Genomic DNA, 144,179 nt, shown 5'->3' with positions numbered 1-144,179 from the left:
AACATGCTATGTATCCACATGTGTGTATAAGACCCTGCTATCCACAAATAGTGTTATTTCTCCCGTACGATGAATGCGTAAAAAAACATATACCGCAATGCACAAAATGACGTCTTTTGGTCACGTTGCTTTCCCCAAAAACAGCAGTTAAAAACTGATAAAAAAGTCATACATACCAAACATTGGTACCAATAAAAAGTACAACTTGTCCCTCAAATAAAGAGCCTTGACATATCTCTGTCAACTGGGGTTGAGCCGATCATGAGATTTCAGGATTGTTTTTAAAATCCGATTTCCGATCATTTTCCATTCGATCCCAATTCCGATCCTAATGCACGTCAATGGGATTTTTTTTTTTTAATAATAATCGAAGATCGGATTTTAAAAACGATCCTATTCCCTACACAGCATGGAATCCAGAAATTGAGCGCTTTAATTTTTAGACTCCAAGCTGTGTAGTGATTAAATTTTTTTTCTCTGGCTACTTAGTCCCCCTTGGTGTCCACTTACCTGCACAGATCCGCTGCCTGTTGTTCTCACTCCTCTTCTCTCTCCTTTACAGGCCTTCAGTGTGCCGTGCATGCCTCCGCCTCCCAGGCTAGTGTTAGAGATGCTGGGAGAAGGCGGAGCTTGCTGTGGCTTAGGAGAGTCTCACGTCTCCCCTCCCAGTACCCACCCACACTCTCTTAAGCCACAAGTCCCGCCTTCTTCCTAGGTCTTTATGACAGAGAACCGGACTGAGAAGAACAGGGAGCGACAGCGGCAGTGGATCTGTGTATGTAAGTGTTAACAGAGATGAGCAAGTACTATTCGAAACTTCCGTTTCAAATAGCACGCTCCCATTAGAATGAATGGACGCAGCCGGCGTGCAGGGAGTTAAGCGGCTGGACATCGGCACAGACTGCGTGCCGGCTGCATCCATTCATTCCCATGGGAGCGTGCTATTCGAAACTGCTCATCTCTAGTAACTAACAGTTAGCTTTTCCCACAATGCTTGGCCAGTAGCAAAGCATTGTGGGAAATAACCTCCGACCTCGGTCCCGCCTACAAAGATCGGGATCAGAATTCCGATCGTGAAATTTACTCGATCGCTGATCGGAATCCAATCTTTTCCCATCCCGATCGCTCAACCCTACTGTCAACTAAACAGTAAGGGCTCATTCACACGGAGTAAACGCGGCACGCAATTTGCCGCGTTTGCGCCGCGATTTTGACGGTGCATGTTTGCAGTTGCGTTTACGCACCGCTAACGTGACCGCAAACATGCACCGTCAAAATCGCGGCGCAAACGTCCCATAAACGCGGCACCTTGCGTGCTGCGTTTACTTCGTGTGAATGAGCCCTAAGAAAGTTGTAGGTGCCAGAATATGGGGACCCCAGGAAAATCGTTCATTTTCAAAAAGTGACAATTTATTTGAAAAAGCGGTAAAATATAATAAATGCAATATAAATCTGGTATCACCGTAATCGTAATGACCTGCCGGACAAAGCTGCAGTGTCATTTTTAATGCAGAGTGAATGCTGTAAAAATAAAATTGCAAAAAGTTATTATAGAATTTAATGTTTTTTTTAGATAGCCCCCCCAAAAAAATGTTAATAAAAACAAATCAAATCATTACATGTACCCCAAATTGGTGCCCTCACTAAGCTATATCAATAGAAAAATAAAAGCCTTTGAATACAGAGGTTTGTAATGCGTCTTTTGAGGTACAAGTTGTAGTTTTAATTCATAGGATTTTGAGGAATATCTGACATTTTGATCACATTTTAGACAGTTTTATTTGGGAAGAATCAGCTCTTTAGATTTTTTTTTTGTTTATTTTTTTATTTGTGAGTTAATTTTTTTTAAAAAAAATTAATTAAATTTTTTAAAAACTTTTTTTGGGCCCCGCCAAAGGGGCTTGAACTTGCAATCATTGATTTGCTTGTGCATAGACTTCAATACAACTGTTTTGCAGTCTATGGGGAAATTACGACATAATCTTTGAGACCTGCCATCTATTTCTAAGACAGGCCTGGGAGTCTTGGAGGACAGGCGGAGTAACTCAGGGTGCCCGTTCTGATCACATGACATGGGGTCAAAACCGACCAGGAACACCCGTGTTTGCTGCCTAAAAGCCCTGGAGTTAGTAACTATTCCCTGAAGAACCCCTGTATAGAATAGAATAGGTGCAGGTGAATCTGCTGCAGCTTTAGCATTAGAAACAACAAATATTTCCATTGCATTTGTATATTTGCAATAAAGATCCGTCTTACTATGTTGCTACAATGTAACAAGCCCAGGCTGTTATCTCTCTGTTATTGGGAAATAGTAATAAAATACAATGACAAGTTACAAGGAACAAGTTGGCTTTATCCTACCCAGCACTGACTACAAGGGCTGAATGATCTGTCTTATACTGCCCTCTAGTGGGAAAATTTCACAACGGCCTCAAAATAAATGAGAAAAAAATAATCAACCTGCCAGAAGTTACAATCAGCCCTATAAATAATGCTACGACCACATTGCACTAATATGGTGATGTAAATAAGTAGAACAAATCCCATTGAACAAGTAATTCTGTCTATTTTGTTCCTATTATATAATTGGGGACACTCTAACTATAGGGCCAACGGTGCACTTGCATTGGGCCCTATGGTAGCGGGGCCTCCTTGTGACATCTGCATTTAGAGAGCTGTCCTAGGTAGTGGGTCCAGCCTGCCCAAACACCGATATGTACAATATGTACTGTGGGTGCAACTGAAGAGGGACCTGACACTGTGGGGGTAACTGGAGTGGGGCAATATGCTGTGAGAACAATTGGAAAGTATGATATAATGTCTGGGGTGCCACTTAGGGGGAAGGGCAGGTTAATGTCTGAGGAACCATGTAGATATACATACTCATGTACGAAGAGCCATGTGGGTATAGAGGTTAATGTGTGATGGGACATTATATTATATGGGGTGATGGGCCATTGAGGGGAAACTATATTGTATGCGGCCGCTATGGAACCATTATACTATGTGGGAGTCACGGAGGGGAAATTATAATTTGAGCTGGTCATGTATGTCTAACTGGTGATGATGGACGTGCAGTTTATGAAACCTTTGCACTGGACCCACCCTGTATATAATGTGTATGATAGCCAGCAATAGGTTTAAAGGGGCTCTATCAGCAAAATTATGCTTATGCATTGCAAAAAATCATCATTTCTTATGCAGGCTGCATAGACCAGGCTGCAAAAGAAAGAGATTGCAGACCGGCCGGGATCCTTTAACAAGGCTGCCGGCTGTCATGGCAATGTGACGTCGGCCCTGGAGCTTGCTCTGGGGCCGGCGATCACCGGCAAAATGGCAGCGCCCATGCGCCGCTGGGAAAATGGCGCTTCTGGCGCCTTTGACTGTAGCGCCGGAGGGCTTAATGCCTCCGATTGGTCCGGGGACCGATCGGTGAAATTAGCGCTGGTTGTCTACTGCTTAAAGCAGTATGGCGGTCGCCATAGTTACACACCCGGCATGCGCCGTACTATTATGGCGGATGTCGGGAATGGGTTAAACTACCCCCCATTTTAAAATAATACCTTAAAAAGAATATGATAATCATACCGTATCCTGCACACTGGGCGGGCATGCACGGCCCGACGTCATCTTTAGCCACGCCTACATCTTCTTTCTTCTTGCAGCGATGTCCTCAGCTCCCGTATTCCTCGTCTTCTTCTTCCGGCATTGGAACACGTACAAGATAACGTACTGTAAGTCTGACTTTTGTCTCTATCCAAAAGGGTGGATACATAGCAAAAATGCTCCAATTGCTCAATGGTGGATGGTTTTAAAATCCCATTGAAATTATGACCCATTTTCATGATCTTTCAAGACCAACGTAAATGTGATCCCAGCCTAACATATAAATCATTTTGTCCATTTCCCATCCATAAAAAATAAACATGGAACATCTACATGAGAAATGGCCATGTGCATAAGAATATGCTGGTGCCATGAGCCTCATGGTTTGTTTGTTTTTTGCCTTCCCCTGGATCAACACTGTAGGGATTGTAGAGTTATAGGTTGGACTTGATGGACTAATGTCTTTATCCAACCTCATCTACTATGTGACTATGTAAGTTAACAAAATCAATCAATAGGAAACAATCTGTGACATCAAATTCTAAATGAACCACTAGGTGGCAGCAAAGTAGCAAATCAGCTCTGCAGTGTACGAGGGATAGGTTAGTTTACTACATAACTAGATAATGTTCAGTCTGTCTATACAAATAAAGAAATAGTGCCCAGCCCCATCAGATGGATTGTACTGTACGTGGTATTGTTTATCCAAAACCAACATATGATCCCTAATAGTCTGACGTGTGTACTGTGTTACTTATAATACGTGCACCATCCCTCCAATAGCACCTGGGATGTGCACACTCTTTTCTGGACTATATAAATATCATGAGACAAGTGCATGCCTTTAATAACCTTTAACTAGGCATCTTATGTGTAGCTCTGTGCCTTCACTGATAAGTCACCTGGATTCTTCAATTCAAAAATTTCTTCTAAACAAATTAAATACAATATGTACATGACTATGTCCTAGTGGAGCACTAAGAGGAATAAATGTAAAATTTACCCATTCATAGTTTACCATTGTAGTTACACCTAGTGATGGGCTCCAAGTTTTGCTTCAGTTTGTCTGGCTCGGTGGAAAATTACTTTTGGCTCAAATTAACTGAAATTGGTCTAAATATAGTGAAAGACGTCATCAGCGCTCCTAGGTCTCTATCTATAAAGCAAAATGTGTGAAACTGTCAGGGCTCCAAGGAACCAATCTATAACACATAGTGTATAACACTGTCAGGGCTCCAAGGAACCAATCTATAACACATAGTGTATAACACTGTCAGGGCTCCAAGGAACCAATCTATAACACATAGTGTATAACACTGTCAGGGCTCCTATGAACTAGAGATGAGTGAACAGTAAAATATTCGTTTCGAATAGCCGCTAAATATTCGATTATTCAATTGAATATTGAACCCCATTATAGTCTATGGGGAAAAAATACTTTGTTTCAGGGGAACCCACCATTCGACTCAGGAGAGTCACCAAGTCCACTATGACACCCCAGGAAATGATGCCAACACCTCTGCAATGCAACTGGGACAGCAGGGGGCGCATGTCTGGGAGCATCTAACATGTCCAAGTCCCTCTATTACCCCAACATCACAGCCTAACAACTACGCACTTTCCACACTCAAAAAACCCTCTATGAAAGTGGTAAAATACCTGGAAAACTTCTTTACTCCCCAAATGGATGGACACAAACCCCAATTTAAGCTAAAGAAACATTAACAAGCACCCCTTTAAATCACGTTGCCCATGACAACCACAGATGGAATAGGCAATGGGAAATCCAACAGTACCCACCCTGACCTGTCATTGTGGATGTGTGTGTGTGTGTGTGTGTGTGTGTGTGTGATATGTGGTAAGACCTTCCAAAATTCACTTTTCTGTCCCTTAACATGAGCCCTTCCAAATTAAGTTAGAGGTCCTTAAGCTGAGCTACCAGCAGAGATTGAGGCCCTTTAACTTAGTTCAGCCTTGCACCAGCAGTGTTTATGGCCCTTTAAAACTCTTTGCCCCTAAAACAGTGGTTCCAGAGCCATCACTCTCATTGTGTGCGATTGATGCAGTGGATTGGACTGAGGACCCAGACATTGACCTTGATTGTGATTGTGAAATTGAAGTGAAACATTTTGGCATCAAGTCCTGGGGATAACTTTTATTTAGAGGACCGCAAAGGTGGAGAATTGGCTGCAACCACTACTAGCGGTAATAGTCCTCTAATATGGGACTCTACATTACCTCTACAGGGTTCTGATCAGGTGTTAATAGTCCAAACAACATGCTCCAGTACTTTACATGTAGATCAGAAACCACTTTCCCTTCCGACACCAGATTTAACCAAGGTTCACCATTATCATCCGGCTGAGATGGAGCCACTAAAGGAAACCTTGCCTTCCAAGGCATGTCCTGGAGCTGCGACTGAGCCAAATCTAAACACAGAGTCCTTTGAAACTGAAAAAAATTCACCAGCAGTGTTTTTGGCCCTTAGGGTGAGTTGAGCCTTGTACCAACATGTGTCCCGTAACATCAGGCGGGCCCTAAGTTCTGCGATAAGTTGCACAAAGTTCCACTTGACCATCGACGCGTGGACAAGTGCATGCGGCCAGGGACGCTACATCTCAATCACGGCACACTGGCTGAATGTAGTAAATGAGGCTGGGACCGTGTCGCAAACTGTGGTGGCCTACCTTCTCTCCCCGCCCAATATTCCTGGCAGGAGTGCTGAAACACCAGCCTCCTCCTCTTCCGCTGTTAAATCGACCACAGCTACGAGCCGGAAACGCTGCAACACTGGCGTGGGGAGACGTCAGCAGGCCGTGCTGAAGCTCATCAGCTTGGGGGACAGGCAGCACAGTACCTCTAAGGTTAGGGATGCCATCCTGGATGAGATGGCAATGTTTTTTGCCCCGCTGCACCTGGTCCCAGGTGCAGGTTGGTGTATGTGATAATGGCCAGAACCTGGTAGCAGATCTGGAGCTTGCCAGACTCAGATTCAAACACGGTCCACACATGGCCCACGTTTTCAAATTATTGGTTCAACAGTTTCTAACAACTTACCCCAATTTACACAAGCTACTGGTTAAAGTGCGGCGCTTGTGCTCCCACTTTGGCAAGTCTACAGTACCTGGTGCTAGCCTCAATACACTTCAGCAACGCCTACATCTGCATGAAGTACCGGCTGTCACCACACGCTGAAGTTCCTGTCCCACCTCTCCTGCACAGTTATTGGTGCAAAAAACGCGCCAGGGAAGGTGGGAGGGGATACAAATTTTTACTGCGTATGCCGCGTGGTATCCGAATGGGAACGAATATCTTGAACGGCCTGATATTCGATCAAATACCTATTCGATCGAACGGTGTTCGCTCATCTCTACTAGGAACCTATCTATAAAACATAGTATATAACACTGTCAGGGCTCCTAGGAACCTATCTATAAACGTGTAGAACAATGTCAGGGCGCCTATCTATAAAACGTAGTGTAGAATACTCTTAGGGCTCCTAGGAACTTATCTGTAACACATAGTGTATAATACCGTCGGGACTCCTAGAAACTAGAGATGAGCGAACACTGTTCGATCGAATAGATATTCGATTGAATATCAGGCCGTTCGAGGTATTCGATTCCAATCGCACTAAAAATTTGTATCCCCTCCCACCTTCCTTGGCACTTTTTTTGCACCAATAACTGCGCAGGGGAGGTGGGACAGGAACTACGACAATGGAGGCATAGAAAAAAAATCGGAAAAAGTAATTGGCTGGCTAAATCAGGTGACCTCCAATTTATAAGAATGGTGGATTTAACATTCGGTTCATTTGAGACTGTGAGACAGGGATAGATGTACAGGCAGGGTTAGCTAGGGGGGAATGTTACTTTATTAAGGGGGGAATGTTACTAACCCAGCTCTTTGGGGCTCTATCTGGTCGGGATCCCTGTCAGCTTGTGATATGTGCGAGCTGACTTTTTGCCATAGGAATGCATTGACCAGCGTTGATTGGTCGAATGCCATACAGTGTACAGCATTCGGCCAATCAATGCTGGTTCTGCCGGAGGCTCGTCTGTGAGGAGGCGGAGTCTAAGAACGGACCAGAATGGAGACTGCTGTGGACCGATCTTAGACTGCACCTCCTCCGGCAGAACCAGCGTTGATTGGCCGAATGCTGTACTCTGTATGGCATTCAGCCAATCAACACTGGTCAATGCATTCCTATGCCGAGATGTAGCAGTGCTGGCCATGCGCTCAGCTCGTCTACTCCGGAGATTTATATCTATTTAGAAGATCTGTTTAATGGATCCAAAAATCAAGTGCAATCTGTTAAAAAAAAAAAAATACATTTGTTTCTGTCACTTTTTTTTGGAAGGACACAAAACTACCGTCTGCTACGATTTCACATCCATCCAAAAAAATGAAACATTAATCTCTATGTAAATGGATGTCTATTCTGTTTGCGTCCATTTCTTTGCATCTCATAAACGGATTTGCTAAAAAGATATGAATGGAGGTTGATGGTGGTTTATTAGTCACTTTGTGTTACTTGAGCAGCGAAAGTCAATTGTTCCATTCTTACTAAGAAAAGCTACAGAATGCAAATCCCCTGTATCCTGGCACAATGAGGAAAGGTGACAGGATAGATAATATACAAATGTTTGTGATAGTTTATTAGCCCTGTGATATCGCCTTTTGTTACAGGTTCCTTTATAAAGGTCACTTCTATGGTAGTAGTAATTTCGCTTGTGACGTGATATGTTTCCGCTAGATATTATTAGAATATAATCTATAAATAGTAGATAAAAAATACCTATCCGTAAATCCACAGTCCCGTATGACCACCACATTCACCCCCAGTAGATATAGATGACCACTGTAACACAGTTGACTAATGCCCAGGCTATGTATAGGCTATCACCGGTGGAGCAATGAAGGGACGTCCTTATATGCCCATTGGTGTCTATATACAGTATGATACCCCATTCATGCTCACCCACAATATAATGCCCATTAGTGCCCTAACACAGTATTATGCCCCATTAGTGTCCCCCACAGAGTATAAAACCCATTATTAGTGGTGCCCACATGAGCCCCCTTTAGATACCCTCACATTGTATAATGCCCATTAGCTTCCACCACGCAGAAAGATACCCAAAGCGAACCTTCTTTTACTGTTTCTGTATTTCTCCCTTCTATACCATGTTCTGTATTACTGATGATCACCCTACCCCCATGATGGCGAATCTATGGTATGTGTGCCAGAGGTGGCACTCAGAGCCCTCTCTGTGGGCACTCATCTGTTGAACAGATTATATTGTGTGTGGGCCACTGGGGAGCAGATTGTACTGTGTGGTGGCCACTGCAGAGCAGATTGTATTGTGTGAGGGTCACCGTGAAACAGATTGGACTGTGTGGGGGTCACTGTTGAACAGATTAGACTGTATGGTGGCCACTGTGCAGCAGATTGTACTGTGTGTTGACCACTGTGGAGCAGATTGTATTGTGTGTTGACCACTGTGAAGCAGATTGTACTGTGTGGGGGTCACTCTACAGCAGATTGTACTGTGTGTGGATCACTCTACAGCAGATTGTACTGTGTGTGGATCACTCTACAGCAGATTGTACTGTGTGGGGGTCACTGTTGAACAGATTAGACTGTATGGTGGCCACTGTGCAGCAGATTGTACTGTGTGTTGACCACTGTGGAGCAGATTGTATTGTGTGTTGACCACTGTGAAGCAGATTGTACTGTGTGTGGATCACTCTACAGCAGATTGTACTGTGTGGGGGTCACTGTGGAACAGATTAGATTGAGTGGGGACCCTTCACTATTTATATCCCACAGTATCTTTTTTATAGCAGACGTGATATTATCACAGGTCATAATAACATTGCACGATCCTATAAAACAGATCTGTACAATGTGAATAGTGAACATTAATTGTTCAAAATTATACCAAATGCAGTCCAAAGTTGTTTGTATAATTGAAAGCTCTGTAAAGGCCCATTCATACGACCGTATTTTGCAGGTCTGTAATTGTCCGCAATTGTGGATCCACACAGTATTAAGGTTAAATTTCCGTGTTGGCACTTTCTGATAACTTAGTGGGTTTTGGGTTGCAGATTCTAAAAGGTTCACCATCACTGTCCTACCCCTAGTCTGTTAGTCTATGGCACCTGCTGAAATTGCTACCATCCCATCCATAACTTGGCAGTGAACTGAGGACCACATAACCATACATGTTACTCAGCCTCCTCCACCCCACCTGTACTAGTTTATAGAGGTCAGTGTGTTACTATAGAGGAGGTTGAGCCACCCGCTGCCAAGTCATGGACAAGATCAATGTCTCCAGGTGCCAGAGGGTGACAGAATGGGGCAATCATTGGTGCCACACGGTGGCTCAGTGGTTAGCACTGCAGCCTTGCAGCGCTGGGTCCTGGTGTTCTAATCCCACCAAGGGCAAAAAAACATCTCCAAGGAGTTTGTATGTTCTCCCCATGTTTGCATGGATTTCCATCCCATATTCCAAAAAGACATACTGATAGGGAAAAAAAATGTACACTGAGCCCAGCTTCTCCTGGCACATGTGCTGGGGATTGCCAACCCCTCGTCTACTGAATATCTAATAATTGATTTATTCATTTTAATTACCATCTGTTTAAGGTCAAATAAATAGAAACTTAAAAAAAGATAAACCGGTTGTGTGGCTTCTGCACATCTTGAAACGTGAGTCATGAACCCTGATTGTATTGTACCAGCTTGATGGACGGTTGAGGTTACATTTACACCGCAGGGAATAATGGTTGTGTGATATTTTTTTTTTTGGCTATTGGGCTAGTCACATGACTATTATGACCATAAAATATAGGTCATGTTCTATTTTTGGCCATCATGCACTTTATGTGTGGGGGTACGTGATAATGGGTGCTCCTCAAGTGCAAGATGCCTGTGAAAATGCACCTTGGTGAGAATCTAGCCTAAGAATTTGGCAAGCGTAGCCTGGACTGATGAATCCTTCCTGGCAAGTGTCAACAGTTCAGGCTGATGGAAGTGGAGTAATGATGTTGGGAATGGATGGACTTAAGATGGACTTTTGGGCACTAGGCTTATGGACGACTAAGTTCATCCCTTCATGGCGGTTGTTTAGACTGTGGCAGGAGGACACTTTCAGTAAGACAATGCATCTGGCCATAACGGTTATATCATCATGCAATGGTTGTAGGAAGATGACAATGTCTTTTCCTCCATCCTATACAGCGTCACTGGGATGAGTTAGAGCATGGCATATCCTCCATATACTTTGCAGTAACTGCGAGAGGACAAAATTCCTGTAGAACCATTTTGGCCCCTAGAAGACTCTATGCCATAATAATCTGCAGCCCAATGCAAGGTGCAAGGTGCGATACCAGATGGCGGTCTCTGATAAGTGGACAGTCAATGTATTGCCACACCATACTTTGAAGGGAACTTCTTTTACAGGAGTACAGTGGTAAATGGAGCCTCCTTTGTATTGTAACGGTGTGAAACTCCATAAAGAAAGAAAAACCTGCTCTCTACAATGACTTCAGCGTGAAAAACAGGAATGAGTGACAGGGCAGATTAATGGAGCTGTCGTGTGAGGGCGTATAGCAGAAGTAATATATAAACAGGGAATGTACACAGGACGGGCAGATCACAAGCTGAGAAACATTCCACGCACACATGGCAAGCTGACACATCAGCGAAATATCACATCTATTAACAAATGACAAAACTCTACAACAATCTGTATGATGGAACTGCTGGTAAAGCTGTGTCATTGTATAATGTAACTGTATACAAATACGGTAAATATACACTATATATCAGGGTTGCATAGGTAGTAGTTGTATCCAGGTCCAAGTGATGAGGACTCCTCTGCCACATAAGACCTCAGGCTTATAAATGGTGCAGATGTGTGTTGTAGAAGTAAAACTATTACCCTATAGTGTCATACCTCCCAACCGTCCCGATTTCCGCGGGACATTCACGATTTCGGTGACGTGTCCCGTGGTCCCGGTTGGAGGTAGGTATGTCCCGATTTCAACTCAACCCAATTTCAACTGTCACAGTTCAGCTCCTTGCTTCGCCGCTGCATCTACACTAGTTGCTGTGTAGACGCGATGTGATGACGTCACATCGCGCCTACAACTGTGTGCGAGAGAGAGAGAGGCACGGAGAAAGCGGCAGGGGAGCGAGGAGAAGGTATGTGTAATGTGTACACTGAGGTGGAACGTGAAACTGGGGGCAGATGAAGGAGAGGACGGCATGACACTGGGGGCAGAGATGGAGGGGACATGAATCTGGGGGCAGAGATGGAGGGGACATGAATCTGGGGGCAGAGATGGGGGGGACATGAATCTGGGGACAGAGATGGAGGGGACATGAATCTGGGAGCAGAAATGGGGGGGGGGACATGAATCTGGGGGCAGAGATGGAGGGGACATGAAACTGGGAGCAGAAATAGGGGGGGGGGACATGAAACTGGGGAAAGATGGGGGACATGAATCTTGGGGCAGAGATGGAGGGGACATGAAACTGGGGGCAGATGAAGGGTGTATATGAAACTGGGGGAGAGATAGAGGGGGTACATATAATTTACGGGTGACTGTAGGAGGATTATACTGTGTGTGGGCACATGAAAAATTAATGAGAATGGGCGGAGTCAACACAAAAGTGGGCGGGGCTAAATTTGCCGCGGCACACTACGCTGTCCCTCTTTCGGTTCTTCGAAAGTTGGGAGGTATGACTAGTGTGTCTTCATTGGTATATGTTTAATGGGATTGTCCAAGGAGTTAAACCTACCTGCCTTCCGTCTGTGTTTTTCTTCATGCTGGATCCAGGTTGGTTCGGACCCCAGGTCACAGGATTGGACCCAGCCCTTGTTCCCAGGTGCTATATTAAAATCAACCCCTATTGCGCAGGTAATTACCTGAGGCTGAGTGACTGGCGGGACAGGGGCTTGTTCCAATTACATGACCCAGGGTTGGAACCAGCCAGGAACTCCCATGTCAAGAATAACCTGCTGGAAAGTAAATTTAACTCCCAGGACAAACCCTTTAAACCTTGGACCCCAAAGAGGAAAACGGCTCACTCCACCTTGGCGCCTCTGTGATGAGATTGTGGGGTGCAGATGGTTTTCATAGTGATGGGGGACCTGTTCACACCATTTCACCATCTGTGCTTAACCATTTAATTCTGTCAGGGGCAAAGTATAAAAGGCATCAATAGTATTACAGAAAGCACCAATAGTATTGCAGTATCTTATATGAGTGATTACACCCCATTATCAGACTAAGTAAAATGTTGAAAAAATAAAAAAAATGTGAAAAGCATATTCATAACATTCACACGCTGATAACAATCTATACTCTCTCACCTAACCATACTAGTATCCCTACACTGGGCTGATGAGATCCAACAGATCGAAACAGTGCTGTCCACAGCTGGGAATCTGTTCCTTTTGGAATATGGGAAGAATATGCAAATCTGTCTTCAATGATGTAATTAGGAAGCCAGTGCCTCAAGAATGCACACCAATAGAGGGCGCTCACTGAGAATGTGCAAGTCTATCTTCCATGATGTAATAAGGAAGACAGAGTCTCAATCAAGCAAACCAATAGCGGGCGCTCCCTTTAACATCATACCGACCTTTCCAGAGGCCTTTGTTTGCAATTATGTTGGGATTTTACTAGGTACAGTCTCTCAGCCAAGGACAGCTGTTTCGATGTTCTTGCATCTCATCAGCTTGGCGCAGAGAGGACTGACCTGACAGAGGACTGGCACTGGCTTCCTAATTACATCATGGAAGTCAGATTTGCTTATTCTTCCCATGTTCCTTTGCACAGTGGAGCGCACATGGCTTAATAAGACTCCACACACCTAAATGGTGGTTCTCTCCCTATGGAGTGACGATATCCCCTCAACCCTTTTGGAATAGAAATACTAGTTTGGCAATAATCCCTGCATCATGTTATTAGGCTTATTGGAAAACAGTCATGTATGATGTTAAGGGGGCTGTCCTAACAGGCGGCGAACAGAGGCTCTGTTTTCCTTATTATATCGTGGAAAATAGATTTGCATATATTTCCCATTAATTCGGATGAAATTGTTTGTTGCATTGTTAACAGCATCAGACCCTGTTCACATGGTAGAATCTGGCGCTGATTTTGCAGTGGATTACGACCCTGCATTCCCTCATACTGGATCCCATTGTTTTTAATGGAAAGCAGAAACTAGAGGACGCTGAAAGAAAACGCAACAAATTCGAAGGCTGCGGCTTAAAACTCCCCACTGGTTAGACTTATTCATTTGCGCCCAATCAGCGGTGGAAAGCCACAAGAGAATGCTGATACCCCGCACCATGAGCCAGGGGCAAGAAATAAAGAAAAATCCCAGGCAGATGTCCACCTCACATTCCTCTTTACTTTCCAATGTCTGAACAGGTTGTATCTATTTGTATGGAATGGACTGTATTACACTCCACTCCAGTAGGTTTCAGCAAAACACACCCAATTTCAGTTGTTTTTCTGCAGCGGTGAGTATCAGTTGCTCCAAAAGGGCCTACTGAGGCTCGGGCACCCCAGGGCCCACGTAAGCCAGGAGCCAGACCTGGCTGTAGTGCAGTCACACTAATATAAAAAAATATAGAAAAATTCTTTAAAAAATAGGTCATTTTCTAGTGACAAGTACCCTTTAGGGTCCATTCACACGGAGGAAGATGGTGAGGAATTTGGTGTGGAATTTCAGCGCTGAAAAAAAAAAGCCTCCCATTGACTTCTTTGTTTGATCTCTCAGATACACGGACACAATAGAATTCAAGATATCCATTTTTAACAATTATGCAAAACAAATTGATGTCTGTTGTACGTCTGTAAAGCTAAGGCCCCATGTAGTGAGATGCAGCCAAAATACCTTGCGGAAAAGACCGCGGAAGAAACGAATCGTGGTTTCTTCCACAGTGCTTTTCATGGAAAGTCCACAGAGGAGAACTCTGTCCCTATTATACGTATATGGAAAACGCCAGCGTTGACAACCTACGATCTACAAAAACGTAACAGGTTTTGAAAGTGCAGCATTTCCGCTGGGGATATTTTTCTGCAATGTATGGATGGGATCAGCTAAATTGCATTGTTTTCACAACGAAGGGCCTTGGCCTTATGGCATGTACATAGGGCCTAAGCGGCTAAAAGTGAAGCCAAACACAGATTGACAAATAAACCAACAGCGGGTATCTAATGACAAAATAACCAGAGCATTGGCGTAACTAGGAATGGCGGGGCGACGTGGCGATCTTTTGACATGCCCCCCCCCCAACCAACACTGACGCCAAAGACCTCGACCAACCTCCTCCTACGCAGTCCTGCGAGCTCTATTATTCCCCATAGTGGTCCCTGCACACAGTATTATGTCCCTTAGTGGCCCCTGCAAACAGTATTATCCCCAATAGTGGGCCCTGCACACAGTATTATCCCCCATAGTGGCCCCTGCACACAGTATTATGTCCCTCAGTGGCCCCTGCACACAGTATTATGTCCCTCAGTGGCCCCTGCACACAGTATTATGCCCCATAGTGGCTCCTGCACACAGTATTATGTCCCACTGTGGGCACCCATAAACAAATATTATACTCTGGGGTCTTTTCAGACCCCCGAGTATAATGATAGCAGCGGTAGCGGCTGTCACCGGGCCCCTAATGTCCCAGGCCCTGTGGCAGCGGCCTCTGCTGCTATGGCGGTAGTTACGCCACTGAACCAGAGGCTACAAAGAGAAATACACCCTGCAGTACAACATGAATGTCACACAGTAATGCCATCGGAAGGTCCTTATTTTGCAGCATTTTCCGAATCGTTTTATAATACAGGTAAGTAGTAGAAGAATATCTCAGTGTCTGACCTGTATGTTCTGTAGGGAGTTGCTTTAATGGTTCCATCCTCATGGAAATGTCTTATACATCACTTATTACATACATGAATGCAAATTCTGAGCCTTGCAAATAATTTCTTGTTTAACCTGACTCATCGGCGTCCACTGCAGGTTGCCTTGTTTACTCAGTGACCTGGATTTTCACATGGAGTAGTACATGAGATAGTATCACCAGCAGCCATGTGCAAGTCCTTCACAGTATAGTGCTAAATAAACAAGAAATATTATCGGGCTGAAGATAAGGTTATATATATATCATATGTTCCATGGACCATGAGATAATGCATCTCCTACAGCAGTCATAACAGTCTGCTAGCCGGAGTTGTCAGTTCTTTGTAGTCATTGATAATTAGAATGAGTTGTCGTATCCTGGACAATAACTAAAAATGCTACATAGTCCTATGAGAATCTGTACTATTTATGGGTGGACATGTGATGAGGTCAGTCCTGACCCAATGAGTTTCACTTGTGTTATGTCCTAGTCCCAAATTAAAGGGATCCTATCATACAAACGCTTTTTTTTTCTGAGTAACACGTCGGCATAGCCTTAAGAAAGGCTATTCTTCTCCTACTTTTCGTTGTCTTCTTCGCGCTGCCGTTCGCTTGAAATCCCAGTTTTTGTCGGTATGCAAATGAGTTCTCTCACAGCACTGGGGGCGTCCCCAATGCTGCGCGAGAACTCTCTCCAGCGCCGCCTCCATCTTTTTCTGGAACGGCCTCTTCACTCGTCTTCTTCCGGCGCAGGTTTCAGACTTGTAGGCCTCGGGCAGAGCAGACTGTGCATGCCCACAGGCCACAAGAAAATGGCCGCTTACACAGTACAGTAACTTATAGCTAGAGATGAAGGATATATAGATGGAGGGGAATATATCTCATAAGTTCCAACCCAGTTACATACATCTTCTACAATGCAGAATATAATATCCGGCTTCAAAATAAAATGATCAATTTTTAAATTATTTTATACTAGACAGGAGACGAAAACCCGGCCATGAGCGTCTTCTGGTATCCGCGGTGAACCCATTTTTTTAACTGGACAAAAAGTCCTGCATGTCCGACTTTGTGACTGGTTAAAAAAAATATGGTTTTGCCACGAAGAGGAGAAGACGCTCATGGCCGGACACTTTGCAAACCCATTCAAGTGAATGGGTTTCAAAACTGACTGCCGGTTTCCGTCTCCTGTCCAGTTTCTCGAGCGGAAGACGGAAACCTGCAAAGTGGAGAGCGGGCGCAGGTGTGAACCCGCCCTCATACAGATTATAACTGGATGTAGGAAACCCTGATGACAGCATCTTAATATTGCTCTTTTTAATACCCATCTATTTGCATTAGCTTTCCTGTGTAGACAGCCCAGCAATTCCGACCTACTGGGAAGCACCAGCTATAGAGGTCACCCTGGTCACCTAAGTCCACATAGTTTACATGCTGCTCTGCCAAGGCGAAAGTAATAAGAGATGCAACAAATCCCCAAAACAGAAACCGGCTTTTCTCTTTCAGAGCTGCAACTGATGCCAGATTTTATGGCAGCCATGGGGATATTGACTGACAAAGTGCAAATGTGCAAGGCCCGACAACATACAAACATTTACTTACTAATATCAGAAAAGTAAACAGCATGAGTCTGTACTTTCCTTTTCCTTGTAGGCAGGGAGCATTTCAGGGAATTCATCCGCTGGCTGGACCTATAAAAATTCTTAAGAAAGGATATTGCTTTTTAGCAAATGCTCTTGTCAATGCTGTGACAATACAATATGCAGTAACAAAGTAGCAGTGCATCTTATAGGAGGTGTTTTTGTATTAGTGGAGACATACTGTATGACCACACTCACCTTCCCGGCATACAATAGTATCAGGGTTAGAGATGAGCGAACAGTGTTCTATCGAACACATGTTCGATCGGATATCAGGGTGTTCGCCATGTTCGAATCGAATCGAACACCACGTGGTAAAGTGCGCCAAAATTCGATTCCCCTCCCACCTTCCCTGGCGCCTTTTTTGCACCAATAACAGCGCAGGGGAGGTGGGACAGGAACTACGACACTGGGGGCATTGAAAAAAATTGGAAAAAGTCATTGGCTGCCGAAATCAGGTGACCTCCATTTTAGACGAATAGTGGATTTCAAATCCGGGTCATATGAGAATGTGAACTTTGTGACTATGAGACAGGGATAGCTGTACAGGCAGGGATAGCTAGGGATAACCTTTATTTAGGGGGGAATGTTATTAAAAATAACTTTTTGGGGCTCTATCGGGTGTGTAATTGTGATTTTTGTGAGATAAACTTTTTCCCATAGGGATGCATTGGCCAGCGCTGATTGGCCGAATTCCGTACTCTGGCCAATCAGTGCTGGCCAATGCATTCTATTAGCTTGATGAAGCAGAGTGTGCACAAGGGTTCAAGCGCACCCTCGGCTCTGATGTAGCAGAGCCGAGGCTGCACAAGGGTTCAAGCGCACCCTCGGCTCTGATGTAGGAGAGCCGAGGGTGCACTTGAACCCTTGTGCACCCTCAGCTCTGCTACATCAGAGCCGAGGGTGCGCTTGAACCCTTGTGCACACTCTGCTTCATCAAGCTAATAGAATGCATTGGCCAGCGCTGATTGGCCAATGTATTCTATTAGCCTGATGAAGTAGAGCTGAATGTGTGTGCTAAGCACACACATTCAGCTCTACTTCATCGGGCTAATAGAATGCATTGGCCAGCGCTGATTGGCCAGAGTACGGAACTCGACCAATCAGCGCTGGCTCTGCTGGAGGAGGCGGAGTCTAAGATCGCTCCACACCAGTCTCCATTCAGGTCCGACCTTAGACTCCGCCTCCTCCGGCAGAGCCAGCGCTGATTGGCCGAAGGCTGGCCAATGCATTCCTATGCGAATGCAGAGACTTAGCAGTGCTGAGTCAGTTTTGCTCAACTACACATCTGATGCACACTCGGCACTGCTACATCAGATGTAGCAATCTGATGTAGCAGAGCCGAGGGTGCACTAGAACCCCTGTGCAAACTCAGTTCACGCTAATAGAATGCATTGGCCAGCGCTGATTGGCCAATGCATTCTATTAGCCCGATGAAGTAGAGCTGAATGTGTGTGCTAAGCACACACATTCAGCACTGCTTCATCACGCCAATACAATGCATTAGCCAGTGCTGATTGGCCAGAGTACGGAATTCGGCCAATCAGCGCTGGCTCTGCTGGAGGAGGCGGAGTCTAAGATCGCTCCACACCAGTCTCCATTCAGGTCCGACCTTAGACTCCGCCTCCTCCAGCAGAGCCAGCGCTGATTGGCCGAATTCCGTACTCTGGCCAATCAGCACTGGCTAATGCATTGTATTGGCTTGATGAAGCAGTGCTGAATGTGTGTGCTTAGCACACACATTCAGCTCTACTTCATCGGGCTAATAGAATGCATTGGCCAATCAGCGCTGGCCAATGCATTCTATTAGCGTGAACTGAGTTTGCACAGGGGTTCTAGTGCACCCTCGGCTCTGCTACATCAGATTGCTACATCTGATGTAGCAGTGCCGAGTGTGCATCAGATGTGTAGTTGAGCAAAACTGACTCAGCACTGCTAAGTCTGCATTCGCATAGGAATGCATTGGCCAGCCTTCGGCCAATCAGCGCTGGCTCTGCCGGAGGAGGCGGAGTCTAAGGTCGGACCTGAATGGAGACTGGTGTGGAGCGATCTTAGACTCCGCCTCCTCCAGCAGAGCCAGCGCTGATTGGCCGAATTCCGTACTCTGGCCAATCAACACTGGCTAATGCATTGTATTGGCTTGATGAAGCAGTGCTGAATGTGTGTGCTTAGCACACACATTCAGCTCTACTTCATCGGGCTAATAGAATGCATTGGCCAGCGCTGATTGGCCGAATTCCGTACTCTGGCCAATCAGCACTGGCTAATGCATTGTATTGGCTTGATGAAGCAGTGCTGAATGTGTGTGCTTAGCACACACATTCAGCTCTACTTCATCGGGCTAATAGAATGCATTGGCCAATCAGCGCTGGCCAATGCATTCTATTAGCGTGAACTGAGTTTGCACAGGGGTTCTAGTGCACCCTCGGCTCTGCTACATCAGATTGCTACATCTGATGTAGCAGTGCCGAGTGTGCATCAGATGTGTAGTTGAGCAAAACTGACTCAGCACTGCTAAGTCTGCATTCGCATAGGAATGCATAGGCCAGCCTTCGGCCAATCAGCGCTGGCTCTGCCGGAGGAGGCGGAGTCTAAGGTCGGACCTGAATGGAGACTGGTGTGGAGCTATCTTAGACTCCGCCTCCTCCAGCAGAGCCAGCGCTGATTGGTCGAGTTCCGTACTCTGGCCAATCAGCACTGGCCAATGCATTTCTATGGGGAAAAGTTAGCTTGCGAAAATCGCAAACTGACAGGGATTTCCATGAAATAAAGTGACTTTTATGCCCCCAGACATGCTTCCCCTGCTGTCCCAGTGTCATTCCAGGGTGTTGGTATCATTTCCTGGGGTGTCATAGTGGACTTGGTGACCCTCCAGACACGAATTTGGGTTTCCCCCTTAACGAGTTTATGTTCCCCATAGACTATAATGGGGTTCGAAACCCATTCGAACACTCGAACAGTGAGCGGCTGTTCGAATCGAATTTCGAACCTCGAACATTTTAGTGTTCGCTCATCTCTAATCAGGGTAAATTGGCCACTCCCACTTTTGCCAATCACAAACCCTGTAAAGGGCTCTCCCGGGTCGCTGTCTCTGCGTAATCCCTTTAAAGAATCCCTCAGTTTACAGTTGTCTCCTCTTGAACATAACAGAACCGTGGAAAGCTTGACAGAAATAGGAAAAGCCTTACATAAATGTATTTATCTCTCTTACTTATATATCCTTCATCTTCATCTAGAACAGCCTCTCTTTGCGTCTTCTTCCGGAGCTGGGTTCAAACTTCTAGGCCTCGGGCCTCAGACAAAGCCAACTGCGCATTCCCGCTGGCCACAAGAAAATGGCCATTTTCTTGTGGCCAGCGGGCATGTGCAGTTTGAACCCAGCACCGGAAAAAGACGCGAAGAGAGGCTGTTCCACATGAAGATGGAGGCGGCGCTGGAGAGTTCTCTCACAGCATTGGGGATGCCCCCAGTGCTGCGAGAGAACTCATTTGCATACTGATGAAAACCGGGATTTCTACTGAACGGCGCCGCAGAGAAGACATCTCAAGGTAGGAGAAGAATAGCCTTTCTTAAGGCTATTCCGATGGGGTGGGAAGAAAAAATACAATTTTAATGATAGAATCCCATTAAGACTCGGGGCGGTTTCACATCTGCGCCCGGTCTCTGCTTTCAGGTTTCCAGGTTTCCATGTTCTGCCCGAGAAACTGGACAGGAGACGGAAACCGGCAGTTACTTTTCAAACCCATTCATTTGAATGGGTTTGCAAAGTATCTGCCTGTGAGCACCAGTGAGTGTTTTGTGGTCTCAGCGGCGAAACCATTTAAATAACAAAAACAATACATTTCGCCGCGGACACCACAAAACGCTCACAGGCGCTCACTGGTGGACACTGTCTGCCGGATTTCCTTCTCCAGTCGGCAGAAGACGGAAATCTGAAAGTGTAGACCAGGGCGCAGATGTGAACCCGCCCTAAGACCCCACATAGCAGAAACTCATAGTTTTTGTCTGCTGCCGAAAAATCTCCATATTTTACAGTAGCAGTAAAGTGAATGAGATTGATGAGCATAGTGCTGCGTCTGGAACTGAAGAAGAGCACAGGCTTCTGTTCTAGATCACACAACCTAGCGGCTTGTCAGTGACATTGTATAAAATCTTTAATCTCCTAACAACGGCATACTAAACCAGCAAAGACTTTGAGACATTTTCCATTTCTCAAGGAACTCTGCGCCTTCACGGTTTTCTTGGTATCCTAAGAGCAGGCAGGGTGTGGACTCTATTGCTCCCCTATAACACACATAGCCCAGGGTGGTAGAGGCTTTCTATACATCCTGCTCTCTGTATACTGGCGTGTCTTTCTATGTACATAGCTATATTTATAGTTATCTTCTTATATGTTCACAAGGGTGTGTACAGTAATCCTAATATGAGATATATGCTGCTATTTACTTTTATCATCCCTGCCTAAAGAATTGCTCTTATGTATACCTATATATACGTTCCTACCCATTACTCTTGCTGTACAGAGGGGTTGCCAAATAAAGGCTACTGAAAAACATGTAGCAGGCAGCTGTAAATGATCTCAATAAAGTCCCTTCCTCCTGTGGGTGTGATCCCCCCCCTCCAGCTCCGTCTCTATATAAGGTGCACAGGATACAACACTGCTGTGCGCAGAACTCTCTAAGGAATAAGGAGCCGTCTGGAGTAAAGGTACAGCTGACTTTCCTGGATAGACTGTCTACAATACCTGTGTCGTGTGTCACTATGGCACGCCGCCAGCGGGGGCATCTTATTCTTTTATTGATCGCTCACGTGAATGCGTTATTATATAGACACAATAGTAGCCATTCAGTTACTTGTCTGCACAGCTTATATCATGGCAATTGGTCCTTGTCGATTTATACAATGCATTGGGGTTTCAGTAATGTGACTTTTTTGCATTTCATTTACAATTGAATCTTACTTTATATTAATGGGTCTTATAATAGGAAAGAGCAGTTGTAACTTGTGTGTTTTGCAATAATATGGCTTATATACAGTATCTCTCTATATAGCATATTCTGTTGCACTATGCAGAGATGATCCCTGTTTTCGGTCCATGTCTGTAATCTGATTTCCCTGTCTGACAGGGTCAATTTCATACAAAGCCAACTGATCTATTGGGCTATGTTCACATGTACGCCGGGGTATCCATCCGGAGCAGAAATTGTGCTATAAACCTGAATTTTTTGTCTGGTTATTTTAGATAGAAAATGAAGAACACTCAATGGAAAATAGTTGGACCCATTATAATCAATGTGGTCCCTCGGGATCTGTTTCTGTCCGTCATTATTTCCACCATCAGAGTGTTGGTTTTTTTTTTAATCTTCTGGAGGGAATACACAATCTATGCAGATATTGTCCTTGATCAGATTCAATCCTAGGACCCCAGTACTACAACATTGCTGACCAATGAGCTGCCATAGGTACGATCACCTCTTTGAAATGACCACACAAATTGCAAATTGCAATTGAAAAGTTGTCACAGAACTGACCGATCCCAAAGGTAGTCTATGACTTCCTCCAAGTATAGCGGGGACACACAGGATCCGATGGACAACATTGGTAATAATGGGATCCGTTGGGTGTCCATCCTTTTAAAACTCTGTAAGCTCTGTAAAACTCAGCCGGACACTGCAACAGAGACTACAACAGAGACTCTAGCGTAGATTGGGCATATCTTGAGACAATTGGTTCACTGGTTGATGAGTGATACAGGAGAAGGATCAACTCTCACTGCACAGAATAGCAAGAGCAGTGTTCCCGGGAAATGAGGGCCCGCCCCCGGCGCACATACTGCCTCATTTGCATAAGAATTCAAAGTTGTTTTTCCCCAAATCCACATACATGGCATACATAACAGAGGTCCATTGCGTATCACTGAAGAAGTAGACTCCCTTTAATATATGGAATATGATTGAAATACCCTCTTGCATACAATGCATATAGTTGCCCGAATTAAGATCTATGCTTTTTATATAATCCATATCGTGCTGGTTTAATATTGTCACGTTGCCCATTTCTGCCGTGTCTTAAGTGACCACACGCTGTGACATTTATTAAAATACTTCATGAGCTCTTAATACCCCTAGTAACAAAATGAAATGAAAAATACTCAGACTGCTCAGATCCGTCTGTACCTGCCAGGTTTCCATTGTGGTAGTTATACAGGATACTGCAGTCAGGGGCTGAGGGCTAAAAACTTCTCCACCCTTACCTGTCTGCTGTCTTCAGACATCCGCCAGTGCACTCTTATAAGGAATACGCCTCTGCACTACCACATACAATACAGCAGGCCACATTTCTATGGTATACACGTCTCCATATGGAATCAAAGACATTATCCATACAGTACAAGGCTCCTGCACCTCTATGTCAGCTCTAGTATGGCGCCAAAGAACATTGGATGGCTCCCAGTCAGTAGTTTTAATATTTAGGCATGCAAATGATGCTGTAACCTTTGGATGAATATTTGCTGAACTCAGAAATGATATTGTGTAGCAAAACAGATATTATACATAGATAGATACATAGATGTGAGATAAGAGATAGATATTAGATAACTATGATGTAGAGACGATAGATAGATAGATAGATAGATAGATAGATAGATAGATAGATAGATAGATAGATGATAAACACAGATAGATAGATAGATAGATAGATAGATAGATAGGAGATAAACACATAGATAGATAGATAGATAGATAGATAGATAGATAGATAGATAGGAGATAAACAGATAGATAGATAGATAGATAGATAGATAGGAGATAGATAGATAGATAGATAGATAGGAGATAAACACATAGATAGATAGATAGGAGATATAAGGTAGATAGACAGATATATAGATAGATGCGAGAGAGATAGATAGATAGATAGATAGATAGATAGATAGATAGATAGATAGATAGATAGATAAGAAGAGATAGAGAGATAAATATAAAGATATAAGGTAGATAGACAGACAAACATAAAGATAGATGTGAGATAAAGAGATAGTTATGAGAAAAAGAGATAGATTTAAGGTAGATAGACATATAGATAAATGTGAGATGTGAGATAAATATAAGATAGATGATACATAGACAGATGGATAGAGATTAGAAAGATAGATAGATAGATAGATAGATAGATAGATAGATAGATAGATAGATAGATACTGTATATACTTGAGTATAAGCCGACCCGAATGTAAGCCGACCCCCCTAATTTTACTACAAAAAACTGGGAAAACTTATTGACTCGAGTATAAGCCGAGGGGGAAAATGCAGCAGCTACTGGAAAATTTCAAAAATTAAAATGGTTTTTGGGTGCAGTAGTTGCTGGGGAAGGGGAGGGGGTGTTTTGGTTGTCTGTCTGCCCCTTCCCTGAGCTTGAGGACTGGGTTTTTTGTTCCCCCACTTGGAACTCAGTCTTTCTGAATATAGGGGATCTGCAGTGCTCCTATTAACCCCTTCCTGACGGTACAGGAGCACTGCAGATCCCCTATATTCAGTAGACCGGGCACTGTCAGACACAGGGATACCTAATGTGTTTGTGTTTCATAGTAATTTTCTACTTTTATATGTATTCTAGGGAAAGGAGGGATTTACAACTTTTATTTATTTTATTTTTCTATTATATTTTTTAAAGGTTCTTTTTTCCCCCACTATTTTATGGGAAATTCTATACATTACTATTGCGGCTGGTCATAGACCCCTCCCCCCCCCCCAAAAAAAAAAAAAAATATATATTTATTTTGCTTGACTCGAGTATAAGCCGAGGGGGTCTTTGTCAGCACAAAAACTGTGCTTAAAAATTTGGCTTATACTCGAGAATATATGGTAGATAATATTTTCTTTCCTTTTTCCATCATGCAATCTTTCCTTGTCTGTTTATTGTATTGGCTGTAGTGGAGTATTACACGTGTAATAATATAGCATGGGAAATATACAGTAAATGTTTGCAGACGCAGCCACAGTTGATATATACTGTTACGGTTGATGCTATAAACAGGTGGTTGCCCTTGGGGTAGAAGCAGATTACTATGGAAATATGCAGTCTACATGTTGTAGGTTATTATTACAATGGCCATTGTGTGCAACCCAAGCGTAAGCCAAGCCTTGTATGGGAAACCTCATACCTGTACTTTACTGTGGGGGGGGGGGGGGTTATGTTTCATGCTGATATTATAAGCTGTATGCTTTTGTGTTCTACTACAAATTATCTACTGTGATGGACAGGAGTGCACAATAGGACCTCTTACAATGTCCCAAAAAATTATATGTATAGGACGTCAGTGGCTTTGTAAGGGAACATTATAGTGTCAGCGATGTCTCCAGTAAGTACTTTGCATATTGTTCTTGCTTAATATTATTCTGGGTAATATCTTGCACTAGGTTGCCTGTGCTAGATCAATTTTCCAGAATCCACCATCAAATAAGGATCAAATTCTTATGTGTGAACACCCCCTAACAGCGCCCGCCAGCCCCCATTTACTATGATGGTGTCCATAGGGTTTCTGTCATTGTTTCCACCACTTAACTGGACAAAATACTTTGCCATTTTTTGGGATCTGCGATGGAGGAGCCTAAAGGAGCATCGCTACGCGCCGCAGCAATTTTGGCTCCACCCACTTTTGTGTTGACTCCGCCCATTCTCATTCATTTTTCATGTGCCCCCACACAGTATAATCCTCCTACAGTCACCCGTAAATTATATGTCCCCCTCCATCTCTGCCCCAGATTTGTCCCTCATCTCTTCCCACAGTTTCATGTCCCCCATCTCTTCCCACAGTTTCATGTCCCCCATCTCTACCCCAGATTCATGCCCCCATCTCTGCCCCAGTTTCATGTTCCCCCATCTCTGCCCCCAGATTCATGTCCCCTCCATCTCTGCCCCCCAGATTCATGTCCCCTCCATCTCTGCCCCCCAGATTCATGTCCCCTCCATCTCTGCCCCCAGATTCATGTCCTCCCATCTCTGCCCCCAGAATCATGTCCCCCCATCTCTGCCCCCAGTGTCATGCCGTCCCCTCCTTCATCTGCCCCCAGTTTCATGTTCCACCTCAATGGCTACACACAAAAACCACTTAAACTCACCTTTTCCTTGCTCCCCCGCCGCTCTCTCCGCAGTGTCACTAACACAGTTGTAGGTGCGATGTGACCTCATCACATCACGTCTACACAGCCAGTAGCCAGAGTGTAGCGGCAAAGCAAGGAGATGAGCTGTGACAGCTCCTTGCTTTAGTCGCGTATGTATTCAACTCAGGTCTGCGTCCTCCAGACGCAGATCTGAGTTGAAATCGGGACATAACTCCCTCCAACCGGGACCGTGGGACATGTCACCGAAATCGTGAATGTCCCGCGGAAATCGGGACAGTTGGGAGGTATGTATATGCACATTGTTTTTGAAGGAACTCAACAGGAAGGTTGTTCCCGCCATCTTGGAGAACTAAGCACAGATCCTCTGTGGATGATGCAGGCTTGTTCCAATCATTCTCTGTCTTCATGTAATCCCAGACAGACTGGATGATGTTGAGATATGATATATCTGATCACTTCCAGGACTCCTCCTCCAAAAGGGCAAATGTCGCACCAAATATTGATAACATTTAAATTTCTCTTTAGTTTCTTCACTTACTCATTCTTACTTTGCAGCATTTCTGCACACCTGCCTAATGTTTTTCGCAGTAGTTTCCATAGAGTCGCTATGGTTCCATACTATGCATACTATGGAGTCACATTATGTGCTGTTGCAGCTATTATTCATGTGCATGAGACCTTACAACAGTAACATGTCAATAGATATACTTTGGGGTTCCTTGCCCATTCTAGATGTCATAAATCTCTCTGGCACAAAGTGTGGAAGTTGTCTAGTTGCAAATTGCTTAGTATCATGCCTTTGTTTTTACCAACAAAAGATGGCGTTTTATTACAGGAAAAAGGATCATAAATGCATATGGGATTCCTTGGTGTAAGCTTATTCAAATGGTAAAAAAGTAACTATAGTAACATCCTATGCCTAACCACAATGTCATATAAGCTGACTATGCAAAGGAGAGACCATTAATAATAAGACCTCAGTGCTGGTGATAGGACTATTATTACTTGACTAATGTCTTCAGAGCAGAGGTCTCGATGCTATGTCCAGGAGGTGTTTCAGCAATGTCCACTAGGACTCTACATAAGGTAGCCATTTAAGCCATTTAAAGGGATCCTATCATTAGAGATGGTAGAAAACAGAGAGAGGACACCGAGCACACTAAGTGCATAAAGACTAAGAGTGGTAAATGGATTTCAAATGTTGACATGGACCAGATGGCCTCTCACCTTGTGGAGTTGTGAACAGTCACAACACTTGAAGAGCGTATTAAGGTGAGAGTTGCAGCAGTTCAATCCATCACCGGAAGACCAGGGAGGTAATGGAGAAGAGTAAAGGACCAGAGGTCCGTTGTGAAAGAACCGCGCTCTCTGGAGTGCAGAAGAGGATGGTAAACCAAGATCCAAACTCAAACGATTTATTGAATTATATACAGTCCTATGAAAAAGTTTGGGCACCCCTATTAATCTTAATCATTTTTTGTTCTAAATATTTTGGTGTTTGCAACAGCCATTTCAGTTTGATATATCTAATAACTGATGGACACAGTAATATTTCAGGATTGAAATGAGGTTTATTGTACTAACAGAAAATGTGCAATATGCATTAAACCAAAATTTGACCGGTGCAAAAGTATGGGCACCCTTATCATTTTATTGATTTGAATTCCCCTAACTACTTTTTACTGACTTACTGAAGCACAAAATTGGTTTTGTAACCTCAGTGAGCTTTGAACTTCATAGCCAGATGTATCCAATCATAAGAAAAGGTATTTAAGGTGGCCAATTGCAAGTTGATCTCCTATTTGAATCTCCTCTGAAGAGTGGCATCATGGGCTACTCAAAACAACTCTCAAATGATCTGAAAACAAAGATTGTTCAACATAGTTGTTCAGGGGAAGGATACAAAAAGTTGTCTCAGAGATTTAACCTGTCAGTTTCCACTGTGAGGAACATAGTAAGGAAATGGAAGACCACAGGGACAGTTCTTGTTAAGCCCAGAAGTGGCAGGCCAAGAAAAATATCAGAAAGGCAGAGAAGAAGAATGGTGAGAACAGTCAAGGACAATCCACAGACCACCTCCAAAGAGCTGCAGCATCATCTTGCTGCAGATGGTGTCACTGTGCATCGGTCAACTATACAGCGCACTTTGCACAAATAGAAGCTGTATGGGAGAGTGATGAGAAAGAAGCCGTTTCTGCACGTACACCACAAATAGAGTTGCCTGAGGTATGAAAAAGCACATTTGGACAAGGCAGCTTCATTTTGGAAACAAAAATTGAGTTGTTTGGTTATAAAAAAAAAAAAAAGGCGTTATGCATGGCGTCCAAAAAGAAACAGCATTCCAAGAAAAACACATGCTACCCACTGTAAAATTTGGTGGAGGTTCCATCATGCTTTGGGGCTGTGTGGCCAATGCCGGCATCGGGAATCTTGTTAAAGTTGAGGGTCGCATGGATTCCACTCAGTATCAGCAGATTCTTGAGAATAATGTTCAAGAATCAGTGACGAAGTTGAAGTTACGCCGGGGATGGATATTTCAGCAAGACAATGATCCAAAACACCGCTCCAAATCCTCAGGCATTCATGCAGAGGAACAATTACAATGTTCTGGAATGGCCATCCCAGTCCCCAGACCTGAATATCATTGAACATCTGTGGGATGATTTGAAGCGGGCTGTCCATGCTCGGCGACCATCTAACTTAACTGAACTTGAATTGTTTTTCCAAAATACCTTTATCCAGGAACTGATTAAAAGCTACAGGAAGCGACTAGAGGCTGTTATCTTTGCAAAAGGAGGATCTACTAAATATTAATGTCACTTTTCTGTTGAGGTGCCCATACTTTTTGCACCGGTCAAATTTTGGTTTAATGCATATTGCGCATTTTCTGTTAATACAATAAACCTCATTTCAATCCTGAAATATTACTGTGTCCATCAGTTATTAGATATATCAAACTGAAATGGCTGTTGCAAATACCAAAATATTTAGAACTAAAAATGATTAAGATTAATAGGGGTGCCCAAACTTTTTCATAGGACTGTACAATACAGCACACAGCACGACATGTTTCGGGCCTTACAATGGCCCTTTCTCATGTGCAAAAAGGAAAGCTGCCAATATGGGTCTCTTTCTGGAATTCACTGGCTCAAAGAAGGGTGGACATTTCACACAGTTTAGCCTCCTTGTCAATGACTTGTTTCAGGACATCTGTCAAGTCAGCAATCTTCCCCATGTTTGTTCTATTCTTCTCCTACCTTTAGATGTCTTCTCCGGGCCACCGTTCGGTAGATATTCCATTTTCCGTCTTTAAACAAATGAGTTCTGCGAGAGAAATCTCCAGTGCCGCCTCCATCTTCTTCAGGAACTGGCCTCTACACGTCATCTTCCGGCCTGGCTTTCAATCTTCTACGCATGCGCAGTCGGCTCTGCCTCAGGCAGAGCGGACTGCACCTGCGCGCAGCCATTTTTGTTGTGGCCGCTTACTACAGGAGATCACATAAGGGGCCACAAAAAAATGGCCGCGCGCAGGTGCAGTTTACTCCATGTGAACGGACCCTTAACAGCCCTTGCAACACGACATGTTAATAAGTTATACCAGACATTAGCAGACAGCTGGTTCATGGTGCAGACCCCTTATAAGTATTGGTTGGCTAGGTGAGGGAACTTACGGAGAGCTCAATTTTACCTTTTCCCAACTACTGACCTGTCCTCTATTCTTAGTATGACTGACGTACTCTGCAAGTCTTCAGTAGGTGATACCTTTTTTAATGGCTAACTCATAATGATGACAGAATATAACGTTTCGAAGCTTCCTCTGAGCTTCTTCTTCAGATATAACTAAAAAACACCTTCTAGAGGCTGCATATTTATAACTGAATACAGGGGTAGGATTACAGGAGGGAGGGGGGAAGAGGCTTATTACTATATACTTATAAAAACAATCAATTGCCAGATCCCAGGTTCTTATCTTAATGGCTGTCTTAATGATTTGTATAAAAAGATGTAAACCCACGTGAGATGTTCATTCCATTGTCCAACGTCTGGAATAGGGTCATGGCCTTGTACTCATAAATCAGTCGCTGTTTCCTTGATTTAAAGTTCCCTTTTAAGATCAAGATTTTCATGTCATTGATGATGTTATGATCTTCCTGGCAAAAATGATTTGGCACGGGAAGATCAGTTCTCTGTTGTTTGATTGTATGGTGATGTGAATTAATTCTCATTCTGAGCTTCTGTCCGGTCTCTCAAACATACAGATTTTCAGTGGAACATTTGGTGCAAATGATCAAATACACTACATTAGGTGTGTTACAGGTGAATGTACCTGGGATTTTATATTCCTTGTTAGAGTTTGGTATCTCTATCCTGTCAGTGGTCAGTATGTGAGGGCAGGTTTTGCACCTCTTCTGTCCACATGGAAATGTTCCAGTGTTAGTTGGAGGTGACAGAGAGCTGCTAATAATCATATTCCTGAGGTTTGGTGGCTGTCTGTAGCATAGGAGAAGGGGGTCTGAAAATATGGATTTTAGACGGCTGTCTTTTTGTAGTAGTGGATGTAATTTGCGTGTGATTCCTCTCAGCGTCTCCAGGTTGGGGTTGTATGTGACGACCAGGGGCACCCGATTGTTTTCCTGTTTGGTATTGTATTTTAATAACTCCGATCTTGGTATTCTGGTGGCCCTGGTGATTTGGTTATCAACTGATCTTGGATGGTAACCCTGCCTCAAGAATGTGTTTGTGAGGCCCCCAAGGTGTTCGTCTCTATCTGCAGGGTTTGAACATATGCGATGGTATCTGATGGCCTGGCTGTATACAATGGAGTTCTTTATGTGTTTAGGATGAAAACTAACCCATCTTAGGTACGTGGGGCGGTCAATTGGTTTCCGATACAGCGATGTCTCAATTTTGTTGTCCTGTATCTTGATGACTGCATCCAGGAAGTTTATTTTGGAGAAGGAGTGATTGAGCGTCAGGTTGATGGTGGGATGGAACTGGTTGAACTGTTCATGGAAGGTTTTCAGCTGTTTCTCAGACCCGGTCCAAATGATTAGGATATCATCAATGAAGCGATAGTAGGCCCGAGGCCTAATGGTGCAGGTGGATAGGAAGTCACTCTCAAGCTTGGCCATGAAGAGATTAGCGTACTGTGGCGCCATTTTGCTCCCCATTGCGGTGCCGATCCGTTGTAAATAGATGCAGTCACCAAAGGAGAAGTAATTGTGAGTGAGGATGAATTTTGTCAGTTTCACCACCGATTCAGCGTTCATACCTTGCTTTTCCATGAAAAACTGGCAGGCATTTATACCGTCCTGGTGTGGGATGTTGGAGTACAAGGATTCTACATCCATGGTGGCCAGGATGGTTCCATCTGGAAGGGGACCTATAGTGGATAGTTTATTTAATAGGTCTGTAGTATCCTGAAGTGCCACACACAGTCATGCAGAGTGTGTGTTTGAGAAACGTTTCGGCAATATCTGCCTTTCTCAAGCTCGTGGTGGAGATGCCACTTAAGGAAGTTAGCGTAGCGCAGTGAGCCAGGATGTCACAGTAAACAGAAACCTGTGGTATGTAGTCCGATTGCTTACGTTGAGGAAGGATGCATAAAACTCATGGGACGAGCGTGTTCTGCGACCAGGGTAGATAGTCCTCTCTGTATCGGTGTCACAGGGTGTGTTTACTGTGGTGCAGAACTGGATAGACCTGTGTAAAGTAGTAACACTGTGTCCTCCAGGCTAGGTCCCAGCTGGGTACCATATGAGGGGAAGTTTGGAAAGGAGCCCCTGTGAATTGCAGTGCAGGTCCAATGTGAACCGTTCTTTAAAGTTGAATATAGAGGGTCTGCGTGGCCCCTAGCGGGTTCCGTTGGTGGCGGTGGGGGGAGAAGGGAGTCGGCGTGGGTGCGCATCGGCGCCCTATTCAAACCGTTGGTGGCGGTGGAAGAGAGAAGGAACCTTAAGTGGCATCTCCACCACGAGCTTGAGAAAGGCAGATATTGCTGAAACGTTGCTCAAACACACACTCTGCAGGACTGCGTGTGGCACAGTGCATCCTTAATAAAAAATCTTTGATACCTTAACCATCCCTACTAGGATCTCTTTATTATAGATGTTAAACCGGGTTGAGACCCTATCCTAGGGGCTATTGTAGGTGCTGGTCACACCATCCCTTAATGATATTTGGGACTGTTACCAGTTCCCGGAATAAAGGGGTTCCAGAATGTCTGTAACTCAAAACCGCAGACACAACAATACTATGGAACTGCTATTTATTTCAATGGCACCTTTCATGTATTTGTGATAAGGTATAATTAAAACCAATGAAGCTCCTATAGAAGGAGATTCTAAGTTGGAAAACGTCCAATCATCTCTAAGGAGGTGCAGAAGTTATAGACTTCACTCTTATGGCTTGACATGGCAGATGAATGCTCTGGAATTCCCCAGTAGGTCCCGGAAATCCTTAGTGCACATGCTTTCCTAGAATCTCAATGTGTTTGTCCTACATGATATGTTTCACTTTCTTTCTTTGTCGTCTTTATTATTCAGAGTCTATACACACTTATGGCTACCCTGGTGTCTCTGCGTGGAAGTCCCTCTAGGCTTAGGACTTCTTCGGCCAGTGTCTCTTACGATGGAAGGCCTTGGGCTGTCTCTTCTGCTCAAGTTCTCAGTTCTTCACTGGCCCAAGGATCTAATGATAAAGAGGTGATGCAGAATCTGAACAACAGGCTGGCCAGTTACTTGGAGAAGGTTTGTGCCCTGGAAAAGTCAAATAAACAACTAGAGATCCAGATTCGAGAGAAATTATCAGAGGGCGGCGCAGTGAGGAAGGACTACAGCGATTACTTCACTCTTATCGATACCCTAAGAAAGCAGGTAAGACATGAGGAGCCTTCACTAAGATGCGCATAATAATATAGCTTAGGATTTAGATAACAAGGGTTTGGATTGGATCAAAAACTGTTTTTTTTTCAGAAAAATATCTATAAAATCGAGTTTTGTTTTTTTTTTTTTTTTAGAACAATCCCATTTAGATATTGAGTCAATGGAAAACACAATATATCCACAAAGGCATGGCTATGATGATTGAAATAAAAAATTTTTTGGAGAAGTCTTCAGTAGTTGATACCTTTATGTGGATTGAGTGTCTGAAACATTTCTCACAAAATTTGTCATGTCCTGGCCAGAAAAGGGACAGGGGTTGCTCAAACTCTGTCAACAATGGCTTTCGGGGCAATTCTGGGGCAGGATTTAAAATGGTTATGCAGATTCCAAAAACTATCTGAGAATATATCCACAGCAGCACTAAATCCTCACTGTTCCTTTTTTCACCCTTTGCTTGCCTTTATTTTACTTGCGGCTCCTTGTATCACTGTTATTTACATGAAGTGGATCGGTGGACAAACTACAATTCCCATGATGCATCTCCCTGCTTTCCCTCTCTGTATTTACCGCTCATAGGGAGGGGGGAGTGAACTTGCAAATTAAACATTACAGCAGGATGTGACCTCAGATGTGGGAATGATTTATTATCTGTGATTTCATTGCAGAAGAGAGAGGGGAAAGGAACAGGCAGATGAATCTTGGGAAATATAGTTTGTCCATAGATTCACTGCATGTAAACAACAGTGATACAAGGAGTGGCAAGTAAAATAAAGCCAAACAAAGGGTGTACAAGGAAACAGTGAGTATATAGCACTGCTGTGGCTATATTTGCAGGTCATTTTTGGAAGCTAGATTCCTTGTGTTGATGGAACAGATGTCTCTTTGTAAATGAGCCGGCTTTTTCAAGGGGCCGTGCACCAATGCTGCAATCTGTACCAGCATGTAGCCGATAGGAGATATCACCCATCACTAGCGCCAGTAAATGTAATGCATCTCCCATTAGTAAATCATATCCATGGCATAAACATTACCATTCAGATCCCAGAACCGATATTTTCTGATGATCCGAGCTCTAAAAAACAAAATGTATTAAAAACTGATCAAAAAGTCAGATCACTACATACAAGGTCTCAGACTGTAAATGAAATAAAATGTAAAAAGTTATGAAAGTGAGAATGCAGAGAGGGCTGAAATGGGTTAGATTGCTAAAGGGTTAAATGGACAGAAGGCGCTGGATTTTATTGCAATATTTATTTGAGCCATACATTTTAAATCTACAAAAAAAAGTAAAATTTTTGGGATTTGTTTTGCAATTTTAATGTGAGTAGGGAGTTAGGAGAGCATCTTCAGCTTTCTAGGTTAGGGAGCGTTCACACTACCGTCAGTGTCAGGTAGTGTCCGCTCCTAGTGTCCATTCAAAATCTCGCACGGACATTAGGAGCGGACACTAGCTTTGTCCGTGACACTTGTCATTCACTTAAATGGCAATTGGGTGCGTTCTTTTGCACTCCGTGCCCTTCCTTCACTGTCCGCATGTAAAGATGTCCGACTTTTCAAGCGGACAGAAAAACCTGACATGTCGCACCGCTCCGGATTAGGCCCAAATGAATGAGCCTCGTCGAGAAGGAGTGTCGCACTGCAGAATCCGTAGCAAGAAAGTTCTTTCTTTTCTTCTTTTTCCACCAGTGGGAAGAAACCACTTGCGGAAAAAGGAAGTGATCGGCTCCCATTGAAGTCAATGAGAGGCGAATTTTTAAGCCGGATTCTGAGGCGGATTCCGCGTCAAAATCCGATCCAAAAAACCCTGTGCGACCCCAGCCTATGTCTATAGAGTGCCCAAAGTGTAGATGTCTTGTTTAAAAGAGCTATGCTTCCATGTTATTCGTGACTGGAAGATCTGACTACAGTAAATTGTGCCTTGTACATCTCCTGTTCAACTGCTACGGTGTCTCCTGCGTCTTATTCACGCTGACCATCTACTCAGGAGACCCACCGCAGGGAGTGCCTCAGGGAAAATCTGGACCATAGTCCAGGTGTCCTAGGGAATTTCATGCCAAAGGCCACTACTGTATGACTTAAGAAGAAGTGTGCAGCCACCATCTTGGGCCTCCTCCTCGGTGTCATCTCCACACTTCTAGCCGCGGGGTGCTACAGTGTTCTCTAATGTGGTGGAGGAGCCTATGGACTCCTTCTCAGGGTTCAGGTATAGCTGCAGCCAACATCCTTTATAGATTTTTCATTGCATATCCACAGGCATAAAATCTCCATTAGGGCTTGTTCACACAGGGCAAGAGAAGGGCGGACATGAATCTGGGGGCAGAGATGGGGGGACATGAATCTGGGGGCAGAGATGGAGGGGACATGAATCTGGGGGCAGAGATGGAGGGACATGACTCTGGGGGCAGAGATGGAGGGACATGAATCTGGGGGCAGAGATGTGGAGACATGAATCTGGGGGCAGAGATGGAGGGACATGAATCTGGGGGCAGAGATGGAGGGGCCATGAATCTGGGGGCAGAGATGGGGGGACATGAATCTGGGGACAGAGATGGAGGGACACGAAACTGGGAAGAGATGGGGGGGACATGAAACTAGGGGCAGAGATGGAGGGAGGACATGAAACTGGGGGCAGATGAAGGGTGTATATGAAACTGGGGGCAGAGATGGAGGGGGGATATATAATTTACGGGTGACTGTAGGAGGATTATACTGTGTGTGGGCACATGAAAAATTAATGAGAATGGGCGGAGTCAACACAAAAGTGGGTGGGGCTAAACCTCTTTCGGTTCTTCAAAAGTTGAGAGGTATGGTCTATGCAGACTGCTAGCGTCCTCCGGACAAGGCCCATTCATTTGGGCCTAATGCGGAGTGGAAAGCCGCGACGGGATGTCATGCACTTCACCGGCATACCGTCTCTGCAGCCGCGACGGAAAGTGCACATGCGGAATCCCCATGTGAACTAGCCCTTAAAACTAACACAGTCTCAGAACAATAACCAGGGTCTGGATGCAAATATTTGCCAGAAACCCTTTTCTATACAACGGAAATACTCCCATCATCCCTGAGTTACTAAGGTGAGAAAGCAAACAGTAACTTGCCCTAAAAGATCAGATTTATTGCTGTTTGCTGAGGATTGTGCATATTAATATTAGAAAGTCATAGACGACTGGATATTTATCACTGTGCGACATGTAAAGCCTCACTTCTAAATTCTAATGGTGTTTTTCTATACGTTCTACAATAGCGTCTGGCCCTTGTGATTCCATATGTTAGACAGATTAGATGTCTGCTACATTTCACCAGCTACTATATCATTAGAACAGCGGAGAATGCATTGGCCATAGACACACTTCAGCTAAAATGTACATTGAATATTCAGTTGGTTTTATGAAGATTCAAGAACATACAGTATGTGTAATTGTGTAATCTCATGCAACATCTAACACCCCAAAAACCTGTTGTCCCACAGTCTGAAAAGAACCCAGAGTATAATAATTGTTTATGGGTGTCCACAGTGGGACATAATACTGTGTGCAGGGGCCACTATGGGGGATAATACTGTGTGCAGGGGCCACTATGGGGGATAATACTGTGTGCAGGGGCCACTATGGGGGATAATACTGTGTGCAGGGGCCACTATGGGACATAATACTGTGTGCAGGGGCCACTATGGGGGATAATACTGTGTGTGCAGGGGCCACTATGGGGCATAATACTGTGTGCAGGGGTCACTATGGGGGATAATACTGTGTGCAGGGGCCACTATGGGGGATAATACTGTGTGCAGGGGCCACTATGGGGGATAATACTGTGTGCAGGGGCCACTATGGGGGATAATACTGTGTGCAGGGGCCACTATGGGGGATAATACTGTGTGCAGGGGCCACTATGGGGGATAATACTGTGTGTGCAGGGGCCACTATGGGGCATAATACTGTGTGCAGGGGCCACTATTGGGGATAATACTGTGTGCAGGGGCCACTATGGGGGATAATACTGTGTGCAGGGGCCACTATGGGGGATAATACTGTGTGCAGGGGCCACTATGGGACATAATACTGTGTGCAGGGGCCACTATGGGGGATAATACTGTGTGTGCAGGGGCCACTATGGGGCATAATACTGTGTGCAGGGGTCACTATGGGGGATAATACTGTGTGCAGGGGCCACTATGGGGGATAATACTGTGTGCAGGGGCCACTATGGGGGATAATACTGTGTGTGCAGGGGCCACTATGGGGGATAATACTGTGTGTGCAGGGGCCACTATGGGGCATAATACTGTGTGCAGGGGCCACTATTGGGGATAATACTGTGTGCAGGGGCCACTATGGGGGATAATACTGTGTGCAGGGGCCACTATGGGGGATAATACTGTGTGCAGGGGACACTAAGGGACATAATACTGTGTACAGGGGCCACTAAGGGACATAATACTGTGTACAGGGGCCACTATGGGGTATAATACTGTGTACAGGGGCCACTATGGGGGATAATACTGTGTGCAGGGGCCACTATGGGGGATAATACTGTGTGCAGGGGCCACTAAGGGACATAATACTGTGTACTGGGGCCAGTATGGGGATAATACTGTGTGCAGGAGCGACTATGGGGGATAATAGAGCGCGCAGGAATGCATAGGAGGAGGTCGGTCGAGGTCGTCGGTGTCAGTCGGGGGGGCCATGTCAAAAGCTCACCATTCCTAGTTACGCCACTGCTTGTCAAATTTGGAATGTGGCAAGAACTGGAAGTATGATCTCCGTGGTAAGGGAGGTAAAAATGGCACAAATTTGGTGGAAACTGTCAAAGTTCAAAAAGTACCAAGTTTGTTAAGAGGGGGGGGCGCCATTGTTGTCGCAAATAATTCCAACAACATGAGGCTGGGGACCACAATGTGAGCACTCAGTGGGTTTTAGTTGATTGGTGGGCTTCCACTTATTATATTGTGGGATCTGAAGAGAACCCAGAAAAAGTGATTAGTGCGTAGCCAACCCCAAAGGTTTGTGTTTTAGGATCAGCCCAAAAACGTGGAACGAAACAGGGTTTTTTTCAACTGTTTTGCTCAACTGTTCTGTCCATTTACAGAATACAAGCAATGTCAAAGAGCAGTTGTAGGGCCACGAGTCCCGAGGTACTCCTAGTGAAATCACAATGTGGACATGGAGAAGTGCAGTCAGAAAGTTGCAAAATTCTTAAGCCTGAATTTGGCACTCCGGGTCATTCTTTGTGGCCCGAAAGGACGCAACGCTTGGCAACAGGGCAGCGCCAGCACTGGGAGCAAGGATGGCATCTAGGCACGCAGAAACACAATAGTTCCATATTAGTTTGCAAGGTATCGCGAGGCAGACACAGTACTTGTCAGAGGGGCTTTGTCAGAGCTGTATTCTCTATCCTCTGTAACATCACATATTACACACGGTACATGTAGCATCATCACAAGGCAGTAAAATAGCAGATGATCAAACTAAGATACTTTAATTCTTCCAGATTACAGGTGCAATTTCTGAGAACACAAGGCTCCTACTGGCTATCGATAACAGCAAACTGGCTGCAGATGACTTCAAGGAGAAGTAAGTATAATAAGCGCTCAGCATATCCAAATTCCATGAAGATCATCAGGGCTGATTTTGTCATTTCAGGCCACCTTATAACACCATATTATACATATAATATACCACCATATACTGCATAATACTTCCATGTAGTCTGTGGATCCTAAATTTACCCCAATGTCCCCGATGCACTTTATCCATGGGATTTCCACTGTCAGAAAGGTGTAAATTAACCGCTTAATGGCAAAAAAAAATAGTTGTTCAGCACCATGTAGTCATGTTGGGATTCTGGGGGAAACTGGTGCAATAGGGAGCAACATGGAATGGGAATGATGGGAATTAAGTCTTCATGGTGTCTAAGCATGGATAGAAAATGAAAGGGTAATGTAAATGCCGCTAAGTATGGGACACAGATGATGTTTGGGAGTAGCAGCGCAGGATCGCCCAAGCTGCGCTTTTGCTCCAGGACCATGAGCTATAAATTGCGCCCCTGGTGGTGGTGCAGGGTACTAAAGCTTCATCTCAATCACTTCATTGTGACAAAGCTGCAATACTCTCCAACATTGCTGCTAAATAGGTGACATACAGGTATCACTGAAGCCCTATGAGACGTCTGAGCTCGACGGCCACCGATCTGATATTGATGGACTGTTCTAATGATAGGCTATAATTATTCTAGTCCAAGAAAACCTTAAATATGAGACATATACCAAGCGAGAGCGAGTGATGAGTCTTCTAGCTCACAGCACTTTTCCTAAATAAATGAACCCCATACAAAACAAGCTATAAAGTAGGCAGACTTGCCTTATTAAGTGAAATTCCCTTCAATCCCCAGAAGGTATGCCTTGAAGTAATGGTAATCCGCAGCTACGTGCTATACCTGCACAATGAATACAAACATTGTATTTTTATTAGGTGGAGCACAGAATCTGCTTTACGTCAGTCGGTGGAACGAGACATGAATTCACTGAGAAAAGTAAAGGAAGAACACGTTGTTATTAATGACAGCCTGCGAGCTGACGTGGACAGCCTGCAGAATGAGCTCCTGACATTGCAGAGTGACCACAAGCAGGTACCATTAATCATTTACTAAAGTGCATTCCACCTCCTATTATAGTTAACCAGGGGTGGAATTGATTGACTATTGGAGCGACAAAGCTTCAATTGTGTGTGCAATACTATATCCAAATCTGTCCAATTCCATGTACCTATTTCTTGCTTTTTTTCTGTGCATTTTACTGATACACAGCTAAAGGGTAATATTCTATCTACCCACCACCACTAGAGGGAGCTCAGGAGATGACTGTAATCTATTAACACATTGGGCAGATTTATGAAGCCCCTTTGCATAAAAAATAGTTGCCTACCTTGGATTTGTGAATTTTTAAATGCCACTTCACAACATAAATTGTCATTTATTTTGCCGCCCTTGCCTGTCGCCTAAAAGGGGGTATGCTGAGGGTATGCCATGGATCCTGCAAAATTTATTATCATTACTGCTAGTTTTCTATGAGGCTGGGAGCTAGCATGGATTTCAGGTGAGACCTGAAACTGCTCATAAATGCACATTCACCAAGGGCCATTTTAACAAATACCTGACCCGTGCAAACCATAATGACCCCTCATTGGCCCCCACATAGTATATTGACCCCTTATAGCATGTGGAAGCTATTGATGGGGCCATTATAATTTGAGCAGGTCAGGGTTTTCCAAGTGGTGGGCACTTATCCCCAAATGCAGGCTTTCTTGCTGTTCCAATGGGCTCCCACTCACATAGGGCCCAGTGCAACGGCACCATTGGTCCTATAGTTATAGCGGCCCTGTATTCACCACCTTTGCAGGGATTCTCAAGACTGACTGAAGACCATTTATCAAGATCTGAATTAGAAGAGCTATTCTGTCTGATCAGTGGGACAACTGCTGGGACCCCCAACAATCAAGACAACAAGAGTATTGTCTACTTCGCATATATGGTTGCTCGCTGCGTTCAATTCTATAGGTCTGCTGGAGATATGTTATGTATACACTCATGAAGATGAATAGAGTTGCTGCATCCGGCTCCTCTCCAGGGTCATGCAGCCTTATGGGGGCACTGCAGAGTTGCAATGTCTGTGTGAGCTGCAGCTCCGTTCGTACAGGGAAAACAGGATCCCACATCCTTATGATCACTCAGGTCCTAGTGGTCAGAGTCCCCCTAATCAGACTGTCTCCTGTCCTGTGCATAGAGAATACATTGTAATTACTGGAATTCCCCTTTAGGAATGAACAGCATTCTCCTAACTCCCCCTAGTGGCAGCTGCAGGCAGTACTTCAGAGGTTTTCAAATGAACATAGTCGTATTCAACCATATTTTTGTAGATACATAAGAGTTGAACATATTTGCAAATATAAATGATTAAAAATTGTGCAGCGTTGTAAAGTTTTTCTCTAATCCTCTTAGTGGTGACATCTTTTGTCATAATCAGTTTCTAACGTAGATGACCATGAATGCAGGACCGTCCTAAGATCTGACACTTGTCAGAATCCCAGCCATGATATCCTTATCATGTACAGATAAGGTACACGGTTTAATGATAGATAAGTTGCATGTGACCAGACCTACATTGTGTAATGCAGGATCTTGCAGCGCTCAGAGAGAAATTGGAGAGAGGAAAAGTCGAAGTTGCTGTTGATGCAGTTCAAGGACCCGACCTCACGTCCATCTTGTCTGAAGTACGTGCACAATATGAAGATATTATAAGGAAAAATAAAGAGGAAGCAGATGCTCTGTTCCAGACTCAGGTAGATATATTTTATAGAATGGATGGCATCACATCCGTGCAGGTTGCGATTGATCGCCATGGTCATTACAGCATGTTTGGGGAATGTAATAGTGTCATTTGTTCTTCAGTATGAAGCGGTAACCACGCAAATCGCAAAAGACGATGAAGACCTTAAAAGAGCACAAGATGAAGTACGAGAGAGGCGAACTGTGTTACAGGGATTACAGCTGGAACTAGAGACTGCAGGAAACCAGGTGACTATCTATGGTTACCATATAGGACCTTCCCCATTTATAGATTTTTTTTTTTTGGGGGGGGGGGTGAAATTTTTAGATTTCATATTGTGTTACCTAAGATCACTTAAACCACTAATGGTAACAATTTTAAAATCTATTTGGGACCCTCCTCCATGGGCCAGGACAGAAGACTGATTCGTACTAGCAACTCCTGTTTTGGTGGATTCAAGATGGGCTTTAAGGCATTGAAATGGTGGTGTCCCTTGGGACTAGAGATGGGCAAACGTCTGAACATATGTTCCATTTCGGGTTCGGATGGTTTGGTCCAAAGATTCATTTCAGGTCAAATAAGTTTATCACAAAACAGAAGTGAAATTATTGTAGTCTGAGGTCTCTTCGGACCCTAGGCTATAACATTCCCTCACTTCTCCTGGACATTCTTGCGGTGTCCAGATCCCTTGAGGTCTTCTTCTGGCTTTCTGGAGGTCACCACTGAGACCTGTCATTGAGTCTAATTCGTCACATGGATGAATGTTGACATCATGACACCTGCGGAATATAGAACGCTAGCGGTCTCCATAGACCACCATTGTGAGGGGCCGGATTATGACGTGGATTCCGCACCATAATCCGCCCCCTTTGTGCCCGTGTGAATGGCCCTAAGCTGTTTTTATCCAGAATTTTATGACACAATCTTGCCATGTATTTGGTGCATTGTGGCTCATTTAAGCCATGCTCCCTTTTTCTAGAGTCCACACTCAGTGGCCCCTCCACATGGCATTATGTCTCATAATGGCCCCTGCACACATGATTATGCCCCCACAAACTATTATTAAACTCTGGGGTCTTTTCAGGACCCAGACAATAGTGATAGGAGGCCCAGGGGAGGTGAGGGAACATAAAATCCTATCCTGGGCTCCACCAATCTCCTTGCTGCTTTAGCACAGATGCTACGTGGGCCAGGCCAGTGTCTCGACAAATAATGACGCCGGCCTGCCCCATGTCATGTCTGGGATGTCACCAAAGAGGCCCAAAGACTGCTGGGAGACACATCGGATCCCAGCAGAGTTGAGTAACACTGGTTTTTATGTTCACTCATCTCCCCTGGGCCTCCAATCATTATACCCTAGGGTCTGAAGAGACTCCGGAGTATAACAATAGCAGTGTTTGTTGGGGTTCGTCCAACAAATACTCTTGTCGCGGCCTTGTGGGCTCACTTAACGATCCCAGTTTCTGCTCACAGCCACATCCACTTCCCCTTCTGCCCTCCAGAGGCCCTAGCGACATGATATGGGACACAAAAGGGGAAGTGGAGGCGGCCGTGAGCAGGAACTCTGGGCCATTGTAGCTTGGAGGACCACTGCCTATGCATCGACCAACAATGTTACAGAAAATCTGAAATTCCTATAATTTTCAGAGGACGTTAACACATATATAATACAACAGTGTATGTTTATCAAAGATGATGTTATACCTTTCACTATTTTTGCCGTCTTCTTCTCTAGTCTTGTCAAACCAAGGATATAAAGACTAAACTGTATTGCAGGTGAATGCACTAAGGCGAGACCTTGATGAAACAGAGCTGCGGTACAAGAAAGAACTGGAGAGACTGCAGGGCAATATATCTGTAGTGGAGCAGGAGCTGTGTGAGATATTGAAGACCATACAGAACAACAAGCTGGAATATGAGGCACTGTGGAAGATTAAGGAAACTCTAGAAGCTGAGATTGCCGAGTACCGGCGTCTACTGGATGGAGAACCGGAGTAAGTGTCTAAGTGTCTTGCGCCTTTTATCAGCTGAATGAAGCCAGTGATGAAGTACAACACTTTGAGAATGTCACAAGCCTGTGTAATATGTAGCCCCCGCTCTGTAAACAGAGGCCCTACATTCCTTAGCCGTCCTTGGTGTGTGGGCGCTTCAGGTTGACATTCATCTGAGTATGAGATCTTCTACATAAATTCTTTCTTGCATTGTGTGTATATTTCATAGCTCGGATACTATTGTGACCATGGCCTACTGTACAGCAGGCCACCTGCTATTGCCACTATGTGACCAACAGCACCCACAACGACCAACTACTATGTGACCAACAGCACCCACAACGACCAACTACTATGTGACCAATACCACCAACAGCTACCCGTTTTTTGGTCCGGAAACCGAGGTGGCCTCTGCCTCAGTTTCCATACCAAAAAACCCACCTAGTGTGATCCCAGCCTAACCAATCATGTTTAGTAATGCTCAGCAGTGAAATCCAATGACAAGACTACCGTCAGCATGTAAATGAAACTCAGGCTATAAAATCTGTCATAAGCATAGTGTCAGGACTCAATAATCCTTTTATATGTGGTGTCTTTTAGTTTGTACTAACAATTGTTCTGATTATTTTTTAGAGAGAAAATCATCATACCGGAGCCAAGACGTAAGTACTAAATAACGATAGCATCTGGGAATATTTTTGCTGCTTCATGGACAGAAAGATCAAGTATCAACATGATCTTCCGTCTTCTGTCTGCAAAATGGAGACTGAGGCGCAGGTGTGGACCCAGCGTCATCTGTATGTTACCTGAAAATAAAACAGGACTTCCAAATCTGCATTACAGTAAATGAGTGGACTAATGATCCTTTTACACGGGCAGACCCAATGGGCATTCTAGAAGTGTTCGTTCCCAGTCATTGCTCAGCCATTAAAATGCATCACTTGTTGGGTGAATCTCTTGCACGTTTACAGTAATGCGCAAAGTTTTAGAAAGATGTGGAAAAGATCCATCAATTGACAAAATAAGGCTGAATTCACACCTGCGCTTGCTGCCCATTCAGGGATCCCATCCATTATTTCACTTTATAAATTCTCTCCGCATTTTTGGGGCAGAAACCCAGCAGACCCCATTACAGTGCCCATTATAGCCCATTATAATCCTTTTTAAGTGGATTGGGTTTCTGTTTTTCGGACCCGGAGAATGGAAACCCGAATGCAGATGAACTTGGCGTCGAGTGAATGAACAAAAGGGAAATGTAAATCTCATCAGTATTTGGTGTGACCTTTGCCTTCCATCAGTTCTTCTCGGTAGACTTGCAGAAATATATGAAGGAACTGGGAGGTTGTTCCGGCGATCTTGGACAGCTAAGCACAGATATTCTGGGGCTGTAGGCTTGCTCCAATCCTTCTGGCTCTTCATGTAATCCCAGATAGACTGGATGATGTTGAGATCAGGGTTCTGTAGGAGCCATATCATCACTTCCAGGACTCCTCATCCAAAGGGCAATGGTCACACCAAATATTGATCTGATTTAGATTTTATTTTTACTTTATTCATTTAACTTTAATTGACAAAGATAAACTATTATGTGATGTCTGGGGCCTTGGCAACTTTAGCACCCACAAATCAACTTTTTCGGCTCTAGTGGTTTTAGAGCGTATGCAGCAGCCCTGCTCACTATATATAGCAGTTGGGTGAATTTCAACGCCGCTCCTATTACTTGAATAGAAGTGGTGCTGCATATGCCCCCCGTCCACTAGCAGCCTACAACTAGGCCCAGTTACTGATGATCTATCCTGTAGAATCTATCAACTTGGGGCTTACTTTTAGGGTTGAGCCGATCTTGAGATCAGGATCAATTTTAAAATCCGATTTCTGATCATTTTTGAGCCGATCCCGATCGTGAAATTTGCTCAATCGCCGATCGGAATCTGATCCCTCAACCCTAGTCAATGCTTCTCTATGGGAAAAGTCACTTTTAGGGTTGAGGCGATCTTGAGATAACCTCCAACCTCGATCCGGCTGGACAAGATTGGGATCGGAATTCCGATTGCGATCGTGAAATTTACTCGATCGCCGATCGGAATCCAATCTTTTCCTATCCCGATCGCTCAACTCGACTTACTATACAAACATTGATTTGACTGACTTGATATTCATTTCTTCTCTGACGTTTTCTTCTGGGCTTCTGTTTCTTTTTGCAGAACCGGATATACGAACCAAAAAAATCGTAAAAATTGTCACACAGACTCTTGTGGATGGGAAGATTGTCGGCGAATCAAGCGAGGTGGAAGAATTTGAGCATGCTGAAAAGAACAAGTAAACCTGGTCGGCAGCTGCTTTGTATAGATCCAATTCTTACAGTTGCGTTAGCCATAGGACCGCCGTAACCATCATCATCATCATCACGATGGTTTATTTTATTAACTGCTACAAATTGCACATGGATCAGACATCTAGGCGATGTGAATTGTGCAAATCAATGAGAGGGTCTGTAGAATGTGATGATAGATCTGAACGTCTAGGTAATATTTTACTATCATTTTAAGTGCGTTTTGAAATGTTGATATTAGAAGGCCTCGGATTTGTGAAGCGCCGTGCTTGGGCAATCCTTTATATCTCGCATAGCTGAATCAATAAAATAGCTTTTTCTGCATCTGGGCAACAATTATTTTACAAACTTCTAATAAATTTTTTCTTTTTATTTATCAAAAGCTGCGTGGTGTTTCAAATCCCTTATAGACTTGCACTGAAAATCCCTCACTTCCCCCTATACCTCTGATTTTATTGCCCAGGTCAAGAATATCTGTAATTTGGAACTCCTGACAGCGAACTCGAACTATGCAGTGGTGGCCTTTGACTCTATATGGTGCCCTTGGGATACTCATTGTACTCTTCAGGATCTCTGACTTAACCTTTCCCACTTCTCTCTCTGTTTGTCCCCCCTGTTTTGTTGACTTAGGCCTTAGGTTCACATCTGTGTTCGGTATTCCCTTTGGGGAGTCCGCTTGGGGATCCCCCAAACAGAATAGCAAACACATTAAAAAGCAGTTATCAGAGAAACCACACAGACCCCATAGACTATAATGGGGTCCGTGTGTTTTCCGCGCGGTGTCCACACGAATCCTGTGGAGAGAAAAGTGCTGCTTGACTCCAACTATTCCAACATGATTTCACCCCAGTGCACAAAGCAAGGTTCATAAAGGTATAGTTGGGTGAATTTGGTGCGAAAGAACCTGATTGGCCAGCACAGACCTTAACACTGTCAAACACCATTGTTGTAATAAACTTTGCAAGGTGGAAGAAACCACAACCTTCCACTGGTATGATCAGAGGTGGGAAGCTATAGCTAATTCCTTACTCAAGATAGTAAGTAAGTAGTATATTTCATACCTTGTTGAGAATTGTGGTGACTTTTTACTGCATTGACTGTTGTCACTGCAACTTTAAAGGGGTTTTCAAGAGCACTTTTTTTTTTTTTTAAAGGTTGGTTAGTGTTATTAATAGGTTCAACCAAATACCCTTAGCAATTTTTTAAGTTTGATTTCTGGGTTTCTCTGTGAGCTCCTGGCATCTTCTACATTTACATGGGTAACATCTAGAGATGAGCGAACACTGTTCGGATCAGCCGTTCCGAACAGCACGCTCCCATAGAAATGAATGGAAGCACCTGGCACGTACACTTTGCCGGCGGCTGGTCGCCGTGCCAGGTGCTTCCATTCATTTCTATGGGAGCGTGCTGTTCGGAACGGCTGATCCGAACAGTGTTCGCTCATCTCTAGTAACATCCTGTTTGGTTTTCCTACAACTAACATGATGCCTTTTGCTTCACTCATGGCTGACTCCCTCCCCCTCCCGCTTTCGCTTACTTCTCCCTCCATCTCTCACTTACTTCCCCCACCCTTTCTCACTAACACCCCCTCTCTGTTTCCCAATCCAGTCCGCCCAATGCTAGCCCTTCCTAACTAATTCATCTCACCCCATCATACTTACCTATCCTCGGGGCAGGACCTTCACTTGTTTTGGTCATCCAAAACTTCTTTGATGTCTGCCAGACACCCACGCCTATGCAATAGAGCCAGAGTGCAGCCAAAATGTAGAAGGGAGTGCCTTATACATAAGGCATATAATTGTAGGGTGACTGTAGGAACATTATACTGTGTGGGGGCACAAAGAAGAAAAATGGATGACAATGGGTGGAGTCAGCATAGAAATGGGCGGAGCTAATTTTGCCACGGCGCACATTGCGCATTTTGTCCCTCCTTCTGTTTTTTGAAAGTTGTAAGTTATCTATCACAGACAGCACATGTTACTGTATCCAATAAGCTGATGTGAATTAAATATTAACAAAATTGAATGTTTGATCTTATTTATTGATTTCTGCATGTATTCCCACACAGAGCTGAAGAGCGTCCATTCCTAGATCTTCACATATGTGTCTTGTCCACATCACCATGATCATTTTTTGGTTTCGTGCTCCAGAAAGTGGTCACTCCTTTGCGAGATCAGTTCTCAAACAACTTATCACAACTCCTCCAAGCATGAAAATGCAGGATCCCCAGGCGAGCCCATAACCCCAGCTAAACTGGGAAGAGGGAAGGAAATATTTGGCTGCCATGAACTTTAGAGAAAATAGTAGGAGACCGCTGATCTGCAACAGAACTATAGGAAGAAAGAAAGTATGAGTGTCAAGCGCAAACCTCTAGGATCATAGAGAAACACAAAAATCATAGGGACGAAGGAGAAGAAGTGACATGAAGGCAAATAGTCTACATATAAGAATCTGAATCCGTATTCTATATTAGCAAAGTCAAATTCTGGTATAAACTAAATCTCAGCTACTCTCATGGAACGCTACATCTCTCTAAGGATAAGACCAGGTGTGAACCTAGCCTTTTTGCCGCCTGAGGCGGACAACAGGAAGCCGCCCCCCCCCCCCAATCCCAACCCCCCACATACACCCGCTGCCCCCCCCAATCCCTGCCCCCCCTACGGCAAAAAGGCTAGGTTCACCCCTGACTACACAGCATGTAGTCCAAAAATTGTTTCAATTTTTGGACCCCACGCTGTATAGTGATTAACCCCCCCCACCGGTGTCCGCTTACCTGCAGCACCCTGTTCTTCTCGGTCCGATCCTCTGTCCGGTCTTCAGAGCGTGCACCCCCCCCACGTAGGACGCAGGCACACATCGGGTGCAGGCCTGATTACGTGGCCACGTCACCCGGCGTGTGGAGAGGAGGGGGCGGAGCGGAGGGGGCGGCGTTAGTATTCAGAGAGCAGGCAGGGAGAGGACCTGCTCTCTGCAAAGCGTAAGGGGCGGCCGGCGTTCCGGGTGCTGGAGTGTCTCCCACCACAGTCCGGGCCTACTGCTCCAGTGTTTTATTCTAGCGGAAGTCCTCGCTACATTGTGATGTTATGTGTCCATTTCCTTAAAGGGATTCTACCATTAAACTACTTTTTTTTCTAATTACCACGTCGGAATAGCCTTAAGAAAGGCTATTCGTCTCCTACCTTTAGACGTGGTCTCCGTCGCACCATTCCGTAGAAATACCGGTTTTAACCAGTATGCAAATGAGCTTTCCGCAGCAATGAGGGCGGGCCCCAGCGCTGAAAGGCCGATGAGCGCATCCCCATTGCTGCCTGAGAGCTCTTTCCTGTGCCGCCTCCTTCTTCTGCATCAACTCCACCTCTTCTGGCTTCGAGAGGCCACCCCAAAATGGCCGCCGTTCAATACAGGAGCCGGCCGGCGGCCATTTTGGGGTAGCCGCTCTTGCAGTTCAATACAGGAGCTGGCCGGCGGCCATTTTGAGGTGGCCTCTCTATGCTCCTGTATAGAACTACAAGAGCAAGAGAAGCCAGAAGAGGCGGAGTTGCTACAGAAGAAGGAGGCGGCGCAGGAAAGAGCTCTGGGCAGTGATGGGGACGCGCTCATCGGTGTTTCAGCGCTGGGGCCCGCCCTCATTGCTGTGGAGAGCTCATTTGCATACCGGTTAAAACCGGTATTTCTACGGAACGGCGCGGCGGAGACCACGTCTAAAGGTAGGAGACAAATAGCCTTTCTTAAGGCTATTCCAACGTGTTTATTAGAAAAAAAAGGTAGTTTAATGGTAGAATCCCTTTAAGCTGCAGAGGCCGCTGATTGACCTCAGCGGTCATGTGCGGCAGGGACTTCCGCCAGAAGGAAACCTGGAGCAGCAGGAGCGGACCATGCTGGGAAACACTGGACCATAGGGGACAGGTGAGTAGGTTTTTTTGTTTCACCTTCCCCAGCCTCATATTAAAAAAGTGGTTATCCCAGACAACCCCTTTAATTTTAAGTGGTACTAATGATTTAAAGGAGGTACGCAGGGCATTATTAATTAGGGTCATTATTCATTGAGGGGTACTATTATTTAAATGGAACACGCAGGGGTATTATTCATTTTCTGGGGATTTTTATATTACAAATTTTATAACTGGAGTAGCAGCTAGATTGAGACATTGTGTAAGTGAGGACAATATGGGTCGGGTGCCTAGAAAATGGATGAGACAAAGATATCTGTGCTGCAAACTTTAGGCCCAGTTCACACAGGGCACGGGATGGTTTATTTTGATCCTGATTTTGACGCGGGAAGCTGCATCACAATAAGACCAAAATGCGCCTGCGCAACTGTCCCACTTTCTTGTACTGTATCTATCTACATCATCTTTTCAGATCAGTGTAGAGCTGGTATATACCAATATACGGTCAACGTATAATGGTAATATCTGTATACCTTGGTTGGGGGCCCACTTAGATGTGTTCACTTCCCCTGTGCTGACCCATTAGTTACGCCTCTGATCAGTGCTGTTAGTTTTGTTGCCAGGTCTGCTATTTAGTCTGTATACTGTCAGGAGGGTGATGTCAGGCAGGAGCAGACAAGGGGTGCGATTCTGAGCTAGGACACTGGCTGTCTCAGATTGGAGCTCTGAATCACACCCCCTGCTCTTCTGACATTACAGAGCTTAAATAGCACATCAGGCACCAAAACTACCTGCACTTGTTGCTCAGTAACAGTGGGGGCTAGAGAGAAAATTCCAACTGTGCTGGAATCAGTGGAGCAGTGACTATTAACAAAGGCTCAGAACTTGAAGAGGTGGTAAAAGGTCCTCCTTATGGAAAAAAAACCCCCATATACACATGATGTAAGAGGGAGGTCATACTTTATCTGATCCTTTCCATCTAATCCTTTCCCTCAAGGTTCGCACACTTTGTTACCTGATGCAAGAAGCAGGAGTGATATACTGCGAAATCTCAGAGGCTGTTTCACTTGACAAATCCATAGCACACAAACTATAAACCAAACGGCACAAATAAGTGTAGCGCAAAACACCAGCACCAGGGAAGCCATTTGCCAGTCTGCAAACAAACATAAAAGACAATGTTACCAACACTAGCAATCAAATATAATAGCATAAGTTGCAGATATTATTGGGACTTGACATGAAAAACACATTTCAATGGTTTCACGTTTGTGATCTACATACATTAAGCCTAAGGCTCCACGTTGCGGAAACACAGCTTCTTTTACTGCAGATTTTGGAGCCAAAGCCAAGAATGGCTACAAAAGGAATGGTAAATAAAAAGAAAGTTCTTATACATCTCCCTTCTTCTCAACTCACTCCAGGCTTTGGCTCAAAAAACCGCAGCAAAATCTGCAACAAAAAAAGCTGCGTTTCAGCAATGTGGGGCCTCAGCCTTAGGCACCATGTGGTGGAAAACAGCTAAAAAACGCAATGGAAATGCATCACGGTTTTTCTGCGGACTGTCTGCTTCCATTATACCTATAGGGAAACCGCTGGCGTTTCCATAGGTATAACTGACATGCTGCGATTTCCAAAACTGCAATTTTTCCACAGTGTGTGGATGGGATTCGCTAGAATCTCATTCACTTTCCTGGTACTATAAAATGCTGCGTTTTTTTCTGCTGCGTTTCTGCAACGTAGGGCCTTAACCTTAGGCTGGAGCCCCACAAAACGGAAACGGAGCTATTTTTGGTTGCAGATTTTGTTGCGATTTTTTGAGCCAAAGCCAGGAGTGGATTGAGCAGAAGGGAGAAATATAAGAGCTTCCTATATATCCCCTCAAAAAAACGCAACAAAATCTACAACAAAAAAAGCTGCGTTTCCGCAACGTGGGGCTTCAGCCTTAAATGGGTTTTACAACAAATTAAAAATGGAAAACAATCTTCAAAAATGATATTCATGATTTCCGGCACCGCTTTGGTCCCTACTTAGGTCTCCTCTGATGTTCACTTTCTTGCCCGCAGGAAATGTCTGCTTTACCACTTACTGGCTGCAACCCTCCAGCACTAATTTCTAGCTGTTTTCTGTGTTTTAAAAGACACTAGGAAGTAGAAACTAGGGGGACAGGTGAGAGCCAGGGTAAGGGCCTTTAACCCCTTAAGGACCAGGCCATTTTTTGGTTTCGCATTTTCGTTTTTCCCTCCTCACATTTCAAGAGCCATAACTTTTTCATTTTTCAGTTCACAGAGTCACATGATAGCTTATTGTTTGCGGGACAAATTGTACTTTGTAATGGCACCATTCAATATGCTGTGCAATGTACTGGGAAGCTGGAAAAAAATTCAGAATGAGGCGCAATTGGAGAAAAAATGCATTTGCGCCATTTTCTTATGGGTTTAATTTTTACAGCATTCACTGTTTGGTACAAATGACATGTTACCTGTGTTCTACGTGTCAGTACAAACGCGGTGATACCAAATTTATATAGTATTTGAAATTTTTTGATACTTTTAAAAAAATGATAAACTTTGCAAAATAGAAAAAAAAAATTGTGTCATCATGTTCTAACACCTGTAACTTTTTCATATTTCCATGTATGGAGCTGGTTGTGGTGTCTTTTTATGCGGGACAAGATGACGTTTCTATTGATACCATTTGGGGAAAGATCCGATGGTTTGATCACTTTTTATTCAATTTTTTATAGGAGGCAAAGTGTTGAAAAAAACGCTTTTTGGCTGTTTTTATTTTTTTTGCCGCTACGCCGTTCACAGTACGGGATAAATGTTTTAATATTCTAATAGTTTGGGCATTTTGGAGCGCAGGGATACCTAATATGTTTAATGTTCTTTAATTACTTTTATAGCTGATCTAGGGAAAGGGGGGTGATTTGAACTTTTATATTTTTTTTATTTTTTTAATACTTTTAAAAACTTTTTTTTTTCTTCTGTTACATTTATGATCAGACCCCTTAGGTACCTTGAAACCTAGGGAGTCTGATCGCTCATACTATTCACTGCAATACTACAGTATTGCAGTGAATAGGAAAATCGCAGCACTTCTATTAGAGGCTGCCTCTGGCATCGTCTAATAGATCTAGTGCAGAGACAAGCCTGGAAGCCTTCAATAGGCTTCCGGCTGTCATAGCAACCGATCACCGCCCTCTTGTGACGTTCAGGAGGGCGGCGATCGGCAAAACATGGCGGCGCCCATGCCGCCGGCGCCGTTTACACACTGCGGTCACGTTTGACCGCAGTGTGTAAAGGGTTAACAGCAGCGATCGGCTCGGGCACCGACCGCTGCTGTTAGTGGCAGGTCCTGGCTGTATTATACAGCCGGCATCTGCCGTGTATGGAGCGAGCTCAGCGTGTGAGCTCGCTCCATACATCCCCATGCGACCCATGACGTACAGTTACGTCAAGGGTCGCTAAGGGGTTAATCCTGGGGACAGTGTCCTGGTTCTAGTACTCTAAGTTTCTGACAAAGTGGCAGGGTCCCTATGAGATTGTAGAAAAGGTGAGTAAGGTGAACTGCAAGGTGCTTCAACTAGACAGGAGAAAACCCTTCTAGGTTTACCATCAAGCCGTGGAAAGATCGGGAGTCTTTGGTAGCCACCCTGACTGTGGTTAAAGAGGAGTTACAACTAGAGATGAGTGAACACTATTCGAAACAGCCGTTTCAAATAGCACGCTCCTATAGAACTGAAAGGACATAGACGGCATGCGGGGGATTAAGCGGCCAGCCGCCGGCAAAGTCTGCGTGCCAGCCGCTTCCATTCATTTCTATGGGAGCGTGCTATTCGAAACGGCTGTTTCGATAGAGTTCGCACATCTCTAGTTGCAACCAATTCCCCCAGTAAGAATAGGTGAGGCACTGACAGTGCACCAGAAGCAGGAGGTAAGGGAGTTCCTGCAGGAAAACAGATGCAAGTTTTCTGACCTACCAGGCTGTAGTCACCTGAAAAAACACCATATTAAAACTGAGCCTAAGGGTGCATTCACATGTAGGAAAATGGCGCTGAATTTGGTGTGGAATTTCAGCACTGAAAAAAGTGCCTCCCATTAACTTCAATGGGTTCCTTTTTCTGCTAGAAGGATTCATGTTTTAGCAGAACGTAGTCTGCTAAGGCTCTTTTATTTAAGTTACATGGGCTGGATTTTTTTGGACTGGACAACAGGTTGGCAGTGGGAGTCTTCCAGTCCACACCCCTAATCCATTACGGGGTTTTGCTAGTCCCGGGTGCTCCCAGGTGAGGCTTCCTGATATCCATTACTGGGGAAAGAATCCTGGTGAAAGGAGGGCTGGCAGATTTACATCCGGAGGGAGAGAAAGCAGCGCTGGGATGGGTTACACAGTTTTCCTGCTATGTTTTTTTATGTGTTTTTGACTTGCTCAAAGGGTATTCTGGTCTATAGCTAGAGAGGGACAGGCTTAGATTTGGTTTGTTTTTGCTTGCACACTGTTTTTGAGCTGAAGCAACTGAATTGAGTGACGCCTACTGCCTATTTGAACTGTGTCATTGTCGACTCCCCACGTTGTGAGCCACTATATATAGATAGATATTTTTTTAAATTTAAATGATTTTTCTACTTTTATTTGTAAAGGTGCCATACTATTATAATACCGTGGATGTCAGCGACAGGTTAAACATAACTGCAATTCAAGTCACATCTGACTAAGGCTACATTCAGGCAATTTATCTTCTTTAGCCGTTACGTAGACTTCTGATTTTATGCTTTTTAAAAATTATATTTATATACATCCCCTAATATGTTATACAGTGGGACGTTCATGCCCCAAAAACGTACAATGATATTTTATGGTTTGGTTAGCCAATGGAAGACTAGGGTTGAGCCGATCTTGAGATTTCAGGATCGATTTTAAAATCCGATCATTTTCCAGACAATCGTGATCGTGAAATTTTCTCCATCGCCGATCGGGATCCAATCTTTCCCGATCCCTCAACCCTATGAATGATATATACATGAATAGGGTTGAGCTGATCTTGAGATAACCTCTGACCTCGATCCCGCCGGAAAAGATCGGGATCGGATTCCGATCACGATAGTGAAATTTACTCGATCGCCGATTGGAATCCGATCTTTTCTGATCCCGATCGCTCAACCCTATGTAAGACTCTTCTAGAAAGATTCTTTTTCTACACACAAGTATCACACACTGTAGCTTAGAGATACTATTTAGTAACATTGTCCTATTTTGACGTAACACTCCGCTTTCATGTTACTCACCGCTGTGCAAAACAGATTTGCAGTGCCATGCATCCATTTGTTGTCTGCATATTTCCCACAAAGAAAGAGAAAAATGTTTGGAGGTCACCCAAGCGGGGCTAACAAGGGCCACCACATCCAACGCCAGGGCCAGGAACCCGCACAGCAAAACAACTAGTGTAAAATGCCTGGGAGGCATTGCAGGAGGGAGGACAGCCGTCTCTGCAGGCATCACCACCGCAGGAAAAATTCTTTTAGGATTCAAATCCAGAGTTCTCTGCTTTCCTATGTCATATACACATGTCTCTGACTATAGTCTTTAGCCTCACTGTTCTATTCTACACTGTTATGCCCTTAATCTCCACCACTCTTTCTACAATGTCATGCAATACTGCTACTTGTCCCATCCTAAGGCATCACATGGTGCTGACACATAAGCCCCACAAAACAATGTACAACACAAACGGGAAACATGACATTGTGTGAACTTCAGCATAGACCTCTCTGGATTTAACCAGCAGGCAGAACTATTGCAGATCAAATCTTAACATGCAATACGAAGCATGTGCACACGTATAACAGTTTCATGAATTGTATCCTTGTTTATTTATACATTGTCACTGCTGTTGATAACGTTGTATCAAATTTACCTATGTTTAGACAAAAGAATCCTGGTTGTTGGAAATAATCTAAGCATTTGTATTAGTTATATTGCTATCTTAGGCTGGGGACCCACATGGCATAAACGCCGCGGCAAATACGGTGGCGTTTTACAGTACTCCACAAAGCCCATCCACACATTGTGGAATAATAGGTGCAGCAGTTTTGGAAATCACAGCATGTCAATTATGCCCATAGCAAAGCAGAAAGTCCGCTTTTTAGTTGCAGCTCGCTATGTGGGGCCTTAGCCTTACAGGCAAAGTTCTATATTAGGCCGGGCCCCACGGGACGTAAACGCTGCAATTTGCCCGCAGTGGAGACGTTGCAGGAAAAATCGCTGCATTTTACAGTGCAAGCAAAGTGGATGGGATTCATGCGAATCCCATGCCCACTTTGCGGAAGAAATCGCAGTGTGGACACGCTGCGATTTGCAAAGCCGTTGCGGCTTTGCAAATCGCAGCATGTCAATTATATCTATGGGAAAGCCACCGTAGTTAAGAGAGGAAAACTCTGGGAACTTTCTCTTAGAAGCGCTGCGGAAAGAACCGCAATGCGTTCACGCCACGGTTCTTTCCGCAGCGCTTTAGCGCCGCGATTACGGCCCGTGCGGCCTTAACCTTAAGTTGTCTTTATTTGTTAATACATAGTACCCAGGAAATCAGGGCCAGGACTAGATGTTAATGAACCACAGGGTTAATATTGGAACTGGCCCCCTTGCCTCACCACAACATCATGGTGCTTGGATGGGTGGGTGCCAAGAGAATTGCAGGGGTCTCAAAAAAAGAATGATTGTTCCTCGATGGGTCACCAAAACTCCAAGCACAAAGAATTCAATTCAATCCAATGAAAAGGAAAGTCCTTCAACTTTGTTCCGGATCGAAATTAAAATAACAACCATACTGAGGCAAACAGGGGTGAGTGTTGTGACCCTATGTGTTTTATTCATGGCAAATAGTGAAGTGCTATACAATGCCGCCTCACATTTATAACAGGTAACAGTAATGTAATTCTCTTTATGCTCCCATATAGTAGCAGTAACACTGTTTTTGTGCCCTGATATAGTATTAGTATTATTATAGTATTAGTATTACTTCTCCCTATTGTCTATGGCACAATGCATGCAGCACGTGGTAGTAATATCATTGCATCACCTGACATCCTCTAATAATAATAATACATTTTATTTATATAGCGCCAACATATTCCGCAGCACTGTACAATTTATAGGGTTCAGATACAGACAGACATACATAACAAAGAACGTCATTTCACACAATGGGACTGAGGGCCCTGCTCAAAAGAGCTTACAATCTATGTGTGATTTACCTCTAGACCATAAGCCTAAAATGGCCTGACAATAAAGCGGTAACCCCTAACCTAAACTCATTATCAGGTACGTGTATAATACGTAAGATGTGGATTCATCTCTGACTAGAAGCCAAAGAATCTCTGATCCAGTGGAAGAAGAGAAAGACAGAGACAGTGAGCCCTAAACTCGACCCAGCCCCTGTCCCTGCCCACTTGCCCGAACTGTCGTAAGTGAAAGACGACAACTGGGCGGCAAAATGCTTTCTATAAATAAACAGAATGTGAAAATTCGGGCCAATGACTGCGCGGATCCAGGACTGGTACAGTATAAATAGTTTTAGTTCCAAAGAACACCAAACAAAAACACACAATGCATTCTGGGGATTTTGGGTACCCCTTTATCAAGTATGCCATAACCTACCATACTAATACTGCCATACTGATACCGCAATATATAGCCATACTAATTCTGCCATACTAATACTGCCATAAAGTGCCATACTAATACTTTCACATACCTCCCAACCGTCCCGATTTCCGCGGGACATTCACGATTCCGGTGACATGTCTGCGGTCCCGGTTGGAGGGAGGTATGTCCCGATATGTCCCAGAGGACGCAGATGTGAGTTGAACACATACGCGGCTGAAGCAAAGAGCTGACACAGGTCAGTTCCTTGCTTCACCGCTGTACGCCGGCTACTGGCTTGTAGACGCGATGTGATGACATCACATCTCGTCTACAACTGTGTCAGCGAGAGAGAGAGAGGTGCGCAGAGAGCGGCGAGGGAGCGAAGGAGAAGGTAAGTGTAATGTGGAACGTGAAACTGGGGGCAGATGAAGGAGAGGACGGCATGACACTGGGAGCAGAGATGGAGAGGACATGAATATGGGGGCAGAGATGTGGAGACATGAATCTGGGGGCAGAGATGGAGGGACATGAATCTGGGGGCAGAGATGGAGAGGACATGAATCTGGGGCAGAGATGGAGGGACATGAATCTGGGGGCAGAGATGGAGGGACATGAATCTGGGGACAGAGATGGGGGGACATGAATCTGGGGACAGAGATGGAGGGACATGAATCTGGGGACAGAGATGGGGGGACATGAATCTGGGGACAGAGATGGAGGGACATGAATCTGGGGACAGAGATGGGGGACATGAATCTGGGGACAGAGATGGGGGGACATGAATCTGGGGACAGAGATGGGGGGACATAAATCTGGGGACAGAGATGGAGGGGACATGAAACTGGGGGCAGAGATGGGGGGACATGAAACTGGGGGCAGATGAAGGGTGTATATGAAACTGGGGGAGAGATAGAGGGGGGACATAATTTACGGGTGACTGTAGGAGGATTATACTGTAGGAGGATTATACTGTGTGTGGGCACATGAAAAATTAATGAGTGGGCGGAGTCAATACAAAAGTGGGCGGGGCTAAATTTGCCGTGTCACACTAGGCGCGCCGCACATTTTCTCCCTCTTTCGGTTCTTCAAAAGTTGGGAGGTATGCTTTCATACTAATACTGCCACAAAGTGCTATACTAATATTGCCATACAATGCCATATGAATACTGCCATACATTAATTTATACTGCTATACACTACTAATACTACCCTACATTGCCATACTAATACTACCATACAGTGCCATACTAATACTGCCCTACATTGCCATACTAATACTGCCATACTAATACTGCCCTACATTGCCATACTAATACTGCCATACTAATACTGCCATACAGTGCCATGCTAATACTGCCATACAGTGCCATACTAATACTACCATACAGTGCCATACTAATACTGCCATACTAATACTACCATACAGTGCCATACTAATACTGCCATACTAATACTGCCCTACATTGCCATACTAATACTGCCATACTAATACTGCCATACAGTGCCATGCTAATACTGCCATACAGTGCCATACTAATACTACCATACAGTGCCATACTAATACTGCCATACTAATACTACCATACAGTGCCATACTAATACTGCCATACTAATACTGCCCTACATTGCCATACTAATACTGCCATACTAATACTGCCATACAGTGCCATGCTAATACTGCCATACAGTGCCATACTAATACTACCATACAGTGCCATACTAATACTGCCATACTAATACTACCATACAGTGCCATACTAATACTGCCATACTAATACTGCCCTACATTGCCATACTAATACTGCCATACTAATACTGCCATACAGTGCCATGCTAATACTGCCATACAGTGCCATACTAATACTACCATACAGTGCCATACTAATACTGCCATACTAATACTACCATACAGTGCCATACTAATACTGCCATACTAATACTGCCCTACATTGCCATACTAATACCGCCATACTAATACTGCCATACAGTGCCATGCTAATACTGCCATACAGTGCCATACTAATACTACCATACAGTGCCATACTAATACTGCCATACTAATACTGCCCTACATTGCCATACTAATACTGCCATACTAATACTGCCATACAGTGCCATGCTAATACTGCCATACAGTGCCATACTAATACTACCATACAGTGCCATACTAATACTGCCATACTAATACTACCATACAGTGCCATACTAATACTGCCATACTAATACTGCCCTACATTGCCATACTAATACTGCCATACTAATACTGCCATACAGTGCCATGCTAATACTGCCATACAGTGCCATACTAATACTACCATACAGTGCCATACTAATACCGCCATACTAATACTGCCATACATTGCCATACTAATACTACCATACAGTGCCATACTAATACCGCCATACTAATACTGCCATACATTGCCATACTAATACTACCATACAGTGCCATACTAATACTGCCATACTAATACTGCCCTACATTGCCATACTAATACTGCCATACTAATACTGCCATACAGTGCCATGCTAATACTGCCATACAGTGCCATACTAATACTACCATACAGTGCCATACTAATACCGCCATACTAATACTGCCATACATTGCCATACTAATACTACCATACAGTGCCATACTAATACCGCCATACTAATACTGCCATACATTGCCATACTAATACTACCATACAGTGCCATACTAATACTGCCATACAGTCACCATCACTGGCTGATGAGTATATAGGACATAACACATGGCAGTATCAGCACAGGAAATACGACCAGAGCCTCGGCTCCTATAGGCTCCGCCCCTTTACACTAAGTCACATGACTAGAGGCAGCTCCCCCACCCACACGTTGCTATGGTGAATGTGATGTCACACTCCGGGTAGAACAGCTTCCTGCAAACAGTCCAGAGACTGAAGAAGGGGGAGGAGCCAAAAGGAGAGGAGGAGCTACACCCAGGAGGAGGAGGAGGAGGAGCTACACCCAGGAGGAGGAGGAGCTACACCCAGGAAGAGGAGGAGGAGCTACACCCAGGAGGAGGGGGAGGAGGAGCTACACCCAGGAGGAGGAGGAGCTACACCCAGGAGGAGGAGGAGGAGCTACACCCAGGATGAGCGCAGCGGCCGCTGATAGGAAAATCCACAGCTAGGAGGAGGAGCTTGTACTCCAGGTATGGAGAGAGTAGAGTTAGGCAGTGGCTCCATCTAGTGGCCGCTGTGTAGTATGGCAGCTTTATTTTCCAGTTACCAAGTAATGTTAATGCTGAAGGAGCAGAGTGTTATAAAGTGTCAGCACAGATGTCCTATAGGGGGCGATGTAACCAGTCATTACCAACATGTATAATACAAGGAAATCTATTATACAGCTGAGGCTGTTGGTTCAGCAATGTCTTTATTCTCTGTAAATTCTGCCTGATGTTTCCTTTTGGGTAATGGAGGCCGGGACATGATGTGCAGGGGGGTAACTAGGAAAGACTGGGCCGATAGCAAGCTGTTGTCTGGGGACACTGATGTAAGAAGATAAGGAGATGGTGAAGTGCTGAGAATGGAGAGTGCACAGACATGTGCGGCGTCACCGGGACACCGGCTCTCCATTCTCATTATTGCTGGGGCTCCACTTTATACAGACAAATATTACAGATTGTTTTCTATATGTATTTCTGTGTATAATATAGCAAGGAAACAGCTGGCAGAGACTAGCAGAGCGTATGGGGAACATATACATTATATATACTGTCTTTGGGACTATGGACATTGCTTTGGCTTCTTCATTGTTAATGGCCGCCTTTTCCCCTCTCACCGAGGCCGACCATATGTGCACATGCCTCCCCCTCCCACTATACGGGACGTCTTTGCTGCCATGGACGACTATATACTTGTCTATCCTATAACATAACTGTGTCATGGCCGCCCAGCAGACAAGGGACTTTGTGAGGTCATCGCTGCTGTCTGGTAGCCGAGGAGCGTCATTGTGACACGCGCAGTGTTCTGTCTGTCAGTCAGTCTCCATGTTGTTGTGGACCAGGCCACTTGTACCTCACACCAGAAGCCTATTACATCCATCAATGGGGTAGACATCAGCTTACAGAATGGGAATGAGGCCCCACAGACGTTGCTGACATCTTCAGAGATCTGCTGGATTTGTCTTGGTATGTGCAGCGACCATGTCAACAATGATGTCACCAACTCCCACATGTACTGGGTAAGCTTCTCCATTGTAGTCAGTAGAGCAGGGCAGGAGAAATCTCTGACTACAGTATGAGGCGGGGGGCCCCCTAGTGGCCGGACCCTCACCGACATTATCACATGTCTGAGAAGGAAACCACCAGGATCCTTTATGTATAGGCCATGCTGTCTGCATTCTATACTGTCCTTATGGGATATAAGGTAATGGTGGAAACCTCGGCTTTGTATAGATTATACTTGTGACTAATTCTCAGTATTTTACCTCTCTGGGTAACCAGATATAGAAGACGTCAGAGAGGGACCGGTCCGATCTTCATGTGAACCTGCAGACATTATCCAACCTAACGCACTTACAAGACCCGAGACTTAGAAATGTTTTCATCCCGTATCCGGCGAGCGCTGACCTTACATGAAAAGATAAGAAAAGCCTTGTCTATGTCCTGTCTGCAGTTTATTTATCTATCCTCAGTGTAATATAGAAGTCCTCCGACCATAAATCATACCATATAATAGAAGCAGAGTATAGAATATGTTCCCCCTCCCTCTATTACTTGTGCCTCCTATAATGTACCCACTGTTCAGGAATGTTCCCACTGGTTACTCTATATATTGTTGTACATTATATGTTATATATATTGTCTTTGTATTTAATGGCCTCTAAGTCGCATTCCTGTATATTCTTATGTGTACCAATATGACAAAATATTATTGTATAATATTGAAAAAATGTACTCGGATGTGAAGGGTCAGAGGTGGGGGGCTCCGGCTCCTCCTTGGGCCCGCGGGGGACGCGACAGGGCCAAAGATTCGGGGCTCTGGCTCCGCAGGGACGCCAGAGGTGGGGGGATCCGGCTCCTCCCTGGGTCTGCGGGGGACGCGACGGGGCCAGAGTTTAGGGGCTCCGGCTCCTCCCCGGGCCCACGGAGGACACGACGGGGCAAGAGGTGGGGGGCTCCGGCTCTTCCCCGGGCCCGCGGAGGACGCGACGGGGCCAGAGGTGGGGGGCTCCGGCTCCTCCCCGGGCCCGCGAAATACGCAACGGGGCCAGAGGTGGGGGGCTCCGGCTCCTCCCCGGGCCCGCGGGGGACGCGACGGGGCCAGAGGTGGGGGGCTCCGGCTCCTCCCCGGGCCTGCAATGGACGCGACGGGGCCAGAGGTGGGGGGCTCCGGCTCCTCCCCGGGCCCGCGGAGGACGCGACGGGGCCAAAGGTTGGGGGCTCCAGCTCCGCAGGGACGCCAGAGGTGGGGGGATCCGGCTCCTCCCTGGGCCCGCGGGGGACGCGACGGGACCAGAGATGAGGGGCTCCGACTCCTCCCCGGGCCCACGGAGGACGCGACGGGGACAGAGGTGGGGGGCTCCGGCTCCTCCCCGGGCCCGCGGAGGACGCGAAGGGGCCAGAGGTGGGGGGCTCCGGCTCCTCCCCGGGCCCGCGGAGGACGCGACGGGGCCAGAGGTGGGGGGCTCCGGCTCCTCCCCGGGCCCGCGAAGTACGCGACGGGGCCAGAGGTGGGGGGCTCCGGCTCCGCAGGGACGCCAGAGGTGGGGGGATCCAGCTCCTCCCTGGGCCCGCGGGGGATGCGACGGGGCCAGAGTTGAGGGGCTCCAGCTCCTCCCTGGGCCCACGGAGGACGCGACGGGGCCAGAGGTGGGGGGCTCCGGCTCCTTCCCGGGCCCGCGGGGGACGCGACGGGGCCAGACTTAAGGGGCTCCGGCTCCTCCCCGGGCCCGCGGAAGACGCGATGGGGCCAGAGGTGGGGGGCTCCGGCTCCTCCACGGGGCCGCGGGGAACGCGACAGGGCCAGAGGTGGGGGGCTCCGGCTCCTCCCCGGGCCCGCAGACGACGCGACGGGGTCAGAGGTGGGGGGCTCCGGCTCCTCCCCGGGCCCGCGGAGGACGCGACGGGGCTAGAGGTGGGGGGCTCCGGCTCCTCCCCGGGCCCGCGAAGGACGCGACGGCGCCAGAGGTGGGGGGCTCCGGCTCCGCAGGGACGCCAGAGCTGGGGGGATCCGGCTCCTCCCTGGGCCCGCGGGGGACGCGACGGGGCCAGAGTTGAGGGGCTCCAGCTCCTCCCCGGGCCCACGGAGGACGCGACTGGGCCAGAGGTGGGGGGCTCCGGTTCTTTCCCGGGCCCGCGGAGGACGCGACGGGTCCAAAGCTGGGGGGCTCCGGCTCCTCTACGGGCCCGCGGGGGACGCGACGGGGCCAGAGGTGGGGGGCTCCGGCTCCTCCCCGGGTCCGTAGGGGACGCGACGGGGCCAGAGTTGGGGGGATCCGACTCCGCCCCGGGCTCGCGGTGGACGCAACAGGGCCAGAGGTGGGGGGCTCCGGCTCCTTCCCGGGCCCGCGGGGGACTATCCTCAGTGTAATATAGAAGTCCTCCGACCATAAATCATACCATATAATAGAAGCAGAGTATAGAATATGTTCCCCCTCCCTCTATTACTTGTGCCTCCTATAATGTACCCACTGTTCAAGAATGTTCCCACTGGTTACACTATATATTGTTGTACATTATATGTTATATATATTGTCTTTGTATTTAATGGCCTCTAAGTCGCATTCCTGTATATTCTTATGTATACCAATATGACAAAATATTATTGTATAATATTGAAAAAATGTACTCGGATGTGAAGGGCCAGAGGTGGGGGGCTCTGGCTCCTCCTCGGGCCCGCGGGGGACGCGACGGGGCCAGAGGTGGGGGGCTCCGGCTCCTCCCCGGGCCCGCGGAGGACGCGACGGGGCCAAAGGTTGGGGGCTCCGGCTCTGCAGGGACGCCAAAGGTGGGGGGATCCGGCTCCTCCCTGGGCCCGCGGGGGACGCGACGGGGCCAGTGTTTAGGGGCTCCGGCTCCTCCCCGGGCCCACGGAGGACGCGACGGGGCCAGAGGTGGGGGGCTCCGGCTCTTCCCCGGGCCCGCGAAATACGCAACGGGGCCAGAGGTGGGGGGCTCCGGCTCCTCCCCGGGCCCGAGGGGGACGCGACGGGGCCAGAGGTGGGGGGCTCCGGCTCCTCCCCGGGCCTGCAAAGGACGCAACGGGGCCAGAGGTGGGGGGCTCCGGATCCTCCCCAGGCCCGCGGAGGACGCGACGGGGCCAAAGGTTGGGGGCTCCAGCTCCGCAGGGACGCCAGAGTTGAGGGGCTCCGGCTCCTCCCCGGGCCCACGGAGGACGCGACGGGGCCAGAGGTGGGGGGCTCCGGCTCCTCCCCGGGCCCGCGGAGGACGCGACGGGGCCAGAGGTGGGGGACTCCGGCTCCTCCCTGGGCCCGCGAAGGACGCGACGGGGCCAGAGGTGGGGGGCTCCGGCTCCGCAGGGACGCCAGACGTGGGGGGATCCAGCTCCTCCCTGGGCCCGCGGGGGACGCGACGGGGCCAGAGTTGAGGGGCTCCAGCTCCTCCCCGGGCCCACGGAGGATGCGACGGGACCAGAGGTGGGGGGCTCCGGCTCCTTCCCGGGCCCGCGGAGGACGCGACGGGTCCAGAGGTGAGGGGCTCCGGCTCCTCCACGGGCCCACGGGGGATGCGACGGGGCCAGAGTTGAGGGTCTCCGGCTCCTCCCCGGGCCCGCAGAGTATGCGACGAGGCCAGAGGTGGGGAGCTTCGGCTCCTCTCTGAGCCCGTGGAGGACGCGACGGGGCCAGAGGTGGGGGGCTCCAGCTCCTCCCCGGGCCCGCGGGGGACGCGACGGGGCCAGAGTTGAGGGGCTCCAGCTCCTCCTCGGGCTCGCGGGGGACGCGACGGGGCCAGAGGTGGGGGGCTCCAGCTCCTCCCCGGGCCCGCGGAGGACGCGACGGGGCCAGAGGTGGGGGGCTCCGTCTCCTCCCCGGGCCCGCGGGGGACGCGACGGGGCCAGAATTGAGGGGATCCGGCTCCTCCCCGGGCTCGCGGGGGACGCGACGGGGCCAGAGGTGGGGGGCTCCAGCTCCTCCCTGGGCCCGCGGGGGACGCGACGGGGCCTGAGTTGAGGGGCTCCAGCTCCTCCCCGGGCCCACGGAGGACGCGACGGGACCAGAGGTGGGCGGCTCCGGCTCCTTCCCGGGCCCGCGGAGGACGCGACGGGTCCAGAGGTGAGGGGCTCCGGCTCCTCCACGGGCCCGCGGGGGATGCGATGGGGCCAGAGTTGAGGGGCTCCGGCTCCTCCACGGGCCCGCAGAGTATGCGACGGGGCCAGAGGTGGGGAGCTTCGGCTCCTCTCTGGGCCCGCGGAGGACGCGACGGGGCCAGAGGTGGGGGGCTCCAGCTCCTCCCCGGGCCCGCGGGGGACGCGACGGGGCCAGAGTTGAGGGGATCCGGCTCCTCCCCGGGCTCGCAGGGAACGCGACGGGGCCAGAGGTGGGGGGCTCCAGCTCCTCCCCGGGCCCGCGGAGGACGCAACGGGGCCAGAGGTGGGGGACTCCAGCTCCTCCCCGGGCCTGCGGAGGACGCGACGGGGCCAGAGGTGGGGGGCTCCAGCTCCTCCCCGGGCCCGCGGAGGACGCGACGGGGCCAGAGTTTGGGAGCTTCGGCTCCTGCCCGGGCCCGCGGGGGACGCAACGGGTCCAGAGGTGAGGGGCTCCGGCTCCTCCACGGGCCCGCGGGGGATGCGACGGGGCCAGAGTTGAGGGGCTCCGGCTCCTCCCCGGGCCCGCAGAGTATGCGACGGGGCCAGAGGTGGGGAGCTTCGGCTCCTCTCTTGTCCCGCGGAGGACGCGACGGGGCCAGAGGTGGGGGGCTCCAGCTCCTCCCCGGGACCGCGGGGGACGCGACGGGGCCAGAGTTGAGGGGACTCCGGCTCCTCTTCGGGCTCGCGGGGGACGCGACGGGGCCAGAGGTGGGGGGCTCCTCTCCGGGCCCGCGGGGGACACGACGGGGCCAGAGGTGGGGGGCTCCTCCCGCGGCCTGTGGGGGACGCGACGGGGCCAGAGGTAGGCTATTAATTTCTACGCTGACATTTTTATTTTTTTACCTTTTTCATTTTCTATTATCTCTATTTAAAAGAACAGTCCTAAAAATCTTGCCATTCCATCTCTTGCCAGTAGGGACTAAAATAGTCTGTGATTTCTTGGTTCCTCGACACGAGCAATAGACACTGCCGAAAAGTCTTTATTACCACCGTGTGAACGAAGGGAGCGCCTCATTGATGAGTATGTACATTGTTCGCAATAAATGATGTGCACCCTCGGCCGGGCTATGTACCAGGAGGGGTCCATGTGAATTTCGCCTTATATGTACTATATTACTGGAGAAGGGCCATTGTTCCAGGGGTTTATTTCTCCATATTTTGAGGTTCCTCGTTGGCACCCTCAGAGGTCGTCTCCTCTGCCTCAGGGGCTTCATGTTCTGGAACTATTAAAAAAGAGGAATTTCCAGACTATTATACAGAATATTATACAGATTATTATACAGAATATTATATAGAGTACAGATTATTATACAGACTATTATACAGATTATTATATAGAGTACAGATTATTATACCAAGAGGCCTGGATACAGTTAAACTGTTATGGAAAGTGAATCCCCCTCCTCAATGTTCCTGTTGATTTCTCTTTGCTCTTTCTTATTACATTGTAGCTGCTGTGGAGAATGGCGAACGGTTCGGCTCTTTAGATTTTTCCCGTTACGGCGTTCCCCTCAGTCCAAGCTGATCACGGCCATTACCGCCTCCTCTCCAGTGCACAGTCCCTCCGGTTCCCACCTACATTATCTGCTCCTGCCGCAGAGGGTTCGGCCTTTAGTAACCAAGTGCTCAAGACTGCCTCTAAGACTTTAGACCCTGTACACACTGCCTGATGAATCCCTGGTGATAGGTGATGCTGTAGAATAGACAGAAATTGGAAAACTTACCTGAAATTTTCATTTCATTGATTTGAAAGTCCGCGCAATAAACTAAATGTATATTGCTTGTAACTCTGTGTCTACTCTGGATTTGGGTATTTTATAGGAGGTCGTTGATCCCCTGATGTTACTTATTCGCTTACTACTAGTTAACCCTTTTAGTCTGGCAGTGAGTAGAGTTTAACCCAGATTATTTGCCACCTTCGGGTTCCTAGAAATACAAATGTTAACATTATTCCATGTTCTGCATAAACTTGGTATTGTTGTGATTGTATTTACCCACAGAATAAGGAGCTGTGTAAGGACTCGATTTTGTGGGACAAGACTCGGTTTTCATAGATCATAGTTTTGGAGAATGTGATATTTTGATATTTTTTTTATTCAAATTTTTTAGTTAGTGAAACAACAAAATTACTGCAATGTGGCCGTGGTAATAATTTTATTTTTCCTGCTACGATGTTCTCCACATGGGGTAATTGTTTTATGGTCCAGGCATTTTCTGATGCAGGCATGCTTATTTTTGTCTTTTTGTATATATGTATATATATATATATATATATATATATATATATACAGTATGTACTAACACAGAAGGTCAGGTGACTTCAAATTTTTATACATTTTTTTTCTTTTTAATTTGCCTGCAGAGGATAAGATTGCGCATTCTGAGGGATTACCATGGCGGCCAGAGGCCAAGCAACAACCTCCTGACTGCCTATGCACAGTCCCAGTAGTGAACCTACAATGTGTTACATTTAGAGATGAGCGAACAGTAAAATGTTCGAGGTTCGATATTCGTTTCGAGTAGCCCCTCAATATTCGACTACTCGAATCGAATGTCGAACCCTATTATAGTCTATGGGGGGAAAATGCTGGTTTCAGGGGTAGGCAACGTTCAATCAAATTATACTTACCAAGTCCACGAGTGAGGGTCGGGCTGGATCCTCCGAGAAGTCTTCTCCGTGCAGCGTCCCCGCAGCGTCTTCCAGCTCTTCATTCACTCTGCCAGGCATCGGGCCTGGGCAGAGCCAACTGCACATGCCCGCACTACAAGCGATGCCTGGCAGAGTGAATGAAGAGCCAGAAGACGCCGCGGGGACGCTGCACGGAGAAGACTTCTAAGGTAGGAGAAGAACCAGCGTTGACCAGCGTTGATTGGCCGACTGTATAGCATTCAGCCAATCAATGCTGGTTCTGCATCGAACTTTTACATTTGAAGAGCAAGTGGTACTTGATCGAGTACGAGTATTTCGAATACCGTAGTATTAGATCGAATACCTACTCAATCGAGTACTACTCACTCATCTCTAATTACATTGCATTGCACTGGGGGCGAGAAATCCCAAGTTCAAGTCCTCTTGTTGGACAGGGAAAAAGTAAAAAGAAAAGTTAGGATTACAGGTGAGCACCACACCACCTGGCAGAAGAAGATGGAGCTCTACACATAGGAGACAGCTCTGCCCTACAATCGATGACTACTTTGGTTTTTGAACCAGGCCGGTGAACCCTTTGAGTGGACACCAGACTCACACAAGAAGGAGCAGAACTCCCAAACTCAAGTGATCCCACAGCCTAAGCCTCCCAATGAAAGTGTCATGTACAAAGACAGAGCGGTTTGTAATTTTAATAATTTTGCTTATTTTTCAAACCCTCTTTGAGATTTCAGTCCTAGGGGCTCTGATCATGTATTGTAATGTTCATATATTGCAGAATATTGTAAACTCCTTTCACTTCTGTTACCTGCATCCTCCAAGCGGTATATAAAAGATCTGCAGTAATGATGGGCCTGGGAGTCTTCGGTAGGTTCCCTGCTGTCATAGGAAGTGATCACATCCCCCATGTGACGCTCCTGGAGTGTCGTCCATCTCGATGAATATGGTGGTTTGTGCGTTCGCCATCCTGACTTCCAGGGGCGAGGTCTAGACCTTAATGGAGTAGGATGCCCGCTGTGGAGCTCCTGCCCTATATTGGGACTTGTCTGCTGTTATAACCACCACGAGAAAGCGGCTGCCAAAGAAAGCCCCTCCAGGTATCACACTACCTCCTGACCAAGCTTCTCAGAGCAAGCGGGACACCTACATTGTGTACCTGGCTCCTGATCCCTCAGTCGCCATGAGGTGGTGGTCATTTTGGCTGGTTCCATCTTCGGCCCTGTATATCTCCAGACAACTTGATTTTGACAGAGCTAAAGTCCAGCTTTACCCAGGATGTATCCTGAGTCACCCTCCAAAAATGGTGTCATTTTTTCTGCTTTCTTCAACTCTTGAGGGTTGTATTGTACAAGAGAATCACTTTAAACACCTGATGAATGATTTTTTAAAATCATTTTTTTAGGATTTTGAGATGGTTTCAAAAACTGATTTTGCATGGCGATCCAAACGCTGATGTCAACCCAGCCTACATCTTTATAACATGGATCCATATCACAGCTGTGTGCATAGTAGCAAACAAGTCCAATACTTGCCACAAGATGGCGATATTGCTTAGATAGTACAATTGATAATGTGAAAGCAATTTTTCAAATTCATTGAAACAGTTGTCACCGAGCATTCACAGGATAGAGGATATAGTAAGTTTAATTTCTGTGGATCCGACTGGTGGGACCTCTAATGTTCAGCAGAATGTGGCCTGCAAGTGTCCTAAAGTGACCCATGTGAATTCAGCAGTGCTGTGTATGCTCATGCACTGCTCCTTTCTCTAGTGTGGTATTTCCAGATTGGCTATCTTCGACACTTCTGTATAAGTGAATGGAGCAGCAGCATCCGACCATGTGCTCTATCCACAAGGGGCTCTTGCTGGCTCTTGCATGCTGTTCTCCTGACTATGGGTATCCCAGCCGTCAGACCTCCAGCAATCAGGCTTTTATCCCCTAGCCTGTGGATAGACTATAAAAGTCAGTAATGGGAAATCCTTTAAAAGAAAATATCTATGTTAATAGCATCAATCAAGTGGTCTCAAGCTTAAAGGGGTTCTCCCATCTCAGTGTCTCAGCACGTCTGCTTCTCACTTCCTGTACTTCCCTCCCTCCCCCTCCCTCCTGCTGAACAGGACACAGAACACTTATGCAGGTCAGATAATATGCAGATGCTTGTACAGAATGGACTCAGTGTTATCTGTGTGTTTACTTAGAGAGATAACAGACTGGGATTTATCAGCAAACTGCATTTAGCTGAATGATTGTCCTGCCGACAAGAGCAGTGAGTAAGTGAGGTCACTTGTCCTATAGGTCCGTGGTTATAGGAACGCTGTGTAAACAGTGGGAGGAATAAGGTCACATAGCAGGCAAACAAAGCAGAATTTCTAAAGCAATATATTTAGAAAAAGGCTTCAATTTGCATAAGCTACCAGTATAGATAGGATCCTTGAGATGGGACAACTCCTTTAAACTGACCCTTGACCACCGCCATAAACAGAGGTGTAGCTAAGGGTTCAGCACAGGGGAGGCGAATACGTCTGCGAGACTTTGGGCCCTCAACATAGGTATACCAATATTCTCACTATACAGTGATTTAGTGGTGTATATCGGCTCTACACAGGACTCTGCAGACCATTTAGGTCAGCACCTGTCAAACTTGTTTGTTTCATGAAATGTTACCAAAAGAGCAGTCTAAGGCTGAGGCCACACATTGCAGAAAAGCTGAGTTTTTTGCTTCAGATTTTAATGCAGTTTTTGTGTGTGCCAAGACTGGATACAAAAGAAGTGGGAAATAGAAAGGAAACATGTTCATTTCTCCCTTCTGCTAAATCCAATTCTGGCTTTGATTGAAGAAAACAGACTAAGGGTAAGTTCACACAGGGTTTTTGGTCAGGATTTTGAGGCTGTATCCGCCTCAATATCCTGACCATAAAGAAGGCTTCCACTGAAATCAATGGGAGCTGGTCAGTTCTTTTTTCCGGGAGCCGGTTTGTTCCAGGTTGATAGAACTCTTTCCTGTTTCCCAAGGGATAGTATCTGCAAATTACCTGAATTGGTTGCAGGAGTCTTTTCCATGATGCCACCTTGCTGACATGACCTGATGGCTAGCGGTTCCAGACAAACCATTTAACCTACTCTCTTATTCACTAATGATAACAAAACCATCAACCCCTACCTCCCCTGAAAAACTGCTGACAATTGCTTGACATAGTAACATAGGCGATGAGGTTGGATGAAGACACAGGTCCATCAGGTACAACCTATAACCCTATAGTGTCAATCCTGAGGAAGACAAAAAAAATAACATGAGGCTGATGCCGATTGCACCGTGTCAGGGGAAATAATTCTTTCCAAATCACTATAAAACTTGTCTTTACCGAAAATCTAAAGCCTGCAATATCCACCAGATCCTTTGGTAGTGAATTCCATAGTCTCACTGCTCTTACAGTGAAGAATCCCAATGTATGATGCTGGTGAAATGTTCTATTCTCTAGGCATAAAATTTGTCTCTTTGTCACTTAATGATTATGTACTTAAAGGGGTTGTCCCATCACAAGGATCCTATCTATACTGCTGGTTAATGTGAATGTAAGACTTTTCCTAAATACACTGCTTCAGCAAAACTGCTTTGTTTGTCCACTATCTTACTTTATTCATTTTTTTGGGACACATCCCTTGACTTATCTGGTCATAAGTCAAGTGATGTATCTGCTGCTCTCAGGGGGGAGGGAGGAGGGGCTAAGTGCACGGGAGCGAGCCTGGATGGGGGGGATAGTTTACACTTTGGGAGAAGGGGCCACCAATACAGACCCGGCATCCGCTGTAATAGAGAGGTGGATGCCGGGGAGGGTTAGACGCCGGCACAGGTGCCTGCAACATCGCTACGCTCCTGCCCTGCATGAAGCCAGTAGCGGCAGGAGCGATGCTGCTATATACTGGCTTCATGCAGGGCAGGAGCATAGCAATATAGCAGGCACCTGTGCTGGCGTCTAACCCTCCCTGGCTCCTGCCCTGCATGAAGCCAGTATATAGCTGCATCGCTCCTGCCGCTACTGGCTTCATGCAGGGCAAGGAGCGTAGCGATGTTGCAGGCACCTGTGCTGGCGTCTAACCCTCCCCGGCATCCGCCTCTCTATTACAGCGGATGCCGGGTCTGTATTGACATTGTGAAGGCTGGGGAACTGACTGGTCTCACTATCTATGAGCGTGCACGCAGGGCCAGCGGCAAAGAAGCGACGTCATCTCATCGCTGGCTTTGCATATGTAACCCCACCCACCAATGACGCAACAAAGCAGGAAGAAAGAAGATTTTACAGCAGCGAAGACTGGTGAGTATGCGACGTGGGAATACCCCTTTAATAGTAAATTACTGAATAAGGGTAAGTTCACACGGGGTTTTTTGGTCTTGAACCTGAGGCGGAGGCCGCCTCTGGTTCCGGACCAAAGAACAGGCAGCTGGACTAAATGCCGGTGCAGTGCACTAGTATCCAGTCACACACTCCGCTCCGGATTAGGCCCAATGAATTGGCCTAGTCGGGAGGAGAGAGTGTCTTCAGGCCGAATCGCGAGGCACTGTTTTCTAAACCGAATAATCCCAAGTTTCTCAAACTGTCTCTGAACTAGGGAGAGTGAAGAGAAGAGCGACCAAGATAATTAAAGGAATGGGTGGATTGGAGTATAATTATGTCCTTCTTATATACTGGGGCCAAAAATTGTGCACAATGGCCTATGTGTGGCCGTTCCAGTGAGTAGTATTGTATTGTATTGACTTTTCATGCATCTATGCTTCTTTTGTTGCACTTCAGCAGGTAACGGACGCTATTTACTTACCGATCCTGGCTCCTGCTCATGGCCGCCGGCGCTTCCCCTTCTGCGAAGGTAGCTGTGAACAGGAGCCAGAATCGGTACGTAAGGACGCGGGCCAGCAAACCCCACTAACATTGTCATTATACTCGGGGTCTTTTCAGACCCTGAGTATAATGATTGGAGACCCAGGAGAGGTGAGACAACATAAAAAATACTGTTACTTACCTCTCCTGGTTCCGGAAAGCTTCAGGTCTACTTGGTGATGCCACAGACGTCACATGGGCAGGGCTTGTGTCCTTACACGTAGCGACACAAGCCCCGACTGCGCTGGAGCCCAGGAGAGATAAGTAACAGGAAGTCTACAGTGTTTTCCTGCTTCTATTACACCTATACAATAAACGTCAGTGTTTCCATAGGTAGAATGCACATGCTTTCAAAAACACAAGCATTTTTTAAATTGCAACAGTTTCACTGCAGATTTTTTCATTTTCACATGTACGCTTATTTTTCGCAGGTGTGATTTCTTCTCCTCTTCCCCATGCTGTTGGGGTTCCTCAGGACTCGGTCCTAGTCTCCTTCTCTTCTTCTCTACACAGTCCCTGTTGGACAAACCATCAGCAGATTTGGCTTTCAAAACCATCTTTATGTTGATAATACCCAGCTATATACCACACCCCAAGACATCACCCCTGCTCTACTACAGAACACCAGTGACTGTCCCTCTGTTGTCTCTAACATCATGCCATCTCTATATCATAAACTGAATCTTTCAAAAACTGAACTTCTTGTGTTCCATCTAGCAACGACCTAACCCTGAAATCTCCACTTCTGTCTGTCTATAGAACCGAGGCAGTACATCTGTTGTCTCAGGTCCAGTCTCACCTTCACCCAACATTTTCAGACACTGGCCCGCACTTGTCACCTGCACCTCAAAAACATCTCTAGAGGGGCCACATGGTGGCTCAGTGGTTAGCACTGCAGCCTTGCAGTGCTGGAGTCCTGGTGTTCAAATCCCGCCAAGGACAAAAAAAAACATCTGCAAGGAGTTTGTATGTTCTCCCCGTGTTTGCATGGATTTCCATTCCAAGAAAGACATACTGATAGGGAAAAATGTACATTGTGAGCTCCATATGGGGCTCACAATCTACATTTAAAAAAAAAAAAAACATCTCTAGAATTCGCCGTTTTCTCACTGTGGAAACATCAAAAACGCTCATTGTCACTCTGATTGTCTCTCGCTAGTGCAATTCTCTTCTAATTGGTCTTCCTCTTACTAAACTCTCCCCTCTACAATTTGTCCTGAAGTTAGGTGCCGGACTCCTCTTTCTGTCAAACAGTTGTGTCTATCTTGTGTCAGTTGCTGTATTGGCTGCCCATCCACCACAGAATACAATATTAATTTATCACCCATAAATCCACTCATAACTCCCTACCTCCCTCCTCCCTCATTGTCCACTGTATAACCGTCCTCTCCATTCTTCCAATGACCCTAGACTTATATCCGAATATCCAACTCCTGTCTCCAAGACTTTTCTTGAGCTGCCCTGGTGATTTGGAATGCTCTATCCCTGAGAATCAGATTAATATCCAACTACGCTAGTTTCAAAATAGCCTAAAATCACTTCTGTCACTTCTGTTCAGACAGGCTTATCACATGACCTGATCAAATTGTTCTACTCCTCCGCACACTAAGCTAACATTTCTTATCCTTAGCTGTACTTCCTACTCTATTACTAAAAACCAGTTCCCTCCATCTAGATGTTATCCTGCAACTCTATGCACTTAGTATCTGCATGCTAACAGATGCCAATTGGATCATACATCTTCAGTTATATGACCTTATCTACAGTGCTTAAATTGGAAAGTGTTTTTCAGTGGAACTCTGGGATAATGGCTCCCCCCCCCCCCCGGAAAACCCCCGCCCTCCCACCGCAACCCCGTCCCCCATGGACACGCGCATTCCTGCACACACTATTATGCCCAATATTGGCATAAATTGTGCCGCATAGTGGCCCTTGCACACTGTATTATATGCCCCAAGTGGCCCAGGCACACAGTATTATATGCCCCAAGTGACCTGTGCACACAGTATTATATGCCCCGAAATGGGCCTTGCACACAGTATTATATGCCCCCAAGTGGCCCTTGCACACAGTATTATATGCCCTCAAGTGGCCCCTGCACACAGTATTATATGCCCCGAAGTGTCCCTTGCACACAGTATTATATTCCCCCAAGTGTCCCTTGAACACAGTATTATATGCCCCCAAGTGTTCCTTCCACACAGTATTATATGCCCCCAACTGTCCTTGGAAACAGTATTATATACCCTAAGTGCCCCTTGAACACAGTACTATATGCCCCCAAGTGGCCCCCGCACACAGTATTATATGCCCCTAAGTGTCCCTTGCACACAGTATTATATGTCACCAAGTGTCCCTTGCACACAGTATTATATGCCCCAAGTGACCCTTGCACACAGTATTATATGCCCCGAAGTGGCCCCTGCACACAGTATTATATGCCCTGAAGTGGCCCCTGCACACAGTATTATATGCCCTGAAGTGGCCCCTGCACACAGTATTATATGCCCCGAAATGGCTCTTGCACACAGTATTATATGCCCCAAGTGTCCCTTGAACACAGTATTATATGCACCCAAGTGTTCCTTCCACACAGTATTATATGCCCCCAACTGTCCGTGGAAACAGTATTATATACCCCAAGTGCCCCTTGAACACAGTACTATATATCCCCAAGTGTCCCTTGCACACAGTATTATATGCCCTGAAGTGGCCCCTGCACACAATATTATATGCCCTGAAGTGGCCCCCGCACACAGTATTATATGCCCTGAAGTGGCCCCTGCACACAGTATTATATGCCCCCAAGTGTCCTTTGCACATAGTATTATATGTCTCCAGGTGTTCTTTAAACACAGTATTATATGCCTCCCAAGTGGCCCCCGCACACAGTATTATATGCCCTGAAGTGACCCTTGCACAAAGTATTATATGCCCCCAAGTGTCCCTCGAACACAGTATTATATGCACCCAAGTGTCCCTTGCACACAGTATTATATGCCTCCAACTGTCCTTTGCACACAGTATTATATGCCTCCAACTGTCCTTTGCACACAGTATTATATGCCCCATGTTTCCCTTCCACACAGTATTATATGCCCCGAAGTGGCCCCTGCTCATAGTATTATATACCCCAAGAGGCTCTTGCACACAGTAATAATAATAATATGCCCCAAGTGCCCCTTGAACACAGTATTATATATCCCCAAGTGTCCCTTGTACACAGTATTCTATGCCCCCAACTTCCCCTTGCACACAGTATTATATGCCTCCAAGTGTTCTTTACACACAGTATTATATGGCCCCTTGTGGCCCCTGCACAGTATTATATGCCCCAAGTGCCCCTTGAACAAAGTATTATATACCCCCAAGTCCCCCTCACACACAGTATTATGCCCCACTGTGGACACCCATGAACAATTATTATACTCCTTTCAGACCCCAGAGTATAATAATTGGAGACCTAGGGCCTGGGGAGGAAACAAAAAAAAAACCTGTTACTTACTTCTCCCTGGCTCCAGAACACTTCCCGCAGATCATGTTGGCCATCTTCAATGTAGAATTTTGGGACTCCAGACGTCACGTGATCAGGGGGCTTGCGTTGCAAGAAACCGCGCGCAGTTTTTAATTGCAGTGACGTATAGCACGTGTCACTATGTATTTGTTGCTGTTAGGGTATGTTCACACGGTGGAAAATGGATTCTGCGTGTGAACATATCGCACGGCTAGCTGCAACGGAATGCCAATGCAATGCGGCATTCCGTTCCGGATTAGGCCCGAATGAATGGGCCTAATTGGGAGGGAGTATCGCGCCATGGAATCTGCGGTAACATAGGTCATCTCGCTTCTTTTTTCCGCTACTAGCTAGCGGAAAAAAAGAAGCAAGCGGCTTTTGGCGGGAGGATTTTGAGGTGGATTCCGCATCAAAGTCCGCTGCCAAAAAACTCAGTGTAAACTAACCCTAACATTTGTTTTTGCTTTATGTACGTGTTGTTTCAAGCATAAGACGAGATCAGATTCTTGGAGAAGTGTAATAGATGTTTCATGAGTTTACAACTATACATTACACAAGGCTTTAATATATTTCTATATACAATAAGATTTCCTAGCTGAAAACAAGTCATTTTCTGAAGTAAATGTGTTAGAAATGAGGAATCTTTGGGGTTTCTGTCTCTGTCTTGGCTATGTGACAATGTGAAGGAATAACATCCCTTACACTGTCGGCTCCCGACACCAGTTGGCACCCAGAACTGAAGTCAGCTGTAGCTGGAAGAGTCTGCCAGAGAAAGAGAATACATTAGAAATACTGAGAAAGGGAACAACTGAAGGGATGAAGAAGTTCATGTTCTTTATAGTCTTATCAGTTATAGAAAGGAATCAGAAACATTGTTATGTAGAATATTCTGCAATGAGACAGATTTACTAAAATGGTCTTAAAGCAAAAGTGTCTTATGCTGTGTGGGGGAGGGGTAAAAAAAGAGGGGCATTATTCTGTGTGAGGGCCAAAACAAGCGGTCGGGTACTGTGTGGGAGCTATAAAAAAATGTGACACGGCACCTGAGTTAAGCTACATTTATATAGCATTTTATGCTGTGTGTGGACCACTGTAGAGCATATAAGCATATAATACTCTGTGGGAGCCACTGTACAGAAAATAATACTGTGTGAGCCACTGTGGAGCATATAATACAGTGTGTGAGCCACTGTGGAGCATATTATACTGTGTGGTGTCACTGTGGAGCATATTGTACTGTGTGGTGTCACTGTGGAGCATATACTACTGTGTGGGGGGCCACTGTGGAGCATATAATACAGTGTGTGAGTCACTGTGGAGTATATTATACTGTGTGGTGTCACTGTGGAGCATATTGTACTGTGTGTTGTCACTGTGTAGCATATACTACTGTGTGGGGGCCACTGTTGAGCATATTATACTGTGTGGTGTCACTGTGGAGCAGATTATACTGTGTGGTGTCACTGTGGAGCAGATTATACTGTGTGGTGTCACTGTGGAGCATATTGTACTGTGTGGTGTCACTGTGGAGCATATTATACTGTATGGGGCCACTGTGAAGCTTATAACATAGTGTTAGGGACACTGTGGTACATATAATATTATGGGGGCACTGTGAAGCATATAATAATGTGTGGGGCCATTGTTGAGCATATTATACTGTGTGGGGCCCCTTCACTATTCACATCACACGCCATCAGTTTATAGTAGCCGTGTACTATTATTATAGTCTATAATAACATTGCATCGTCATTATAAAATAGATACTGTGCAATGTAGATAGTGAAAGGATCGCAAAAGCACCACAGTACCTTTAGAGAGTGGATCAGCAGGGGGTGCAGGTGTTGGACCCCCACTGATCTTTTACATCTGTTAGACTGTTATGACCCTGCAGATCAGCTGTTTCCCAAAGCATGCAGCTCCCAGAATTGCTTACATGCCCGATGCCACGCAGTTCACTTAATGGCGGTTGTAGGTACTAAAGCTTTCCACACCCTTTCCAGTGTTATGTTTATCTCCGAACACAGTAATAACAAATGAACATGAAAAGTAAACTGGTTTATTTAGAAATGCAAAATAAACATAAACAGGAAAAATTAGAGAAAACCTAAACAAAATAGGCGGGTGGAAAATGGCAGGGAAGATTCCCTATCACTCACCCCTGACTAAGCCTGCCTAGAGCCAGAGTTTTCCTCTGATGAGAGGACGCCTCACAAGAACCTAAATAGAGACCCTCAAAGTTCACCCTAACAGATACACAGTGACACAGAACCCACAAACCAGCAAACACCACTATACAGAGACTATCACTGTACGCCAGACAGTGAACAGACAAAGCAAAGGTAACAGGACTAAGCAGACAGTAGGACAACAGGTGACAGCAGTCGCCGATCACAAGAGTATAACCAGCACTGGACTGGTGCCAGCACCCAACTTAAATAGCACCCCAGAGGGTGGGGCAGAATCTCAAGGAAAAACCCCTTCCAAACCACAGAGTGCAGACATACAGGGATCAACCCTTAACAGCCCTGACCAGCCCCTAACAGCACCCATAACTGTCAGTATCAAGAATTCGGTGTAGGGAGGGAGTAGGGGGTCCCAGATAACAGTTTACACCGAGGCCCACCGAGTCACTGGTTAGAGTGGTTGTGGGAGGTGTAGGGGGAGACTGTCTCTGATGGTGTCAATTTTGTTTTTGAAATAAGAGGCAAATTCTTCAGCTGAGATAAGTGATGTCATAGGAGGGAAACAGGAGGATGGAGAAGGGAGCTGAAGTTATTGTATAGCTGCTTGGGGTGTTGTGATGGGGGAGATATGAGTGTGGTGAAACAGAGCTGTTTTTCAGAGTGCTTGTGTTCTTGAAGTTGAGAACTGCCTCTCTATACCTGATGAAGTCCTCCTGGTAGTGGCTTTTCTTCCAGAGATGTTCTGCAACCCATAAAACATGTCTCAATTTTTATGTTACGACCATGTGCCAGGGTTACTTGTTGATCAGTCAAGATCTGATGTGTGTGTGAAGAGGGCCACCAAGTCAAGGGCTGAAGCAATGGCGGTATTATAGAAAGCAGTATCGGCATCTCCTTCCTGGAGTAAGGATATGCCAGAGATCGGAAGAAGAGAGTCAGTGAGTGTGCAGATGTCTAGGTGGTTAAGGTTCCCGTGGGGGCGTGCTAATTTTGGGGTTGGGAGTCTGTTACAGAGAAGAGGGATGTTAGTAAGTTGTGGTCAGAGAGTTAGAGAGGTTGGATAGAGATCAGAGGCGGGTGAATATGAGGCCCCTTTTGTGAGTGGCAGAGGAGGACCATTGAGAGAGACCAAAGGAGGTGGTGAGGGATAGGAGGGTGGTTTGAGTTAATAGGGATGTTGAAATAACCCACAATGATGGTGGGGATATCTGTGGATGGGAAGTGCATTAGCCAAGTGGTGAAATGGCTGATGAAAGTAGTGGTTGGTCCTGGTGATCAGTATATGACAGCCAGTTGGAGTTTGGAGGGTTTGTAAATGTAGACAGAGTGCACTTCAATGGAGGGGGTGTGGGGGGGTGAGAGCAGGTAGGGGTTGGATGGAGGCAAAGGAGCATTTGTCAGACAGGAGGATGCCACAAACATATTGTGCAAAACACTGGAAATATAAGCAGCAGTGAATGCAATAGAACTTAGGGCGAGAAGAGATAAACACTACCTGACCCTATGAATTAAAAAGTTGCTATCATGGCAATGGAGGCACCAATTCAAAAGGGAAAAACATGTTTGATTCGATCTATCTGCAGAGCTGGGTTGATATACTGGGTTCTAGTGACAGATTTCCTAGAGTCTTCTATGGCTACTGTGAAGGCAATTGTCCAAGATCAATCACAACCAAAAACCGGGCAGTGGTAAAAAAAAAAATTGTGCTGCAGAACTGTTATGTCAACTCCACTACAGAGCAACACTTCCTTGCAAAAGCCTTCTATAAGGATGGGCATTTGAACTAAAACAACCTCATGATATAAAAGCTGCCTTCCGAACCCTGAGGGACCTTATCTGTAATCACAGGGTCCCACACCAGAATTTACATGTACTTTTGTATGTTTTGGCCTCAGTCTTGAAGTATGTCACCTTCAGAATATTGGTATGTTTTGTATCGCCCTTTAATGTAAAAAGGAAACAGGAATGGAAAGTGGCAACATTGGTCTGGCGGAGGATAAGAATATAAAATAGGAGTCTGATTATATTAAGGACTGATCTATGTCATTTGGCTTTTCAGACCTGATGACCTTTTGTCCAGTGGTGTAACTAAAGTCTTGTGGGCCCCGGTGCAATCTTTTGTCCAGGGCCCCCTATCTCATCCCTACAGCGAATTCTTGATAGTGATAGTTACGGGTCTAAGGAGTTTAATCCCCCTTAGTGTGGTTCGGGTAATCTGTGGGTCTCCTTGGCTTATGGACCAGATGGAAGCTGCAATCTCAATACTGATGCCAGTGCTTATGGCCCCCCTAAGACTCCTTGGCCCCAGAGCGACTGCGCCTCTGCACCTCCTCAAGTTGCACCCCTGCTTTTGTCAGTACTTTGCTCTCACTAATAGGTGTTTCTACTTTGGTTCCAGCACAGTTGGAATTTTCTCTCTAGCCCTCATCATTCCCGAGAAACCAGTGCAGTTAGTCTCAGTCTAATATGCTAATTAGGTTCTCTATTGTCAAATGGGTTGGCTCAAGCATGAGGTCCAAAGTCCACTGTCACTGATCACCTCAGAGAATTCAGAATCATGCATCCTTGTCGGTCCAGAGAGTCTAATTAGCATAGTGGGCACCAAAACTAATTGCACTGATTACTCAGTAATGGTGGGGGCAAGAGAAAAAATACAGCTGTGCCGTGATCAATGGAGTAGCAGTAGATTTTGTATAAACCTGGAAGATGATCAGCTTCTGAAAGTAAACAACAAATGTTTCCTTTCACTGTTAGCCATCATAAATCTTGCAAACTATTGAAACACAAAGGCATATTATAAAGTTTCCTGACTTGCATACAATAAATACTCTTTATTTATATCTACCTCATATCTATCTATCTATCTATCTATCCATATCTATCTATCTATCTATCTATCTATCCATATCTATCTATCTATCTATCTATCTATCCATATCTATCTATCTATCTATCTCCTATCTATCTATCTATCTATCTATCTATCTATCTATCTATCTATCCATTTATCATCTATCTATCTATCTATCTATCTATCATCTATCTATCTATCATCTATCTATCTATCTATCTATCTATCTATCATCTATCTATCTCCTATCTATCTATCTATCTATCTATCTATCTATCTATCTATCTATCTATCCATCCACGCATTCATATCTATCTATCTATCTATCTATCTATCTATCTCCTATCTATCTATCTATCTATCTATCTATCTATCTATCTATCTATCTATCTATCTATCTCCTATCTATCTATCTATCTATCTATCTCCTATCTATCTCCTATCTATCTATCTATCTATCTATCTATCTATCTATCCATCCACGCATTCATATCTATCTATCTATCTATCTATCTATCTATCTATCTATCTATCTCCTATCTATCTATCTATCTATCTATCTATCTTATTGATACATTTTTTTTTTTTTTTTTTTAATTTAGCAAATGTGATCTTGTAATTGCTTGTATTCAATTCTTTGTGATTAACCAAAGGCTACTAAGCACAGAACACAGAGGAGCCATATTCAGTATAACATAGTATACAAGTAATAAACAAAACTCTTTGCTCACTATATCTTATTCATTGTGCCTGGAATGATCTGCCTTTCATTATAGCTGCAGCTGCTCTTCCAATGGTGTTGGGTACTAAGCGGTGATAGGAGCTGCCTCTCCCGTCCACTACCCATCCAATGCTTGCTGGAGAAACAAATATTAACACTTTCCTTTGGTCACTTTGCTGTCTGCTCACCAATAAGGCTCATAGATAGTAAGTAAGATGGACGACTGATGAGCAAGTTACTATATTTAGTAGAAGGTGCTTTGTCACCAACCAACTGTCTTGTAACTACATTTTAGGGTTAACAGTTTACATAATTCTTAGATTATACTCCTCTCCTCTCAGTAACAATAAACCTTTATATTACGTACAAGAGGGTGACGTGGGGGGAGCTGGCATCTGGGGGCTAACACCCACCATGAGTATATTTTAACCAATGATTTGCCGCTCGGAGGGGAGGTTGCCACCCTGTGGTATTCTCCTACTGACCAGTACCATGACCATTGGAGAAACGAATGTGTTAAGGGGGTTGGCAACCCTATACAAACAATTCAAATGACACTGTGTGGACTCAGACTTTGGTGACAGTAACAGAGAGGGAAAGGTAACTGACTGACTGACAAGGCTCTTCCATAATATTGAATACCATGGGTAAGTCAGAATATTGGACAAGTATCCATCTAAACCTCTGCTTACATATCTAACATACACACACATAACAATAACACATAGCCAACATAACAATAACACATAGCCAACATTACTAGTAAGCTTGTTTTGTTATTGGGTTATATGTTTGTTGATAATGTTACATAGAACAAATAATGGATTAGATACAATTGTTTCATCTACAGAGAACACAAAATAACTGCTCTTGTTTAGAATTAGATAGAAAGAGAAACATTGTACTATTAGACTATTATTTCAGCTCCTTGTCTGGATTGTTACTTATACTTATTGGAAGGGATTATAAACTCAGATTATGCAATGCCATCTCTATAACATATTTCTATCAAGCTGTAGATGTGGACGAGGACGATAAAACAATGTATTTTTATCTTACCTAAGAACAGTGACTGCCTGGTATATTGTATTTTATAGAAGGTATAAAACATAATACAAATAACAGAATTTTCGAGACAATTTCTTTTAGAACAGCGCACAAGGAAGAACGATGTGTCCCATGTAAAGTCGGATAATATTTCTAGATGAGATTTTACAGACGTTCATTATTTCTGCCTCAAAACATATTATATTAATGATTATTGGTCCGGCTGACATACTGACACTCTTCTGCTACAACAATCATCCATGTAATAGAAGCAAAGGGGTATAGAAAAACTTGGAAAAAGTATAAGGAAAATGTTTGTTCTTGTGGGTAAGAAATATATATATATATATATATATATATATATATATATATATATATATATATCATGATAGTCTTCAGTAGTTGATACCTTTTTAAACTACTTATGACCCTGCTTCAAACACTGGAGAAGGGGTTAAATCTGTCGCATGGTTTTATGGCATCTTACAGAAATCACTGACCTGAGAACTGATAAGAAACTGGAATGGTTTACATTGTTTCTACCAATTACTAATAACCCTCTACCCCCCCCCCCCCCCTTCCTCCTGGAATTCTATCTCTATGTGTCCTTTTGTACATTAATATGCAGCCTTCAGAAATTGCTTTTAAATTTACTTGAGAAAGGAGCCGAGATTTCCGAAACGTTGTAATCTGTCATCATTATTAGTTAGCCATTAAAAAGGTATCAACTACTGAAGACTATCAAGTTTTTTGTTTTTTCTTTATATTGGAAAAAGTAGACAGCCCACCCATCCCCTACCCTATTACCAGCTTATTTAATGTGAACCTATATGAAGAACTATTTACCATAACAGTGTTTTGGTTAAGACGTCTATCGGTTGTTGTGTCCCACACAACCGTACCAGGTGAGCAGTCACCTGTTTTTTCTTTTATAAATATCCCTCCGTAACCTGAGGATATTACACCAGGAACGGCTCAGTGCCGTGTTCTTTCTTTTTTGTCTTACCATAACGCATGGGATTGTCCCTTCACAGATAACCCCTTTAAGCCGAGGCCCTACGTTGCGGAAACGCAGCTTTTTTTGTTGCAGATTTTGTTGCGGTTTTTTGAGCCAAAGTCAGTAGTGGATTGAACAGAAGAGAGAAGTGTAAGAACTTTTTATAGAGTTACATAGATACATAGTAGATGAGGTTGGATGAAGACATCAGTCCATCAAGTCCAACCTATAACCCTAAGATCCCCTATAGAGGAAGGCAAAAAAAAACATGAGGCTTATGGCAATTGCCCTATTTCCGGGGAAAAAGTTCCTTCCCGACTCCAATCTGGCAGTCAGTATGAAAACCCTGGATCGACGTGTCCTTAAAATCTAGAGTCCATAACCCGTAATATTGTTCTCTTCCAGAAAGGCATCCAGTTCCCATTCCTTCTTGGCTTTGGCTCAAAAAACTGCAACAAGAAAATCTGCTTTTCGGCAACATGGGGCCGTAGCCTTAATATGATAGAGGCAGGGTCCAGGGAGTGATGCTTCATAGGAAATGTGGTAGTGTGTGTGGCCGTATAAATATATTGATGACCATGTAATACACCATGTGGGTTTGCTGGAGATGATGGTTATTGGGGACTTAATGCGGCATAAGGGAAAGGGCTGTAAAGATGACATTAATGAAGAATATGCAAACACACAGCGCAAGTGTTACAGATGGAATCAAGACTCGAGGTCATCATCAGATACATTATAAATGTACATACAGTAAATAACTGGCTTGCGGTTGAACACTTACTAACACTCAGAGTTACTTTAATAAATAAGGAATTGTATGATAGAAATTGTCTTTAATAATATTTTTCATAATTTTACCGTTAGCAGAGAGTCATTGAAATCAGACTCAGTGATGTTTCCTTGTCAGATGTCATTGTCCTAGTCACAGTCAGTAGTCACAACTTACACAATTTCATTTGTCCACAAATATGCCCCATAATTGTAACTCTCATTTGTACTAACTGTTCTATGCCGACTGCATATTGTAGAAATATACTGTTTGTGGGGTCAGATGATGTCATGGTTCAAGAGTATGCAAATCGACAGCCGAAGTGTTACAACTCTTGAGTTTCGTATACAATGTGGCATGTTTAACAACACAATTGCACAATATTCTTTTTGTTCCTGGAAATCAGTAGGCGTAATGGGAGGTGTCTAGTGTCAGGACATGCCAGCCCTCCCCCCCTCACCATAGACACTTGTTTGTAATACAGAGACTAATTGTCTATTCTTGTGATTGCTTGTGGGAGTGTTGTGTATTGTATACAGGTTATGAATATATTTCTGTATACTAATACTGTATGTTGTGAGACAAAACAAAAGGATCACAGTCTCGGTAAATAATTCAAATACATCAGCTTTTTTGGCACCACTAATGAAGATACTCTAGATAAGAGATCCAGAGATGACTGTGGTCCATTGTCTAATGACTTCTTTATTTATAGTTTGGTGAACAATAAAATACTGTCGAGGATCGGTCTGTGGTCCATTGTGGTTTCACATCGGCATATTGGAGTACTAATATCGAACCTTTTGTTATTGATCATTCCATACAGAGAAGTATCGGTATTGAACTTATTATTACTAATCTAATGGACCATAATAACACTTAGCACTTCTGTCCGGGAAAAGGTAACCTTTATAAAGTGGAGAGCCGCCATGAGAGCAGAGAAGATATATAACCCTTAAAAGATGCAGCCTACTATGGGATATCTATCTATCTATCTATCTATCTATCTATCTATCTATCTATCTATCTATCCATCCATCTATCTCCATATCTATCTATCTATCTATCTATCTATCTATCATCTATCTCCATATCTATCTATCTATCTATCTATCTCCTATCTATCTATCTATCTATCTATCTATCAATCATCTATCTATCTATCTATCTATCTATCTATCTATCCATCTATCTCCATATCTATCTATCTATCTATCTATCTATCTATCTATCTATCTATCTATCTATCTATCTATCTCCATATCTATCTATCTATCTATCTATCTATCTATCTATCTATCTATCTATCTCCATATCTATCTATCTATCTATCTATCTATCTATCTATCTATCTATCTATCTATCTATCATCTATCTATCTATCTATCTATCTATCTATCTCCATATCTATCTATCTATCTATCTATCTATCTATCTATCTATCTATCTCCATATCTATCTATCTATCTATCTATCTATCTATCTATCTCTATCTATTTATCTATGTATCTCCTATCTATCTCCATATCTATCTATCTATCTATCTATCTATCTATCTATCATCTATCTATCTATCTATCTATCTATCTATCATCTATCTATCTCCATATCTATCTATCATCTATCTCCATATCTATCTATCTATCTATCTATCTATCTATCTATCTATCTATCTATCTATCTATATCCATATCTATCTATCTATCTATCTATCTATCTATCTATCTATCTATCTATCTATATCCATATCTATCTATCTATCTATCTATCTATCTATCTATCTATCTATCTATGTATCTCCTATCTATCTCCATATCTATCTATCTATCTATCTATCTATCTATCTATCTATCTATCTATCTCCTATCTATCTATCTATCTATCTATCTATCTATCTCCTATCTATCTATCTATCTATCTATCTATCTATGTATCTCCTATCTATCTATCTATCTATCTATCTATCTATCTATCTATCTATGTATCTCCTCTCTATCTATCTATCTATCTATCTATCTATCTATCTCCTATCTATCTATCTTTCTATCTATCTATTTATCTATCTATGTATCTCCTATCTATCTATCTATCTATCTATCTATCTATCTATCTATCTATCTATGTATCTCCTATCTATCTATATATCTATCTATCTATTTATGTATCTCCTATCTATCTATCTATCTATCTATCTATCTATCTATCTATGTATCTCCTATCTATCTATCTATCTATCTATCTATCTATGTATCTCCTATCTATCTATCTATCTATCTATCTATCTATCATCTATCTATCTATCTATCTATCTATCTCCTAGTTCATAGTTCACAACTATGTCGAAATCTGCACCGCACATTCCAACGAAAATTGGACTTTTCTCTCCATTGTTTTCAGTATAACAATGGTGGAAACCAATGGACACCCATCGAGCCCCATTATAGTCTATGTGGTTTGCAGGTGTTTGCGGATAACCGCTATTTTAGAGGATGGGCTCTCAGCCGTTTGGGTCAAACAACAGAGAGTGTGATCCTATCCTCAGCCTATTAAAGTACAGCGTGCACAGATTAGGGTGGGTTCACACCAGCGCCCGATCTCCATTTTGAGGTTTCCGTTTCCTGCCCGAGAAACTGGACAGGAGACGGAAAACGACAGGCAATTTTCAAACCCATTGGGTTTGCAAAGTGAGTGCCCGTGAGTGCCTTCTGCTCTCCGCGGCGAAACAGTTTTTTTTGTAATTGGATACAAAGTCGACATGCTGGACTTTGTGTCCAGTTAAAAAAAAAAAAAGGTTTCGCCGCGGAGAGCGGAAGACGCTCACAGGTGCTTACCGGCGGACACTGAATGCCAGGTTTCGGTCTCCTGTTGGCAGAAGACGGAAACCTCAAAACGGAGATCAGGCGCTGGTGTGCCCTTAGTCTGAGAAGTTGTTGACTTCTAGAAGAAATCATGGCAGAAAGATTATAACAGGGGGCACCAAGTATTTTAACTCAGCGAGGGGAGGGGGGGGATTGATAAGTTGGCGTTAACTCCTAACGCAAAACCAACTTCTCAGATGCCATGATATCTTTTGATCACATCATCTGAGAGGTGAATTGGCCGTGATTGGAGATGTCTACAGTTATGGACATGGTATGGTATGTTCACAATGCCGCTAACCGGCCATACAACAGTATAATAGGGGTTTAGAAGTTATTTTGCTGAAATATCTGTGTAGGTAAAGGCAGGATAATACTATCTTAAAGTCTATAACCCAAATCCAACAACACAAGAAGAAAAACCAAAACACATCCGGTAGATTAAAATCAATTATTATTGTCCCTTATAATGCTTCTTGGGGAAACCTGTCAATTCTCTCTGAATTAGTCATATCTAGTAGACGAGCACTAACCAGATACCAATAGCATTGCCTCCTTGTAGGGGTATATAGTATTGGTACTAGTTAAAAAGGCATAAGATAGTGAGTAATTCTTGGAAATATCATCTATACATTATCTTTATGACGTGAAAGTTTTTGGTTGTCCATTTGCTTTATCCCATTTACACCTTTTAGCTGTAACTTTTTCTGATTTCGGATCCCCATAGGGTTTAATGTAGTATCCTCATATAGTTTAAAGCATGTGAAAAAATTTTTGATCAGGCCTATGAACACACCAAAGTCATATGCAAGGACCCCGAACGATAGCACATGATAGAGTCCTTATTACTGGTCATGTGCTACCCATTGGTGCCAACTCAAGGTATTATATTCAGCAAGCCTAGGGGAAAATATCTGTGTAATACCAGATCCTCCGAGAAGTCTTCTCCGTGCAGCTTCTCCGCGGCGTCTTCCGGCTCATTATTCACTCTGCCAGGCATTGGGCCTGGGCAGAGCCGACTGCGCATGTCCGCTTGTAGTGAATTCAGAGCCAGAAGATGCCGCGGGGACGCTGCACGGACAAGACGTCTCGGAGGATCCAGCCCGACCTTCACTTGTGGACTTGGTAAGTATAATTTGATCGAACGTTACCTACCCCTGAAACGAGCATTTTCCCCCATAGACTATAATAGGGTTCGATATTCGATTTGAGTAGTCGAATATTGAGGGGCTACTCGAAACTAATATCGAACATTTTACTATTCGCTCATCTCTAGTTACAACGTCTCCACCAATCATGTTATGCTAATTATCCTCGCCAAACCTATTCCTGTGTATGCAATGTGTTATATACTACTTCATTGTCATCATTAAAGCAGAATCACCATTTACACCACAGCTGAGTGTAATTTGTGCGTATCTTTAGCATATGCTAATATGTCTTTATTAATTTGGACTTCAATACGGTGATACTTAGAGTGGATTGCGCTCACAATATGTATATATTATATAAGATGCAACACAATCCTGGGTTTAGTCTTAATGTATAGTCATCTGTTCAGTTATCCATTGATAAATGATGACGACTTCCATTTTTTACCTAAACTAATGCCTTCACTAATAAATTGCAGGCTGGCACGCTGGTTGCATTCGTTGTATGGTTGGAGTACCAGTTGCTTCAGTCATTGCCACTGTCCTTTGCTTTGCCGGCGTGGCCCTGTTTTGTGGATGCGGTCATGAAGCTCTGAGTGGAACTGAAAAACTGATCGAGACCTACTTCTCCAAAAACTACCAGGAATATGAATATCTAATTCATGTGTAAGTATGTCAATAATTGCAATATTTATAAAGATATGCTTGAATGATAAATCTGTAATGGGGCCCCCACTTATCATAAGCCAAGTTTCCGGACTCTCCCACTTCCTTTGTGAATTCCCATTGCCTTATTCATGAACTTTCTTTTAGTATCTTGCCATAGTGTTGGTAACCAACTTTTTTTTTTTTTTTTACTGTACATAGGCCTCTTGTCTTTACTCTCTGGTTTCTCTTGGGGAACAGTGATTGGTTTAGTGGGCATTTCCAGGAAGTAAAGGCCTGGGGGGAATCAAAAATGGGGCCTCTTTCAATATTAGGGCCCCATCTTAAGCTAATACATTTTATATATTCACATATATTTTCACAGAAAACCCCTTTAAGGCCGGAAAAATCGCAGTGTTTTACAGTATATGCAAAGTGGATGGGATTCATGTGAATCCCATGCCCACTCTGCGTTTCAAACCGGAGCGTGGACACACTGCAGTTTCCAAAACCGGCGCGAAGAATGTCAATTATATTGTTAGGATTGGGTCCCACAGGGTCCACTCTCAGCGCACAGCGCCACCTGCGGGTCAATCTAACCCTCGCCCTCGGCCTCATGTAGTGAGGTGTCTGGAGTGTAAGTCCAGATTTCGGCCCACTGAGCATGCTCAGGCCTATTGGAGTCGCTCACAGGCTAAGTGCCACTTCTTGCCTACTGAGCATGAGCAGTGAGGTCATAGCCACCGCCCTGTTGGGCGGGGACTCCCCTTTAAAAAGTGTGAGCCGACGCCCGCCCGGCGCTCACACTTTGTATCAGAAAGACTGAAAAACTTAATGACAGTAGTTGCAGGGAAAGGCTCCAGTGTCCAGGCAGGTTTCCAGACTAGGCCCCAGTGTGGGGTTCCTCTGCTGTTATCTGGGTGCTGAGTAGTTAGGACTGGTAAATCCTGAATTTCTGTCAGCTCTACACCAAGGCTAGGAGCAGTAGAGACTGTTCCAGCCTGTAGAGTTGCAGCAGCTTGGTCTCAGGAGATAGCCTTACTGTACTGTCAAACTTCAGTCTTAAACTCCTAGCTGTTGCAGGAACATTTATGTGGCTGACCAGGGGTGGCATTAACCCTTGGCGGCCTTGTTACTTCTGCAGTACAGGTGCACCTGGCCAGTGAGTTTAACTGGCAGGTTTTAGTTGCACCCTGTTCACATTGGGAGCTGCACCGTCGCATCCGCTCAGTGAACTTAACTGGCGTATGTGTGTTGCTCCTTGTGCACACTGTGCTGTACTGTCATATTGTTGCGCTCAGGCAGACGGCCGCCCATCATAGGGCCTGTGGACCTCGCTGCAGTGCCTTGCAGCCCAGCGGTTCTGTTGTTTAAAAATTATTTTATTTATATACACAGAACCGTAACATATATCTACAGAAATGCCGACGGTTTTCCCTGTAGATATAATGGTAACAGAAAGTCTGCAGAGGAAAATTCCATGAACTTTCTGTTCAAAGCACTGTGGGAGGAACCGGATGCGTTCCCGCCGTGGTTTTTCCGCAGCGCTTTACTTATAGTAACATTTGATAACGTATTGTGTTCAAATCAAAAATTCAATGACCCACATTTATTATTCAGAGGAAAACTAGAGAGAGAGAAAAAAGAAATGTTGGTGTGATCAGGTAGTCTATAGACTTTTATTATGGACTCATTTGTGAGGTCCCCAACGACTAGGCAGTGGACCAGTAACGGGCCGTGTATTACTTGTTGCCAGGCTGGCCCAGTCATCGGGGACCCCTGGCTGGCTACTAGATGTCACTGAAGCTGCTATACTGCGTGTAATACATGGCATAGGAGCATCGGCAGACGCCTGGCACAGAACCTACACCAGCAGATCACTTTCCAGTTACCTAGTATTAATGCAGCTGCCTGGCACACAAGATGTCTGCATATTCTATGTTACTGACGGATCCTTCACTTTGGTGCCACTGGGACCAAGGAACAGAATAGAAAATGCACAGATCGCGTGTGCGAGAACAGATCCCTGTAGAGCTGCATATTACTTATTACCACAGGTAATCCCTTAATCCCCACAGGTAATGGGGTACTATCATAGTAATAGTTCCCCCACCCCCATTAATAACCTTATCTGTGTGTGGGGGACTGTTACTAACTGTTATAGTTGTAGTGCATCAAGTTATAGTGCTTGAAGTACTTTCCTCTCCGCATGATGTGTGCGGACACCGCACGGAAAACACACAGACCCCATTATAGTCTATGGGGTCCATGTGCGTTCATTGCTCACCGCTTTTTAATACGTTCAGTATTCCATTCAGGGGGTTCCTTAAACGGAATACCATACGCAGATGTGAACCAGACCCAAACATAATAACATTTACTTGTGGAAAATGAAATACTCCTTTGAGAAATATCTTAAGACTTTATCAAGGAGATAGTGTGTGCTTTCATATTTGGTATATTGTTTGGCAGGGCATGTTCATATTATCAAGGGAGTAGTATTTATTTTGCACGGCATGCATGTAATACCCATGAAGACAACATATCAGATGTAAGTAACAGTTTCTCCTTTGTACAGGGTCAATGCCTTCCAGTATGCAATATATGGGATCGCCATCTTCTTTTTCTTGTTTGGAATTCTACTTCTGGCCGAGGGATTTTACACCACCACCGCTATCAAACACATCCTGGGAGAATTTAAGCCACAAGTCAAAGGGGGTCTTATCTCTACTGTCACAGGAGGACCCCCCAAAAGTAGAGGCCCCCGGTCAAGATATCCAGTCCACACCTTAGAATTGCTTTGCCGTTGCTTGGGGAGGTGGCTGGGACACCCCGACAAGGTAACTGATGGGTATTCCACGGGGTGTGTTACACCTAGCTCAAGTTTACTACGGCCTCTGCAATCTTTGACATGTTTGTGTTCTATGTAGTAACACAGAGCTGTGTTGGTATTTTTCATGTAGTTTGTTGGTGTTACATACGCCGTTACCATCTTGTGGATCATAATCTTTGCCTGCTCGGCTGTTCCTGTCTACATTTATTTCAACACTTGGGTCACCTGCCAGTCTATTGCAAATCCAGCAAAGACCTCAGCTGGCATCAGTAATCTGTGTGCTGACGCTCGCATGTATGGTAAGTGACAAGCTGTAAACTTTAATGTCTTCATCAATGTGGTTCTGGTTACGTCATTCGTCTTTGACAACTATTGGATCCCTGCTGTTTGACCCCCCCCAGCCCCTCGGTCTAAATGATTTAAAATGGTTAAAAACACTTTAGACCAGAACACTGCCAGTATTCTTAAAGGAATTGTCCACTTTCTGCTACCTTAAGATAGGCCAGCAATATTATTACTGCAGGGCTCTGACAGCCTGGACCCTACTGATCAACTGACCCCGGGAAATGTCACACTGCTAACTCTCTATACCAGTGATGGCTAATAGAGATGAGCAAACAGTAAAATGTTCTATATTCAAATATCGAATCCTATTATACTCTATGGGGGGAAAATGCTCGTTTCAGGGGTAGGCAACATTCGATCAAATTACACTTACCAAGTCCACAAGTGAGGGTCGGGCTGGATCTTCCGAGAAGTCTTCTCCGTGCAGCGTCCCCGCGGCGTCTTCCAGCAATGAATTCACTCTGCCAGGCATCGGGCCTGGGCAGAGCCGACTGCGCATGCCCGCACTACAAGAAAATGGCCGCTTACAGTCAAAGCGGCCATTTTCTTGTAGCGCGGGCATGCACAGTCAGCTCTGCCCAGGCCCGATGCCTAGCAGAGTGAATTCATTGCCGGAAGACGCCGCGGGGACGCTGCATGGAGAAGACTTCTAAAGGTAGGAGAAGAACCAGCGTTGATTGTCCGGCTGTATAGCATTCGGCCAATCAATGCTGGTTCTGCATCATACTTTTTCATTCGAATAGCGAGTGGTACTCGATTGAGTACGAGTATTTCGAATACAGTAGTATTTAATTGAATACCTACTCGATCGAATACTACTCGCTTATCTCTAATAGCTGACCTTTTAAGCTCGGTGTATCAAAATTCATTTAAAAAAAGCTATCACACAGTATATGACTCCCTGTTACTGGCCTATCACATGGTATATGACTCTCTTTTTCTGGCCCATCACACAGTATATAATCCCCTTTTTTAGCCCTCACATGGTGACCCCATTTTCTTTCACCCACAGTATATCAACCCCGTTTTTTACCTACCCCCAACAGCATATAACCCTATTTAAGTCCCTCACACAGTTTATGACAACTTTTATACCCTCTCCCACAGTATATGACCCCTTTTATAAAGCCCACCCACAGTATATGATCCCCGTTATCTCCCCATACAGAGTAGTGGCCAATAATTTTTACTCACCAGTCCATGCTCCAGACCTGGATGCCCTCCGTTGCCACCTCCAAGATGCACAGTTGCCAACGCTGCAGAAGGCTGGGACGCTGTACGTAGTGTTGCGGCGTTCTTCAGCGTTGTGACGTCAGTGTAGTGCCACCTAGAGGAGGCAGCGGAAGGCCGCCAGGACAGGACAGGAGTGTGGACAGATGAGTAAAAGTATCAACAGCTGCTTATTGCAATAACACGGTAAGTAGCTACAGATGCGTCACCTAAAATGTTTTGCCATGTTGCCTGTGACCGTGACTGTGTCAGAGGTTCGCCATCACTGCTGTGTGTGGAAGGGGAAACAGACACCATTTTTTTTTGTCATGGGTAACAAAACCTGGCACCATAATGGGGATGTAGCAATTACATCTTTGCTGTGGGACGCAGCTTTTATTATGTAACCAATACTTTGTCCACAATCCACTGACAATGAAATATACATCAACTAGACAGTTCTAACAATATTTTATATAGGAAAACCTCGGTTCAAGCCTTAAATTCACTATGATCTTAAAAAATAAATTGGGCTGTTTTGTTGATGTACATAGAACTTATTTACACAACCAACTTTCTTGACTCTATGTTGTACATGATCTCTGAAAAAAATTGGTCATACTCTATTTTCTGGTTCATTTTCATGGCCCAGTCTTGCCCATGTGGGTTAATGAGTCTATGATAAAAAAGGAACTTCAAAAAAAAGGTCAAGAATTGGTTTGGCCTTGTGACTGGTTCTGACACATCACTGACCTCTAGTTAGTTCTGTTATGGACCCCTCCATTTTGCCTATTGGCCGGGCATTGGGGTGGATGACGCAATCATCCACCTTCTTCACAGAGCTCTCTCTCACCCAGAGAAATCGGGGAACACTGTGAGAATAATGTTCTTTAGTTTCTCCAGTGCTATTAACACCATTCAGCCAGGACTACTGAGGGAGAAGCTGAACCTTGGTGGTGTGGACCATCACCTGTCCAACTGGATCCTAGACTACCTGACAACCCGCCCTCAGTATGTGAGAGCCCGGGACTGTGTGTCTGACACTGTGATCTGTAGTACGGGGGCACCACAAGGTACAGTTCTTGCCCCATTCCTCTTCACACTGTACACTGCTGACTTTAGGCACAACTCATCCAGCTGTTACTTACAGAAGTACTCCGATGACTCTGCTATAGTCGGCCTCATCACTGATGGTGACAATAGGGAATACAGAGACTTAAACCGGGATTTTGTGGAATGGTGCCAGCAGAACCATCTCAGGATTAATGCTGGGAAGACCAAGGAGATGGTGGTGGACTTTAGTAAGCAGAGGAGTGCTCCGACCCCGGTGGAGATCCAAGGGACAGGCATTGTTATAGTCAAGAACTATAAGTACCTGGATGTGCTCCTCAATAATAAGCTATGCAATTTATGCAGATTAGACCCCTTGAACGGAAATCCATGTGCAGATGTGATTCAACCCTCAGCCGTACAGTTCTGTTCATCTTGCTAAATTGACAACTGGGTATTGGGGCTATATACCTGTACAGTTTACCTCTGTCCAATCTCTTCTTTAGAAGTATATTTTTATATTTAATTTTCTAAAAAGTTGTTGTTTTATGCAACATTCCATCTATGTAAGGTTGGGGTCACACCTGCACCTGGTCTCCGGATTCATATCATTAGGTTTCTGTCCCCCAGACGGAAACCCGAACTATGGTAAAGGTTTATAAAGCTGTAAATCACGGTTTACTTTCTTAGATTTACTGATTTTCACTTTCTTTTCTCCTTTGTAGGTGTCCTGCCATGGAATTCATTCCCTGGAAAAGTGTGTGGAACCAGTTTACTTGCCATCTGCAAGACTAGTGAGGTTAGTTTCATTATTTGTCTTTTTTTAATGTATACAGATTAAGTATATAGGGGCGAATTAATGTAAGATTACCCAAGGGCTGCAAGAATTTATCACAAATTGTTGCATTAGCTATTGTGCACTCCTTTGGCTGTCTCCATACCATCAGCCAACAGTTTCCATACCAAGAGATTTGTTGGTTCTGCCTTCTGAGCATGCGCAGAAAAAAACAGACAGTAATAACAGAAAGTATAATGCACGCCCGTCCGTGACTGTCCGTTACCCATAGACGTAAATGTTAAGAAATAACAGACTCTTGACATCCGTCACGAAATCCTGAATGTAAGATTTTTTGTCTGCGAAAAAAATGGACTTGTGAGAGATTGGGTGTATAACGGACACAAGTTAAAATCCCATTGAAATGAATGGAAATTTTAACGGATTTGTGACGGTTCTGCTAGAATCAATAGCAACTGGCGGTCACGAGCAGTAGTGTGAACGACCCCTAAAAAAAGGGAAAAAAGATACCAAGGTCAATATTGGATGACTATAGCTATTTTTGTATCACAGTGGAAAATATAGGATAAATCAAACCATATTTATTGATGTTTTAAGTGGAAATTTCTATGATCTAGCCCTCTATCTGCCATTACTACCTCTAGGGTTAGTACATTCCAAAATACAAACTCCTCTTAGGCCTGGTTCACATCAGCGTTCGGTATTCTGCTTGGGGACCCCCTGAATGGAATACTGAACACATTAACAAGCGGTGAGCAATGAAAGCACATGGTCTCCATAGACTATAATGGGGTCCATGTGTTTTACGCGCAGTGTCGCATGAAACGTGCGGAGAGAAAAATACTTCATGAACTACTTTCCTCTTCACATGGCTCGTACTGTCTCCTGGCCGAAACCACACGGACCCCATTACAGTCTATGGGGTCCGTGTGGTTTCATTGCTCACCACTTGTTAATGCATTTGGTATTCCTTTCATGGGGTCCCCAAGCGGACTTTTCGAACGGAATACCGAACGCAGATGTGAACCAGGCCTTACTGTTTGTTTGTTTTCAAGCAAAATTGGTCTAACTCATCAAAAATCTTGTCTTCCAGTTTCAGATGACGTTTCACCTTTTCATTGCGGCTTTTGTTGGTGCAGGTGCAACTCTTGTGGCTCTGGTAAGTTAAAGTTCTGTTACAAATGACAGAATAAGCATTAATAATATGTCTATTGCTTTGACTCAAATCTTGTAGGCTTGAAAGGGCTCAGAAACGGATCTTCATTTTCTAGCTAGACCAATGAGGAAAGACCTGGCAGTTTTAGCATTCAGCTCCATCCAGCCTTTTACTCTTATGAACCCCCATAAAAGCGGACACGTTCAGATTCCTTTCCTGTGTAAGGCCGGGCGTCCCATGTAGCCTAAACACGGTGATTTGGCCGCTAAAGAATCTGTACGTTTTAGAGTACCTGCAAAGTGCATGGGATTCTGGCCAATCGGTCCCACACATTGAAATCGCAGAAATGTGTTTTTGTAATTCGCAGCATGTCAACTACACCTACAGATATGCTGGCAGTTTCCCTGTAGGTATAATAGAAGCAGAGGAAAACTCAATGCATTTCTGCTCTGTTTTTTTTCTGCAGTGCTTTTTGGCTGCCCCACCCTACATCAGCCTTAAAGGGCCGATTTTATAGAAAATAGGGCTCTAGTTTACAGCAAAGGAGGGCCAAACCCTTCCTTATCACATCTTACCATTTACAGACAATTTTTCATAAACACTAGTTCCATATCTATACAGGAATAAATTTTCATTGCAAAATCCCTGGTAGTTTAAAGGGATCCTATCACTCAGATGGCATTTTTTGTGCCTAACACGTAGGAATAGCCTTAAGAAAGGCTATTCGTCTCCTAACTTTAGATGTCTTCTCCACGCCGCCATTTCGTAGAAATACCGGTTTTCGCCGGTATGCAAATGAGTTCTCTCGCAGCACTGAAGGCGGGCCCAGCGCTCAAACAGCACTGGGGGAGTTCCCAATGCTGCCAGAGAACTCTCCAGTGCCACCTCCATCTTCTTCAGGAACGTCGTCTTCCTGTGTCTTTTTCTGAAACTTGTAGGCCTCGGGCAGAGCCTACTGAGCATGCTCGTGGCCACAAGAAAAATGGCCGCTTACACAGTGCTGTGAAAGAATCATTTGCATACCAGCGAAAACTGGTATTTCTATGGAACGGCGGCAGGGAGAAGACATCTAAAGGTAGGAGACGAATAGCCTTTCTTAAGGCTATTCTGACGTGTTAGGCACAGAAAATGCCATCTGAATGATAGGATCCCTTTAAGTCAGTAATGGGGGGGCATTAAAAGATTTATTGGTAAATTCAGGTTACTCCTCGTGGTCTCTCTAGAATAGGGAGCCCCAGCTTGACACCTGTGAAACCAGCTTTGCAGTATATGGGGCGTTCACACTTGTGCCCCTGTGCACCCTATGTCATTCGACCGGGTTTCCGTCCTAAGCCAAGGAGAAACCGCAGCCACTCCGCAGGGAAACCATTTTTTTTTTTGGCTGGACATAAAGTTGGACTGTGTGTCCAGCCAAAAGGAATGGTTTCCCCACGGAGAGGCTGCAGGTGGACTCCGGCGCTTTCAAATGAATGGGTTTTGAAACTGGCCGCCGGGAAGCCATCCCCTATAACATAGGGCGCACTGGGGCGCAAGTGTGAACACCCCTTAATCTGTATTGTAGCACTTCAGTATTGTAACCAATTCTTTATCTAATGCTCATGTTGCTACAACGAGTGTTCTCTCTTCTGTATGTTCCTTTACAGCTCACATATATGATAGGTGCATCTTTCAACTATGCTGTGCTTCGAGTTACTGGCCGAAGCGATCGAAAGTTTTAGTCTCCAAGCTGAGGACTGAGTAAAAAAAACAAACAAAAAAAATGTCTTCAAAATTTTATGTTCATAACCTATTTTTTTATCCTCCTTTATTTAATTGTTGAAGTTTCAATAACGTATCTGGTAGCTTCTATAGCTGGTCTGCCCTTTGTATCCCACATGCCGTCTTTACCTTGCCGATATCTTGCAGTAAAGATGGCCGTACAATACTAAGGGCTGGTATCGTGCCATGACGGGAACGCAAAGGATCTCTGTCCTATCTGGTTTAATTAGCAATTAATGGAATCAGAGATCACACTTAAGACCGGCGGTCGTATCTGATCTCTATTAACTCAGGATATGGTGCTACTGTATAGTGTTATCCTACGTAACCCTAGTATTAATGCAAAATAGACACCGCAATGAAACCAATCATAATATGTATCGCATAGGCAACCTGTTTGGCTTGTCTAGAATTCTATTAGGTTTAGTTACCATGATCTATGTAGGATTAGCTTATACTTACTAGGTCACTAGTGTGCGCTATTATACTGTGTCACCTATTACACCTTGTATTAAAGGATTATTTCAGCCCTGTTATTTGGTGACATAACATTTGCAAGCAAGCAAATCCGCCTGCCGCTTATATCACACCCTATAAGACCCATATGTATGCTTGTAGTCTACACTTGTCTAACAGCTACTGCATGTCCAAGGATAGGAACTATTAATGTCCCCTTATCCTTCCGCCCCATGACATTTCTTAAGACGTGGACGGCCACATTTGACAGTGATCCATTTGTTTGCCGGTCAGACCGAATCACCAGACTTTAGTGTATGGCCAGCGTTACTTGATACAAGATCCTCAATTTTATGACTGAATTTAATGAAAATCGAATGATAAATAGAAATATATATGTAAACTTTTCTGATCTCGATACTGGAGAGTGGTCATAGAGGGAGACATATTCCTAGAAATAGTAAAGTCAGTAGAGATGAGTGAGTAGTATTCGATCGAATACCTCGCCGGCATAGGAATGCGTGTAATCGGCCAAACATCGAATGGTCGAAGTGTTTAACCCCTCGGTGTTCGGCCGCTTACACGCATTCCTCTGCCGGCGAGGTATTCGATCGAATACTACTCGCTCATCTCTATTAGTCAAACAACCAATGGATAGATAGCTGACCTAGCGATATCATATGGTCATACGAGGAAATAAAAAATGGTGCCACATACGTAATACAGTTTAGTGTAATCTGAAAATATGACGAAATGTAAAGCTCTGTTCCCATTGGCATTGGTATTTGTTCCAACGTGAGACTCAACAGAAACTTGATGGACCCATATTTCTGCCGAGTCTTGGATTCTTTGATATGAGATCCGTCCATAGTTATTTAAAAATGGATCCAACAAAACAGCCATGATATTAAAAACAGATGATAAGATGCTAAAGTGAACAGAGCCCAAGTGGATTCATTCAATATCCTTCATATGAACTAGTTTTATTAGAATGTATCCAGTCGGATATATTTTTAATAGAGATTCGATCGAATACCTCTCTCCCATAGGAATGCGTGTAAGCGGCCGAACACCGAGGGGTTAAGCGCAGTGAATATTTGTTGCGCTTAACCCCTTGGTGTTCGGCCGCTTACACGCATTCCTATGGGAGCGAGGTGTTCGATTGAATACTACTCGCTCGTCTCTAATTTTCATATGTGCATAAAAGGAAATCAAGAGTCCCTGTAACATATATATATATATATATATATATATATATATATATATATATATATATGTACTGTCATGTCCAAAATTCAAATGTCCTATATCACAAGCCATATATCAGCCATATAGCGCAGAGCAATGCCTGATACTTTCCGCTATCTATATCAATATATAAAGTAGGTCTCATTAAACATCTATTTTCTTATTAAATTTATTCCCAAAAATTCTAACTATAAGGACATGAAATGTAGCAGAGGTTTGTGGTACGGACAAAAGTCATCCACTGAATCACAATACACATTTATGGTTTACGATCCACAATGGAATTTTACATATATCATTTCTGATGCATAAAAACAACCCAAATTCTATCCTTTTGACAGTTCGTGTGTCAATATAATTATGTTGTAATCCTAATCCCAGATTCCGCACTCCTATTCATACGTGATAATATTAAGATAAAACATAGGGCAGATACATACATAAATCGTACTTTTAGTGCAGTCTCTTGCATAGGAGGGTTATATATTTGGAGCCGGGAATCTACGTATAGATGAGCTCTAAATCTCCTCCCTTCTATCCTGTTCCACTAATGTTGTGCTAATCTATAGGAACCCTAAGGTCCTTATATTACAGAAGACAATTGCGGAACCTATAAAGAGTATATTCATAGTGCAGGGATTCTTAAGGGGGTCGTACCAAGTTTTGAAGCTACGCCCTATCCATAGGATAATCATGCGATCAGTGGGAGTCTGATCACTGGGACCGGTTCCCCCATCCCTGGAGATAGCTAAATGCAGTCTCATAGAGAATGATGGAGTGGCAAGGTGTGATAAAGGAACAAGACCCTCATTTTAGGGACTGGGGGGCCCAGGGGTCAGACCCCACCAATCATGCAATGATCCATTATCCTAACTTCAAAGCTTGGTACGATCCCGTTACTCTCAGACTAAGTAGAGGACCATACAGCTGATGATAAAGTCATTGGGGGAGAGCTATGAACTGTCTAAATAAAATAGTAACCAATCACAGTGCACCTTTTATTTTTCAATTGTACAATGAGTAACGAAAGATACGCCGCGATTGGTTGTTGTGGATGACAAAGACAGTAATATAAACCCGCCCCTATATGTACAGACTAGGCCCGTATTATCATACTCAGCTGCATGTGTATAATACCACCCAATGGCATCAAAGAATAGTAATTAGTGTTGAGCGAGTAGTATGCGTGTAATCGGCCGGAGACACCAAGGGGTTAAACACATCGACTCTTCGAAGCATTTAACCCCTTGGTGTTCGGCCGATTACACGCATTCCTATGCCGACGAGGTATTCGATGAATACTACTCGCTCATCACTAATAGTAATATAAAGGAATACAAGGAATAGTAGTATTAAGAATAGTGCCTGAGTAACTAGCAAGAAAACACCTTCCATTGGTCTTCTATCCCGCTTCTAGCGTAGGATACATAAGCACACAACCTCACACAAATCAAGTGGTCTTGATCCAGCAGATAAAGGGTGTTATTTTTTGTTATACAGTATAATTTTTCCGTCTTCTTTTGGTATTGCTGTGAATCACTAATTATGGAATGTAAGAGCTTAAAAAGCAATTAAATGTTTCTTTATCAAATTTCAGACTTGTCTGTCTGGGTGAATTTTTTGGTGTTGTATTGATGTGCAGGTATATGAGGCGAATCAGACGAAATGATCAGAAATTGACATTACAAATAACCTTTGCCGAAGTATGCATTCAAATTCTATAAAAGACACTTATACCTACACATATGCTGTATAGGAGGCCTGGTTCACATCTGCGTTCGGTATTAGGTTTGGGGACCCCCCCGAATGGAATACCGAACGCATTGACAAGTGATGAGCAATGAAAGCACACGGACCCCATAGACTATAATGGGGTCCATGTGTTTTCCGCCCGGTGTCAGTACGAGTCATGCGAAGAGGAAAGTGGTTCATGAAGTACTATAATGGGATCCGTGTGTTTTCCGCACGGAACATAGAGAGAGAAAAGTACTGGATTAACTACTTTTCTCTCTACACGACTCTTGTGGACATCATGCGGAAAACACACGGACCCCATTATAGTCTATGGGGTTTGTGTGCTTCCATTGCTCAATGTGGACTCCCCAAACAGAATACCAAACGCAGATATGAACTAGACCTCAGCCATAAACTGCCGACTGCAAATTATTTTTTAAGGTCAAAATGACATATTAGATAAAAATGAAGAATTCTATTTTTGGATTAAAATGAAACAGATGGCACGGACAATAACAATTCTAGAAATAGCAGAATTTGTAACAATATTTCAATTTGCAACTGATTTGAATGAATTAGTAATGATGACTGCATGCAATGCTGATACCTCTCCGAAACCCGATTCATAGCCGTTATTTCAGACTTCTAGCCAAATTACAAACATGCAATTTTATTTAATTTTTTTCTTCTAAGGCTGATGCACATGGCCATGTTACGGAACGGTACAACCTTCAATGTGTACAAATCCTTAATATAGCATGCATAGTAGAGATGAGCGAGTAGTATTTGATCGAATACCTCACTGCCATGGGAATGCGTGTAAGCGGCCGATCACCCCTTGGCGATCGGCCGCTTACACGCATTCCTATGGCAGCGAGGTATTCAATCGAATACTACTCTCTCATCTCTAATGCAAAGTCTTCTTTAGGGCTTTCGATATTATACAGCAACATCCATTTTTGCAATAAAAGCTGTTGTATGTGAACATATCCTAAGAATCTTCACCTGCCTCTTGCACATGGTTGCCTTACGTATCCTTGTTGTACATATGTTGTTCATACACTGCTATGGATCCATGCTCAAAACTTCTAATTTTACGAACATCTTTTTATTTCTCAAGGATTCATAAGAAATCTCTTAGAAAATAAAATTCCAAGTGTACGTGTTCATATTTATGAGACCGCAAAGACTACATCACTATCAGGGGGCATTCACAAGGAAGTTGGCACTGATTCTGGCATGATCACTTGCGGCAGAATCGGTGCTGAAAAAAAGACTCCCATTGACTACAATGGGTTCCATTTTTGAAATCAATGGGAGGCTTTTTTTTTACCATTGATTTCAATGGGTTCCGCACGGAAAACAGAACCCATCGAAGTCAATGGGAGGGTTTTTTTTGCCATTGATTTCAATGGAACCCATCGAAGTCAATGGGAGGCTTTTTTTTTTACCATTGATTTCAGTGGGTTCCGCACGGAAAACAGAACCCATCGAACTCAATGGGAGGCTTTTTTTTTTACCATTGATTTCAATGGGTTCCGCACGGAAAACAGAACCCATCGAAGTCAATGGGAGGGGTTTTTTTTGCCATTGATTTCAATGGAACCCATCGAAGTCAATGGGAGGCTTTTTTTTACCATTGATTTCAATGGGTTCCGCACGGAAAACAGAACCTATAAAAGTCAATGGGAGGCTTTTTTTTTTTTCTTTACCATTGATTTCAATGGGTTCCACACGGAAAAAAGAACCCATTGAAGTCAATGGGAGGCTTTTTTTTTACCATTGATTTCAAAGGGTTCCGCACGGAAAACAGAACCCATCGAAGTCAATGGGAGTCTTTTTTTCAGCGCCGATTCTGCCGCGCGTTATCGTGCCAGAATCAGCGCCAACTTCCTCCAGGTGAATGTCCCCTTAAGGGTAAAAAAAAAAATGAGACTTTGCTGTGCGGATGTATCTGTGTAATGTGTCAATATAAATACAATATTATACATTATTAGTAGGATGTGTTCTCCAAATTCTCACTTAACAAAGGTAGTTGACTAGAGGGGGCGAGCTAAGTGCGTACTTGGGTGCTGTCTCAAAAGCTATAGCTTTACAACCAAGAAACGTATTGTCAAGGATGCCTATATAGCATTCTCATTAATGGAGATGGAAACCATTGATATTACACTTATAAGAAATCCTATTTATAACATGCAGCTTAGTCAATAGAAATCATTCGAGAGGTTTTACGAAATGGAGAATTTCTCCAAAGGTGTTAATAGGAAGTTCTTCTTCTGGGACCTCCTTTGGGTAAGTCAACAAAATAGGGGGAATTTTTTGAACCCAAAGGCAGACACTAGTCTCCCTTTTCTTTCAGATACACGCCCTCATGTGTCTGTCAGCCAACAGGGTATATCACCAGCAAGCCCTAGAGACTGGGAAAAGCCAGCAGACTCCACAGGCGGAGGGCTCAGAACTCACTGAGATTCTTCCGGAGCTCCCACAAAGAAGCGCAGAAAACCTGGTGTAAAACGCCCCTTTAGTTTGGGGTGTCCCAGGTTGGAAGCATGCCTTTTTTTCCACAGTTTACTGAATAGGGCTGTTTTGTCATGTAGCGTTTTTTTCCTTATAGGGTTTTACGACAATGCTGTTGATTTCTTATTATATTTCTCGATGATAATTTATGATTTTTTTTTGCTTTTTATTGATTATTCAGTTACGATGACGAATAATTTGTTTTCCTATGAGAATACTAGATCCCGATTTGACCGCATGAATGATTCTATTTATCGATTGTGAAACTTTAACCCATTTTTATATATCGTTCGACAAAAAACTTTAGGTTACCCATCTATAGAAGTAAGATATTGCCCCTTTCACATAGGAATACAATGAAAATGACCTCTTATACCCCGTTACCCATGTGTTTTGCTAGAATGATGTCGTGGCTTCTCAAAGAGACTCTAAATTAAAGGTTATCGTTACCCTGGCTGACATACAGTTGTACGAAAAAGAAATAAAAACCTATTCCCCTACTCCGTTGTCGTATCCGTTATTGTTTCCACTGTCTGCGATGATTTATCCAGCATGGTATAGGTAAGGAGTCTAGTGTTGAGCGAGTAGTATTCGATCGAATACCTCGCCGGCATAGGAATGCGTGTAATCGGCCGAACGCCAAGGGGTTAAACGCATCGAATCTTCGAAGCGTTTAACCCCTTGGTGTTCGGCCGAGTACATGCTTTCCTATGCCGGCGAGGTATTCAATCAAATACTACTCGCTCAACACTAGTAAGGACCAGAATGCAATGCTGTCTGAACACACAGGTTTTTATAACATGCGTTTTGGGGGGATTTTTTTTTACTATTTTTGATTTAATGCTCTGAATAAATGTCCTTTAAAACTCAGTAATTTGTACTGAAGATTAGAGATGAGTGAGTAGTTAAATATTTGATATTCGTTTCGAGTAGCCCCTCAATATTCGACTACTCGAATCAAATATCGAACCCTATTATAGTCTATGGGGGAAAAATGCTCATTTCAGGGGTAGGCAACATTCGATCAAATTATACTTACCAAGTCCACGAGTGAGGGTCGGGCTGGATTCTCCGAGAAGTCTTCTCCGTGCAGCGTCCCCGCGGCATCTTCCGGCTCTGAATTCACTCTGCCAGGCATCGGGCCTGGGCAGAGCCGACTGCGCATGCCCGCACTACAAGAAAATGACCAAAGCGGTAATTTTCTTGTAGTGCGGGCATGCGCAGTAGGCTCTGCCCAGGCCCGATGCCTGGCAGAGTGAAATCAGAGCTGGAGGATGCTGCGGGGAAGCTGCACGGAGAAGGCTTCTAAAGGTAGGAGAAGAACCAGCATTGATTGGCCGACTGTATAGCATTCAGCCAATCAATGCTGGTTCTGCATCGAACTTTTCCATTCGAATAGCGAGTGGTACTCGATCGAGTACGAGTATTTCGAATACCGTAGTATTCGATCGAATACCTACTCAATCATCTCTACTGAAGATGTCATGGTTTGCATTGATACAACTATAGTGGAGCTCAAAGCGACAAAAAAATTGTAAGCACTTTTTTTTATAGTACAGGTGATAATAGTAAATTATTTTATATACTTTATTAAAGAAGGACACTTCTTTATTTTGTTCTCCCTCCTTAGGCCCGGTTGACATCTGTATTCGGTATTCCGTTTGGGGAGTCTGCATGGGGACCCCTCGAACAGAATACCAAATACATTAAAAAGTGGTGAGCAATGAAAGCAAACGGACCCCATAGACTATAATGGGGTCCGTGTGTGTTCTGCGTGGTGTCCGCACGAGTCATGCAGAGAGGAAAGTAGTTCATGACTCGTGCAGACACCACTTGGAAAACATACGGACCCCATTATAGTCTATGGGGGGGTGCTTTCATTGCTCACCACTTTTTAATGCATTCAGTATTCCATTCCCCAAGCAGACTCCGTGAACGGAATACTGAATGCAGATGTGAACCAGGCACCAAAAGCACTCATCAAATTCTCACCTATACACAGAGAGAAGACAGGTAAGAAGATGAGGCTAAACCATCAAGTGGCAGACATCTCCTTACAGAGCTGATTGATATAGTATCCTGATCTGCAAGGTGTTATGCCAGTAGAAGCTTTAGACACCATTTGGTTTCTGTATAAGGAGGGGGAAGGGGTGAAGTTTATATAGAAACAGTGATAAGGGCAGAAGAGGAAGAAGAGAAACGGGACAAAGACGCATTTTATTTTCTAAGTTATATTACAAACTTTATCATTAGCACACGCACTATCCAGGTATAGAATAAAAAAACAACTAAAAGTTTGGATATACTTTAGGAACCGTCCGCTTCACCGTTTCCACCATTTTTTTTTGTTGACCTTACATGTGGTATACCTTCACTTTCCCCTGTTCGTACAGTCCTGAACCTGTACAAATCTATGCATGCTTCCAATCTCTAATAACAAATATAGATCTTGTAAGTGAGTAACTAAACCATCCAAATACACCGCAGAGTATGTAATCCAGCATGCTAAGGAATTAGGCCGCATATAACAAAGTCGCATAACATTTTATATTGTGAAATGATAAAGTCGTATATTTAATATACCAAAACCAAACGGTATATACAAGTCTACATTTTGACAGATTCACAATTAGGTTGCAAAACCCAAATATTGTCAGATCAATAGTAGATAGAATTCTATTAGCAACAAAGAAAATTCACATTTTTAAAGCAATAATCATTAGTTGGTTGACTTAAAGTTTTTTGGTTTTCTTTTCTGGCAGATTTCAGTTTAAGGCTGAAGCCCCACATTGCAGAAGCGCAGCTTTTTTTGTTGCAGATTTTGATGCGTTTTTTGAGCCGAAGCCAGGAGTGGATTGAGTGGAAGGGAGAAGTATAAGAACTCCCTGTATATCTCCCATTACGTTTGTAGCCACTACTGACTTTGGCTCAAAAAACCGCAACAAAATCTGCAACAAGAAAAAGCTGCGTTTCCGTAACATGGAATGAATGGGTTTGAAAACTGACTGCCGGTTTCCGTCTCCTGTCCAGTTTCTCGGGCAGAAGACGGAAACCTGAAAGCGGAGAGCAGGCGCTGGTGTGAACCCGTCCTATACTGGTTTTATCGTCAGGTTTTGTACATCTTTTTGATAGTAGTAGAAAGATAGTAGGAGGCATATCACAACTTCAAGATCTTTCACTTCTCTGTGTGGAATGATCTACGCTTAGCCCGCAGTTGGGAGGAAGGATCTCCGATAGCTCCTTCTCACACTTGGGGTGAAGCAGTCGGTCACTGACAGTACTGCCCGGTGCTATCATGGTCTCATACATGGGATAGGAGATATTCTCCAGCATGGAGGTCACCATGGACAGTATCCTTCTGTCACCCACCACCTGCACTGGGTCCAGGGAGATCCCTAGGACAGAGCTGTCCTTACTAACCAGGCTGTCAATTCTATTTCTGTCCCTGGCTGGTATACTGCTCCCCCAGCAGGCCACACTGAAGAATATGGCTGATGCCACTGCAGAGTTGAAAAGGGCCCTAAGAAGTGGCCCCTGGACTCCAAAATCCCTCAGCCTCCTGAGCAGGTAGAGTCTGCTGTGGCCCTTTCTGTGCAGCGCCTCCAGGTGATCAGCCCAGTCCAGCTTATTATTGAGGAACACACCCAGGTACTTATAGGTCCTGACTTTCTCAATGCCTGTCCCCTGGATCTCCACCGGATTTGGAGCACGTCTCCGCTTACTAAAGTCCATCAGCATCTCCTTGGTCTTCCCAGCATTAATCCTGAGGTGGTTCCGCTGACACCATTCTACAAATTCCAGTTTAATTCTCTGTACTCCCTGTAGTCTCCATCTGTGATGAGGCCTACTATAGCAGAGTCATCGGAGTACTTCTGTAAGTAACAGCTGGATGAGTTGCACCTAAAGTCAGCAGTGTACAGTGTGAAGAAGAAAGGGGCAAGAACTGTACCTTGTGGTGCCCCTCGTATTACAGGTCACCGTATCTGACACACAACCCCGGGGTCTTACATACTGAGGTCGGTCTGGGATCCAGCTGGAGAAGCAGTGGTCCACTCCAACCATAACATTAGCCATCACATAACAACCTGCTTATTATCTTATAGGTCCTTCTTGTGAGGCCAAAACAGTTCTGAACCATTGAGCCAGTGGCGTAACTAGGAATGGCGGGGCTCCGTGGCGAACTTTTGACATGGGGCCCCCCCCCCATCCCAACTGACGCCGAAGACCTCGACTGACCCCCTCCTCCGCACTCTATTATGTCCCTTACTTACTTGCCCCTGCACACAGTATTAACCCCAATAGTGTCCCCTGCACACACAGTATTAACCCCAAAAGTGTCGCCTGCACACACAGTGTTAACCCCAATAGTGTCCCCTGCACACACAGTGTTAACCCCTATAGTGTCCCCTGCACACACAGTGTTAACCCCTATAGTGTCCCCTGCACAGTGTTAACCCCTATAGTGTCCCCTGCACACAGTGTTAACCCCTATAGTGTCCCCTGCACACAAAGTGTTAACCCCTATAGTGTCCCCTGCACACACAGTGTTAACTCCTATAGTGTCCCCTGCACACACAGTGTTAACCCCTATAGTGTCCCCTGCACACACAGTGTTAACCCCTATAGTGTCCCCTTCGTTAATGACGTCGGACGTCACATGACCCGGGAAGCATGCCGGGTTCGTGTGACGTCAGACAACAGTAGGACGGAGGCCTGGCAGGATCGCGGAGAGGTAAGTAACAGTTTTTTATGTTTATTACCTCTCCCGATCCGCCAGTCATTATACTTGGGGGTCTGCAAAGACCCCCGAGTATAATGATAGCCCCTGTGGGGCCCGAGGTGTCACTTGCCGATCCCGGCCCAGCCAGGATCGGCAAGTGAATAGGGCCCGTAACTGCCTATTGAAAAAAAATCGCAGCGGTAGCGGCTGTCACTGGGCCCCCTAATGGCCCGGGCCCTGTGGCAGCTGCTACTGCTGCTACCACGGTAGTTACGCCCCTGCATTGAGCCATAAATTCTTTACATCTGAAGGTGTTCTGTGGCATTTGGCACCAAGATGTTAGCAGAAGATGAGACTCATTTTCCCAGGTGCTACAGACTTTATATCGGATTGAGATTTAGCAGAATTTAGAGGCAAAGTGAGCGGACACAATGAACTCTATGTATTGCTCCTCAGATAAGCAGTTTCTGCAGTGGGCATTACCCTCTATTCTGCTGACAGAACCCACTGCCCATAAGGGATACCATGTCCATCATTGAGCGCACTTGTTCTGCAATAACAGCCCCACAGTCGGTACATGTCAAAGCGACATCAACACGTAGGCCAGGACCGAAGGTTTCCCAGTAGATCAACGCCCAGTGTTCTTCAGGGTCCAAGGTGTGCCGCCGCCATATTAGCGGAATGTCCTGATCTTTTCGGCAAAGTGGTGAGGCTGGCATAATGGAAAACTGCTTTATATTTATACTGGTTTTATGTGGACTTACAAAATTTGCTGGCGATAAAAAGATGCACGTTGTAGCCGGTCGACACTTTGATAGGACAGCAAATTTATTAAAAGAATAAAAATAGGTCAAAACATAGAATTAGCAAACATGAGAATACCCCATCCACAATCAAAGTACAGTAAACCATGTCACATATAGGTTATTTTAGGGAAAAGGGCAAAGGTTAATAGTCTTAACACCTACGAAGACACATCAATATTGAAAAAATTCACAAAGTTGCTTTTTGAATGAATGATCTTTAATGGATGTAAATAGATTTTAAGTGCATATTAAAATAAAACAGACTTTGGAGTTAGAGGAGTCGTCTGACCACATAAGGTGAATGGACATGATGGAAGATGTTCCCAGCTCAGCACACTTCTAGGACCCAGACGGAAGAGCTGCTAACAAACAATGGCTCTTATTACAGACTGGATCCATCCATGTAGAGAACTAGGATACTGTGAGTCCGGGTCCCTGGACAGAGTGCAGTCTGGGAAATATGACTAGGCTGATATACAGACTGTTTCCACTGCAGCTGGCCTAAGTCACATGGTTGTGAAAGGATTAAGACGTTGGCACTAAGGGTAAGTTCACACGGCGATGTTTGGTCCGGAACCTGAGGCGGAGGACACTTCAGGTTCCGGACCAAAAGCCGATGCACTGCAACAGCATCCAGCCGTGCACTCTGCTCCGGATTAGTCTCAATGAATGGGCCTAGTCCGGCCCATTGTAAAATGTTTTGTACTTTTTTTTTTCTTTTTGGTTTTTTTTACATTACTAAAGAATTTTACTTTTACACTTCATTTTATTTAAGTACTTTTATTTACATCGTACTGGTGAGACCTGTGACTGTGGTTTCACCTGTAGGGTTGCTTATTTAGGGGGCGTTCATACTACCGCCGCTGCACCGCTTTATATACTGCTCCTCATACTGTAAAAGGCTTCTCGTGCACTTACATAGCTGATCCAAGTTTATCCACACAATCTGAATTATTTTTTTGTAAGACAACTACACCATTTCTACAACTAGCTTGTCAATGAAGATTACTAATACTGAAAGGTAGGCAGCCATGGACTCTCTATAGTTGCATCGCACAACCGGATGTAGCCATGCACTATACATACCACAAACGTCCAAGTGGATAGCGAGAATATTTACACGTTAATAGCTCTTTGTGATTGAACTTGTGTACCGGATCTGAGAAAGTCTCAAGCAGCCGATGTGAAACACTTACATTAGATATTAGAGGGGTGTTCCCAGAAGAAGAAACCTCTATTAAGCAAGGAGTGATGATGTGTTATCTTGTCGGACACAGACTGTTACAACATTAGGGATGGATTGTCTACGGCAGTCACATGACAAAGTCATTGATTACATAGTCTGAAGGCCAACAGTGGGCTATTGGAGCAGAATTTTCGTGATGTATTTATAATTTTAATAGAATTTTCTTAGTCTCAGAAAACACCCTTAGGCCTGGTTCACATCTGCGTTCGGTATCCCCCGGAACGGAATGCTAAATGCATTGAGAAGCGGTGAGCAATGAAAGCACATGGACCCCATAGACTATAATAGGGTCCGTGTGTTTTCCGCGCAGTGTCCGTCCGGAACATTCGGAGAGAAAAATACTTCATGAACTACTTTCCTCTCCGCATGACTTGTGCGGACACCACACGGAAAACACACGGACCCCATTATAGTCTATGGGGTCCATGTGCTTTCATTGCTCACCGCTTGTCAATGTGTCGGGTATTCCGTTTGGGTGGAACACCGAACGCAGATGTGAACCAGGCCTAACCCTTTAAAATACACAAACAATTCTATATAGCTACCTAACCGTCATTAGTTACAAGAAATGACGAAAATATCACAAAGTAATCGTCCCTTTAACTACCTGTGCCCCTTTCAACACATGACATCGTACATTACATGTACAATGTGTTCAGGCAACAGATTTAAAAGTTTATGCTTACTACCCCTGGAAACCTTACACCCTTTCTGTGCCAGATCGGTAGATCCAACACCGATTAGCAATCCTTGGAACACCGCAGCTTTTAAGAACCCTTGCTCTTATTTCCAAACCATACGCTAACCTCCTGCTACCAGTTTCATGTTGTACGTTCTGACTCCTGATCTGCAATGCTCTTCCTCTAGCAGCACAATGACCTTGAGTGGTCACCGCTATGAAGGTCTATAGTATGACCAAATACTGTATGGTCCATGTGTTCTTCCATGGCCAGAACCTGTCTTACAGCTTCCTCAAACGCACCAGTAACGTTAGTGTCGTCCTTGGCACTCGTTTCTAGGTAAGGGTAGCCCCCGTTTTCGCTGCACCAGGCTTGTGCTTCAGCCGTGCTAACTTCTCTTTCATCCTTATCAAGCTTGTTGCCCAGAACTACAAAAGGGAAACGTTCCGGTTCTTTGACATCTGCATAAAATATGAATTCCTTCCTCCAGCTACTCAGATTATGAAAACTCTGTCTGTCGTCCACGCTAAATGTCAGCAGACAGCAGTCAGCTCCTCTGTAGAAGGGAGTGCGAAGACTTTTAAAGCGTTCCTGACCAGCCGTGTCCCATATCTGCAGAGTCACCAACCTGCCGTCCACTTCAAGGTCCCGGTTAAGAAACTCGACCCCAATGGTGTGAAAAGCTTGAGAGTCAAACTTGTTGGTTACATATCGATTCATAAGGGAGCTCTTTCCAACGCCACCATCCCCCAATAGTATCACTTTGAGCAGCAAAGACTTTCCGCTCATTGCTATTGAATCTGAAGATGTCCTAGACGTCGCCAATAGATTTCGTCAATGTCATCCTTACAGTAAACTCTGTGGTATCCTAAAATACATTAGAATACAATGATGTAAAACAGGGTTAAGAACAAGCACTGTATACTATTCAGCCAGCCATGCAGGTAGCAAAACCCCCAAACCATTGGTTATCTAGGACTATGGCAATACTCTAAATTCTAGAATTAGGTTTGCTATATGTTATCATTCAAGAGTTTTTATACTGTGATATATACCATATACTGTATACTCGAGTATAAGCCGACCCGAATATAAGCCGACAGGGCCGCCGATAGGCCAGTATTATCGTTACTGGCGTCAGGGGCCCGGCCAAATTGAAAAATGGGGGGGGGGGGCGGTTTTGGCCGGCCCCCTGGCGCCCGCAGCAGCAATTGTGCCCTGGGCCGTCGTCACTGTAGTATAATCGGGCAAGTGCCGGGGCCCACAGAGCCTCTTGGGGCCCCCCGGCACTTGCCTGTCCCGATTTCAGCTCATCGGCGTCCGTCGGATGCCGATGAGCTGAATACACAGGCGATTAAAGCAGGAGCTCAGCTCAGCTCCTGCTTTAATGCTGCGCCCCCCGGCTTCGGCGTGTGTAGGCGCGATGTGATGACGTCGCATCGCGCTTACACCTGTCAGTGGAGTGAGAGGAGCGTCAGAGAGAGGAGCGGCAAGGGAGCGATGGAAGGAAGGGTGAGTGTAAATAAGTGTTTGTTTTGTGTTTAACATAATGAAGGGGGCCCATGAAACTGGGGGGCAAATGAAGGGGAAGGGGGGAGAACGGCATGACACTGTGGAAGATGAAGGGGGTGGGGAGAGAATGGCATGACACTGGGGCAGATGAAGGGGGGGAGAATGACATTACACTGGGGCAGACGAGGGGGGGAGAATGGCATTACACTGGGGCAGATGAGGGGGGGAGAATGGCATTACACTGGGGCAGATGAAGGGGGGGGAGAATGGCATTACACTGGGGCAGATGAAGTGGGAGAATGGCATGACACTGGGGCAGATGAAGGGGGGAGAATGGCATAACACTGGGGCAGATGAGGGGGAGAATGGCATTACACTGGGGCAGATGAAGGGGGGGAGAATGGCATGACACTGGGGCAGATGAAGTGGGAGAATGGCATGACACTGGGGCAGATGAAGGGGGTGGGGAGAGAAGGGCATGGACACTGGGGCAGATGAAGGGGGGGAATGGCATGACACTGGGGCAGATGAAGGGGGGAATGACATGACACTGGGGCAGATGAAGGGGGGAATGCATCGCCGCACATCCCATGAGGCGACCTGAAGCGAGCGCTTCAGGCGGCGCTATGTCAGGACCCCAGGGAGGGCGGCATTTTTGATTACCTAAGCCAGTCCAGGACAAGCTGTCTGGACTGGCTTAGCACCGAGCGGTGGTTTGGGGAGGCCACTGGAGCAGCGCTGCTCCAGCAGCCTCCCCTCACGCTCAGGCAGAGAGCAAGTCCTCTCAGTGCCTGCTCTCTGCCTGAGAACGGCGCTAAGCCTTGCCCCCTTTGCTCCACCACGCCCCCTTTGCTCCGCCACGCCCCTTCGCTCCGCCCCCTCATCCGGGGGGGGGGGGGCGGCTTTCTGTAGTTCGCCTCGGGCGGCGAAAGGGATAGGTTCACCCCTGTATATGCACGCACATATTTATGCACACACATATTTATGCACGCACATATTTATGCACCCTACCCTCTATATGCGCGCACATATTTATGCACGCACATATTTATGCACCCTACCCTGTATATGCGCACACATATTTATGCGCGCACATATTTATGCACCCTACCCTGCATATGAGCGCACCAATTTATGCGTTCACCTATTTATGCGCCCTACCCTGTATATGCGCACACATATTTATGCGCGCACATATTTATGCACCCTACCCTGCATATGAGCGCACCAATTTATGCGTTCACCTATTTATGCGCCCTACCCTGTATATGCACGCACCAATTTATGCGTGCACCTATTTATGCGCGCACCTATTTATGCGCCCTACCCTGTATATGCGCACACATATTTATGCGCGCACATATTTATGCACCCTACCCTGCATATGAGCGCACCAATTTATGCGTTCACCTATTTATGCGCCCTACCCTGTATATGCGCACACATATTTATGCGCGCACATATTTATGCGCCCTACCCTGTATATGCGCGCACATATTTATGCGCCCTACCCTGTATATGCGCACACATATTTATGCACGCACATATTTATGCACCCTACCCTGTATATGCGCACACATATTTATGCGCGCACATATTTATGCGCCCTACCCTGTATATGCGCGCACTTATTTATGCGTACTTATTTATGCGTGCACATATTTATGCGCGCACATATTTATGCACCCTACCCTGTATATGCGCGCACATATTTATTATGCTTACATATATATGCGCGCACATATATATGCGCCCTACCCTGTATATACGCCCTACCCTGTATATGTGTGCACATATTTATGCGCGCACATATTTATGCGCGCACATATTTATCCGCGCTACCCTGTATATGCGCGCACATATTTATGCGCCCTACCCTGTATATGCGCGCACATATTTATGCGCGCACATATTTATGCGCCCTACCCTGTATATATGCGCACATATTTATGCGCCCTACCCTGTATATGCGCACACATATTTATGCACCCTACCCTGTATATGCGCGCACATATTTATGCAGGCACATATTTATGCGCGCACATATTTATGCGGGTACATATTTATGCGCGCACATATTTGTGCGCCCTACCCTGTGTATGCGAGCAAATATTTATGCGCCCTACCCTGTATATTCGCGCACATATTTATTATGCTTACATATATATGCGCGCACATATATATATACGCCCTACCCTGTATATACGCCCTACCCTGTATATGTGTGCACATATTTATGCGCGCACATATTTATGCGCGCACATTTATGCGCGCACATATTTATGCGCGCACATTTATGCACCCTATCCTGTATATGCGCGCACATATTTATCCACGCTACCCTGTATATGCGCGCACATATTTATGCGCCCTACCCTGTATATGCGCGCATATTTATGCGCCTTACCCTGTATATGCGCGCACATATTTATGCGCCATACCCTCTATATGCACGAACCTATTTATGCGCGCATCTATTTATGCGCGCACCTATTTATGCGCCCTACCCTGTATATGCGCACACATATTTATGCACGCACATATTTATGCGCGCACATATTTATGCGGGTACATATTTATGCGCGCACATATTTATGCGCGCACATATTCATGCGCCCTACCCTGTATATGCGCACACATATTTATGCGCACACATATTTATGCGCGCACAAATTTATGCGCCCTACCCTGTATATGCGTGCACATATTTATGCGCGCACATATTTATGCGCGCACATATATATGCGCCCTACCCTGTATATGCGCACACATATTTATGCGCCCTACCCTGTATATGCGCGCACATATTTATGCACGCACATATTCATGCGCCCTACCCTGTATATGCGCACACATATTTATGCGCACACATATTTATGCGCGCACAAATTTATGCGCCCTACCCTGTATATGCGTGCACATATTTCTGCGCGCATATTTATGCGCGCACATATATATGCGCCCTACCCTGTATATGCGCACACATATTTATGCGCCCTACCCTGTATATGCGCGCACATATTTATGCGCGCACATATTTATGCGCGCACATATTTATGTGCGCACATATTTATGCACCCTACCCTGTATATGCGCGCACATATTTATTATAGTTACATATATATGCGCGCACATATATATGCGCCCTACCCTGTATATGCGCCCTAACCTGTATATGTGTGCACATATTTATGCGAGCACATATTTACGCGCGCTACCCTGTATATGCGCGCACATATTTATGCGCCCTACCCTGTATATGCGCGCACATATTTATGCGCGCACATATTTATGCGCCCTACCCTGTATATGCGCGCACATAATTATGCGCGCACATATTTATGCGAGCACAAATTTTTCCGCCCTACCCTGTATATGCACGCACATATTTATGCGCCCTACCCTCTATATGCACGAACCTATTTATGCGCGCACGTATTTATGCGTGCTCCTATTTATGCGTGCACCTATTTATGCGCCCTACCCTGTATATGCGCACACATATTTATGCGCGCACATATTTATGCACCCTACCCTGTATATGTGCGCACATATTTATGGAGGCACATATTTATGCGCGCACATATTTATGCGGGTACATATTTATGCGCGCACATATTTGTGCGCCCTACCCTGTGTATGCGCGCACATATTTATGCGCCCTACCCTGTATATTAGCGCACATATTTATTATGCTTACATATATATGCGCGCACATATATATACGCCCTACCCTGTATATACGTCCTACCCTGTATATGCGCGCACATATTTATGCGCGCACATATTTATGCGCGCACATATTTATGCGCGCACATATTTATGCGCGCACAAATTTATGCGCCATACCCTGTATATGCACGCACATATTTATGCGCGCACATATTTATGCGCCCTACCCTGTATATACGCGCACATATTTATGCGAGCACATATTTATGCGAGCACATATTTATGCGCGCACATATTTATGCGCCCTACCCTGTATATGCGCGCACATATTTATGCACGCACATATTTATGCGCCCTACCCTGTATATGCGCGCACATATTTATGCGAGCACATATTTATGCGCGCACAAATTTATGCGCCCTACCCTGTATATGCGCGCACATATTTATGCGAGCACATATTTATGCGCGCACAAATTTATGCGCCCTACCCTGTATATGCACGCACATATTTATGCGCCCTACCCTCTATATGCACGAACCTATTTATGCACACACCTATTTAGGCGCGCACCTATTTAGGCGCCCTACCCTGTATATGCACACACACATTTATGCGCGCACATATTTATGCACCCTACCCTGCATATGCGCGCACATATTTATTATGCTTACATATATATGTGCGCACATATATATACGCCCTACCCTGTATATACGCCCTACCCTGTATATGCGCGCACATATTTATGCGCGCACATATTTATGCGCGCACATATTTATGCGCGCACATATTTATGCGCGCACAAAATTTATGCGCCATACCCTGTATATGCGCGCACATATTTATGCGCGCACATATTTATGCGCCCTACCCTGTATATGCGCACACATATTTATGCACCCTACCCTGTATATGCGCGCACTTATTTATGCGCGCACATATTTATGCGCCCTACCCTGTATATGCGCGCACATATTTATGCACGCACATATTTATGCGCCCTACCCTGTATATGCGCGCACATATTTATGCACCCTACCCTGTATATGCGCGCACTTATTTATGCGCGCACTTATTTATGCGCGCATATTTATGCGCGCACATATTTATGCGCCCTACCCTGTATATACGCGCACATATTTATGCGAGCACATATTTATGCGAGCACATATTTATACGCGCACATATTTATGCGCCCTACCCTGTATATGCGCGCACATATTTATGCACGCACATATTTATGCGCCCTACCCTGTATATGCGCGCACATATTTATGCGAGCACATATTTATGCGCGCACAAATTTATGCGCCCTACCCTGTATATGCGCGCACATATTTATGCGCCCTACCCTCTATATGCACGAACCTATTTATGCACGCACCTATTTAGGAGCGCACCTATTTAGGCGCCCTACCCTGTATATGCACACACATTTATGCGCGCACATATTTATGCACCCTACCCTGTATATGTGCGCACATATTTATTATGCTTACATATATATGCGCGCACATATATATACGCCCTACCCTGTATATACGCCCTACCCTGTATATGCGCGCACATATTTATGCGCGCACATATTTATGCGCGCACATATTTATGCGCGCACATATTTATGCACCCTATCCTGTATATGCGCGCACATATTTATGTGCGCACATATTTATCCACGCTACCCTGTATATGCGCGCACATATTTATGCGCCCTACCCTGTATATGCGCGCACATATTTATGCGCCCTACCCTGTATATGCGCGCACATATTTATGCGCGCACATATTTATGCGGGTAAATATTTATGCGCGCACATATTTATGCGCGCACATATTTATGCACCCTACCCTGTATATGCGCGCACATATTTATGCGAGCACATATTTATGCGCGCACATATTTATGCGCGCACATATTTATGCACCCTACCCTGTATATGCGCGCACATATTTATGCGCGCACATATTTATGCACGCACATATTTATGCGCGCACATATTTATGCAGGTACATATTTATGCGCGCACATATTTATGCGCCCTACCCTGTATATGCGCGCACATATTTATGCACGCACATATTTATGTGCCCTACCCTGTATATACGCACACATATTTATGCGCACATATTTATGCGCGCACAAATTTATGCGCCCTACCCTGTATATGCGCGCACATATTTATGCGCCCTACCCTGTATATGCGCGCACATATTTATGCGCCCTACCCTGTATATGCGCGCACATATTTATGCGAGCACATATTTATGCGCGCACATATTTATGCACCCTACCCTGCATATGCGCGCACATATTTATGCGAGCACATATTTATGTGCGCACATATTTATGCGGGTACATATTTATGCAGGTACATATTTATGCGCGCACATATTTATGCGCCCTACCCTGTATATGCGCGCACATATTTATGCACGCACATATTTATGTGCCCTACCCTGTATATACGCACACATATTTATGCGCACACATATTTATGCGCGCACAAATTTATGCGCCCTACCCTGTATATGCGCGCACATATTTATGCGCCCTACCCTGTATATGCGCGCACATATTTATGCGCCCTACCCTGTATATGCGCGCACATATTTATGCGAGCACATATTTATGCACCCTACCCTGTATATGCGCGCACATATTTATGCGAGCACATATTTATGCGCGCACATATTTATGCGCCCTACCCTGTATATGCGCGCACATATTTATGCACGCACATATTTATGCGCCCTACCCTGTATATGCGCACACATATTTATGCGCACACATATTTATGCGCGCACAAATTTATGCGCGCACGTATTTATGCGCGCAACATATATATGCGCCCTACCCTGTATATGCGCACACATATTTATGCGCCCTACCCTGTATATGCGTGCACATATTTATGCGCGCACATATTTATGCGCCCTACCCTGTATATGCGTACACATATTTATGCGCCCTACCCTGTATATGCGCGCATTTATTTATGCGCGCACTTATTTATGCGCGCACATATTTATGCGCCCTACCCTGTATATACGCGAACATATTTATGCGAGCACATATTTATGCGCCCTACCCTGTATATACGCGAACATATTTATGCGAGCACATATTTATGCACCCTACCCTGTATATGAGCGCACATATTTATTATGCTTACATATATATGCGCGCACATATATATACGCCCTACCCTGTATATACTCCCTACCCTGTATATGTGTGCACATATTTATGCGCGCACATATTTATGCGCGCACATATTTATGCGCGCACATATTTATGCGCGCACATATTTATGCGCGCACATATTTATGCGCGCACATATTTATGCACCCTACCCTGTATATGCGCGCACATATTTATGCGCACACATATTTATGCAGGTACATATTTATGCGCGCACATATTTATGCGCCCTACCCTGTATATGCGTGCACATATTTATGCACGCACATATTTATGCGCCCTACCCTGTATATGCGCACACATATTTATGCGCGCACAAATTTATGCGCCCTACCCTGTATATGCGCGCACATATTTATGCGCGCACATATTTATGCGCCCTACCCTGTATATGCGCACACATATTTATGCGCCCTACCCTGTATATGCGTGCACACATTTATGCGTGCACATATTTATGCGTGCACATATTTATGCGCGCACATATTTATGCGCCCTACCCTGTATATGCGCACACATATTTATGCGCCCTACCCTGTATATGCACGCATTTATTTATGCGCGTACATATTTATGAGCGCACATATTTATGAGCGCACATATTTATGAGCGCACATATTTATGCGCGCACATATTTATGCGCGCACATATTTATGCGCGCACATATTTATGCGCGCACATATTTATGCGCGCACATATTTATGCGCGCACATTTTAATGCGCCCTACCCTGTATATACGCGCACATATTTATGCAAGCACATATTTATGCACCCTACCCTGTATATGAGCGCACATATTTATTATGCTTACATATATATGCGCGCACATATATATACGCCCTACCCTGTATATACTCCCTACCCTGTATATGTGTGCACATATTTATGTGTGCACATATTTATGCGCGCACATATTTATGCGCGCACATATTTATGCGCGCACATATTTATCCACGCTACCCTGTATATGCGCGCACATATTTATGCGCCCTACCCTGTATATGCGCGCACATATTTATGCGCGCACAAATTTATGCGCCTTACCCTGTATATGCGCGCACATATTTATGCGCCCTACCCTCTATATGCACGAACCTATTTATGCGCGCACCTATTTATGCGCGCAACTATTTATGCGCCCTACCCTGTATATGCGCACACATATTTATGCGCGCACATATTTATGCACCCTACCCTGTGTATGCGCGCACATATTTATGCGAGAACATATTTATGCGGGTACATATTTATGCACGCACATATTTATGCACCCTACCCTGTATATGCGCGCACATATTTCTGCGAGCACATATTTATGCGCGCACATATTTATGCGGGTACATATTTATGCACGCATATATTTATGCGCCCTACCCTGTATATGCGCGCACATATTTATGCACGCACATATTTATGCGCACATATTTATGCGCGCACAAATTTATGCGTCCTACCCTGTATATGCGTGCACATATTTATGCGTGCACATATTTATGCGCGCACACATCTATGCGCGCACATATTTATGCGCGCACATATTTATGCGCGCACATATTTATGCGCGCACATATTTATGCGCCCTACCCTGTATATGCGCACACATATTTATGCGCCCTACCCTGTATATACACGCACATATATATGCAAGCACATATTTATGCGAGCACATATTTATGCGCGCACAAATTTATGCGCCCTACCCTGTATATGCGCGCACATATTTATGCACGCACATATTTATGCGCCCTACCCTGTATATACGCGCACATATATATGCAAGCACATATTTGTGCGCGCACAAATTTATGCGCCCTACCCTGTATATGCGCGCACATATTTATGCACGCACATATTTATGCGCCCTACCCTGTATATGCGCACACATATTTACGCGCGCACATATTTATGCGTCCTACCCTGTATATGCGCACACATATTTATGCGCGCACATATTTATGCACCCTACCCTGCATATACGCGCACCTATTTATGCGCGCACCTATTTATGCGCCCTACCCTGTATATGCGCACACATATTTATGCGCCCTAACCTGTATATGCGCGCACATATTTATGCACGCACATATTTATGCGCACACATATTTATGCGCCCTACCCTGTATATGCGTGCACATATTTATGCGTGCACATATTCATGCGCGCACACATTTATGCGCGCACACATTTATGCGCCCTACCCTGTATATGCGCACACATATCTATGCGCCCTACACTGTATATGCGCGTACTTATTTATGCGCGCACTTATTTATGCACGCACATATTTATGCGTGTACATATTTATGCGCACACATATTTATGCGCCCTACCCTGTATATACGCGCACATATTTATGCGAGCATATTTATGCGAGCACATATTTATGCGCGCACAAATTTATGCGCCCTACCCTGTATATGCGCGCATATATTTATGCACACACATATTTATGCGCCCTACCCTGTATATGCGCACACATATTTACGCGTGCACATATTTATGCGCCCTACCCTGTATATGCGCGCACATATTTATGCGCTCTACCCTCTATATTCACGCACCTATTTATGCGTGAACCTAATTATGCGCGCACCTATTTATGCGTCCTACCCTGTATATGCGCACACATATTTATGCGCGCACATATTTATGCACCCTACCCTGCATATACGCGCAATTATTTATGCGCGCACCTATTTATGCGCCCTACCCTGTATATGCGCACACATATTTATGCACGCACATATTTATGCACGCTACCCTGTATATGCGCGCACATATTTATGCGCTGTCACGGGATGGTTAGAGTCTATACTATAGGCAATGTGTAATATATATTTCATGTGGAATGTATTCTCTAACCTGTTATATACATCAATGTGTAGTTGGCTGATTAGGGTCTAGTGTGTTAGCACATTGTATGCAAATACCTCTAACTAGTGAGGACCAGTGAGGACAATGGGTGGAGATAATCTGATTGGTGTCTCCAAAAAGATGTTGGACGGTGCATTGTCCATAGTAGACAGGGAGTCTGCTCTCCTTGGTATAGGTGAGGGGGGAAGGATCTGTGACTCAGCCCTCCCCCCCCCCCACAGATATAGGTGTAACAGTCTTAGGGTGCATTCAGACTACGTAACGCCGGGCGTGTATGAGAGCCGTACACGCCGGCATTACGGCAGACTGCCGAACACTTCCCATTCACTTCAATGGGAGCGCTCGTAAACGCCGCTGTTACGAGCGCTCCCATTGAAGTGAATGGGAAGTGTTCGGCAGTCTGCCGTAATGCCGGCGTGTACGGCTCTCATACACGCCCGGCGTTACGTAGTCTGAATGCACCCTTAGTATATAGTTGTAGCAGCAGTTAGTATGTGTTAGCCGGCCTGTGCACAGCTCTGCAGAGAGCCAGGATTTTTAGTTACAGGACCAAGGAACCAAAGTTATCATTGGATTGTGACTTCTGTGGACTTGTTGTTATTACGGTTGATGTGACCGCCGCCGGCTACTAACTTTGTGGATTACAATAAATTGCTGTTGTCTCCCGACCTCTTGCGTCCGTGTTGATTCAAAAGACCATCCGGAGGAAGACGTATACCTTTGCTCCGTGACATGCGCCCTACCCTGTATATGCGTGCACATATTTATGCGCCCTACCCTGTATATGCGCGCACATATTTATGCGCCCTACCCTGTATATGCGCGCACATATTTATGCGCCCTACCCTGTATATGCGCGCACTTATTTATGCGTACACTTATTTATGCACCCTACCCTGTATATGCGCGCACATATTTATTACGCTTACATATATATGCGCGCACATATATATGCGCCCTACCCTGTATATACGTCCTACCCTGTATATGCGCGCACATATTTATGCGCGCACATATTTATCTGCGCTACCCTGTATATGCGCGCACATATTTATGGTGCCCTACCCTGTATATGCGTGCACATATTTATGCGTGCACATATATATGCGCCCTACCCTGTATATGCGCGCACATATTTATCTGCGCGCACATATTTATGCGCACACAAATTTATGCACCCTACCCAGTGTATGCGCGCACATATTTATGCGAGAACATATTTATTCGGGTACATATTTATGCGCGCACATATTTATGCACCCTACCCTGTATATGCGCGCACATATTTATGCGAGCACATATTTATGCGCGCACATATTTATGCGGGTACATATTTATGCACGCACATATTTATGCGCGCACAAATTTATGCGCCCTACCCTGTATATGCGCACACATATTTATGCGCCCTACACTGTATATGCGCGCACTTATTTATGCGCGCAATTATTTATGCACGCACATATTTATGCGCACACAAATTTATGCGCACACATATTTATGCGCGCACATATTTATGCGCCCTACCCTGTATATGCGCACACATATTTAAGCGCCCTACACTGTATATGCGTGCACTTATTTATGCGCGCACATATTTATGCACGCACATATTTATGCGCACACATATTTATGCGCGCACATATTTATGCGCCCTACCCTGTATATGCGTGCACATATTTATGCGTGCACATATTTATGCGAGCACATATTTATGCGAGCACATATTTATGCGCGCACAAATTTATGCGCCCTACCCTGTACATGCGCGCACATATTTATGCACGCACATATTTATGCGCCCTACCCTGTATATGCGCACACATATTTACGCGCGCACATATTTATGCGCCCTACCCTGTATATGCGCGCACATATTTATGCGCCCTACCCTCTATATGCACGCACCTATTTATGCGTGCACCTATTTATGCGTCCTACCCTGTATATGCGCACACATATTTATGCGTGCACATATTTATGCACCCTACCCTGCATATACGCGCACCTATTTATGCGCGCACCTATTTATGCGCCCTACCCTGTATATGCGCACACATATTTATGCGCCCTACCCTGTATATGCGCGCACATATTTATGCACGCACATATTTATGCACCCTACCCTGTATATGCGCACACATATTTATGCGCGCACATATTTATGCGCCCTACCCTGTATATGCGCGCACATATTTATGCGCCCTACCCTGTATATGCGCGCACATATTTATGCGCCCTACCCTGTATATGCGCGCACTTATTTATGCGTACACTTATTTATGCGCGCACATATTTATGCGCGCACATATTTATGCACCCTACCCTGTATATGCGCGCACATATTTATGCGCGCACATATTTATGCGCCCTACCCTGTATATGCGCGCACATATTTATGCGCGCACATATTTATGCGCCCTACCCTGTATATGCACGCACATATTTATGCGCCCTACCCTCTATATGCACGAACCTATTTATGCGCGCACCTATTTATGCGCCCTACCCTGTATATGCGCACACATATTTATGCGCGCACATATTTATGCATCCTACCCTGTATATGCGCGCACATATTTATGCGGGCACATATTTATGCGGGTACATATTTATGCGCGCACATATTTATGCGCCCTACCCTGTGTATGCGCGCACATATTTATGCGCCCTACCCTGTGTATGCGCGCACATATTTATGCGCCCTACCCTGTATATTCGCGCACATATTTATTATGCTTACATATATATGCGCGCACATATCTATACGCCCTACCCTGTATATACGCCATACCCTGTATATGTGTGCACATATTTATGCGCGCACATATTTATGCGCGCACATATTTATGCGCGCACATATTTATGCGCGCACATATTTATGCGCGCACATATTTATGCGCGCACATATTTATGCGCGCACATATTTATGCGCGCACATATTTATGCGCGCACATATTTATGCGCGCACATATTTATGCACCCTATCCTGTATATGCGCGCACATATTTATGTGCGCACATATTTATCCACGCTACCCTGTATATGCGCGCACATATTAATGCGCTCTACCCTGTATATGCGGGCACATATTTATGCGCCCTACCCTGTATATGCGCGCACATATTTATGCGAGCACATATTTATGCGCGCACATATTTATGCGGGTACATATTTATGCGCGCACATATTTATACGCGCACATATTTATGCACCCTACCCTGTATATGCGCGCACATATTTATGCGAGCACATATTTATGCGCGCACATATTTATGCGGATACATATTTATGCGCGCACATATTTATGCACGCACATATTTATGCGCGCACATATTTATGCAGGTACATATTTATGCGCGCACATATTTATGCGCCCTACCCTGTATATGCGCGCACATATTTATGCAAGCACATATTTATGCGCCCTACCCTGTATATGCGCACACATATTTATGCGCACACATATTTATGCGCGCACAAATTTATGCGCCCTACCCTGTATATGCGCGCACATATTTATGCGCCCTACCCTGTATATGCGCGCACATATTTATGCGCCCTACCCTGTATATGCGCGCACATATTTATGCGCCCTACCCTGTATATGCGCGCACATATTTATGCGAGCACATATTTATGCGCGCACATACTTATGCGGGTACATATTTATGCGCGCACATATTTATGCGCGCACATATTTATGCACCCTACCCTGTATATGCGCGCACATATTTATGTGAGCACATATTTATGCGCGCACATATTTATGCGGGTACATATTTATGCGCGCACATATTTATGCACGTACATATTTATGCACGCACATATTTATACACGCACATATTTATGCGCGCACATATTTATGCGCCCTACCCTGTATATGCGCGCACATATTTATGCACGCACATATTTATGCGCCCTACCCTGTATATGCGCACACATATTTATGCGCACACATATTTATGCGCGCACAAATTTATGCGCCCTACCCTGTATATGCGTGCACATATTTATGCGTGCACATATTTATGCGTGCACATATTTATGCGCGCACATATTTATGCATGCACATATTTATGCGCGCACATATTTATGCGCCCTACCCTGTATATGCGCACACATGTTTATGCGCCCTACCCTGTATATGCATGCACATATTTATGCGTGCACATATTTATGCATGCACATATTTATGCGCGCACATATTTATGCGCGCACATATTTATGCGAGCACATATTTATGCGCGCACATATTTATGCGCCCTACCCTGTATATGCGCGCACATATTTATGCGCCCTACCCTGTATATGCGCGCACATATTTATGCGAGCACATATTTATGCGCGCACATACTTATGCGGGTACATATTTATGCGCGCACATATTTATGCGCGCACATATTTATGCACCCTACCCTGTATATGCGCGCACATATTTATGCGTGCACATATTTATGCGCGCACATATTTATGCACGTACATATTTATGCGCGCACAAATTTATGCGCCCTACCCTGTATATGCGCGCACATATTTATGCGCGCACATATTTATGCGCCCTACCCTGTATATGCACGGACATATTTATGCGCCCTACCCTCTATATGCACGAACCTATTTATGCGCGCACATATTTATGCGCCCTACCCTCTATATGCACGAACCTATTTATGCGCGCACCTATTTATGCGCGCACCTATTTATGCGCCCTACCCTGTATATGCGCACACATATTTATGCGCGCACATATTTATGCATCCTACCCTGTATATGCGCGCACATATTTATGCGGGCACATATTTATGCGGGTACATATTTATGCGCGCACATATTTGTGCGCCCTACCCTGTGTATGCGCGCACATATTTATGCGCCTTACCCTGTGTATGCGCGCACATATTTATGCGCCCTACCCTGTATATTCACGCACATATTTATTATGCTTACATATATATGCGCGCACATATATATACGCCCTACCCTGTATATACGCCCTACCCTGTATATGTGTGCACATATTTATGCGCGCACATATTTATGCACCCTACCCTGTATATGCGCGCACATATTTATGCGCGCACATATTTATCCACGCTACCCTGTATATGCGCGCATATATTTATGCGCCCTACCCTGTATATGCGCGCATATATTTATGCGCCCTACCCTGTATATGCGCGCACATATGTATGCGCGCACATATTTATGCGCCTTACCCTGTATATGCGCGCACATATTTATGCACCCTACCCTCTATATGCACGAACCTATTTATGCGTGCACCTATTTATGCGCCCTACCCTGTATATGCGCACACATATTTATGCGCGCACATATTTTTGCACCCTACCCTGTATATGCGCGCACATATTTATGCGCGCACATATTTATGCGGGTACATATTTATGCGCGCACATATTTATGCACGCACATATTTATGCACCCTACCCTGTGTATGCGCACACATATTTATGCACGCACATATTTATGCGCGCACATATTTATGCGGGTACATATTTATGCGCCCTACCCTGTATATGCGCGCACATATTTATGCACGCACATATATATGCGCCCTACCCTGTGTATGCACGCACATATTTATGCGCGCACACATATTTATGCGCGCACATATTTATGCGCCCTACCCTGTATATGCGCGCACATATTTATGCACGCACATATTTATGCGGCCTACCCTGTATATGCGCACACATATTTATGCGCACACATATTTATGCGCGCACAAAATTATGGGCCTACCCTGTATATGCGTGCACATATTTATGCGCGCACATATTTATGCGCCCTAGCGCGCACATATTTATGCGCCCTACCCTGTATATGCGCGCACTTATTTATGCGCGCACTTATTTATGCACGCACTTATTTATGCGCTCTACCCTGTATATACGCGCACATATTTATGCGCGCACATATTTATGCGCGCACATATTTATGCGCGCACATATTTATGCGCCCTACCCTGTATATGCGCGCTTATTTATGCGCCCTACCCTGTATATGCGCGCACATATTTATGCGCCCTACCCTGTATATGCGCGCACTTATTTATGCGCGCACTTATTTATGCGCGCACATATTTATCCGCGCTACCCTGTATATGCGCGCACATATTTATGCGCCCTACCCTGTATATGCGCGCACATAGTTTTGTGCGCACATATTTATGCGCGCACTTATTTATGCGCGCACATATATATCCGCCCTACCCTGTATATGCGCGCACATATTTATGCGCGCACATATATATGCGTGCACATATTTATGCGCCCTTCCCTGTATATGCGCGCACATATTTATGCGCGCACATATTTATGCGCCCTACCCTGTATATGCGCACACATATTTATGCGCGCACATATTTTTGCACCCTACCCTGTATATGCGCGCACATATTTATGCGCGCACATATTTATGCGGGTACATATTTATGCGCGCACATATTTATGCACGCACATATTTATGCACCCTACCCTGTGTATGCGCACACATATTTATGCACGCACATATTTATGCGCGCACATATTTATGCGGGTACATATTTATGCGCCCTACCCTGTATATGCGCGCACATATTTATGCACGCACATATATATGCGCCCTACCCTGTGTATGCACGCACATATTTATGCGCGCACACATATTTATGCGCGCACATATTTATGCGCCCTACCCTGTATATGCGCGCACATATTTATGCGGCCTACCCTGTATATGCGCACACATATTTATGCGCACACATATTTATGCGCCCTACCCTGTATATGCGCACACATATTTATGCGCACACATATTTATGCGCCCTACCCTGTATATGCGCACACATATATATGCGCCCTACCCTGTGTATGCACGCACATATTTATGCGCGCACACATATTTATGCGCGCACATATTTATGCGCCCTACCCTGTATATGCGCGCACATATTTATGCACGCACATATTTATGCGGCCTACCCTGTATATGCGCACACATATTTATGCGCACACATATTTATGCGCCCTACCCTGTATATGCGTGCACATATTTATGCGCGCACATATTTATGCGCGCACATATTTATGCGCCCTAGCGCGCACAAATTTATGCGCCCTACCCTGTATATGCGCGCACTTATTTATGCGCGCACTTATTTATGCACGCACTTATTTATGCGCTCTACTCTGTATATACGCGCACATATTTATGCGCGCACACATTTATGCGCGCACATATTTATGCGCCCTACCCTGTATATGCGCGCACTTATTTATGCGCCCTACCCTGTATATGCGCGCACATATTTATGCGCCCTACCCTGTATATGCGCGCACTTATTTATGCGCGCACTTATTTATGCGCGCACATATTTATCCGCGCTACCCTGTATATGCGCGCACATATTTATGCGCCCTACCCTGTATATGCGCGCACATATTTATGCGCGCACATATTTTTGTGCGCACATATTTATGCGCGCACTTATTTATGCGCGCACATATATATCCGCCCTACCCTGTATATGCGCGCACATATTTATGCGCGCACATATATATGCGTGCACATATTTATGCGCCCTTCCCTGTATATGCGCGCACATATTTATGCACGCACAAGCTGTCCTGGACTGGCTTAGCACCGAGCGGTGGTTTGGGGAGGCCGGTGGAGCAGAGCTGCTCCAGCAGCCTCCCCTCACGCTCAGGCAGAGAGCAAGTCCTCTCAGTGCCTGCTCTCTGCCTGCGAACGGCGCTAAGCACCGCCCCCTTTGCTCCACCATGCCCCCTTTGCTCTGCCACGCCCCTTCGCTCCGCCCCCTCATCCGGGGGGTGGGGCGGCTTTCTGTAGTTCGCCTCGGGCGGCGAAAGGGATAGGTTCACCCCTGGGGGAATGACATGACACTGGGGCAGATGAGGGGGGGACATGAAACTGTGGGCAGTTGAAAGGGGGAGAACAGCATGAAACTGGGGACAGAGATGGAGGGGGGGGGGACATGAAACTGGGGGCAGAGGAAGGGTGTATATGAAACTGGGGGAGAGATGGAGGGGGGACATATAATTTACAGGTGACTGTAGGAGGATTATACTGTGTGGGAGCACATGATAAATGAATGAGAATGGGTGGAGTCAACAGAAAAGTGGGCGGAGCACATTTTCTCCCTTTTTCTACTCTTCAAAAGTTGGGAGGTAATACATAATTGGTATGTCACAAAATAAAGTAGTGTTAAAATGGCGGGGGGGGGCAGACACTTAGGATGTATGGGGCCCCAAAATTCCTGGTGGCAGCCCTGTAAGCCGAGGCCCCTAATTTTACCACAAAAAACTGGGAAATCTTATTGACTCGAGTATAAGCCGAGGGGGGGATGCAGCAGAACTGAGTGCGCAGCAGGGTTTATATCTCCGGTGTAGCCGATTGCACGGCCAGCTCTGCTACATCTCGGCATAGGAATGCATTGACCAGTGTTGATTGGCCGAATGCCATACAGAGTACAGCATTCGGCCAATAAACACTGGTTCTGCCGGAGGAGGAGGAGTCTAAGATCGGTCCACAGCAGTCTCCATTCTGGTCTGATCATAGACTCTGCCTCCTCACAGACGAGCCTCCGGCAGAACCAGCGTTGATTGGCCGAATGCTGTACACTGTATGGCATTCGGCCAATCAATGCTGGTCAATGCACTCCTATGGGAAAAAGTCAGCTCCCGCATATCGTAAGCTGACAGGGATCCCGGCATAATACAATGACTTGGATCTGTTAGATGCCCCCAGACATGCTTCCCCTGCTGTCCCAGTTGCATTCCAGGGTGTTGGCATCATTTCCTGGGGTGTCATAATGGATTTGGTGACTCTCCTAAGCCGAAGAGTGGGATGCCCTGAAACGAGCATTTTTTCCCCATAGACTATAATGGGGTTCGATATTCGTTCGAATAGTCGAATATTGAGGGGCTATTCAAAACGAATATTGAATATTTCACTGTTCGCTCATCTCTAATCATACGGATTGTGATATTTCAGTGTCCTGCATCCCTTTAAGCTCTGTAATGTCAGATGGGCAGTGTCAGGCAGGGGGTGTGATTCAGGACTCCGATCAGAGGCAGCCAGTGTCAGAGTTCAGACTAACACCCCCATGTCTGTCCCTGCCTGACTCCGCCCTCCTGACAGTACAGAGCTTAAATAGCAAGTCAGACACCAAACATTCATTGCTTGGGAACCGTGGGGGGCTAGAGAGAAAATGTAAACAGTACAAGAATCAGTGGATCTGTGCCTATTAAATGATGCAAAGAGCTGGACTTGTTGGAGGTGGTGAAAGGCCCTCTTTAACCTTTACGCTGCCAGGGGTTTCTGGAAATTACACACCTCTGGTAGCCAGCGCAATTTGCAGTTTTGAGATGAACAAATAAAACCTAAGTCTGTGTTCACATGGAGGAATTTGCTGCAGATTTGGGGGCAGATTTTGCAAAATTAGGAGTTAATCTGATTGTCCGGGGTAGAGCATTCCAGAGAAGTGGTGCAGCTCGGGAGAAGTCTTGTATACGAGCGTGGGAGGTTCTGATAATAGAGGAGGTAAGTCTTAGGTCATTGAGTGAACAGAGAACACGGGTAGGGTGATGGGGATGAGGGAGGAAATTTAGGGATGTGCAGCATTATGGGAGTACCAGTGTTAGCCATAGCACAGCACCAGGGAAGTGAATGGGGGCGCTGTCCACCTGGCTGTGGTCAGGCCGGATCACAACAGATTACAGTGGGATTGTCAGTGGTCAGACCCCACCGATCAGCCATATATCCTCCATACTACATACTCATGGTGTCCATAGTTAGGCTGGTCGTACATGGGAATATCCCTGCCAGTTTCTGGTATCAGGCGGCGCCATGTTACTGAATGCTGGCATATGTACAGATTGCAGGGTGATTCAGCAGACACTGTCATTCATCAGTATGTATGGCCTGCTGATGGATAGCACACTGTATATATAATGTATGACTATCAGTATGCAGTGTATGTGCAGATCCCTCTCCGTACACACAGGGCACAGGCTGTCAGATAAAAGAACATCACTCACCTTGTCGTACAGACGCGCACACACAACAAGCGATGACAACACTGACCTGAGCCGAGTTCCTGTTTGGTGGGCAGGGCGCAGCAGTCATGTGACCTCCACTCATCACGTGACTCTTCTGTTTTCCTCACAGTGGGTGCGGTTATGTCCCACTCTCCGCTTGTGTGGAGAGGTCTGGGCCTGCAGGGGTTAATGTGTAGTAAAGCGAGGCTTGTCGTGACGGAGGTCATTCCTCCCGTTACCAGGGGGGATAGTAGGGAATGATGGACGCCTAATGGGCTAAAGGACCTTCCGTGATGTCATGAGCACGTGATCACCTGGGTGTATGGGCGGAGTCTCGGGGCTGTGAAGTGTCAGCAAGATCAGAACCGCGTCCTCTACTGTGTGACTATCCTGAATGTAAGATGTCTGCTGCAGAGCTGGGTGTGTGGGAGGTGCGTGTAACCCAGCCATGTATGTAATGTGTATGTAGCAGAGCTGGGTGTGTGGGAGGTGCGTGTAACCCAGCCATGTATGTAATGTGTATGTAGCAGAGCTGGGTGTGTGGGAGGTGCATGTAACCCAGCCATGTATGTAATGTGTATGTAGCAGAGCTGGGTGTATGTGAGGTGCATGTAACCCAGCCATGTATGTAATGTGTATGTAGCAGAGCTGGGTGTGTGGGAGGTGCATGTAACCCAGCCATGTATGTAATGTGTATGTAGCAGAGCTGGGTGTATGTGAGGTGCATGTAACCCAGCCATGTATGTAATGTGTATGTAGCAGAGCTGGGTGTGTGGGAGGTGCATGTAACCCAGCCATGTATGTAATGTGTATGTAGCAGAGCTGGGTGTGTGGGAGGTGCATGCAACCCAGCCATGTATGTAATGTGTATGTAGCAGAGCTGGGTGTGTGGGAGGTGCATGCAACCCAGCCATGTATGTAATGTGTATGTAGCAGAGCTGGGTGTGTGGGAGGTGCATGCAACCCAGCCATGTATGTAATGTGTATGTAGCAGAGCTGTGTGTGTGGGAGGTGCATGTAACCCAGCCATGTATGTAATGTGTATGTAGCAGGGCTGTGTGTGTGTGTGTGTGGGAGGTGCATGTAACCCAGCCATGTATGTAATGTGTATGTAGCAGAGCTGTGTGTGTGGGAGGTGCATGTAACCCAGCCATGTATGTAATGTGTATGTAGCAGGGCTGTGTGTGTGTGGGAGGTGCATGTAACCCAGCCATGTATGTAATGTGTATGTAGCAGAGCTGGGTGTGTGGGAGGTGCATGTAACCCAGCCATGTATGTAATGTGTATGTAGCAGAGCTGGGTGTGTGGGAGGTGCATGTAACCCAGCCATGTATGTAATGTGTATGTAGCAGAGCTGGGTGTGTGTGGGAGGTGCATGCAACCCAGCCATGTATGTAATGTGTATGTAGCAGAGCTGTGTGTGTGTGGGAGGTGCATGTAACCCAGCCATGTATGTAATGTGTATGTAGCAGAGCTGGGTGTGTGGGAGGTGCATGTAACCCAGCCATGTATGTAATGTGTATGTAGCAGAGCTGTGTGTGTGTGGGAGGTGCATGTAACCCAGCCATGTATGTAATGTGTATGTAGCAGAGCTGTGTGTGTGGGAGGTGCATGTAACCCAGCCATGTATGTAATGTGTATGTAGCAGAGCTGTGTGTGTGCGGGAGGTGCATGCAACCCAGCCATGTATGTAATGTGTATGTAGCAGAGCTGGGTGTGTGGGAGGTGCATGCAACCCAGCCATGTATGTAATGTGTATGTGTCAGAGCTGGGTGTGTGGGAGGTGCATGCAACCCAGCCATGTATGTAGCAGAGCTGGGTGTGTGTGTGTGGGAGGTGCATGCAACCCAGCCATGTATGTAATGTGTATGTAGCAGAGCTGTGTGTGTGGGAGGTGCATGTAACCCAGCCATGTATGTAATGTGTATGTAGCAGAGCTGGGTGTGTGTGGGAGGTGCATGTAACCCAGCCATGTATGTAATGTGTATGTAGCAGGGCTGTGTGTGTGTGGGAGGTGCATGCAACCCAGCCATGTATGTAATGTGTATGTAGCAGAGCTGGGTGTGTGGGAGGTGCATGTAACCCAGCCATGTATGTAATGTGTATGTAGCAGAGCTGGGTGTGTGGGAGGTGCATGTAACCCAGCCATGTATGTAATGTGTGTGTAGCAGAGCTGGGTGTGTGGGAGGTGCATGTAACCCAGCCATGTATGTAATGTGTATGTGTCAGAGCTGGGTGTGTGGGAGGTGCATGTAACCCAGCCATGTATGTAATGTGTATGTAGCAGAGCTGGGTGTGTGGGAGGTGCATGTAACTCAGCCATGTAAGTAATGTGTATGTAGCAGAGCTGGATGTGTGGGAGGTGCATGTAACCCAGCCATGTATGTAATGTGTATGTAGCAGAGCTGGGTGTGTGGGAGGTGCATGTAACCCAGCCGTGTATGTAGCAGAGCTGGGTGTGTGGGAGGTGCATGTAACCCAGCCATGTATGTAATGTGTATGTAGCAGAGCTGGGTGTGTGGGAGGTGCATGTAACCCAGCCATGTATGTAATGTGTATGTAGCAGGGCTGTGTGTGTGTGAGGTGCATGTAACCCAGCCATGTATGTAATGTGTATGTAGCAGAGCTGGGTGTGTGGGAGGTGCATGTAACCCAGCCATGTATGTAATGTGTATGTAGCAGAGCTGGGTGTGTGGGAGGTGTATGTAACCCAGCCATGTATGTAATGTGTATGTAGCAGAGCTGGGTGTGTGGGAGGTGCATGTAACCCAGCCATGTATGTAATGTGTATGTAGCAGAGCTGTGTGTGTGGGAGGTGCATGTAACCCAGCCATGTATGTAATGTGTATGTAGCAGGGCTGTGTGTGTGTGTGTGTGTGGGAGGTGCATGCAACCCAGCCATGTATGTAATGTGTATGTAGCAGAGCTGTGTGTGTGAGGTGCATGTAACCCAGCCATGTATGTAATGTGTATGTAGCAGAGCTGTGTGTGTGAGGTGCATGTAACCCAGCCATGTATGTAATGTGTATGTAGCAGGGCTGTGTGTGTGTGTGTGTGTGTGTGTGTGTGTGTGTGTGTGGGAGGTGCATGTAACCCAGCCATGTATGTAATGTGTATGTAGCAGAGCTGGGTGTGTGGGAGGTGCATGTAACCCAGCCATGTATGTAATGTGTATGTAGCAGAGCTGGGTGTGTGGGAGGTGCATGCAACCCAGCCATGTATGTAATGTGTATGTAGCAGGGGTGTGTGTGTGTGAGGTGCATGCAACCCAGCCATGTATGTAATGTGTATGTAGCAGAGCTGTGTGTGTGTGGGAGGTGCATGTAACCCAGCCATGTATGTAATGTGTATGTAGCAGAGCTGGGTGTGTGGGAGGTGCATGTAACCCAGCCATGTATGTAATGTGTATGTAGCAGAGCTGGGTGTGTGTGAGGTGCATGTAACCCAGCCATGTATGTAATGTGTATGTAGCAGAGCTGGGTGTGTGGGAGGTGCATGTAACCCAGCCATGTATGTAATGTGTATGTAGCAGAGCTGTGTGTGTGCGGGAGGTGCATGCAACCCAGCCATGTATGTAATGTGTATGTAGCAGAGCTGGGTGTGTGGGAGGTGCATGCAACCCAGCCATGTATATAATGTGTATGTGTCAGAGCTGGGTGTGTGGGAGGTGCATGCAACCCAGCCATGTATGTAGCAGAGCTGGGTGTGTGTGTGTGGGAGGTGCATGCAACCCAGCCATGTATGTAATGTGTATGTAACAGAGCTGTGTGTGTGTGGGAGGTGCATGTAACCCAGCCATGTATGTAATGTGTATGTAGCAGAGCTGGGTGTGTGTGGGAGGTGCATGTAACCCAGCCATGTATGTAATGTGTATGTAGCAGGGCTGTGTGTGTGTGGGAGGTGCATGCAACCCAGCCATGTATGTAATGTGTATGTAGCAGAGCTGTGTGTGTGAGGTGCATGCAACCCAGCCATGTATGTAATGTGTATGTAACAGAGCTGTGTGTGTGTGGGAGGTGCATGTAACCCAGCCATGTATGTAATGTGTATGTAGCAGAGCTGGGTGTGTGTGGGAGGTGCATGTAACCCAGCCATGTATGTAATGTGTATGTAGCAGGGCTGTGTGTGTGTGGGAGGTGCATGCAACCCAGCCATGTATGTAATGTGTATGTAGCAGAGCTGGGTGTGTGGGAGGTGCATGTAACCCAGCCATGTATGTAATGTGTATGTAGCAGAGCTGGGTGTGTGGGAGGTGCATGTAACCCAGCCATGTATGTAATGTGTGTGTAGCAGAGCTGGGTGTGTGGGAGCTGCATGTAACCCAGCCATGTATGTAATGTGTATGTGTCAGAGCTGGGTGTGTGGGAGGTGCATGTAACCCAGCCATGTATGTAATGTGTATGTAGCAGAGCTGTGTGTGTGTGGAAGGTGCATGTAACCCAGCCATGTATGTAATGTGTATGTAGCAGAGCTGTGTGTGTGTGGGAGGTGTATGTAACCCAGCCATGTATGTAATGTGTATGTAGCAGAGCTGTGTGTGTGTGGGAGGTGCATGCAACCCAGCCATGTATGTAATGTGTATGTAGCAGAGCTGGGTGTGTGGGAGGTGCATGTAACCCAGCCATGTATGTAATGTGTATGTAGTAGAGCTGGATGTGTGGGAGGTGCATGTAACCCAGCCATGTATGTAATGTGTATGTAGTAGAGCTGGGTGTGTGGGAGGTGCATGTAACCCAGCCATGTATGTAATGTGTATGTAGCAGAGCTGTGTGTGTGTGGGAGGTGCATGCAACCCAGCCATGTATGTAATGTGTATATAGCAGAGCTGTGTGTGTGTGAGGTGCATGCAACCCAGCCATGTATGTAATGTGTATGTGGGAGGTGCATGCAGCCCAGCCATGTATGTAATGTGTATGTAGCAGAGATGTTTGTGTGTGAGGTGCATGTAACCCAGCCATGTATGTAATGTGTATGTAGCAGAGCTGGGTGTGTGGGAAGTGCATGTAACCCAGCCATGTATGTAATGTGTATATAGCAGAGCTGGGTGTGTGTGAGGTGCATGTAACCCAGCCATGTATGTAATGTGTATGTAGCAGAGCTGGGTGTGTGGGAGGTGCATGTAACCCAGCCATGTATGTAATGTGTATGTAGCAGAGCTGGGTGTGTGGGAGGTGCATGTAACCCAGCCATGTATGTAATGTGTATGTAGCAGAGCTGGGTGTGTGGGAGGTGCATGTAACCCAGCCATGTATGTAATGTGTATGTAGCAGAGCTGGGTGTGTGGGAGGTGCATGTAACCCAGCCATGTATGTAATGTGTATGTAGCAGAGCTGGGTGTGTGGGAGGTGCATGTAACCCAGCCATGTATGTAATGTGTATGTAGCAGAGCTGGGTGTGTGGGAGGTGCATGTAACCCAGCCATGTATGTAATGTGTATGTAGCAGAGCTGGGTGTGTGTGGGAGGTGCATGTAACCCAGCCATGTATGTAATGTGTATGTAGCAGAGCTGGGTGTGTGGGAGGTGCATGCAACCCAGCCATGTATGTAATGTGTATGTGGGAGGTGCATGCAGCCCAGCCATGTATGTAATGTGTATGTAGCAGAGCTGGGTGTGTGTGAGGTGCATGTAACCCAGCCATGTATGTAATGTGTATGTAGCAGAGCTGTGTGTGTGGGAGGTGCATGTAACCCAGCCATGTATGTAATGTGTATGTAGCAGAGCTGGGTGTGTGGGAGGTGCATGTAACCCAGCCATGTATGTAATGTGTATGTAGCAGAGCTGGGTGTGTGGGAGGTGCATGTAACCCAGCCATGTATGTAATGTGTATGTAGCAGGGCTGTGTGTGTGTGTGTGTGAGGTGCATGCAACCCAGCCATGTATGTAATGTGTATGTAGCAGAGCTGGGTGTGTGGGAGGTGCATGTAACCCAGCCATGTATGTAATGTGTATGTAGCAGAGCTGTGTGTGTGGGAGGTGCATGTAACCCAGCCATGTATGTAATGTGTATGTAGCAGAGCTAGGTGTGTGGGAGGTGCATGTAAGCCAGCCATGTATGTAATGTGTATGTAGCAGAGCTGGGTGTGTGGGAGGTGCATGTAACCCAGCCATGTATGTAATGTGTATGTAGCAGAGCTGTGTGTGTGGGAGGTGCATGTAACCCAGCCATGTATGTAATGTGTATGTAGCAGGGCTGTGTGTATGTGAGGTGCATGTAACCCAGCCATGTATGTAATGTGTATGTAGCAGAGCTGGGTGTGTGGGAGGTGCATGTAACCCAGCCATGTATGTAATGTGTATGTAGCAGAGCTGTGTGTGTGGGAGGTGCATGTAACCCAGCCATGTATGTAACGTGTATGTAGCAGGGCTGTGTGTGTGTGTGTGTGGGAGGTGCATGCAACCCAGCCATGTATGTAATGTGTATGTAGCAGAGATGTGTGTGTGTGTGTGAGGTGCATGTAACCCAGCCATGTATGTAATGTGTATGTAGCAGAGCTGTGTGTGTGAGGTGCATGTAACCCAGCCATGTATGTAATGTGTATGTAGCAGAGCTGTGTGTGTGAGGTGCATGTAACCCAGCCATGTATGTAATGTGTATGTAGCAGGGCTGTGTGTGTGTGTGTGTGTGTGTGTGTGTGGGAGGTGCATGTAACCCAGCCATGTATGTAATGTGTATGTAGCAGAGCTGGGTGTGTGTGAGGTGCATGCAACCCAGCCATGTATGTAATGTGTATGTAGCAGAGCTGAGTGTGTGGGAGGTGCATGCAACCCAGCCATGTATGTAATGTGTATGTAGCAGGGGTGTGTGTGTGTGTGTGAGGTGCATGCAACCCAGCCATGTATGTAATGTGTATGTAGCAGAGCTGTGTGTGCGGGAGGTGCATGTAACCCAGCCATGTATGTAATGTGTATGTAGCAGAGCTGGGTGTGTGGGAGGTGCATGTAACCCAGCCATGTATGTAATGTGTATGTAGCAGAGCTGGGTGTGTGTGAGGTGCATGTAACCCAGCCATGTATGTAATGTGTATGTAGCAGAGCTGTGTGTGTGGGAGGTGCATGCAACCCAGCCATGTATGTAATGTGTATGTAGCAGAGCTGGGTGTGTGGGAGGTGCATGTAACCCAGCCATGTATGTAATGTGTATGTAGCAGAGCTGTGTGTGTGCGGGAGGTGCATGCAACCCAGACATGTATGTAGCAGAGCTGGGTGTGTGTGAGGTGCATGTAACCCAGCCATGTATGTAATGTGTATGTAGCAGAGCTGTGTGTGTGGGAGGTGCATGTAACCCAGCCATGTATGTAATGTGTATGTGTCAGAGCTGGGTGTGTGGGAGGTGCATGTAACCCAGCCATGTATGTAATGTGTATGTAGCAGAGCTGTGTGTGTGTGGGAGGTGCATGTAACCCAGCCAAGTATGTAATGTGTATGTAGCAGAGCTGTGTGTGTGTGGGAGGTGCATGTAACCCAGCCATGTATGTAATGTGTATGTAGCAGAGCTGTGTGTGTGTGGGAGGTGCATGTAACCCAGCCATGTATGTAATGTGTATGTAGCAGAGCTGGGTGTGTGGGAGGTGCATGTAACCCAGCCATGTATGTAATGTGTATGTGTCAGAGCTGGGTGTGTGGGAGGTGCATGTAACCCAGCCATGTATGTAATGTGTATGTAGCAGAGCTGTGTGTGTGTGGGAGGTGCATGTAACCCAGCCAAGTATGTAATGTGTATGTAGCAGAGCTGTGTGTGTGTGGGAGGTGCATGTAACCCAGCCATGTATGTAATGTGTATGTAGCAGAGCTGTGTGTGTGTGGGAGGTGCATGTAACCCAGCCATGTATGTAATGTGTATGTAGCAGAGCTGGGTGTGTGGGAGGTGCATGTAACCCAGCCATGTATGTAATGTGTATGTGTCAGAGCTGGGTGTGTGGGAGGTGCATGTAACCCAGCCATGTATGTAATGTGTATGTAGCAGAGCTGTGTGTGTGTGGGAGGTGCATGTAACCCAGCCAAGTATGTAATGTGTATGTAGCAGAGCTGTGTGTGTGTGTGAGGTGCATGTAACCCAGCCATGTATGTAATGTGTATGTAGCAGAGCTGTGTGTGTGAGGTGCATGTAACCCAGCCATGTATGTAATGTGTATGTAGCAGGGCTGTGTGTGTGTGTGTGTGTGTGTGTGTGTGTGTGTGTGTGTGAGGTGCATGTAACCCAGCCATGTATGTAATGTGTATGTAGCAGAGCTGGGTGTGTGTGAGGTGCATGCAACCCAGCCATGTATGTAATGTGTATGTAGCAGAGCTGGGTGTGTGGGAGGTGCATGCAACCCAGCCATGTATGTAATGTGTATGTAGCAGGGGTGTGTGTGTGTGTGTGAGGTGCATGCAACCCAGCCATGTATGTAATGTGTATGTAGCAGAGCTGTGTGTGCGGGAGGTGCATGTAACCCAGCCATGTATGTAATGTGTATGTAGCAGAGCTGGGTGTGTGGGAGGTGCATGTAACCCAGCCATGTATGTAATGTGTATGTAGCAGAGCTGGGTGTGTGTGAGGTGCATGTAACCCAGCCATGTATGTAATGTGTATGTAGCAGAGCTGTGTGTGTGGGAGGTGCATGCAACCCAGCCATGTATGTAATGTGTATGTAGCAGAGCTGGGTGTGTGGGAGGTGCATGTAACCCAGCCATGTATGTAATGTGTATGTAGCAGAGCTGTGTGTGTGCGGGAGGTGCATGCAACCCAGACATGTATGTAGCAGAGCTGGGTGTGTGGGAGGTGCATGCAACCCAGCCATGTATGTAATGTGTATGTGTCAGAGCTGGGTGTGTGGGAGGTGCATGCAACCCAGACATGTATGTAGCAGAGCTGGGTGTGTGGGAGGTGCATGCAACCCAGCCATGTATGTAATGTGTATGTGTCAGAGCTGGGTGTGTGGGAGGTGCATGTAACCCAGCCATGTATGTAATGTGTATGTAGCAGAGCTGTGTGTGTGGGAGGTGCATGTAACCCAGCCATGTATGTAATGTGTATGTAGCAGAGCTGGGTGTGTGGGAGGTGCATGTAAGCCAGCCATGTATGTAATGTGTATGTAGCAGAGCTGGGTGTGTGGGAGGTGCATGTAACCCAGCCATGTATGTAATGTGTATGTAGCAGAGCTGTGTGTGTGGGAGGTGCATGTAACCCAGCCATGTATGTAATGTGTATGTAGCAGGGCTGTGTGTATGTGAGGTGCATGTAACCCAGCCATGTATGTAATGTGTATGTAGCAGAGCTGGGTGTGTGGGAGGTGCATGTAACCCAGCCATGTATGTAATGTGTATGTAGCAGAGCTGGGTGTGTGGGAGGTGCATGTAACCCAGCCATGTATGTAATGTGTATGTAGCAGAGCTGTGTGTGTGGGAGGTGCATGTAACCCAGCCATGTATGTAACGTGTATGTAGCAGGGCTGTGTGTGTGTGTGTGGGAGGTGCATGCAACCCAGCCATGTATGTAATGTGTATGTAGCAGAGATGTGTGTGTGTGTGTGAGGTGCATGTAACCCAGCCATGTATGTAATGTGTATGTAGCAGAGCTGTGTGTGTGAGGTGCATGTAACCCAGCCATGTATGTAATGTGTATGTAGCAGAGCTGTGTGTGTGAGGTGCATGTAACCCAGCCATGTATGTAATGTGTATGTAGCAGGGCTGTGTGTGTGTGTGTGTGTGTGTGTGTGTGTGTGTGTGTGTGTGAGGTGCATGTAACCCAGCCATGTATGTAATGTGTATGTAGCAGAGCTGGGTGTGTGTGAGGTGCATGCAACCCAGCCATGTATGTAATGTGTATGTAGCAGAGCTGGGTGTGTGGGAGGTGCATGCAACCCAGCCATGTATGTAATGTGTATGTAGCAGGGGTGTGTGTGTGTGTGTGAGGTGCATGTAACCCAGCCATGTATGTAATGTGTATGTAGCAGAGCTGGGTGTGTGGGAGGTGCATGTAAGCCAGCCATGTATGTAATGTGTATGTAGCAGAGCTGTGTGTGCGGGAGGTGCATGTAACCCAGCCATGTATGTAATGTGTATGTAGCAGAGCTGTGTGTGTGGGAGGTGCATGTAACCCAGCCATGTATGTAATGTGTATGTAGCAGAGCTAGGTGTGTGGGAGGTGCATGTAAGCCAGCCATGTATGTAATGTGTATGTAGCAGAGCTGGGTGTGTGGGAGGTGCATGTAACCCAGCCATGTATGTAATGTGTATGTAGCAGAGCTGTGTGTGTGGGAGGTGCATGTAACCCAGCCATGTATGTAATGTGTATGTAGCAGGGCTGTGTGTATGTGAGGTGCATGTAACCCAGCCATGTATGTAATGTGTATGTAGCAGAGCTGGGTGTGTGGGAGGTGCATGTAACCCAGCCATGTAT

The 144,179-nt window shown here is 45.4% G+C and overlaps 3 protein-coding genes and 1 long non-coding RNA gene across 6 annotated transcripts; 2 read left to right on the top strand and 2 right to left on the bottom strand.

Moving 5' to 3' along the window:
* Positions 1 to 32,854: 32,854 nt before the first annotated feature.
* On the top strand, positions 32,855 to 45,820 carry LOC142184195 (keratin, type I cytoskeletal 18-like). Its single transcript, XM_075258950.1, has 8 exons — positions 32,855 to 33,169; positions 38,666 to 38,748; positions 39,646 to 39,802; positions 41,347 to 41,511; positions 41,621 to 41,746; positions 43,275 to 43,492; positions 44,123 to 44,151; positions 45,694 to 45,820. Exons 1-8 carry the CDS (start codon positions 32,855 to 32,857, stop codon positions 45,810 to 45,812), a joined length of 1,212 nt encoding a protein of 403 aa, XP_075115051.1. The 3' UTR covers positions 45,813 to 45,820.
* Positions 45,821 to 47,890: 2,070 nt separating this feature from the next.
* On the bottom strand, positions 47,891 to 55,377 carry LOC142184329 (uncharacterized). The gene is made up of 3 exons (XR_012711815.1): positions 55,000 to 55,377; positions 50,727 to 50,867; positions 47,891 to 48,151 (listed from the first exon to the last, which is right to left on the bottom strand). It is a non-coding gene; the product is annotated as an uncharacterized LOC142184329 (long non-coding RNA).
* Positions 55,378 to 82,956: 27,579 nt separating this feature from the next.
* PLP1 (proteolipid protein 1) lies at positions 82,957 to 105,149 on the top strand. 2 transcript variants are annotated; one of them, XM_075259194.1, is made up of 7 exons: positions 82,957 to 83,091; positions 89,749 to 89,935; positions 92,493 to 92,754; positions 92,878 to 93,046; positions 96,077 to 96,150; positions 97,241 to 97,306; positions 104,859 to 105,149. In XM_075259194.1, the coding sequence occupies exons 1-7, from the start codon at positions 83,088 to 83,090 to the stop codon at positions 105,009 to 105,011; spliced, it is 915 nt and encodes a 304-aa protein (XP_075115295.1). In that variant the 5' UTR covers positions 82,957 to 83,087; the 3' UTR covers positions 105,012 to 105,149. The 2 variants fall into 2 exon arrangements, with proteins under 2 accessions (XP_075115295.1, XP_075115296.1); XM_075259195.1 differs by lacking the exon at positions 104,859 to 105,149 and adding an exon at positions 98,947 to 100,585.
* A 7,065-nt stretch (positions 105,150 to 112,214) lies between these two features.
* LOC142185061 (ras-related protein Rab-9B) lies at positions 112,215 to 134,057 on the bottom strand. 2 transcript variants are annotated; one of them, XM_075260306.1, is made up of 2 exons: positions 133,844 to 134,057; positions 112,215 to 113,336 (listed from the first exon to the last, which is right to left on the bottom strand). In XM_075260306.1, exon 2 carries the CDS (start codon positions 113,255 to 113,257, stop codon positions 112,652 to 112,654), a length of 606 nt encoding a protein of 201 aa, XP_075116407.1. In that variant the 5' UTR covers positions 113,258 to 113,336; positions 133,844 to 134,057; the 3' UTR covers positions 112,215 to 112,651. The 2 variants fall into 2 exon arrangements, with proteins under 2 accessions (XP_075116407.1, XP_075116406.1); XM_075260305.1 differs by having other exon boundaries at positions 133,798 to 133,861.
* Positions 134,058 to 144,179: the final 10,122 nt, after the last annotated feature.

This window comes from Leptodactylus fuscus, chromosome 11, assembly GCF_031893055.1.
Source record: "Leptodactylus fuscus isolate aLepFus1 chromosome 11, aLepFus1.hap2, whole genome shotgun sequence".
Lineage (NCBI taxonomy): Eukaryota > Metazoa > Chordata > Amphibia > Anura > Leptodactylidae > Leptodactylus > Leptodactylus fuscus.
Note: the sequence above shows the minus strand (reverse complement) of the source record. Positions and strands in the feature narration are given on the sequence as shown.

Coding starts and splice junctions, on each gene's coding strand:
- LOC142185061 (XM_075260306.1), bottom strand. CDS start 113,257: ATGAGCGGAAAGTCTTTGCTGCTCAAAGTGATACTATTGGGGGATGGT.
- PLP1 (XM_075259194.1), top strand. Junction 89,936..92,492: donor TATGAATATCTAATTCATGT/GTAAGTATGTCA, acceptor TCCTTTGTACAG/GGTCAATGCCTTCCAGTATG. Junction 97,307..104,858: donor GTGCAACTCTTGTGGCTCTG/GTAAGTTAAAGT, acceptor CTTTTCTTTCAG/ATACACGCCCTCATGTGTCT.
- LOC142184195 (XM_075258950.1), top strand. CDS start 32,855: ATGGCTACCCTGGTGTCTCTGCGTGGAAGTCCCTCTAGGCTTAGGACT. Junction 33,170..38,665: donor TCGATACCCTAAGAAAGCAG/GTAAGACATGAG, acceptor TAATTCTTCCAG/ATTACAGGTGCAATTTCTGA. Junction 38,749..39,645: donor GCAGATGACTTCAAGGAGAA/GTAAGTATAATA, acceptor TATTTTTATTAG/GTGGAGCACAGAATCTGCTT.